The sequence below is a fragment of the Triturus cristatus genome, chromosome 9, assembly GCF_964204655.1.
Source record: "Triturus cristatus chromosome 9, aTriCri1.1, whole genome shotgun sequence".
Taxonomy (NCBI): domain Eukaryota; kingdom Metazoa; phylum Chordata; class Amphibia; order Caudata; family Salamandridae; genus Triturus; species Triturus cristatus.
In genome coordinates this window covers 266518057-266662235 of record NC_140592.1, presented here as the reverse complement: position 1 = coordinate 266662235, position 144179 = coordinate 266518057, and the positions used below count along the sequence as shown (strand labels likewise).

General features: G+C 45.9%; 1 protein-coding gene across 1 annotated transcript; it reads left to right on the top strand.

The window, feature by feature from the left end:
* The first annotated feature begins 52033 nt into the window (after positions 1-52033).
* Positions 52034-133675, top strand: OMD (osteomodulin). Its single transcript, XM_085624885.1, has 3 exons — positions 52034-52354; positions 120988-121937; positions 130503-133675. Exons 2-3 carry the CDS (start codon positions 121007-121009, stop codon positions 130829-130831), a joined length of 1260 nt encoding a protein of 419 aa, XP_085481011.1. The 5' UTR covers positions 52034-52354; positions 120988-121006; the 3' UTR covers positions 130832-133675.
* The last annotated feature ends 10504 nt before the right edge of the window (positions 133676-144179 follow it).

The following is a 144179-nucleotide window of genomic DNA, read 5'->3' as shown; positions in this document are numbered from 1 at the left end:
TGCGGTTAATCAGATCCTTAACCTCTCTCTGCATACGGGCTGGGTCCCCGACAGGTGGAAAAGGGTGAAAATTCTACCCTTATTAAAAAAACAACATTAGACCCAGAATTGGCCTCTAATTACAGGCCAATATCTTTGCTTCCGTTCTTTTCTAAGGCCCTGGAAATAGTTGTGAATCATGTCACCACCGCATTTGTTGAAACTAATTTAATACTCCACCAGAGTCAGTCTGGATTCAGGGCAAATTTCAGCACTGAGACAGCGCTGCTGGAAGTGTCGGAAGCCATAAAGGACGTTTTGAATAAGGGTGGCAAGGCCGCACTGATATTATCGGACTTATCTGCGGCCTTTGATACCATCCCCCATGATCGACTCCTGTTGAGACTTCAGGAGTGAAGTTTTTGGGGTACGGTACTCAACTGGTTTGCCTCCTTCTTAAAGGATCGCCAGCAAACAATTTGGTCCCTGCCTTTTGAGGCCACTGTCCCCCCTTTGGTGGTGGGAGTTCCTCAGGGCTCAATTCTGAGCCCCACACTTTTTAATATATATATGGCACCCTTAGCGTCTCTGGCCGAGGCTCATGGAGCAAAAATTGTATCGTATGCGGACGATATGAAGCTGCTCTTCAGCTGCGATAAAGACTTGGATTTTAAAGGAGATAGGATTAACTCCTGTCTAACAGAAGTGTTCTCCTGGCTTCAGTCTAATCAGCTTAAATGCAATCGTGAAAAGTCGGAGATCATCTTCTTCGGGCCAACCCCCCCAGTAATGTCTGGGGTAACTGGTGGCCAGCTGATATGTCTCCCCCTACAACTTCCGTAAAAACAGAGAAAAATGTAGGGGTAGAGTTGGACGAGAATCTCTCTATGCAGGCACAAATTCAGGCAGTGGTTGTATCATGCTTTTGCATGTTGAAGATGCTAAAACAGTTTCTGCCTCTCCTGCCTATCACTCACAGGAAAACGGTAGTCCAAGCACTGATAGTTTCTAGGTTGGACTACGTGAATATACTGTACCTAGGGTTGCCGGAGTATCTATTGACAAGGCTGCAGGTGGCCCAGAATGCGGCAGCCAGAGCAATACTCATGGTGGGCCCAAGAGCACGGATGTCCACACCGTTGAAATCCCTGCATTGGCTCCCAGTCCGCAAGAGGATTCATTTTAAGGCCATGGTCCTGACTTTCAAGGCTCTCCACAGCATAGGTGCCGGGTACATCATGAAGAGAGTTTAGTTCTATTGTCCTCACCGTACATTAAGGTCCTCAACACTTCAGTTGGCACGTACCCCCAAATACCACCGAACGCGGATAGGGGGACACTCCTTCCAGGTACAAGCGGCGCAATTGTGGAATAATCTGCGGGTGGAACTAAGACTGACGCAAGATCTCCTTGTGTTTAGGAAATCACTGAAAACCTGGTTATTCCAGCAATAATCCTCAATTTGGTTGACATAGCGCATAGCTAACTGTCGTCATCACGCCTCAGCGCCGGGACACTCAATTGAGTAGCTGCGCATTTTACAAATACCCATTTAACATTACGTTGTTGTGTAGTATTTGTATTGCTGTGGTGTAATATTGTAATTTGGTATTGTGATGTTTCTGCAAAGGTGCACAAATATTGCTGTACCACATTAGCACCACCAGCAATTTACTTTCATAATACGGTGGTAAAAGTTGTTTGCACCGGGCACTACCTTGCTTACCACAAAGGACATTTATTAGCACCAGACATAAATGTATTGCTATTCCACCCTACCTTTTTTAACCTGGGAACCATGTGTATAACACTTTCATTTAACACAGTCGCTCAAAAAACATAATGAGGTTAGAATAAGCGAACAACAAATTAAGCCACATAAACTTTGTGCACATGGAGAACATGCTCATTTGTGCCGGTTTAATCTAGGCACATGGGAATAGAGCCTACATGTTCTGTTCCATACAACAAAAATGACTGCACCACGGAAACAGTGGAGATAATTGAGCATGAAAGTATTAGTAACCATCGGGCACATTCTTTAGCTAACTATTCGTTTTATACCCATAATGTAGTTTTGAATACGTCTGGGCAGTGAACTTGTTTGCGGACTCGTTTCCGCACTCCGCGTTACGCGGACCTCACGGAGATCCGAAAAACTCAACTTCGCATTGCGGAGCAGAAATGTTTTCCTCGCTTGCGTTCGTTACCGTCAATTTGGCGATAGAGGAAAATCCACCTCCGGGCGAGAGTGTTCTTCGTTCGCGATCGTCAACATCAAGTTGGTGAGCACGAGCATGGAAAATCAACCTCACGGTGAGATTTATCGATGCGGGCGTCAGATTTCTCATTGTGATTTATCACGTATGCTTGAAACTGCTTGCGTTGAGAAACCGTCCGTTCGCGTTGAGAAAGCTGGCACTCCAGTAAAAATCTACTTGAGTGGCAAAAAGGAAGCAGCGTCCGCTCGCCCTGTGCATGGTGCCATTCATGATGATTGCACAGTGCGGACAAGCACCTGGCACTGAAAATCACTACGAACAGCATTTATCTAATGCACTCCGCTGCTCACGGAGCTCCACGTAGCGCGGGGGATTTTTTGTTGTACTTTGCGGAGTTCCACATAGCAGAACTCTGCGAAATATGCCCAGGTTTAGTTTTGAACAAAGAAAAACCACATTCATCAATAGCCTTTCTTACAAAAGAAATGAAGCAAACTAATTTTAAGTGTGCTGCCTTCATAACATGAACCACAGTAAACTGGTTTTGTCTCAACATTAAATTCATCATCAATATTTTAAGAGTGAAGAAAAATGCTTTTATTCAAATTTTTATTATGCTAACCCAGCAAAAATACAGAAAATTTAATGTGTACAATGTTTGCTATAATTAGGGGTGGGCGGAATACATGTAGTTTCACTCTACAGAATTCCGCTGAGTCACATAAAAACTCTGCAAGATACTGCGGAGTCCCTCAAGCGGGCAGAATTTGTTGCACTTCTAGCACTGATTTTTATTGAATGGAGTTTGTTCTTCGCTGTAAAATCAGTGCAAATGGCATCACTCTGCGTGCCCGAGGGTGCTTCTTCTTTCTGCCGCTCGAGTAGATTTTGTACCAGAGCTGCAGTTTTTTCAACGTGAAAGGTCCCAACCTGCCGCGTCTGCCCGCGTTGAGAAATCCTCACAGAGTAGCGATCGATCACTTGAAAATCACACTAGTGGACGCAAATTCTCACACACCAACTTAACGTTGGCGAGCAGCACACCAGAAAAATCTCTGCCATGCGGTGGTTGAGGAGTGTTGCCAGAACTCTGCATTTCAAGAGTAACACAGAGAGAACAAATCTCCAGAAATTCCGCCGGCGGGTGGAGTTTATCGCCCACAATCAGTTATAATGCAACAATCTTTAAGTACTACACAAGAAGCAAACAAACAGCGCACAGCAGAATTTTCTCCATTTTGCATGCGATCTAGCTGCAGAAGCTACATTAGCTACATTAGCACTAGAGCCTGCGCTGTGACGCAGAAGCTAAGTGTGCTCAACATATAACATCCACAAAAGCTACTTTCAGACAACAAAACTTATTCATGTAATGTTCTTCTCCATGCTTTATATTACATATTACAGAGCAGAACAAGAGTGTGATGTTCACTGTCAAATTATCCCTTGCTGAACTCATCTCCTCCCAATGGACCAATGTCAAGTCTTACTGTAAACAGCCAACATCAGCAGACAAAGAAAGAAAGGATACTTTCCACAGAGGGGTTGCTTTGAACTCTGGCCCACGACCAGCTGGAAACTTCCGCTTAACACTTTAACGAGTCCACATTTTGTTACTAAGTAGTGCAGTCCATCGGCAGAGATGCTGGTGAAACTAAACTGTGCTGTTCACCTAGTCATCAACCACATCTTCCTTTCACGTCGCGGTAGCACCTTAGAATGTATAAGTAGGTTGTATGCTAGAATGTTTTATCAAAAGAGCAATTTTTTTTGTACATCAGATACCAGTTAAATGGCAGAGCTGCGTTTGTCTGCTTCGTAAATTTGCCCTCATTTAATCCCTAGTTCTTTTACACACAAGTAAAGGTATTCTCTTTTTGGACTGCAGTGGCACAGCGTCTGGAGTTGTGTGCGTGCAGAAAGATCACGGTTATTGATTTCACTACTTTACTAAGTGGAGAAAATCCACACATAGTCACTTGTTATACATTTTTTGGCCCTTGGTTGACTGTAAATGACAAATGTTGAGAGTATTGAAATAAGAAAATCTCACTTTTGAAAATTAGGTGCATGGATTTGCTTTCCAAGCATGAAAATATTTATTTCCAAAGATTGGACAACGAAGAAAATATCCGGTCCTCTGTTAATGATTCTCTTTCTTCTATCTATTATTATTTGTGCAGTAGCTGTTGTCTGTGTCCGGTGTGCTAATAATGTGTATTATGATAAGATTATAATTTATACAAAGTCCAGCTGGTGCCAAGAAAGATTATACAAGCTCACTTTCCAGGTCCTGAGGATAACCTTTAAAACACAAAATGGGTTTGAAACGCGTTGACCAGTTGCTTGTGCCCAAACAAGTATTCTTGATAAAACTCTGAGTATCAGGTCTTCAGTGTATTATGACAATCAATGAATTTAAGTTTCATATGACCTGAATACAGAACTGTTTGGCCAGCTCTTTCCCTGGGTCTGTGTTACATCCTATATTATTATTGAGGTGTATCTTTTTAACCTTTCCCTTGGGTTTCTGTCATTCCTTTTCTTCTCTTTTCTAGTGTTTGATGGAATCTGAGCTTGCTCATATCCTGCAAAATGCTTTTAATTATGAAAATGTAATGTAGTGTTGTATTTGTAATTGTAAAAATGTGTGTTATATGGTTGCACTGTCTTTTGTGGTTCTAAAAAACGTTTGAAATGTTAATTGAAATAATAACATGAACTAGTTCCCCTTCAAATAATTTCTTAAAAAAGATAAAAAAATAAAAATAAAACACTGATTTATTTTTTCAATCATGATGAGTGTCATGTGTGATTGTTAAGAGTGAAGTATTGAATAATCATCAGTATTGGCAGTTGTTTTGTTGTATTGAGGAATAGTATTCCCAGCATGAGAGCAGCGTCTGGATTGGTATCTAGGTGCCTACCAAGTGTGCAGCAGTTCGTGGACATACGGGAGGCAAGGATCGGGACAGGAGCAGAGGAGCAAGGCGGCGTCCGGCAGGGGCAGGTAAGTACTCTTTTATTTTTTTGTTGCATTATTCTGTCTGTGTTTGTTTTTAAGAACTTCTCCCGCACTGCCCATCACTTGGAATTGAGAGCAGCCACCGCTGAGAACAATCCAGGGCATCCTTCCACAGAAAGGACTTTTTCCAGCAGCAAGTTGGTCAACTTTGGAATCTTGCCAAGTCAAACAGAAGTATTTAGCTAGAACTCTAGAAAGATCTTAAAGGTCTAAAGCATCAGTACAGTGCAATTCACCAGACCTATTCGACAGTCCATGATTTCAGAGCTACTTTAAGAACTATTGCAATGCTGTTTCACTTTGAATGTTGCTAAACACTGCTGCTTCACATGGTGCTCAAGTGACTCTCTTGGCAAAGAATCTCAGAGATTGTCATGGCAGCTGAAGTATCACAAGAGAAGCACTTAAAACATGCCTTTTGAATATCACAAGGGGAAACAGAGACTTTGGGGAAATTGACAAACGTTTTCTTCCCAATCTTGGTGTGTGATGTAACATCAGTTGTTTTAGCAGTTTTATTGACACGATTAATTACAAATAAAAGGAATCCCTATATTTTTTATTCACACATTTTTAATGATGAATTCGTGCAAGTCCTACACTGTTTGGCAGGGTTAGGCAGACTGTTTAGTGTGTGGCCTAACAAAGCCTGCTTTGGAGTTTTTGCACCGGGTACGTTACGAAAAATTACATTGTTTGAAATTGGTGAGGTCTGGCCAGCCTGTTTGGTGTGTGACATAATGCCTGCCATGAGCATACCTATGGAGGCAATTGGGTGGGCTGGGTCTAATGTCTATAAACCTATTCGAATTAAGAACCCTAACAGAGGAGATATGAGACCATGGGCAGAGTGTATAACATTACAAAGAAACTGTAGGAAAGTGCCTCTTTTGACATGGTTATCTGGTGCAACTTTGACTGAACATGTGATGGGTTCCTGCTAACCAGGTCACCAGCACCAGTGTTCTTTCCCTAAGCTGTACGAGTGTTCAACAATTGGCAGCTCTTTGGGATCCCTTGTAAGTCTTTAGTAAGTGGTACCCCTGGTACCTAGGGCATTAGACCTAAAGTGGTCCTTATGGGCTGCAGCATGAATTGTGCCACCCTAGGGGACCCCTCACTAAGCTCATACAAACTGCCACTGCAGCCTTTGTGTTTTGATGCAGAGAAAACCGAAGAGTGGACAATGTGCACATCCCTGTGTGCCATGCTAACAAGGCACTAGGGGCCAGATGTATCAAAGGGTTATACCCATTCTGTGCCTATGGGAAAATGTGTTCATACATATGGCCCTAAATGTGGTATGGGCAAGTCACCCCTACATCAGGCCTTACAGCCCGAAGGCAGGGTGCACTATACCCATGTGTGGGTATATCTGCCTGAGTGGATGTGTCCCCATGATATCTAAGTTCACCCTTAGATATTACGAGTGTGTAGGGAAGCCATGATGAGTACATGGGCTGAACACTTGTGATTACCAGTTCCCCAGCTACATGATGGCTTCACTGTACACCAAGTTGTTTGGTACCAAACACCTTGTCTTAATAACCCCACATTAATGCTAGTGCTGGATTTATTAATAAATCTAAACAGAGGACACCTTAGAGGTGCCCCCTGAAAACCTACCGACTACTAGTGTGTTGACTGACTGGTCTCGACCAGCCAGCCATCAAAGACAGGTTTTTGACCTCCTGAGTTGAGAGCCTTCACTGTCGGAGGTCGGGAACAAAGCCTGCTCTGGATGGAGGTGTTCACACCTTCGCCAAGCAGGATGGATATTGCAGGGCTGGAAGCTTCAAAGGCCCTGCCGCCTTTGTTATGTGAGCCAGGGACTCTACAGAGTGTGGAGGTGCCCACCCCCCTTTCCTGACCCCACTTTTTGGCGGCAAGACAGGCGGGGAAATTAGTTAGATTAGGAGGTGTGCCCACATTTAGCCAGCACCACCTCCAGGACGAGCTAACTGATGTGGGCCCAACTTTTCAGATTCTTCCATGTTGTTTTGGTAGGAATTAGCCTTCTAGGCTCAGGGTTATGCCCTCTGCCGACAGGAAGTGGTCATATAGACAGTGTAGACACCATCATGTAGGTAGTGCATTGGCAACTACATGTCACGCCCCGTAAACACCCCTAAATTTAGGTGTTTAGGTGGCACCCCTGAACCCAAGAACTCAGATTCGACGGATCAACAGAAGAAGGACTACGAAGAGTCACTGCTTGGCAAGAAAAGCAGCAGAACTTTGATGCAAATTCTTGCTAACCTCAGGCCTCTCTCAACAGTTACGGCAGAGTGACTTGTCCTGAGAGCTGGTGAACTACCAAAGCCTTGGGTAGCCTGCCAGCACTTCAACAAACACCGAAAGTCTCCCTTGGAGGAGAGGAGCTACTCCTCTGCAGTCCACAGGCACCGACAAGCAGAGTCCAGTTCAGTGCCTTGCAGCTCCCTGGCCCGACCGATGCCCCAGACGACCAGGAGAAGATACCCGAGCCCTGGAAAGTCAGATCTGTCTCCTCATTGAGTGTACCAGGACCAACTGGAGCTGTACCGGCGACCCTGCACCAAACACCGACCATGAGTGCCGAGTCCAGATTCTCACTGCACCAGAATGAATCAGCTGTTGAGGGATGTCAGAATCACTGAGATCCACTTCAAGAGTGGCCCAGCTCCCTTGATTTCTTCTCTTCCAGCCCTTTGTTCCTGACCGCGAGGTGCATCTTTGTGCACCAGCCCAGACGATTTAACCACTCTGCCCCTGAGTCTCCCGGCCTGGGATTCGATGAACCGGCAGTGCTCCTGTGCTCCAAGACCCCTCACAACCTGAGCCCGTATTTGGGAGCCCTCACACTTGCCCCCAGATCCCCCTGTGCAGCCTCTTTTCAGGTGACCCCCCCTTCTCCATAGCACCAGCTAGCAGTCTCATCAGCATCCTGCTCCTGGTAGAACCCGGGCAGTTCCTGCAGAACTGCTGGTAGTACTTTTAACCGTGGCCCACTACTATTCCGAACAAAGAAGGTGAACCCCTGAAACCAACTGTCCCTACCTTTATGCATCTTTGATGTTTCCTCCCATAGGTTTGCATTGAGCGCAAAAGCACATAGGTCTGAAATGTTTACTTGCCTGTGCATATTTTTAGCGAAAACTGTACTTACCTTGAAAAAAAGTTCTTGAGTTTGAAATATATATATGAAGAGTTGTTTTTTCGAAGAATTCCAGCTTATGAGGGAATCTAGACAACAGGGAGGACGTGGGAAACCCCCCAAAAAAAGATGTCAAAGCACCACAGAAAATCGAGAAGGGGGGCTACAACAAGCCACAACTAAGGTGTCGCTGGCCAAACACGCAGCAAGAGGGGAGCCAGAAAAAAGTTCCTGTTGATGATTTGGCAATCATTAACTTAACAACAAAGAAATGAACACAAGATGAACAAGTAGTGCTTCAGAAAGGACTCATCTTTTGCCCAACAAAAAATCTAGAATACATGCAAACACGGATTGATTTGTATCAGTTCACGAGAAAATTGAAACTTCATACGTTTTTTAAGATCAAAGGCCTACATAAAGATGCAAGTGGGTCCTCTTCATCAATGGCCCCTGTAATCATGTCTGAAAATCTAACTGATGTCCTAACGGGTGACGATTTTTGGACACTGCAACTTCTGGGAAGTCAAGAAACAATCAGCACTCAAGAGGACACAAGAGATGTCTCTAAAATTGGGAGTTTTGGTATTGAACAGAAATCTGCAAAAACGAACTTCAAACCAAAATCTGTGTTTATACCTATGACTCTTTTTGATACTATTGACACTTTTGAGGAATCTGATAAAAAAGATCTAATCAAGTTAACACAAAATAATCCAATTTGGACACATGCAAATCTTACATAGGGACAGGGAATGGCAAATTTATTACCATCTGCCCAAGATTCACAAAGATGCCCAATCACCACCTGGCCGGCCGATTGTTTCTTCAAAGGGCAGCCTAACTGAATCGATGGCAAATTTTTATTGACTATTTTCTTTCAGAGTTTGTAAAGACGTTACCATCTTATATTCGAGATACAACTGACTTTATTCGAAACATTTCAAACATCTCTTGGGAACCAGGTATGCTAATGATTGTCCAGGATGTCACAAGTTTATATACTTACATTGAGCATGAGAATGGTTTACAGGCAATACGGTATTTTCTAAAAGGAATATCCCTTAAATATGCGAAACACAATGAAATGGAATGGAATACTTATGGTTCTGCTTAACTAACAACATCTTTCTGTTCAATTAGCAGCATTATCGCCAAATACAGGGCACAGCCATGGGCACCTGCTTCACCCCCAGCTATGCGCACTTGTTCGTAGGCTGGTGGGAGAAGCAGGTGACTTGGGCTGACAAGTATAATCAATGTGTAATGAGTATCATAGGATGGTACAAATACATAGATGATTTATTCATACTATGGAAAGGTCCTAAAGAAGAAGCAGAGAGATATATAGCAGAACTCAACAACAATTCTGTGAATCTACGTTTCAGTGGGCATATCAGTGCCACAGAAGTGGCTTTTTTTAGATCTTAAGGTCTTCATTAGGGATGGACAAATCTGCACTTCCCTATTTAGAAAAATAACTGCAGGCAATTCTATATTAGAAGCCCCCAGTAGTCACCCAAAGTCATTGAAAAACAGTATACCTTACGGAGAATTGCTGCGCTTGAAAAGAAACTGTACACAAGATGAAGATTTTAAAACTGAAGCATGTGCAGCAATAGAAAGATTTAAGGTACAAGGTTACTCCCCAGATTTATTACACAAAACATTGTCCAAAGTAGATAAAATTCCTAGACATTGTTTGTTGAAGGATAGAGCAAGATCTAACACTCAGGGAGGGGAAACCTTAAGATTTATAACCACTTTCTCTAATGATGCAGGCACAATAAGAAAAATACTTTCTCGCAATTGGCATATATTGCAAACAGATGCAGTAATAGGAAAGAGTTTACCTGATTACCCTCAAGTTATATTTAGGCGCACTAGATCCCTGAAAGATGCACTGGTAAATAGTCACTATGAGCCAATTCCATATAATCCTAGATTAAGTACACTAACAGGCTTTTGTCCTTGCTCTAGATGCAAGGCCTGCAGACATAGTTCTAAGACCTTGACTTATAAGATTCCCGGATTGTCACAACCCAGAATCATCAATAAATTCATGACTTGTAACACATCATTCAGTGTTTATCGTCTGGTATGTCCCTGCAATATGCAGTATATTGGGAGTACTATACACCCAACCAAAAGCAGGATACTGGAACATGCCAGGGCAATAGAGAGAAAAGATTTCACTTACCCTGTGGCGAGACATTTCTCCAAATTTCATAAGTGTGATAGGAATCTCTTGAAATGTTATTGTCTAGATCATATTCCTCCAAGTGAACGGGGTGGTAACCGGGAGCTTAAGCTACGTAGGCTGGAATCCACATTTATAATTGATTTACAAACGACTATACCCCATGGTTTAAATACATAAGAAGAACTTGTGATTCACCTAGGATACGTTCATGCCATATTGGATATTTGAATTGAGGAATAGCTGTTATGTGCCATGGATAGTGGGATTTCATAATGAATGTTTACATTTGTTTAGAATATGTTCCTACATTAGCCCATACAGGGCTTAATAATTTAAATTGGATGTGCAGTAATTATTGTTGCCAATAATCAAGCGCCATTGATGATTTAAAGAAATGATGACTGTTGTTTGCTCATCTAAGAGCTTAATAACTTGTTTTTTGAAAGCTATGATGGGATTGACATATGATTGAACCATGAGTTGATGGTAATAATAGGACATGTAAAATATTGTTGCAATAAAACAATGTCTGTAATAATTAGCGAATTTTGAAAATGGTTACGACAGTCGCTAGCCACAACAAAAAATAATATAGATATTGATATATTATTTGATTTATTTTTTTAATATAGCATAATGAATTTAAGAAAACTATTAACAAAATAAATTATATGTTCTGAATATTTTCTTTTCTTTTTGACAAAGTGTTAAGATGGCGCCCACAAAAAGTAATAGTTATAGTCTGTTTTCAATGTTGATGAAATGTTGTCCCAGAAGTAAAACATGTAAACAGGATATATTATCACTGAATTGACGGCACTGTGTACAATGGAAAAAGGCGCGAAGCCGAAACATGTCCTGTGCTTTACCTCGGTAAAATAAAATAACCGAGTTCATCCTTGATGGAGTGCGGTCCCTTCATTTCCTTGCGGGGTGAAGTTTGAGCTGTGAGATATATATATATATATATTTTCACTGAAAAAACCATAGGTTTCACACACGTTATAGTTAGGAATTAGCATTTAAAAAACCTTGCAAATTCTCTTAAAAAACCATAGGTTTCACACATGTTATAGTTAGCTGGACATTTCCCTCGTAAAAAAACAATGAAATTCCCCCGTTATAGTTAGTAAAGGAAATTAGAACTCACGCGACCGCAATCCTCTGCTGATTACGTCAGATATTACATCACTGTATTTATTCACTTATTTACCCATTTTTCTTTCCTTTAACCTTTTATCTATACATATTTAATAAATATTTATTTTACAGAAAGACACATATGTCATCAGTGATGTAATATCTGACGTCATCAGCAGAGGATTGCGGTCGCGTGAGTTATAGTTCCCTTTACTAACTATAACGGGGGAATTTCATTGGTTTTTTACGAGGGAAATGTCCAGCTAACTATAACATGTATGAAACCTATGGTTTTTTAAGAGAATTTGCAAGGTTTTTTAAATACTAATTCCTAACTATAACGTGTGTGAAACCTATGGTTTTTTCAGTGAATTTGTACGGTTTTTTAAATGCTAAGTTATGTATTTATTATTTAATTTTTGTTTTTTTTAAGGATTTTCACCGTGCGCGTACCGTGCGCGCACGGTGCCCTTCGCGCACCGCGTGCCCACATTACGCCGTTCGCGTAATTTTCCCATTTCTCCACTCCGCGATTTTTCGTAAAAATATTAAAAACATTTATGGCCCTTGGGGGTCCTTTGGGGACCCCCTGACAATGGCTAGGGGGTCAGGAACTGTCCACCCTGCCGCCTTTTCATGTTCTCCACCTTTATTTTTCACCTCCCTCGGACTGCGAGAGACAAAATGGCGGCCGACACTTCCTGGTTTCGACCGATTCGAATGTTTACTAAGATCTAACAACCAATCAGAATTGCGCTCGTGCACGGCAGGGTGCGCTTACCGTACGCGCACGGTGCGCGCCTATAGATATATATATGCTTTTAAATGCTATTTTCTCAGAAAATACTGAACAGATTTACACCAGACCTGCAAAAGGCACATCCCTGACCTGAGGACTACCTCTCTGCCAAATTTCAAGGTTTTCTGTTCAGCCGTTCGGGCTGTAGCGCGGACTAAAGGTCCTATGGGAAAATGCATGGGGAAAACACGTTTTGGGACCCCCCCCTTTTTCACAGCCCTCGCTTGACGAATCCCCCCGAGACTTTCAGGGAAGGAGTGGAGCGGAGCGGAGCGCCCCGCCTATTTTGAAAATTTCGCGAGGATTCGTCAATCGACGCAAAAGTTTTTCCAAATAGAATGTTGCGGATTTCCTATGGAAACACGGTCCTAACTATAACTATCTACTGGCGACCGCCAGTACATAATATATAGATATATATATATAGTTTTGTATCCAGATATTGTGGAAAATACTTTGCTGCCACTCAAAGACATTTCGTGCACTGTGTCACTTTATTCCTAAGTGCAACTTTTAAAGGAGGAAAATAATGCAAACAGCAGGGGAAAACGCTATCAAGAAAGAAATATGAATGTTAACTGCGTTTGTATAAATATTAAATAACACTGATGCACTCTGGAACCTGCAGTGTTTGATGAACTGTCACATTACTTTTTAGTGGAGCACTTGCAATTATTTGAAATGTCACCCACCTGTGAGCAAGGCTTTAATTAGCTGAAACGCGTAAGGACACGAGTTGGCAGTCTTGAAAATAAAATATCTGGAATGGTTGCAAAACCGGGCTTGGCAAATCTTTTCTTTGGTGTTCAATGACGGGTTTCTCCATTCCCGTTGCCGCCGGAGCCGCCCTGCAGGGTCGGGGGCCCCCTTCATGGAGTTTCCTGCTTTCTGTGTTGCTGACACCTTGGGGGCATGATCCGCTTGCCTCAAGCCAGACCGGAATGGATTGCCTTTGTATTTCTGGCACTCGAGGTGAGAAAGGGAGATAAGAGAGGCACACACCTCTTTTGGACAGTTTTGTATCCAGATATTGTGGAAAATACTTTGCTGCCACTCAAAGACATTTCGTGCACTGTGTCACTTTATTCCTAAGTGCAACTTTTAAAGGAGGAAAATAATGCAAACAGCAGGGGAAAACGCTAACAAGCAAGAAATATGAATGTTAACTGCGTTTGTATAAATATTAAATAACACTGATGCACTCTGGAACCTGCAGTGTTTGAGGAACTGTCACATGACTTTTTAGTGGAGCACTTGCAATTATTTGAAATGTCACCCACCTGTGAACAAGGCTTTAATTAGCTGAAACGCGTAAGGACACGAGTTGGCAGTCTTGAAAATAAAATATCTGGAATGGTTGCAAAACCGGGCTTGGCAAATCTTTTCTTTGATATATATATATATATATATATATATATATATATATATATATATATATATATATATATATATATATATATATATATATATATATATATATATATATATATATACGCTCCAATGCTCCTGTATATCGGAACATAAGCCAGCACTCGTGGGGCAAATTTCAAAGAAACGTTATTTTCTTATCAGCAACAACAAACGCGTTTCGGCATTCGTGCCTTCGTCGGTGGGAGTGGAGCGACACATATATATATATATATATATCCAGTCCAAAGGCCCCTCACGCAACATGAAGAACCGGGCACACACACAGGATCGTTTTCAAACCAGCAGATTTATTGGAAATGGCATGATGCATTTCGGAGTTATTCCTTCGTCAGATGCCTTTTCCCGACTGAAAAGTGCCGCCGGAATCCAATTCAAAAAGGTGCCTGCTTTGCTCTGATAGGCTCAGCGACCAGGTGCGTGTGGTGGAGATTAGAGCACATTAGGTAAGTACACTCCCCCATGTGGGTGGCGCTCTCCTTCCCACCTCCTGCACCTGTGTCAGGCAACTCTCTGCCGGCCCCACAATCCATCACCCTGCCGCTTCCAAGCTCCTGGGGAAGTCCCGTAACGGAGTCCAGTAAAAAAGCGGCGGCGAAGCAGCGTTTCCAGTTCAATGAAAAAAATCCAAAACACTTGCCACTCTCGCTGCCTCGCTGCTTGTAGGGTGGGGCGCCCAGGTGCATAGTGGCCACGCACCTAAATATCCAGTCCAAAGGCCCCTCACGCAACATGAAGAACCGGGCACACACACAGGATCGTTTTCAAACCAGCAGATTTATTGGAAATGGCATGATGCATTTCGGAGTTATTCCTTCGTCAGATGCCTTTTCCCGACTGAAAAGTGCCGCCGGAATCCAATTCAAAAAGGTGCCTGCTTTGCTCTGATAGGCTCAGCGACCAGGTGCGTGTGGTGGAGATTAGAGCACATTAGGTAAGTACACTCCCCCATGTGGGTGGCGCTCTCCTTCCCACCTCCTGCACCTGTGTCAGGCAACTCTCTGCCGGCCCCACAATCCATCACCCTGCCGCTTCCAAGCTCCTGGGGAAGTCCCGTAACGGAGTCCAGTAAAAAAGCGGCGGCGAAGCAGCGTTTCCAGTTCAATGAAAAAAATCCAAAACACTTGCCACTCTCGCTGCCTCGCTGCTTGTAGGGTGGGGCGCCCAGGTGCATAGTGGCCACGCACCTAAATATCCAGTCCAAAGGCCCCTCACGCAACATGAAGAACCGGGCACACACACAGGATCGTTTTCAAACCAGCAGATTTATTGGAAATGGCATGATGCATTTCGGAGTTATTCCTTCGTCAGATGCCTTTTCCCGACTGAAAAGTGCCGCCGGAATCCAATTCAAAAAGGTGCCTGCTTTGCTCTGATAGGCTCAGCGACCAGGTGCGTGTGGTGGAGATTAGAGCACATTAGGTAAGTACACTCCCCCATGTGGGTGGCGCTCTCCTTCCCACCTCCTGCACCTGTGTCAGGCAACTCTCTGCCGGCCCCACAATCCATCACCCTGCCGCTTCCAAGCTCCTGGGGAAGTCCCGTAACGGAGTCCAGTAAAAAAGCGGCGGCGAAGCAGCGTTTCCAGTTCAATGAAAAAAATCCAAAACACTTGCCACTCTCGCTGCCTCGCTGCTTGTAGGGTGGGGCGCCCAGGTGCATAGTGGCCACGCACCTAAATATCCAGTCCAAAGGCCCCTCACGCAACATGAAGAACCGGGCACACACACAGGATCGTTTTCAAACCAGCAGATTTATTGGAAATGGCATGATGCATTTCGGAGTTATTCCTTCGTCAGATGCCTTTTCCCGACTGAAAAGTGCCGCCGGAATCCAATTCAAAAAGGTGTAAAATATATATATATGGTATTACAGCGTCCATTGAAGGACATTATTCAGGCTCCACACCGGAATATGGCATTCTGGGAACTGTAGTCTTTGACATCAGACTGCAGTCTCATTCACTCAAAGTGGAGCCAGCTGACTTTCCGTTATGGGGAGGACCAAGGAAATTTAAGGGAGGAGTTTGGAGCTACCTCGTCATACGGCGGCATCTGAGGAAGGCTAAATGTAGCTGAAATGCATCATGCCATACATGCTGTATTAAAGGAACTCCCGACATGCTCCCCGCTGTGTCTTCTAGCTTCTTTGCATGAGGGGCTTTTGGTGGATATTTTACACGCTTGCCAGTGCGCGTTTAGAGGACCCGTTCTCAAGTGTCCTGCATTTTCCTGGCAACGTGGCAATTTTCTTCCGAGGTATCGGCTGAATGCAGGAACGCCCCAGGTCCAGGCCAGGCAAGTAGCCGCTGTGAGCAGCAGTCCGTGACTTCACGGAGAAGAGGGATCATTGAATCACCGCTTCACGGCCAGGCTCGACTCTGCACATTGGGGTGGAACGTTGGGGACTATTGGGAGTCCTGGACTTCATTTACGGGGTATCGCCACAACATTAAACCCCTACCCTTACCTGGTATTACAGCGTCCATTGAAGGACATTATTCAGGCTCCACACCAGAATATGGCATTCTGGGAACTGTAGTCTTTGACATCAGACTGCAGCCTCATTCACTCAAAGTGGAGCCAGCTGACTTTCCGTTATGGGGAGGACCAAGGAAATTTAAGGGAGGAGTTTGGAGCTACCTCGTCATACGGCGGCATCTGAGGAAGGCTAAATGTAGCTGAAATGCATCATGCCATACATGCTGTATTAAAGGAACTCCCGACATGCTCCCCGCTGTGTCTTCTAGCTTCTTTGCATGAGGGGCTTTCGGTGGATATATATATATATATATATATATATATATATATATATATATATATATATATATATATATATATATATACAAAAGTTTTATTTTTCTAATTTGGTCACAGATCTATTCTTTGAGTGTGTGACTCATTTATTGCCTCTGTGAGTACAACAATTGCTTAGCACCACCTTCTGATAAGCCTAATTGCTTGCCCGCACTACCACAAAAGAGAGTATTAGTATTATCTACTTTTGCCTCTGTAAACTAATTGGAGACCCCCTGGTCTCTCTGCACAGTGTACTTTGTTTTAGGGGGCTATATAGAAAGCCAGCTTCCTACAGAAACTGTCACTCACTCTGCCTCCAAGCAGCCAGCAGGAGTTTTTGAAATTACCTGTAATGATCCCACCCTATTGGTGGAGAAGGCTTGCTGGGTAGCACCATTCACTAAGTTTTGGAACTCCATACCTATCAAGGGAAGGCCCCCCCACACAGAATAGCATAGAGTGGTTGAATAGACACACCCACCATTAACCGAACCTTAATGAGCTAGCTCCGAGCATCTCTTAGGCAGCAAATACAGGCTGATAATTAAAAAAAAAAAACAATCGTATGTCATCTGAACTGTGGAGTAGTCAGCCCATAGTGCTTCCCAGTAAACACTTCCACTCAGAAAAAGAGACAACAGTGGTTGTCCTGTATATGAATTTCTGATCTTGACCTATCAGAAATGAAAAATTATGAGAGTCTTAAATTGTGTTTAAATAAGGTTAAATAAAACCTACTTTTTTTGCATAGCAAAGCGTTCTCCATTGCATAACCTTTGCGAACGTTATCTGCTGTTATACAATCACATTTGCCTGATGGTAGGAATTTACATTACATCTGAACAAAGAAAAAGAACAAAAAATAGATGAATGTTACAAGAAACAACCACAAGAGGGCGCCCTTTCTCATAGGTGCACTGGGTAGCTAATAATTTCAGGTAGTAATGTGACGAAGGTTTTGAGTGTCAATATTACTGTGAATCATAAAAATTCCTATGGTGGTTTTGCATCTGATTTTCAATCTGACGTCGGTGCGAGGGCCATCAACAGAGAATCCTCGTTTACTGTTTGTTTCCACTTCCTTTCCTGCTCTGTGTCATGGTCATCTACTTACTTCTTGTTCTGCTCCCCAAAATTTGTGAATTCTAGTTTCTGTTCCTCAAAAGCAGGAGCTTGTGGGGAGTTCCACTTAAGCGCAATAGCTATTTTTGCTAGAAGTGCGGCCAAATATATGTTATATCATTTAGGTAAATTAATTTAATTGAATTAATTTAAAAAGCCCATGGCTGCTCCAACGGAACTTCCCAGCACTGCTGCAGTAAAAAACAAAAGAACGGGCACCAATAATTAAAAGCACCACTATTTAAATGTTTCTTCAACTTCTCATATGAAGGACATGAATCGCAGCTTAAGATGAGGGGAGTTCCAAAGTTTGGGTCCTAAGAGAGCAAAAGAACGACAGCGTTGCCGTGCACGTTTATACTGGGGGATCACAGCCAGGCTATGGCTCGCTGATCAAAAAGGATCGTTCTGGACAGCAGGGATGGACCAGCTCGCTAAGAAATTGAGAGCCTCATATATGGGTTTTTGCCGTAGGGCATCGCCGCAGGCCGTCCTGACGTGCTGCCCTACCACAAAAGAAAAGGGCAGGAAAGTGCCATGTCTATCAGACACTACAAATTCCTGTCCTTTTCCCCTGCGCTGGTGCACAATGGACTACAATGCGTCAACGCAGGCACCTTTGCACCATGGTGAAAGGGTGTCTGCATTGCGGGATGATTATTTTTGTGCAGGAAGGCAAACCTTCCTGCACAAAAACAATCACAAGAAGCTTTTTTCTCGTTCTATGTGTGCTGCAGAATGCAACGCTCGTAGAACAAGGAAAAACGAGGAGAAATAAAGATATTTCTCCTCGTTGTGCCTCCCTCACACCTCCCCTGGGGAGGGGAACGTTTTTGACACAGCCACAGAGTTACGATTTCTCTTAAATCGGGAATAGTGTCAAAAAGCCATGGATATGCAGGGAACACCCCCAGCAACACCCATTGCATGCCCCTTTAATGCAGAAAACTGTGTAAAAGGGACCAATATTTACAAGGCAGCATTAAGCAAAAAAAAATTGACTTAATGCTGCCTGGTAAATTTGGAGCTGGCTCCTGCCCACCGGAGTGCCGCAAACAGTGGCACACTGCAGCACAAGGGGCTTCTAAAAGGGCCCCCGAGTATCAGACTTTGTCATAGCTTTATAAATATAGCAAAGAGCCTCAAACTTGATTCGCTTATCAACTGGGTGCCAGTGAAACTCCTAGAGATACATGAATATGACAGGTCAGGGGAGCTTCTGCATTCTGTGCAATCTGAAGTATTTTAACAGCAGACCTGGTAGATCCTAAATATAAGACAGTAACATAATCAAGGTGTGAAATAATTAAAGCATGCACCATGGTCCTCTGAGAAGCAACTTCCAGTAGCCAGAGCATCATCCTTAAAACACCTTAGTAGGCTAAATCAACCAGCGGCTACTTTGTTAATTTGATATTCTGTGGTCAGTTTGTTGTCAATCCAGAAACCTAGATCTTTACTTTATCGATATGGAAAGTTGAGAGCTCTAAGATTTTATGGCCACCATTGCAGGCCCCTTAAGATGGGTTGATTCCCCACAACTAGCATTTCAGACTTCTTGCCATTACGCTTAAGACAATTTATTCCCATCCATTGTGCCCCCTCTGTCAAACACATGCTTAAATAGGATAGTGTGGTAGAGTCCAATGAGTGCAAGGATGCATCAATTTGGGTATCAGCCACAAAGGAAAACAAATTAAGGTCCTAGGCTTTTAATATATCTGACAAAGCGCAGACATAGACATTGAACAATGTAGGGCTCAGCGAGTAGCCCTGTGGAACCCCATATGGTAGCTGCTTAACTGAGGACTCAAAAGGTTTAGAAGCCACTTGAAAAGAACAATCTTCTAAGAATTAGCAAAACCACATCAAAGTTGTGATTTGAATGCCACAGTCTGCTAGTCTTCTTAAGGGCAAGCAGTGGTGCTATAGTGTCAAAGGCTGTGCTCAGGTCCGTAAGAATCAAGACTGCAGTTGCTCAAACATCCGAAATAGCTCTCAGATTCTCAGTTACACCAAAGAAATCAGATTCTGTTCTGTGACGGGTTCGAAAGCCCATTTGTGACAGAAGGGGGTCATTTAATTCAAGATATTGCAATAATTTATGATTAATATGTTTTTTTCATAATTTTAAATTAAAATGTTCCCGTCAGATTTATTAGCTTTTGGTCTAGGTATGAGTCCCAGCAGGCTGTGCCTACTTGTCAGGCTGGATATTTGCTCAGATATGTTTGGCCAGTATTCCTGTGTTACCGGGCACATGCAGACCATGTAATAAAAATAAGTCTCCTCTGTCATAGATCTAAGATGGCAGAACATGCAATGTACTCATGCAGGGGTACATTATGTACACTGCACATGGCGGAGCTGAATTAGTTTGCATTTCTTGAGGTCTGAAATGTATGTCCAAGGGCAGTGGTCCATTCCTGGTCTGTAAATTCCCCACCAAGGTCTTCCCTTTTCTTGTTCTTTAGTGTTCTGTATAATGTTGTCACAATGTGGCGCTGCCCACCTTCCATAAGTAATGTCTGCAGGGCCCGGTTTGTCTCTGGCCCATTTATAGAGTTCCCCCAGAACAGCAGAGCTGCCCTATAACAGCAGTATGTGTTCCGAACTGTTCTGGTAGAATCACACATTATTCACTAATATCAGTGAACATACTATGAGACCCATAGTTGTATAATTGTCCGCAGCAACAACTGTGCTTCTCTTCCATATCATACAGGTAAATGTGTTTCATGCATTCATGCCTGACCAGGCACCATTGAGGCATTTCTGTGGAGTACTCTCTCTTCTGTGCAGTTTTCTGTAGATATATGAACCAACTGTGTTTAGCTGGGTAGACCAGCTTATAATTTTATCTCATGAATGAATGAATGAATGAATGTGGGTTTTATAGAGCGCGTAGTAACCCGGAAGCATCCCAGCGCAAAAAAACCAAGACAGCCGATTCAGAGGTGGTATCCATGGAGAGAGGGGATCAGGGGAAGAGGTGGGTTTTCAAGAGTTTTCTGAAGCGGAGATGACAGGATTCGCTCCTGAGTTTGGGAGGTAGGGCGTTCCACAGTCTAGCCGTGTTCACCGAGAATCGCCGAACTCCTGTGCGTGCCTTTTTTACTCTGTGCACTGTGATAAGATGCTCATGATCCGAGCGGAGTGGCCTATTGGCTTTGTAGGGCGTGACTAGGTTTTTGAGGATGGGGGGCCCTTGTCCTGCAGAAGTTTGTGTGCCAGACAGAGGGATTTGAATGTTATCCTTTCTCTTATTGGGAGCCAGTGCAGGAGTTTCAAAGCTGGTTTGGCAGATGTTCTAGCCGGGGTGTTCGTGAGAAGCCGGGCTGCGGCGTTCTGAATTTGTTGTAGTTTGTTAAGGGTGGATTCGGGTGCTCCCAGGAAGATGGCGTTGTTATGATCCAGTCTGGAGAGGATCAGTCCTTGGATGAGCAACTTCCGGGAGGCTTGCGGGAGAAGGGGCAGAATTTTACGGACTGATCTGAGAAGGCCGAAGCAAATACCCGCAGTTTTTTTAGCTTGAGTTTTAAAGGACAGGTCCTTTTCCATCCAGATCCCTAGACTCTTGATCTTCTCTTTGGGAGAGGGGGGCTCTCCCAGGCATGTGGGCCAGATGTTCAGGGGAAGGGTGGAACCTTTATGCCCAAGGAGCATGACCTCCGTCTTGGACCCATTGAGTTTTAGGGCTGATTCACTCATCCAGATGAAGATTTCAGAAAGGCAGGTGTGAAGATTGGACGGTCCTTGGTCAGGTTGGGATAGTGAGACGACCAGTTGGGTGTCGTCAGCGTAACTAATGATTTTTACTCCAAACGGGGCGACCACCTCCTCCAGTGGGGACATGTAGACATTAAATAAAGTTGGGCTAAGGGAGGAGCCCTGCGGTACTCCGCACTGGAGGGGAATCGCCCAGACTCCTTCTCGGGAGCGACCACTGCGCCTTCATCGGCCTGGTCGCCCCCACGCTCCTCGTCCCTCCTGCTCCTGTGCCTCACCTGCTGCCTGTGCCTGCCTGATCGCCGAATGCCGTCTCTCCCTCCCCCAGCGCCCCAGCCGCCGCAGGGCCGCCCGCCAAGCCCGCACTCGATTTTCCCGCCGCTGCCTGCCTGCTGCCCCGCCACCCCGCCAGCCGATAGGCTAACACGCTCCCGCCTCCCAGCGGACCCTCCCCTCCCGGCTCCCTTCTTAAGGGGACCCAGACTCCTTCTCGGGAGCGACCACTGCGCCTTCATCGGCCTGGTCGCCCCCACGCTCCTCGTCCCTCCTGCTCCTGTGCCTCACCTGCTGCCTGTGCCTGCCTGATCGCCGAACGCCGTCTCTCCCTCCCCCAGCGCCCCAGCCGCCGCAGGGCCGCCCGCCAAGCCCGCACTCGATTTTCCCGCCGCTGCCTGCCTGCGGCCCCGCCCCCCCGCCAGCCGATAGGCTAACACGCTCCCGCCTCCCAGCGGACCCTCCCCTCCCGGCTCCCTTCTTATGACGCCCCCAGAGCGACCGCGCAGCGGACGCGCGCAGCGGGAGCACCGATTGAGCGCCGAAGGTGCGCCAAAGGTATGCCCGTCTGCGCCCGTCCGCGCCTGGACCGCGCCCAGCGCCAGACCCCCTGGTCCCCGCAGACACCAGCCCACCCGCCGGACCTACGACGCCACCGAACTCTACGCACTCAATGCCGGCAGAATCCCGGGCTGCTATCGAACCACCCCGAGACGCACCTACGGACCCTTCTGCTGCCATTCCTGCAAGTTCACCTGCATTCGGACCTGCACCACACCAGCACCGACCAAGCCGAACTCCAGCAGCAACCACCTCAAGTGCATCCTGCTCAACACCCGCTCCGTCCACAGACACGCCGTCGAGCTCTGGAACCTGCTCGACACCACAGCCCCAGACGTCGCCTTCCTCACGGAAACCTGGATGAACGCCTCCGGCCCCCGACATCGCCATCGCCATCCCGGACGGCTACAAGATCATCTGGAGGGACCGCGTCAACCAGACAGGAGGAGGCATCGCCATCATCCACAGGAACTCCATCCGCATCACGACCAACACCGACGACACCCTCGCACCCGTCGAACACCTGCACTTCCAGATCCACATCAACCCCAAGACCACCCTCAGAGGCACCCTCATCTACAGACCCCCGGGACCACGCACACAATTCAGCGAAGACATCGCCGATTTCTTCAGCCCGCACGCCCTCCCCTCTGCTGACTACTTCCTCCTCGGGGACCTCAACTTCCACCTGGAGAACAACAACGACCGCAACACCACCACCCTGCTGGACAACCTCGCCAACCTCGGTCTCAAGCAACTGGTGACCACCCCCACTCACTACGCCGGACACACACTCGACCCCGTCTTCTCATCCAGCAAGGACATCGCCTTCAGCCACGCCACCGGACTCCACTGGACGGACCACAGCTGCGTCCACTTCAGCTTCAGAAGGACCACGATCCACCACCACCAGCAACAGGTTGCACGCAGAAGCTGGAACAAGATCACAGCCGACCAGCTAGCGACTTCCCTGAGCACGAACCCTCCCACCAGTGCAACGAACCCAAGCCAGGCGGCCACCAACCTCGCGAAGTGGATCAGCAACTGCGCAGACGACCTCGCCCCTCTGAAGACCCCGCCTAGCAGACCCGGCAGCAAGAAAGCCCCATGGTTCACCGAAGAACTCAAGAGCTCCAAGAAGAACTGCCGAGCCCTCGAGGAAGCCTGGCGCAGAGACCCAACACCGAACAACATGACTGCCCTCAAGCTCGCCACCCGAAAACACCACCAACTGATCCACGCCACCAAGAAAACTGCATTCAAGGAACGACTGGACAACAACGCCCACAACAGCAAGGAACTCTTCAACATCGTTAGAGAGCTCTCCAACCCCAACGCCGGAAACAACGACATCACCCCTTCGCAAGACCTCTGCAACTCCCTTACCTCCTACTTCCACAACAAGATCGCGGACATACACAACAGCTTCAGCTCTCATCCGACGCACGCCACGACTGAACCACCGCCCCCTACCACCACCCTCCGCGCCTGGACCCCGATCAGCACCGAAGACACCATCCGCACGATGAACTCCATCCACTTCGGATCTCCGACCGACCCCTGCCCTCACCACGTCTTCAACAAGGCCGACGCTGTCATCGCACCCCACCTGCGGGACATCATCAACACCTCCTTCGACACCGCTACCTTCCCGGAGAGCTGGAAGCACGCCGAACTCAGCGCCCTACTAAAGAAGCCATCAGCCGACCCCACCGACCTCAAGAACTACCGCCCCATCTCGCTGCTCCCGTATCCATCAAAAGTCATCGACCGTCAACAAGCAGCTGGCCGCCTTCCTCGAGACGAACGGATCCCTCGACCTCTCGCAGTCTGGCTTCCGGGCCAACCACAGCACCGAGACCGCCCTGATCGCAGCTACCGATGACATCCGAGCCCTGCTCGACAATGGAGAAACAGCGGCCCTCATCCTCCTAGACCTCTCCGCGGCCTTCGACACTGTTTGCCACCGTACCCTAGTGCAGCGCCTCAGCAACGTCGGAATCCAGGAGAAGGCACTGGAATGGATCATCTCGTTCCTCGCCGGAAGGACACAGAGAGTCCGCCTCCCCCCGTTCAGATCAGAAGCCACCGAAGTCATCTGTGGTGTTCCTCAAGGCTCCTCGCTCAGCCCAACCCTCTTCAACGTCTACATGAGCCCCCTCGCAGCCATCGCACGCCAACACAACCTCAACATCATCTCCTACGCCGACAACACCCAGCTGATCCTCTCCCTCACCAACGACCCCACCACCGCCAGAGCCAACCTACACGAAGGGATGACAGACGTAGCCAAGTGGATGATGAACAGCCGCCTGAAACTGAACTCGGACAAGACGGAAGTCCTCATCCTGGGTTCTTCACCCTCCGCCTGGGACGACTCCTGGTGGCCCCCCGCCCTGGGCAGCGCACCCAAACCAACAGACCACGCACGCACCTGGGCTTCATCCTGGACTCCTCCCTCTCCATGACCAGACAAGTCAACGCCGTCTCCTCGTCATGCTTCAACATCCTGCGCATGCTACTTAAGATCTTCCGGTGGATCCCCACCGAGACCAGGAAGACGGTCACCCAGGCCCTCGTCACCAGCCGTCTGGACTACGGCAACTCCCTCTACGCCGGAACCACCGCCAAACTCCAGAAGAGACTCCAGCGAATCCAGAACGCCTCAGCACGACTCATCCTGGACATCCCCCGTCGCAGCCACATCTCCGGTCACCTGAGAGATCTGCACTGGCTCCCGGTCAACAAGAGAATCACCTTCCGTCTCCTCACCCACGCACACAAGGCCCTACACAACCAAGGCCCAGGATACCTCAACAGCCGCCTCAACTTCTACGCTCCCACACGCCAACTTCGATCGACCGGCCACGCCCTCGCCGCCGTCCCCCGGATCTGAAGAGCCACCACAGGAGGAAGGTCCTTCTCCTACCTGGCCGCCAAGACTTGGAACTCCCTCCCGACCCACCTCCGCCTTCAGGAAGCAGCTCAAGACCTGGCTGTTCGAGCAGTAGCGGGCCCCCCCTCCCCTAGCGCCTTGAGACCCTCCGGGTGAGTAGTGCGCTATATAAATGCTGTGATTGATTGATTGATTGATCGCCGTGGAGCGGATGTTACTCTCCCAAACCTAGAAGGTACGGTTGTTTAGGAATGACGTGAGCCATGACAAAGCAGTTCCTACCACCCCAATGTCGTTAAGTCGCTGGATGAGGACCTGGTGGTTAACAGTGTCGAAGGGCGCACTGAGGTCCAGGAGGATCACTGCCACTGATCCTCCTGCATCCAGAATGCATCTGGCCTCCTCCACCACAGCTAGGAGGGCGGTGTCCGTTCCCTGTCCAGGGCGAAATCCAGTCTGAGATTTCCGGAGAAGGTTGTTAGTCTCCAAGAAATGGGAGAGTTTTTTGTTAACTAATTTTTCCGTAATCTTGCTGATTCCGGGGAGAAGGGAGATTGGCCTGTAGTTGGCCAGGTCTGAAGGATCTAGGAGCGGTTTTTTGAGAAGGGCTTTAACGACGGCAGCCTTCCAGCTGGAAGGGACCGTTCCCTGACACATAGCGGAATTAATGAGGTCAGTAAGGGGAGTGGCGATTGTGGATGCCACCGTTTTTAGGATGCGAATGGGAACCGGATCGCTGGGAGAACCACCTTTTACCGTGGCCAGCGTTTTGAGAACTTCTTCTACTGTTACCGGGCCAAATGTGTCCAGGAGAGTGTCTAGTTTGGCCGGCTGAGGATTTGAGTCTGTTCCAGACTTGCGTAGACCGTTAGCGTCTGTTCTTGGGATGACTTGAGGCAGCGTAGCGAGGATGTTGTGAATTTTTTCGTCAAAATATTTTGCCAGTTTATGGCATTTCTCCACAGAGGTGTCAAGAACTGGGGGAGGGTCAGGCACTTTGAGCAGCTCTTTCATAATGATGAAGGTTTCTCTAGTGGAGCTGGAGGACTTTTTGATTCTCTGATCAAAGAATTGGCTTTTGGTGTTACGCAAGGCAGTTTTATAAGTTCTCATGGAGGAGCAAAATGCATCTTTTCTGGATTTAGTACCGTCTTTCCTCCAGGAGCGCTCCAGTTTTTTGCATTCTTTCCGTAGTAGTTTTAGCTCTGGGGTGTACCAAGGGGCAGGGTTGGCTCTTTTGGCTAGTTTCAGGGTGCTTTTTTTAGGAAGAAGAGAGTCGAGGGAGTGGGTGAGCCAGATTTTGAATTGCGTATCAGCGGTTGCTGGATCTAGTGCCGGGGGGGAAAGACTGCGTAAGCCTGGTGGACCAGTCTTCAGTCGAGAGTTTGGACCAGGGTCTATCCGTGACCCGAGTTTTGAGGGGTTGAGGTGGTGGGGCGCTGGATTGCCAAGAGATAGGGACCAGGAAGTGGTCTGTCCACGGGGGTGGGAGGGGGGTGTGGTTTTAAGGTCGTTGATGTTGGTGAAAATGGGATCAAGAAGGTGACCTTTGTCATGCGTAGCCTCTGAGTTCACTAATCTTAAATCGTATGAAGTGAGGTCGAGTAGGAGATCGGAAACTGTCAAATCCTGGGGGTCTCGAAAGTGGAGATTGAGATCTCCCAAGATTATGAAGTTGGGGGATGAAGTTGCCATTGAAGTGACGGTTTCTATAAGGGCGCTGGAGAACTTGGTCGGGACCCCAAGTGGGCGGTATATGAGTAAGCCGGATGGGGAGACTGTGGGTGAGATTTTTAAGGCGAAATGGCAGCTCTCGCAGTCTTCGATGGTCCCGTTTTTTGCTCTGCAAACAAACTTCTCCCTATATATTATTGCAAGGCCACCTCCTCTGCCGTGGGGTCTGTTCTGAGAATAGATTAGGTAGCCTTGGGGAAGGGTGCTGACGATGTCGGATTCTGAGTTGGGGGTTAGCCATGTTTCCTTGAGGAACAGAATGTCAATCGTATGGTCCTGTATAAGGAGGTTTATCTCTAGGAAATGTTTCGGGAGAGACCTGCAGTTCAGGAGGGCCAGTTGCAGGGCATGACGTCCCACCGTGGTGTGGGCTGAGTTACATAGATCGCAGTTGATAAAAGGTTTTCTCCCCTTTATAGGTGTAGATACAGTTTGCGTTTTTCATGGGATTGAGTGAGAGGAGGTTTCCTTGGGTGTAGCTATAGCGATCGCTGCTGGGTTTGGGCATAGAGTCTAGGCCTAGGACCGGCTGGGCCCGAACGGGCACAGACGGGCTTACCTTAAGCGCGCTGCCGGCGCGCCCGCTGGGCGCGTCCGCTGCGCGTCCGGTTGAGGCACATTTTGTATAGGTGGGAGGGGGGTGTGGCCTCTGAAGGTGGGCGTGGCCTCACTTCCCTCTAATGGCGGCTACAAGACTTCCCAAAGCGCCGCGGCAGCGTTCAAGTCAGCTGCGCGGTGCGACTTTGGTGATGAAGGAGGGGGGGAGTGCTCAAGATCAGGTGAGTTCACACAATTAAAACAGTTTAAAATTTCTGTGCTAAGGTTATTTTCGGCGAGTGTCTCCCGGCTTCCGCCTCAGGAGTTGTCAAGGCTAATGCGTGCAGAAGAGCGGCGCGACTTATATAGCGAGGGAGGGAGGGGGCGTGGCCTCCGAAGGTGGGCGTGGCCTCACTTCCCTCTAATGGCGGTAACAAGATTTCCCAAAGCGCCGCGGCAGCGTTCAAGTAGTCGGCTGCGCGGTGCGACTTTGGTGATGAAGGAGGGGGGGAGTGCTCAAGATCAGGTGAGTTCACACAATTAAAACAGTTTAACATTTCTGTGCTAAGGTTATTTTCGGCGAGTATCTCCCGGCTTCCACCTCAGGAGCTGTCAAGGCTAATCTGGAGGTTAATGCCAAATAACAAGCCAGCTATTGACTAGTGCTAAGTGCACACATCTACTTTTAGCGTGTCTGCCTGATTTAGCCATTCTGCCACCCATTAGAGCTCAGCTGCAGTGTACTAGGTCTCTAAAGCCAGGTACCCATAGTCTCCATTCTTCCAAGGTCAAAAAAAGCTTACTTAGAGGCACCCTGCATCTACCTGACTCCCACATCAGCTCTGTCAATATTGTGTTCAAATCATGATCAAAGGGTTTGGTAAGTAGTAGTGGGATATTTGCGTAGAAGCACAGCATGTGTGACAGCAACACCATTTTCCAACCCTATGAAGCCTTAATAAGGGCAGTTTTTTCTGCAAATGTACTGAGGTTCTGGCTGCAGCCTGGGTTCTATCCAAATTACCATCCAACGCGTGTGCTTGGCATCTAAAGATCCTCACTCCCAGATACTTGAACCTACATTGCTTGGGCATTGATTCAGCTTGGTTTTTGGCTCCCTCACCTTTTTCAGTTAAGAGAAGAGGCATGACTTGGTTCTATTGACTATTAAACCTGATGCTTTCTCAAACTCACCCAATTTCTAAAGTGCTGTTTTCAACCCTGCTGTTGTCTACAGTTAAAATACAAAGTTGTCTCATACAAGGAAATGACATGCATATGCCATAGGATCTCTAACTATTGTCTACCTCTTTCCCCTCTCATGTGATTATCTAGTGGTTCTATGGCAATGGCCAATAGCAGTGAGGTCAGCAGGCATACTTGCCTCGCCCTCCTTTGCACTTGCCACACTTCCAATATCATCATACCCATTGTCACTCGTACTATGGGATTAATATATAATAGCCCGATCCATGCTCTGATCTCTATTCCAAAAAACATCTCTTTGAGCACTCTGAACAGAAGGTTTCTGTCTATCATGTCAAATGCCTTCATCATATCTGTGGAAGTGACTGCTTCCTACTCCTGGTCTACTGTCAATCCGTCTGATTCATTAGTAGGATCTATGATTAAATATTATTTTTAGCTTGGCTGGGAAGCACAGAGAACATTTCAGTCCCATTTTGCACAACTTGCTGCATCATCAAAGTTTAGTGTAGATAAACGAGGACCTTGTGGTTGCCTAGTTCAAGATTATTTTTCTAGCCTCTTGTAAAATTATGTGTGGTCCCCGAAAAGCCACAATTGTCCTGAATGGGCTTCAAGGCGCAGACGCTGAACAGCACTCAATATGCTCTTTCAACTGATAAGAAGGTAGAATGTTTCTGAGGGACTACAGTGTTTTTGATCCAATTCACTTTAAGCGTTCAACCATATCCTGGTCCTCCACCCACACCTTCAGATATGACTGATACCCTTATGTTGCTTTATCTGGTACTTCCCCGAGCATCCTCAGCACTTCATTTCAGGAAGTCAACCTGGTCTGTTCGTTCCTGAATCTAATGCCTCAGCTCTGAAGTTTGAAACTGAAGTTTCTGTAATAAGCGTGTCTCATGTTTGGTTTTCATAAATAAAGTAAACCACAAACGTTCCTGATCCTGCAATTTTAATGACTTCATATTTTCATTACACTGTTTTATAACAGTTCTGATCATTAAAATTCAGTTATCTCCTGGACTTGTCATTAACAAATTCTTAATGCCGCTCATCACTTACCTTTTAAACAAATAATCTAAATGTTCAACAAATTAGTCACCAATGGATGGGTAAATCCAAATGGCATTGGCCTGAATCAATTTATCTGCCTATTTCATAACCCATTTATTTTCTGTATTTTACTTTTCCATATCAAAATGCTTGGGTCTTTTGATTTTTAACAACGTGGATAAGAGAACACGTTTCCATATTTTGGGACTCATACCATAACTTAATTAACTTTTGACATAAATGGATAATACATTTGATTTGTGCTGGACTACTGAATGGAGAATTGGACAAGGCAGAAATCTTTGATGTTTCATTAGTTGATATTGAAAGTAATATAACATAGTCTATCCACAGTATCATCAAATTTGTCACCACTTTGTAAGTTTCATTTCTGAGTTGTTATATTATGCAGTACATTTCTTGTTAATATGTCCTTAAAACTGATCCTCTCCTAGAGAAGGGTAGAATTGAAGTCACCTGATAGTGTTCAAATATGGGATGGATTTCTATTAATTTGACCCTTCAAATCTAAATGTACAGATCGTAAATTTCATAAGTGAGAGCCCTTAAAAACTTAAGGCCAAGCTTCTTACAGAATTAAGTGTCAAATGTCTGCAAGAATAACATCTGCTGACATTTTCACTTTTATATGGACATAACGCAAAGAAGCAGTGATTTCCACTACAAGTCTGCTATTGGGTTGATTTAAGTAGCTCAAATGCTACAAAATCTTGTAAATTCCAATCTTCAACGTTCAACAATTTTTGTAGGAAAATTATATCATAATCACTAAAACAATTCTAAAATAGTGTATTTTACTTTCTCTAATTCATGTTCTAAGCCCGCTATGTTCCATGACACAAATCTAAACTGTGTAGAAATACATTTGAAGTATAGAGATGACCCCTTCAATTGATTGCTATTAATTTGGCTGAGGTTTCCCATGAGATAACTGATTATCCATCATCCCTCTTAATTTGTAGCTGCCTCTCGTGGACTCAGTGTTAAAGGTTTGGACACTGGATGACCACCTTTTTCACATGTAGCTTTTTTTACAGCAATGTTGTCAACCACTTTAGGTCGGGTCTTCAAGTTGATGTGCATATTATTCTGTATCAAAGGATTTTGTATTCATTGTCCTAGGCAAAGTTTCAGGTTGGAAAATATAACCTCAAGATCTTTTTAGTTTTTAAACTAATTGGGCATGTACTTCTAAATCTTCCAGTTCAAGGATTTTACATCTAAATTTTTATATTCCTGTGCTAACTAAAGAAGTCTTAAATATCTCCCTCACAGAACCAACTTGAATTGTATTCAGAGTAAATGTTATGATTTCAGGGTTATCCGATCCTACAAAATGGTGGAACAAGTATGGTATATTTCTATGTAGAGAGGCAAAACTTCAATCTGATATAGCTCACATTTATCTTCCTTACTTTGTGTTGTATATTTGTTAAGCACCATTGGGTCGAATAGGGAAGCTGATCCACTCAGCGGTAAGTTTGTGTCTGTACTAAACTGTTTTTGCAGTTAGTTGTTTCTTCTCGTGATGAATTCTTAGATTTATTTATAAGTGCTCCTCTTTTCCATGTAAACTCACTGTATATGAGCCACACCCATGAGGTATTTGAGAGTCAATCTGAGAGGTCATATTTCTGAGAATTTGGTTATCACCATTGTTGATTTTTAAAGACCCCCATGACATAATATTAGGAAGTTGTTATCGGATTTAGAGGCATTATCTTCTCACGCAGTTTGAGTCTTCATCTGAACTTCTACTCACAACTACTCATATTAGACTTGCTTATCTTCTTTGGTGGTATCCTTGAGTGTATACTGTTTTGGGTTGTATACCACTAGAGAAGCTGATAACATCACTTTGAAATTTCTTTGTGACAAAATTCATGTTTATTTTTTTTACTTCTGAAATTTTATGTAGCACTGCATTGTTGAGAGGCATTGCATTAGCTTATATATACATAAGGACCTTATTTATGGTTTGACTGAGTGGGAGTAAAACCCTAAACCGACAGTCTTCCTGCCTCATCTAATCTATGGTTCCTTGCCCTATTTTGAAGTGGGGATGTGCTGGGATATGATTGGCTGAGCCTGGGCTGGCTTAGCCGAAGGTAACCCCAGTCCCATCGGTACATCTGCCACAGGATTGCTGGGTCATAGTGGCTGTCAACCTGGCAGTCGGTTTGCTGAGCAGGCACTTAACCATCTCAATCACTCAACAAACTTAAAGTCTTGGGAAGAGAGATGCCAGGCAGGCAGCTCCCTTCACAGCACAGAGATCACTGCTAAGCAGATGGAGACCTTTCAATAAGGCAGAGCAGTGGAGGCCATGGCCTCTGTTCCCATGGCAGATCTGTGGACTACCTGCCAAGAACTAAATTACCCTGTAAATGTTTTTCATAGAAAAAGGAGATAAAAGGAGGAAGTGCATCACAACAAGGGAAACAATTGATCACTTGCAAGTAATTAAGAAAATTTGTGGCTTCATTAAATAGAGGGTTATTTGATAGGTGAACCTCCCATTAACAGTGGGCATGTCTTAAATAAATAGGTCAGAGTATTGATTTACTGCTATCTTCGTTCCTAAGAAAACTAGTTAATAGTGCATTCTTACTTTTTTAATTAAACATTGTATTAACCTTTTTATGGTTTTTTTCTTCTCGGGTAACTGAGAATGTCTGAATTTGTAGAGGGGAACTCTGTTTTGTAACCTCAATGCATTCAGCTTCGGTTTCCTATTAAATATTATTAAAAAAACCTTTGGTGGGATTTCTTCATTTTCTACGTCAATTGGAATTAAGACTTTATCTACTATCATGTCAACTGAACCTGCAAGCTATATATGAGACGTGACGTCATGTTTGACTTTTCGATTTCTGATTAGCTTATTCCCCATTTGCCTTTACCACTTGAATATGTTTCATTAGTCCCTACAAACTCTATTGACACTCTGGTCAGATATGGTCCTGAAGTATTAATACTATTCAAGGATGCTAGCTTTTATGCAGTAGCCCGAAAAAATCAATAAAATCATGCAAAAAGTTAAACCTAGTGTACACTTTGCTATCCTGCAGTGCAGAATCACTAAACTTTAAAAATATAATTTAAGTCCTTTGGTCTGGTACTTCTTTTAGACTGGAATCCATTTTGGCTGACTGTAATAATAGTTTAAACAAATATCTACAGTGCACGAGAAATTGATCACATTTAGGAAAGGATGTTACAATGTGGTATTTGAGATGTCCTTGAGAGAACCTAGATTTGTGATGCTGCTTTCGCCTCTTGAACGAATGATTTGTGTTGAATGTTGGGGTTTCATACCTATAAACAAAAGATCATCAATTTTGAGCAAAGTACTTAACCAGTTCAAGAATCTGAGTGTCTTTTGTTTAAGTTTCCGTTTGTTATGGAAACACTGATTTCATAGTTTACAACTGCAGAGACTCCGCTGTTGGGGTAAACAAAAAACTCTGCATATAAAAAGATACGACAAGCCTCTCTTTTTTGTGCGAAGTTCTCCACCACAACTGTGGAACCTCCGCAGTAGTAAACTTGCAATTAAATTGGAGTATGTGAATTCCAAAACACACGTAAGTGTACACAAAGTGCACGTTTACCTTTGTGAATCAGGCCCTAAGATATTTGTTGATTTGGTAACTCTTGTCTAGCTGATCCTCTGAACCATGAATTCAATCACTTTCAAAAGTATTAAGAGCTTCCTCGAGCCGTGCAAGAGCAAGTGCTTTTTTTATTAGGGTCTATCTCCAATGAAGGCTATGTTAATTTCATCTATTTGTAACAAACATATTACATAATGTTTTTTACAAAAACACAAATAGGGCCACGTGTATCATGCATTTTACAGGTTCGCAGAATCGGGCTATTTGCGACCAGTAAAATGCATTTTGGTATGTATGAATTCCAATTTACAATTCAGTAACATGTGAATACATACCGACTCAGTAATAGGTAGAGACGTGTTTAGGGCGTCCCTTCCTAATACCGAATCACAGCGGTATGTATGAATGTTTTGCGACTGAAATGCGGTCGCAAAACATTCGCATTTTACCACCTACTTCAAGTAGGTTGTAACCCATTCGCAAAACGGAAGGGGTTCCCAAGGGACCCCTTCCCCTTTGTAAATGTTCGTAAAAATGTTTTTTAAGTGCTGGCAGTAGTCCCACGAACCATTGCCTGCTCTTGAAAAATTAAAAGAAATCTTTTCATTTTCCTTTTTTAAACGCAACCTGTTTTCCTTTAAGGAAACCCGGCTGCATTTAAAAAAAACGAGTGTTTTATTTAGAAGCAATCACAGACATGGTGGCCTGCTGACAACAACAGGATACCATCCCCGTGTTTTTAGCGATTCCTAGTAGGTCACAAGTTGCGACCTGCCTCATTGATATTAATGAAGTAGGTTGAATTGCGATCTATTAGGAATCGCTAAATGAAACTCACGGAGTTCATACATTCAAATGGCGATTACCTAATTGCGATTCGCAGAGAATCGCAATTAGGTAATCGCTATTTGAAATAACGATACATGTGGCCCTCTGTGTTTTTTGCGCAGGTTCTTCCACATTCTTCATGAATGCTATTAGAAGATTACGTCTTGGATACCCTTATTTTGGGAAACGCTCAGTGACCATATCAATGTATTTTAAAAAAGAGAAAAGCGATGGAGAGCAAAAAACTGTTCATTATGCCATAAAGCAAATATTTTTTGGCAAAATGAGCTTTGTTATTCTATCTTGCCGTGTCTTGTTCCTCGAGTTTGAGGACCTCCTCGGTGGTTTGTGAACATTGAACAGTTGTCTCCATGGCAAACACATAGTGACTTTTAACACATCACAGTTCAAAGTTTCAGTTTTCTCTCCTGGGGCATCACAAAGGACTGTAGCTCCTATGTTTTCTGGCAACACGAATCTCTGGTTTGGGATGCCGCTACAGGTTTAGGGTTGTGAGTCTATGCAGCCACTTGCATGCACCGCACCCCTTTGAGGCTGCTTTGGTCTCTAACAGTGCTTTTCTTCTCTAATATCATTCCTGACATAATTTTTGTGGAATTGTTCTTGCTTCATCCCATTCCAGTAAATTTGTATCTTCTAAGATGGCTTCTGGCCAAACTTACTTAGACATAACGGGAAGTTCCAAAATGTTTTTTCCCAAGCTATCATGCCATTTGGCACCGCCACTCTACTGTGGCGGTGCCGAGGAAATTTCAAGAATGTTCCTTCCTTACACCCCTTCACGTTCCCTCAGTTCTGCCAATCTATGCTTGATCCAGACTACTAAGATTAGGCGGGCAAGATGGGGTGGAAAGACATTATCGAATGGTGCAGCAAAACTATGGAACAAAATGCCAATGTCCATGAGATTTCAAGCACACAGCAGCTTTTTAGGAAGGATCTGAAAACATTGCTGTTTACTTCTATCTAGTCCTTCTGGCAATATAGGCTGTTTTCCTCACACATACACTAGCACCAAGAAGCCACAGCAATCAAGTGCTTTATAAACATATATCTTATCCTAGCCCATCTTAACCTATCCTGTAAGAGGTATACCTACTTTGTAATTTATCATGCTTGCTAAATTCCTATGTGTCATTTCCTATTTCCTCTCACACCCACTTCTTGCTTACCCTTTATAAGGAGCTGGAGGTCACCGTACTATATGCGTGGCAAACGCTCTTTAAACGTTTTGTTGGTGAGTTCTTCACAGCTGGTAACTTTTCCTAGATCCTGGATTTTCTCTTCAACTCCTGTTCTTGGTTGTCTGTTTACCTACTGGATCCAGTCCTTATCTGCTCTGATCCAGGATTTTATATACCTGGTTCCTCTATCAATTGTTCATCTTGGAAGTTCCTGTCTGCCTGTGGGCTTTTTTATGCTGTAAGGCTTTTTTTTATTATTAGTGAACCTTCACAGAGAAATCTGTTGCATCCATGTAATAATCTGAGGTGTAAAACATTACAGTGGCACCAGGAAAGAGACACTCTTACTTCTGGCAGCTTCGACAAGGAAAGAAGGTGAGATCCCTTGATAGCACTTGACTTTATTTACTAGTTAGAGTACTAATAGACATTGACATAAATGTAAATAGAGACTCCTGCCTGCCAGCTCCTTCCTTACAACTAATGTGATGTACTGTGCTTATTTCTTTTACTAAGCCCTTCATATCACCTATTGCGTCATTGTCACATCCCTCCTGGATAACCTTTGAACTGTATATTGTTCTAGCAATGAATACACATCTTGCTCTAGTCACCACCATCTCTACATGATCCTCCACTCCAAACAGAGAGAAAAAAGGTGAGATGAAGTGAATCCAGCGAAAACATCAGGATTCAAAAATTGAGGACTAAATGAAGTACAGGCACAAGTTAAAATTGCAAGTTACTCAACTGTAAGTAAAAACAAACAGATATCCATAGACAGCGTCTCGCCAACAAAACTGGCAAAATTGAACTGGTGATGAAAGCTGTGGAAATTGCACATTAAGATTTGGTTAGCATTGTGGTGGATCTGGGCAAGCACTATGGAAATGGGACTCAAAGTGTGATCCCTAGAAGGGGGCATATAGATAGTGGATTCCTTCCTGATTCATGCTAAGGACTTTTTAGCAGTGTTCAGCTGGCAATTAACTGAAAATGGATAGAAGGTTGAGAACATTTGATAGCACTTGGAAAGGGTGGCAAATGAGGTTCCTGGGAGTCTTCTGAACCTTGTATTGTATTTGTATTTGTGAAGCGCCACATTCATCCCAAGGAACATCACTGCACTAGGATAAACAGAGAACCTGTTTAGAGAGAGGGTATGGTAAATGAGAAATACAGCGAGTCTGGAGCCATGATCCAAGGGTATCGCTACTTAAATCCTGAAACAAAACGTGTCTTCAGCTTCTTTTGAAAACTTGCTTGATCCTCAGTGAGATGAAGCTCTAGCGGGAGGTTGCTCCAGTGGGTAGCTGCCAGATAGGTAAAGGAGCGACCCCCCGCTCTAACTCTTTTGATGTGAAGAGTTTTGGCTAGGGTGTGACTGCCTGACCTGAGATAGCGAGAGGGGACATAGAATTCCACTTTGGTCTGCAGAATTCCTGGGCCAAGTTTATACAGTGCTCTGTGCGTATAGCACAAGAGCTTAAACATGGCTCTATGTCTGATGGGCAGCCAGTGTACTTCTTTCATGCAGGCTGAGGCTGAACTGTACTTGGTTTTGTTGCGAACCAGCTTGGCTGTGGCATTCTGAACAACCTGTAAACGAGAAAAAAGATAGTTGGCCACGCCAACATAAAGCGCATTCCCGTAATCCAGGTTGCTGGTCAATAGGGCCTGGGTGATGGTTTTCCTCATGTTCAGAGGGATCCACATGAAAAATCTCCTAAGTAATTTTAGAATGGCAAAATATTTACCACAGAGAGCTCGTACTTGGTTCTGCATATTTAGTGCATTACCTAACAGGATTCCCAGCTTTTCACCACACGTTTAGGCACGTGCAGTGCCCAATGGCTGAGGCCACCAAGTAGTGTCCCAGACTAAGTGTATTACCAAAGAGTAGTATTTCTAGATTTGTCTGCATTTAGTTTCAGGCAGTGGTCTAACACCTAATCTGCGGTTTCTGAGAGGCAGTGGCTCAGATTGCTTTTGGTGGTTCCGTAATTATCATCAAAAGCAATCAACAGCTGTGTGTCATCAGCTTAAGACCAGATGCTGAAACCCCATTTCCTACCAATCGTAGCCAGGGGGAGACATATGCATTGAATAGGGTTGGGCTGAGGGAGACTCCCTGCGGAACACCGCATTCAATGGTTTTGGAGTTGGAGGAAAAGGAGACCCTTTGTACTAACTGGGATCTATTCAGCAGGAAGGAGTAGAACCATTGGTGTGTTTTAGACTGAAGCCCTCTATTGTATAACGTTCTTAGCAATACTTCATGTGAAACGGTGTCAAAAGCTGCTGACAGGTCCAAAAGGATCAAAGCGGCAGCTTTTCTCTGGTCTCGCAGAAGTCAGATGTTATCAGGTACAGCCAGCAAGGTGGCCTCGGTACTATTGGAGGCCGTGAAGCCAGTCTGAGCGAGGTCCAGTAGCTCATTTGTCTCATGGTAGTCGGTTAGTTGTTGATTGATCAATCTCTTGAGAACCTTGGACAGATAGGGAAGTTGAGAGATAGGTCTATAGTTTTTTAAGTTGATGACCTCTATGCCAGATTTTTTTGCCAGGGGAGATACAATGGATAATTTCCTACGATTCATGGAACACAGAGGTATTAAGTGAGCTTTTAAATATTTGTGTGACGTAGGGGCATAGGATTGGTATAAGCCAAGAAAAAATAAACTGTGGGCAGGGATCGAGCAGAGAACCCGATTTGACCACAGACATTGCTTTAGCGACTTGTTCTTCCGTAAAAGGGACAAAACTTCCTACATGAGAGTGGGCACCAGGATAAGGTTCCAAGGTGTCCCAGTCAGTATCCTCGGGGAGGGCTGTTTATCAAAGGTAGTGTAGATTTGGGTACTTTTGTCGGAAAGAAGTAGCTAACTCTCTCCCAGTTGTCTGCTGATGGGGTCAAAGTTTGTGACAAGCCCGCGGATTTACATAGCTCCTTCACAATTTCAAATAATTCTATGTTAGAATTATTGTTAGCTTTGATTCTTTTCAGGAAATACACTTTCTTAGTATAGTTCTTTAGTTCAGTTCTATAGGAAAGTTTCTTTGTTCAGGTCTTTATTGGAGCTCCATTTATGTCCTAACGATTTACATTTCCTTTTTTGGAGCCTAAGGTTGGATGAGTACCACCTTTCAGAAGGTCATCTTCTTGTGGGTTTGTTAACAATGATCGGAGCTCATACGTCCAGTGTAAAAGTTATCGCAGAGTCTAAGGTATCGACCATTGAATGGACTGGAGGAGACCCTAAGAAAACCTGATCTCTTAGTGGGAAGTGCGAGGCAAACAGTTTGGGGGTAGTGAAATTCCAAAGTCGCTTTAATCCAGTCAAAGAGGTACCTGAGCTAGGATCTATTAGCTGGCAGGGTGAAGGAAAAGTCATGGTCTGTACAGATTAAAGGCTTAATTTCTGCATTTGTTAAAGACTCAATGTTAGAAAATAAAAGGTCAAGGGTGTGTCCAGCAATATGGGTGGGTTCATTGACCCATTGTTTAAGCTGTAAGATCTGCTTGTCGTCTTTTAGTTGAATACCCCTGGAATTAGTCCTGTCTTCTTAGTGGATATTAAAGTCAACTATCACCAGAAAGTGGTTTTGTTTTAGACAGAAAGGGAATAGTTGGGCTAGTAGGTTAGCACTGAATTCAGGCTTATAGCTCAAAGGTTTATAAATAATGGCACCTCTGAGCATTTTTTTTTCCCCACTTGAGATTTGAACTATCAACATTTCGTGCTCACTTAGTGATGTTACTGGTTCAGGGAGACAGGCAAAATAGTCTTTAAAAATAATGGCGAACCCCCTCTTTTCTGCCCTTGTCTGTCGTGTTTCAATAGTTTGTAGCCTACAGGAAGGGCTGAGGCGATATTAGGGGAATTGTCATCTAACCAGGTTTCCGTGATAAAAACCAGGTGAGATTATTGTCCTGTTATGATGTTCCAAATCTCCAGGCTGTGTTTGGGTAGAGATCTGGAATTCAGGTAGATGCAGTTTAAATAGTTCCCCTGACAAAGTACCTGTATCTGGAAGAGTCTTATCTGTTGCTGCCCAGCTTTTCCTTTGTACTTGAGGCAGGAAAAAGGGCCCTCAGGCTCTCCTGGTGCCGTCTTGACACATGGTGAGGCCACATGTGTTTGGTCCTTACCTATTTTAATGAGTGTCTCTGTAGAATAACAGATTAGGTGGCTGGAGTCTGATAAAGAATGGGCAGGATTCCTGGCCCCTGGTCCTGTTCGGGCAGACGGGTTTGCCTTTGGTACGCCAGCGGCATGTCCGCACTGAGGCTGTGCTTTTAAATCCCCCGGGACACAGCATCTTGACCACTGACCCTCGCACCAATGTGTGAACTGAACGTCCGGTGGTGCTACACTCAGGCCACAGTTACGGCTCCACCCAAAAAGTGCACTGTGTATCAAGTAAGTACAATTTAAAATGGTGCTAATACAGTATTAAAAGGTGCTCAAACAAACGCATGTGTCTGATTCCAACCAGGAAACTGAGTTCATTTAACCAATTCAATCAGGGCAGTAAAGTTTTGGCAATTCAAATTTAAGTCACAGTAGCTAATAACAAAAAGTTAAACACGCTATTTAAAATACTAAAACTAATCCGGCAATGTGGGCGGTCTCCACAGATAACCGCTATAATTTGCGCTTCTGCGCTGCGGCCATGCTTTTAAATCCCCCGTGGCTCGGCATCTAGACCGCTGACCCTTGCATCAATGTGTGGCCGGAACTTCCCGTAGTGCTACACTCTGGCCGCAGTTACAGCTCCCCCCCACAAAGTGCACAGTGTATCAAGGAAGTACAATTTGAAATTGGTGCTAATACAGTATGAAAAGATGCTCAAACAAACGCATGTATCCGATTCCAACTAGGAAACAGAATGCATGTAACCAATTCAATCTGGGCAGTAAAGTTTTGGCAATTCAAATTCAAGTAACAGTAGCTAATAACAAATAGTTAAAAATGCTATTTAAAATACTAAAACTAATCCGGAAATGCAGGCAGTCCACACAGATAACCACTATCATTGGAGCTTCCACGCTGTGACCCTGCTTTTAAATCCCCTGGGGCTCGGCATCTAGACCACTGACACTTGCACCAAAGTGTGGCCCGAACTTCCAGTGGTGCTACACTCTGGCCACAGTCACAGCTCCCCCCACAAACTGCGCAGTGTATCAAGTAAGTACAATTTAAAATTGGATCTAATACAGTATTAAAAGGTGCTCAAACAAAAGCATGTGTCCAATTCCAACCAGGAAACACAATGCGTGTGACCAATTTCATTGGGGCAGTGAAGTTTTGGCAATTCAAATTTAAGTCACAGTAGCTAATAACAAATAGTTAAAAACACTATTTAAAATACTAAATCTAATCCGGCAATGCAGGGGGTCTACAGAGATAACTGCTACCTTGATGAAGGATGAGTAGCAGATGGTGATGGAAAAGGTCACTGTTGTCTTGGATTGGGAATAAAATCAAAGATTCGCCTTTATTGTTGTCGTGAACTCGCATCATTTTCCCACAATGACGGCTAAAGTGAGTATGGCAGGTGGGGTATGGTTGTGGTGAAACTGGGATTCAAGATTACACACTTCTTATGCCTGTGTGAAAGACAGCTGTGAGATTGGAAGGGCAGAGGCTCCTCTTTTTTTCTCAACCTGAGATACTGACAAGAAAGAAAATTAGTTATCTGGATAGATCCTTTCTACTTACTATGGAAGAAACCAATAAAGCCGCCCTGGAAGAAGTGGCAGCTGAAATGAGGTCTAAACAGATTTTGGAGGTCTTCTGCTCATTGTGTTGGCCCACCATGACCACTACCTTAGACAGAATGCAATGGTTTTTATGTACATGGTGTCTGTAGACTGGGCGTATTTCAACTTTCCATTTCATCTTCGCGCACATCTGCATATGTCCTACTTTTGGAGAGTTGAGTTTAGTATATCTTCTTGAATCTAGTCGGATTGAAATGTTGATTGTTTAGGGTGTTTAACTGTCTCTAGACTGCAAACCAGTAAGTTTAAACTTATTTTCTTTTGATGTTGAACGAGACATGCTTTGCAGCCCAAACTAAGATATTTTGTAATAAAAAGAATGATAAAGAACTTCTTTCGTTACGCTTATAGGCCAAGAACCACAGACAAGAAGCTCATAGAAATTGCTGACTTCTCCAGCACAGAAATGAGCGGTTTCTTTCATCTATAAGTATTGTCAGTTATTTAGCAGCTTTTCTAGGATAGATTATGCACAACTCTAAAACGTGGCTTGTCTATGAGCCAGATGTATGACTGTTTTTAGCAGTCGTAAATGGAAAATTGGGCCGTAGCATGCACCAACCCTATTTTGGGAGTCAGTAAGCTATTAGTGACTCGCAAAATAGGGTTTGCGAGTCACTATTAGGAATGAGAAAGGGGCTTGCCAAGGGTGTCTGTTCCTAATAGCGAGGCACAGGGGGATGCACGAATATTTTGCGTTCACAAAACAATTGCATTTAAAACCAATTTCAAATTGGTGGTAAGCCAGTCGCAAACAGAAAGGGGTCCCCAGGGGACCCCTTCCCTTTTATGTTTTCCAGCAGAAATATTTTTTAAGAGCAGGCAGTGGTGTGGTCCTATGGACCACTGCCTTACCTTAAAAAAATTAAAAGAAAACTTTTCATTTGTTTCTTTTAAAGGGATACCGTTTTCCTTGAAAACGGGCTGCATTTGGAAAAAAATGATGCTTTATTTAAAAATCAAACACAGACATGGTGGTCTGCTGTGCCCAGCAGGCCATCATCCCTGTGATTGTAGCCCATTCCCAATGGGTCGCAAATTGCGATCTGCCTCATGAATATTGATGAGGCAGGTCATATGAGACCGCATTGGGAAGCGCTAAATGTGTCTGGGACACATTATTACATTCCGTTTTACAAGTCGCAAAAAATCGCAATTTACGACCCACAAAATGGAATGGTCGTTTATCTGGCCCTATGTCTTTACTCATTTCAAAGACAGTCCTTTTTTAAACTGCTCGGTTTGGAGTGTATTAAATATCTTTTATCGCTTTAGGTCTAGATGGGATTGACACGCTAGCCAGCAGCCTTTGATAACTGAAGCATAGCACTTTTGACATCAGTCTTGTAATGTCAACATACAGTACTGAAGTAAATTAAAACGACTTCTGCATTCCTGCATTCAATGCACTCACTTTTACCATCTCCTTATTTAGAAACAAAAGTTTTTGCTAGATTATAAGGCGCATGTGAGATGCTCAGAGTAGCTCTGAAAAGAGACACTGACAAAAAAATAAAATGGCATCTTCCATGTTCCAAGTTCATGTTTAAAAACACATTTTACTCTCTCATTACTCATAAAGCCTGCCAGGAAAAATTTCTAACTCAGCTTCGCCCTTTCATTCCAAAGTCTGTATTTAGATTTTAGGCTTGCAAAGAACAGAGTATGTTCTTCTTCAAATTAACGTGCAGTCTGAGACAGCGGGGACAAATGTAATCACAAAGACAGAGTGATGAGGGTAGCATCGTCTGGAAGGAGGCGCATCCGGGATGGAAGACGGTGATATAGGGGTTAGGGAGTTCACCTAAGCAGGCATTTTCTATTGTCTGCGTCTCACTGGTAAAGGTTTAGGCCTGTGGGCAGCGCTTAACACTGACTGGAGTTTTGTGGCCAAGGGTTCACGAAGTGCAATCTGAACTATGAAAAAAGTGAAAGGGCCGTCCTCGAGAAGGGAGCAGCGAGATTTCACATCTCCATGTTTTTTAGAGGTGGGCGGGCACTTTAAGCTCGAGCCAGGCTGTAGGGTTCTGGCTCAGCCTGAGGCCCTCTTAGAACCTCGAGACCAAAACGAGCCTGTTTTCTTGAGCCTGTTTTCTTGAGCCTTCCGCCTGCCATCCTAGTGCACAAAGTTGAAAAGAGAATATTAACATTTGAGCTAAAAAGGAGAGACAAATAGAACCTATTTACTGCATGATTTGTATAAAGTGAAACCAGAAAACCTTTGCTTTACCCCGGCTTTCCGCGTAATCGAAATCTGTGATTTTAGGCAAATATATTGTTTCACGAATCCCATTTTTAATCCATTACCTACCAATGAACCTATAATGTGGTATAATAATGTCAAAGCTTCCGCATTTTAAAGAAATGTGTTTTTGTAATTTTGAAGAGTCTTTATCATACTCCACAATATGCGTGTTGCAAAATTTACATAGCAAACATTTACAGGGCTGGGCGCGTGCAAGGGCTCTAAGAGCGAAGCAAGGCCTTTGGCTCGCCTCTTGCTCAGCTCTCCCCAATAATTTGTTGGCACACCCACCTCTGTCCATTTTTAATGCTTGCCTCGAAGGGTGGAGTCAATGACACCGCACCACTCAGACAGCAACTGGCAGCAGTGGCCCTGACAGCAGCTAATTCCAAGGGAGCCATCAGTTTGCCCTTATCTCCGATTCCAATTCAGTTTGTCGGCCTTTCCCCAATACAAGATAAGGGTGGAGCCGTTGTATAGGGGTGCGGGTGGGCAGGATGATGAAGCACAGAAGGGGCACACTATGCAAGACCTACTTAGCTTCTGTGATGTCAGGACCCCCAAAGATATTCTATTTTCTCACGCACCCAATCTGTTTTGATTTTTCGTAGTATGCATAGTAGCAACTGTAGTTTAGGGCTCGAAATGTCCTCATTTGTATGACGCATTTATGCTACTCGTGGTGCTTAATTTAATTTTTAACATATTTTTATATGCCAATTTTGCTTGTGACGGCAGGCCTGCAGGCATGTTTACTAAATGGCTGGCCATTGGCTAAACATGTCCTATGGGTGAAATCAGTCACAGTGGGCTGTTACACCTGACAGCCTTGTTAGCCTTGGGGCTCTGAGGACTTTACCACTGATAGCCAGTGCTAACGTGCATATGCTCTCTCCCCTCCTAAAAGTGGTTTGATTGAAGTATCCACAATTGGCACGTTTAATTTGCTTATCACTCTCTAGTAAAATGCACTACATGTGCCCAGTGCCTGTAAATTAAATGCTACTAGAGGGACTGCAGCACGGTTTGTGCCACCCACTTAAGTAGCCCTTAAACATGTCTCAGGCCTGCCAAAGCAGAGCCTGTGTGTGCAGTTTACACTGCCATGTCGACTTGGCATTCAAAACCCCTTGCCAAACCTTAAACTCCCCTTTTATTACTTATATGTCACCCCTAAGTTAGGCCCACTGGTAGCCCATAGGGTAGGGGCTATGTAATTACAAGGCAAGGCTTGTGCTTGTAATATTTACATGTCCTGGTAGTGAACAACTCCCAAGCTCATTTTTTAATACTGTGAGGTCTACCTCTCTCATAGATTAACATTGGGGATTACTTATTACATCTAATAAGCTGTAATTCCTAATAGAGAGAAGATAAATCTATTATGTTTAGGATCTATGGAATAGTAATGATAAACCCTCTTTAATGGCAAAATTGGCTTTGTTGTTACTATTTTGAAAATGCCACTTTTATAAAAGTAGGCATTCTCCTGCTTCTAGGCATTTGGTGCCTGCTGCCTTTCTCTGATCACTGGCTGGGTGGGGTGAAAACTGGACTTTGGGTATTCCCTCTAGACAGCCACACACAAAGGGAACCTGAGTGTGACTTGATGGGTCTTCCTGGGAATATGGGAGGGAGGAGCTGGGCACACTTACACCAGAATATGCTGTGTCCTGGACACACACAAAGGGCTGCTTAACCACCTGCAGTGTGTCTGGAACCAGGACAAGAAGGGAGGACCTCTGTGCATTCAGAGACCCTTTTTCAAGTCACCCCCACTTCAAAGGCAGAACAGGGTATAAGTAATGGGCCTCAGACCCTACCAAATCAGTACAATTCTGGACCTGAACTCACTCTGCCAGAAAGAAGAACTGCTGTGCTTAAGGACGGCCACTCTGCTAGACTGCTGCTCTGGACGACTGCCGCCTTCCTGTGTTGCCCTGTTGCCTCCTGCTCTCTCTGACTGGGTAAAGATTGGACCTCCATTGTCGCGGTCCCATTCACCTGCAACCCAGGATCCACAGAAACAGCGATAGTCTGACCTCTCACCACCATGTTAACCCTCCACTCGAGATAAAAGACACCACTCATGCCCCATCCCATACCAATCCTTACATGCACTCACCAGCTTAGAAAATATGATTAAACGCCAAGCCCCATAATGCTCAAAAAATCTGAGGGGCGTTTTCTTTTAGCCAAGGACGTTGATCCTATTATAGTCATAGGAGTATATCACATAAGCTGAAAAATGTCTCAAAGTGTTGCCCATAAACCCAAGGAAAAACAAGGAGAATTGCACAAAATCTCGAAAATAACAAGGCAGAATGAAAGGCAAGGAACTTAGGGCAGGTTAAACAAAAAATGAAGAGCAGACTAGAAAATCAAGGACTAAGGGCCACATGTATCATGCATTTTACAGGTCAAAACGGTATGTGTGAATTCCAATTTGCGATTTGGTAACATGTTACCGAATCACAATTTGTAATTACAAATACATATTAATTTGGTATTAGGAAGAGGTGTTTTCAGGGCGTCCCTTCGTAATACCAAATCGCAGCGGTGTGTAGGAATGTTTTGTGACTTAAATGACGTTTAGAAACATTTGCATTTTACCACCTACTTTAAGTAGGTGGTAACCATTCGAAAAATGGGAAGGGATCCTCAAGGGACCTGTTCCCCTTTGGGAAGGGTAGCGAAAACATTTTTTCAGAGCAGGAAATGGTCCCACGGACCACTGTCTGTTCTTAGAAAACTGAAAAGAAAACGTTGTATTTTTCTTTTTAAAACGCAACCCGTTCTCCTTTAAGGAAAAAGAGCGGCATAAAAAAAATATTGCTTTATTTAAAAGCAATCACGGACATGGTGGTCTGCTGACCCCAGGAGGCCACCATACCCGTGATTTTCGTGATTCCCAATGGGTCATACATTGCAACCTACCTCATTAATATTCATGAGGTAGGTCAAATTGCAACCCACTAGGAATCACTAACTGAAACTCATGGAGTTTCATACATTAGGAATGGCGATTACCCAATTACGATTCACCGAAGAATGCAATTAGGTAATCGCTATTTCCAATATTGATACATGTGGCCCTAAGTCTGACAAACCTGGTCAGTCAACATGGGTCTAAAAGAACTTCACCAGGAGGGGAAAGGACAGGTTACCGAGATTAAGCCTAGATACCTAAGGGGCAGTGCAGTGACATGGATGCCGCTTTTCCCTTCTGAATCAGAGTATGCGGCCAAAAATGGGCAGGCAGGCAGAGGTAGTAGAAAGTGTCCAGCTAGAGAAAATGCCACGGCGAAAAGGGTGCAATCTTGCTGGGCCGAGAAGGAAGGAGAGCAAAAAACACTCTTTAAAGTCGCTGCAGGCAAGAAGTGGAGTAACACACCTACCATGATGGGAAGGGGATTAGATCACCCCCATTTTTGTTGAGAGTACAAAGAAAATACTTTTCCGTGGGAAAAATGTCTTCCTCACAGAGAAAAAGAAAATAGTGCATGTTTTCATATGGTCTTTATTCTCAACTTGTGGAATTCTACAATTTGTAGAATGTTTCACGGGTAGAATAGGACCCCACAGGAGATGTCAGATGACATTCTCAGAAGTTAGTGGGGAAACCTGCACTTGGCTTGGTTTTCAGATACACTTCAGGGAATGTTTGCGAATAGGAACAAATCTAAAAGTGTGCTTCAGACAAAGGTTGACCCATGGAGTAGGTCTGTCCTTTTTATATAACTCTTCTTTTTTCACAGTTTTCACCTGTACAGGGGTTTACAAATGGAGGAGGTGATTTTTAATTCCACAGATGGGAATCCCTTTGCACTACAGAAATGTCATATCACCCATCCATCCCTAGCTGGCACTTCCAATGAGCAGTACACTGGGTGTCCAACTCCCTACACATCATTCTGGGAAGAATCAAATGGTAGTTTGGTGGAAACCTGGGACAGAGATCCCCTCAGTGAGGAGCAGATCTAAAGGTCTATCTCCCTCCCTTAGTCTCATGTGGGAAAATCCTGTCAGTAGCCAGGCTTGGGCCCCATGCACACTGTGTCACTGGAACCAAGCTGTACCCGGCTGATGAACCCATAACTATGTCGAAACCGGTACTGAGTTGCTTGTGTCCTGGTTCAAGGCGGGCCTAACTTGGCAGATTGAGCTGGACTGTTCCATTTGGAGCAGGGTCAAGAGTGACATGGATATAGTTGGTTCCAAACTGACGTGACATTTTATGCAAAATAACAATGAATTGGGATGTGGCTCACAGTAATTAGCAGTGGCTGAGATTAATTCAAGCATTTCATACATCACTTTTTTGTATACCATAAACGTTACTGCAGCCAATGGGTGGAATAACCCCCCTACCATGGTGGGTAGGGAAATGGATTACCCCATACTTGGGGGGAGTGTATGAAACAGGCTTTCTCCTTGGGAAAAATGTCTTCCTCTCAGGGAAAAAGAAAAACAGTGTGTGTTTGCATATGGGCTTCATTCTCTCATTGTGGATTTCTACAATATGTAGAATGTTTCAAAGGTAGAATTTGACCTCAAAGGAGATGTCATATGATATTCTCAGAAGTAAGCGGGGAAACCTGCATTAGGCTTGGTATACCAGATGCACTTGTGGGAATGTTTGCAAATAAAAAAAGACATAAAAGGGTGCTCATCCAGAGAGTTAAATCCCTCCTTCCATTCCAGACAGGGGTTCACCCATGGTGCAGGTCTGTCCTTTAGTTACTGTTACTGTGAGATGAGAATCCTTATGCACTACAGAGATGCCATATCATCGATCCATCCCCAGCTGGCACTTCCAATGCGCAGTACACTGGCTGTCCAAAACACTACACAGCATTCTGGGTAGAATCAAAATGGTAGCTAGGAGGAAATCTGGGAGAGATCTGTCCCTTTAAACCAAGCTCTACTACTCAGGTCTAATTTCTTCCCTACAATCTCCAAACACCCATCCATCCATCTGTGAGGAGCAGAACTATAGGTCTATCTCTCTTTTTGTCTCACTTGGGGACATCTTGTCAGTGCTTTTCAGAGGGGCGTTGTCAATCATTGCATGGGGATTTCTCCCCTTGCCATGAAAATCTAATCTCCCTAGTGTGAGCCCATTGTTTGTAAGAGGCTTTGATTTGCTTGCTGGGGCAGCAGAATAATGAAATTCCTCAGCGGGGTAGCTCAAGGCAGGAATCTTATTAAAACTGATTGAAGAATATGGCCAATTTAACAAATCCATAAACAATCATGAAGTTAGTAAAAATGACTCTGAAACATATTTGTGAGGCAGCAATGTTTGGGGAAATCCATGTCAATGCATTTTTATGCTTTGCCAATCAAATGTTATGTTTTAGGCATGCTTTATCCAAAGTGTAAAAACAGGTTAAACACTATGGGCCTGATTCACAAAGGTAAACTTAGACCTGAAGTGTAAGATTAGACCTAAAGTCTAACGGAAGACCTGAAGTCTAAGTTTAGACCTAAAGTCTAACGTAAGACCTGAAGTCTAAGTTGTGGGAGGAAGAGGTGCACACTGCATTGACTTGAGTCGTCATGTTGAGCTTGTCATCTAGGATGTCATTGGTGGCCATAATAAGTGCTATTTCGGTGCTGCGGTTCTTTTTTAATCCTGGTTGAGTGTTGTCTAGAAGATGATGAAGTTCAGGTGAGATGTGAGTTGCTTTTTGATGGCCTTCTCAATCACTTTGGCTGGCTAGGAAAGCAGGGAGACGGGCCGGGAGTTGCTCAGATGATGCAGGTTGGCTGCGGGCTTCTTTAGGAGAGCTTTGATTTCTGCTAGTTTCCATTCATCCAGGAAAATGGCATTGTGATGGAGGTTATGATGATGTGGGTGAGTGGAGGCTGATTGGTGATATTCCTAGGTTGTAGATGTGGTGGGGGCATGGGTTTGATGGGGCCCCTGAGTGGATGGTCTGAATTATTGCTGCTGTGTGTTTCTGGTGATGGTTGTCCATTCGGTCAGGTGGCCGTCTTGGTTGGTGGTGGGTAGATTAGCAACAAGTTTTCTGGGGTTGGGTTTGTGTGAGAAGTTGCTGTGGATGTTTGAAATTTGCAGAGTTGCTGGGAGGCAGCGATGTTGGTGACAGTGGCTGAAGGAGAGGTGAAATCCTTTATGATTGAGGAGATCTCCTTGTAGCTGTTGGAACTTCCTTCAATGGGGTCACCTAGTGCTTTCTTATTAGTGTTGGTAATTGCATCTGAGTGCAGCCTTGTAAGTAGTTCTATTGGTGATGTTGCGGTTGGCTCTCCATTTCCTTTCTAGCTGCTTACAGTATCATTTGGTGTCTCGGAAATCTTCTGTGTACCATTTAGCCTGATTTTTGATCTACTATGATTGTTGGGTTTGATGGGTGTGAGGGAGTCTACGCAGTTCTTGATTAAGTTTTTGAAGCTGTTGATGTCCTTGTTGAGGTTTTTCTGTGGGGCTAGGTTGAATCATGCTGAGGGCGCTGAGCCAGTCTGCTTCTGTGATTTTGCCCCAGCTGTGGCTTGGAATGCTGAACCTGGTAGGAGAGTTGACTTGAGGTGTGTTGATTTGAAAGTGGATAATGGAGTAGTCGGTCCATATGAGCGTTGTGGTGGGGTTGTATTTGATGCTGTCACTTGTGGTGAAGATGGAGTCCAGTGAGTGTCCTGCTGTGTGTGTTGGTTCTGGAATGAGCTGGCTGGTGTTGCTCAAGCTTTTGAGGAGTGCTGTGGGGAAGGAGTTGTTTCGGTCTTCCAGGTGAAAGTTGATGTCACAGAGGAGAATGTAGGGTCTGAAGTCAATGGTGAGCAAAGTGACGAAATTGGTGATAAGGTTGGTAAAGGTGGCTCATGGTTCAGGTTTCTCTATCGCAAACCATTCCTAACCAGCCTTCCAATTCCAAAGAACAGCCCCAGATACCCATGGAAGATAATTATTTATGTGACCCTTTCTAGTTATGACTAGGGTGAGGTACTGGGTCAGTACTGTTGGCCCTTCAGAAATGTGCTCTTCCAGGTGGCAGATTACAATGGATGCACTCAAAATGTACCCACTCTACCTTTTGTTTAAGTACCATAGCCTCAATGCTACTCACTGAGCCGTTCCCTATTTATTATATATGTGAGTGCATTTGCAGTGCTTGTTGAATGCTTTGGGGCTCAGTTTTCTGCATATATGGTTTACCTGCCAATGGATAAAGCTCCCCCAACTGCATCTACAACGCTCAAAATGTGTCATGCGTTCATCCATGAAATGATGTAATGCAAGATTGTGAATTAAACAGGAGTGAAACTGAATATCTCATAGGCAAAGGCAAAACGCTGTGGGCCAATGATTGCTGGCTGAGGTAAAACAAAAACTTCCTTCTACCCATTCTGTGCAGCCATGATAATCATCTGACTTTCATAAAACGTCCGAAAACCTGGCTGTTTAAGTAGTGCTTCTCATATCTGTTAAGGCACAGAGCACTCAAATGTGTTTTAGACTCAGTACAGTGCAACACATCCGTATTGGCTCATGTGGCCTCTTGTAGTGAATAATATAAATTAATAAAGGTAGGCAAGGATAATTGGTTTCTGCTTGAGTGAGTTAACCCCTGCCGGGATTCAGTGGGTGAACGGAGGTGAGAGGCAGGTGAACCACAGAATTTTGGGGCTAGAAGGTACTTGATGCTGGGATAATCAAAAGTGATCCTGACTTTGAGATGAGCAGATGCTGGGTATAGGTTTTCAGGTCTGTATGATCATAATTAGGAAGGTTGCATCAGCATAATCCCTAGGACATGGTAGGGTGAGCGGCAACCTGGGCAGGGGGAACAAGATTCAATCTGGGGATGGCGGAGATAACCAGGAGCCTGGACAACTAAGAGGTTTTGGTACGTGGCCAAAACCTAGGGGTGCTAGCCAGGCCTGGATATGGCAGGCACCCAAGAGGAAGACTTGATGCCATGCTCTTGGTGCTGTGGGTTCCAGAGATAAGGCAGTAGAAGTGTGTGTATTTATGAAACACAGTACATTGTGCAATTATCACAATCTCCCGATAACAATTTAAATCGTGTACATTATTAAAATAAATACTGTCGCTATCACACCCTGGTGCCCTGGATCACAGCTTGCCATCTCATCAATAAAGACTGTCTGGCATGAGATGAAGCCAACACAAGATGCCACATAGTACAAAACTCTAGTTTTCAAAAATAAAATATCGCACTCGTGGCAGCGGGGAAATAAAATATTTAATTCAATGAATGCGAGAGTTCACTCATAAAACATATCTGGCAATAGACAAGAAGAACAAGGGCGCCCATCCAAAAACTCTTGTGAGTGAGACAAGAACCAGTCGTGAGGATAATTGTACAAAGGATCATTGAATCCACAACTCGGGCAAGCGAGGGTTTATGATGGTTTGAGTAGATCTGGCGAGAGTACAAAAACAAAGCCACTTCCTTACAGTTATTTGTAAACCTTCCAAGTTAAAAGAATAACTTGCCAGACCCAGAGCAAAAAAATAACAAGAGAAACAAAGTCATCCAAATAGCTTGTTCAGGGAGCAGTCGAAAGGAAAACTTAACTGGTTTGCAGAAGGTTTAGAACCATAACAAAACACATAATTTTGCTCTAACCTCAGACTCTCTTGCAGCAAATTATGATTCAGGGCAATGCCGCATTGACTCAAAAGGACAAACACAGCCTTGAAGACTAGACGCACCCAGATGTCTGATGGGTTCAGCCATGGCTCTTGAAAACCTGCATTTCCTTTAACACATCTGTCTGCCTGCCGTTCGACAGCCGGAGGAGCAATCTATCAGGTAGGAAATCACTAACGCATTAATGGCTACAGTTAACTGTAGACTATCTGCCATGCAGGAAGTTTCAATGACTTGAACAAGATGCTTCTGTCAATCACATGTGTGGATTGTGAACTATTACAATATGTTTATAATAAAGACCAAAGAAGGGCAGTGCTTTGCAGTGTGTAGTACATCAGCAGGTCTGATTAATTCACTGTGTATTTATCTTTGGAATGTTGGTAGTGTAGTTTAATGTAAGATGAGAGTACACTTTATTTGAAGTTCGAGAATATTTCATTTTTGCTTTAACGAGTTATACGAAAAAAATGTTTTCTTTTCTTCTGTGCTTTGTCAAAGTGGGCAGTTTTTGGTTACAACTGTGGCGCCGAGGACAACGTGGCTGATACTGATATCTCTGTTTAACATTTTTAACTTGTATTCATTCTTTAAATTGGATTTTTATTTTTTTTTTGCTTACGAAGCGTAAATACCTTTACTCTACAGCAGTAAGACATTTTGGTTACATGTCTTAATCCGATCGTGGGAATCAAAAATCTATGTGCTTGGAAACAGAGACCACCCTCCCACCCCCTACCCCACTCCACAGACAACTGGACTTCGGGAATAAACGAGGGCTGACACCATGAAATATTCATGATCAATGTATTCATTGATGTATGTGGTTTTTTTTTTTTAAAGACTGCGGCTGTCTCAACCTTGATTGCGGTACACAGAGTATATGTTGAGGTGAACACGTCTAAAGTTGAGAAATGATGAACGAGGTGTCAAACAAAGATGACCCAACACTGAATATGTTATAGTTAAATACAATTACAGGAGGGTGGACAAATGAAATGTGTTACAAGGCAGAGGGTCCCTCCCCTCATCATTGCATCGGTAATTCCAGTGCAGTAATTTCGTACCTGGTATTACGGATACTGTGGGCATTGGTAATTCCAGGATGCAAAATCATCATGCTATTATGATTAATCTATACGGAAAGGGGAATAAAAATGGAAATCAGTGTTTGTGTTCTAATGTTCACACAAAATTATTGAATTTCAGACCATTTACCAGAGACAGATCTTTCCATGTCTGGCCTGAAGAGTAGTGTTTGTCTCCTGAAACACCTGCAGTAATATCGCACGTGGTAAACCCATAGTCAGTATAATTGCACTAACTGTAATACCGATTTTTGTGGAAACTCCTTTTTCAGTGCATACTGTATTTAGTGCCACTCAGAATGAGAGCCTATTACTGTAAAGGTGCATACTGCTTAACTTTTAAATGCATCCTAATATAATAGTACCAATGTAAATGGTATTCTATAAAACAAGTAATTATGTATGAAAAAGTGCAATAAAAGAGGAAGTGTCATCTTAGGGTCGGTTTGATTTTTGGTACTATCGCGTGTAAACTGCTATGAATGAGCACAGTAAAGGCCCTGATTTTGAGTTAGGAATAAACATGAATGAAGATTCCAGGTGGCCACAATGACCATTTCTAGCCAGTATCTCTGCAGATATTTACTCCTATTATAAATTAACCCCTTGGAAATGGCAAATAACTCTGCAGGGACAAACGGCCTGACTCACAAAGGTAATGTACACTTCTGAGTAATTTACTCTTTGAAGTAAGTTTAGTACTTTTCAGTATGCACAAACTCCAAGTGAAAATCTACTGCATATGTGTAAGTTACATGTCTCCACCCCCTGTGTAAAGCAATTGGCTTACTCTTGTGTGTGTGGCATCTCTCCCTAAACACCTCCTTGGCCCTCCTAAAAAGCTTTTTCTCCTCACTAATTCCGACCCCTTTTGTAAGAAACTTTTTTCCAACCACTTCCCCCGTGTCACTTCCACATTTATCACTAAAATGTATTCTTACATGTGTAGAGACTGTGCAATCAGGTGGCGAACCCTGCACACATAAGTATAGGTAAGGGGTGCATAGTTTGTTAATAGCATTTTGTAGTACGTTTTGTAGTACTACAAAACGGACTTCAAAGTGAAGTTTGTGAATCAGACATGGACCGTATTCCCATTTTCAAGGGGTATAGCAAACATATTTACCACCTGCTATAAGCAGATGGTAAATGTATGAGGAGGTTCTGTCTGGGGTGGGGTTGAAGAGAGAGGAGTAGGAGGCAGAAGGGCAATACTAGTTCTGGGAGGTGCTCTCCCCTTGGAGTGAGAAAAAATGTCTAGGTGGAGCGGGGGGATTACCCACTGCACTGTAATCAGGGCCTAAGATGCTTGGGGCATCGGGAGACATAGAGTAGACAAATAGATTTGTCAGCTTAAGCACTGGGCACAGTATCCATATCTAGCTGTGGAAAGATTTGGTGCAATAATTTGGTTAGGGTGGAAGAAAATAAAGATGGTGGCTAAAAATGTACAATAAGCAATAATAAATCCAATGGATCTGCTTTTTAGTCAGAAGGATTTGCAAAAAGTACTGCTAAATCAGTTTACTTAAAAAAAAATAAAAAAGCCAGCTCTATGGGCTTTGCCAGTACCTGTTCTCATTTCAACACACCAAACACTGAATGACAGTGTGATGGGCAGTAGAGTTTGCTAAGACTATTTGTGAAGTTATTGTGGTGAAGAATGGTAGCGATATCTGTTTGATGAAGATGAGATGGCACACTTTCCACTTTCCCACAGGGAGGTGGGAGTGGTTTGTGCACAGGACACATTAATTCTATTTATTTTATGTGCATCCACATACGGGCCTGGGGCCATTGCTTTGGGTCTGTCTGGACAGGAAACTTCAGTTCCACTGCACCTTCCAGCTACCATCTTGCAACCCTTCTTGGCTTACGAGTCGGAGAAGAATATGCAAAAGGGCTGTTGGAATACACAACTTCTTCCTACAGCTTTGCAATAAAGATAGAACAGCAACTTCCAGCCAGTTTGACAAGGTGTCTTGAAACAACATAGCATAACATGTTTATTTGTAAAGTGCACAACCACCCAGAAGGCCTTTGCAGCTGAATAACAGATGTTTATTGTTACCCAACTCAATGGTACTCAAGAATCTCCAGAATCTGTCACCTCCACACCAGTGACAACAGAGAAACACTCTATGTTCCAGAGATGGGTATGCACCGATAACTCCCCTTACCATCTTCTGACCAGAAACATGGTAACTTCAACCAAGACTGCCAGGTAAAGATGTCTAGAGATGATTTCAAGGGAGCAAGCTCACCAGCTGTTCAGGAGGGACACTGGAGATGCCCTTGCACAAAGAAGGCACTGATCAGCAGGAGAGGAGATTGAACGAGTCAATGTATGATGAGCTGAAAACTGCTGCAGCCCCAGGAAGGACTTGCACTGTCCTATAAGGGTGAGACCCGGAGATAATGAAGTGTCACCACTCAGCTCTGTGCCCACACAGTGCGAGTGTATTGGGAAACCCGTTTTTACCCTAGTTCTGTTGTGAAGCCAAGCACCAAAAGTATCAAAGCGCTAGAAAAAGAAAGACCACAAGACTTGATGCTCATTGCTAAATGCAGGGAAAAGCACCTGGTTTGTTTGGGTAGTCAGTTTGTGATTGGGCCTGAGGTAGCATCCAAGCTGCAAATTCTGCTGTGCTGCAAGCACTGCCACTCCCCTGCAGCCTCCTCAACTGATACGGACTCCTTTTATCCAATTCCGTGCACCACCTCCACAAACGCCACTTGCGAACAAGTTGTTTTGGTGAGGGAAAAGACTCACCCTGTGGTTTTCATTGGTTGTGCTGTGCCGTCCTAAGAACAACCAAAGAATGCAGATGTTACCTGTTCTGTGGACGATCAAATGGATAACAAGGTACTGTGCAAAATGAGAGAATGGCAAAAAGGTGGACAAAAGCCCTTTTCCACAGGTAGGGGCTAATCACAAGGGCTAGCCTCATCAGGACATCATTCCCAAAAGATTCACAGATTGCCCAACACCCCTTCCCAGCAGAATTACAGAGCTTTTTTGGGGTTTTGCACCATGCATATCTTGAAGAGGTTGCCCCACAGAGAACCGCCTAAGTTTTATCCTCAGTAAATTTTGAACGTTTTTGAAGAACACTCAGAATATTTTTATACCTTCTGATATATAATGTATTGTATTACTTTGTGTCAGGTTGGGTAAAGTACTTCTTTTTCAAAGACTAAGCACTGGCTAGATATTGAGTTATCAACCTGTATTGGTTGGTTTGTTTAGTTCTTAGGTTCTGACCACACTACCTCATTATGTAAGCCTTCAAATGCCTGACTTTACTGCTGTGAGGGTCTAGTGATTAAGGGGTGGTCATCATGCTCAGTTTTAGACTTAATAGCAATGTCAGGACCCAGGATACCAGTGGTAAAGGGGTATGAATTTTACAATTCGAACCCAGTTTCTCCTGTCTACCCTTTCACTCCTAAAAAAGTTCTAATAGCTGGTGGCTGCAGTGAGGGTCACTATATTCTATTACCAACATTTGCTAATAGATAGAGGTTAATAAGTACAGTTTCCTCAAGCATACATATTATTGGCAGACTTCAAATAGGAAAATAAATCTGAGAAAACGGTTCCTCAATGTGTTGAATGAGATGTATTGGCATAGGGTGTGGAGGTCTCCAAAATCCAAAGATAGGGAGATCATTACGATTTCATGATGGACCACTGAAAGAAGGGGCCCTTACACTAAAGAAAGTTGCAGAAAATATAGGGGAGGTGGGCCGCTAATAGATCCTCCAGACGAGAGTGCTATGGACACAGCTTTCAGAGTTGCCATGTGCAGATGTCCCTTAGATTGTCCTCCATGGTGCCCCCTAGATTTCCTCAAGAGTTCCCCAAAACAGGATCCTCCACCCATCTCTAGGGTAGCCATGTCCATTGTTAAAGAGATTATTCTGGGAGGTATGATAGCTTTTGCTGAGACATTGAAACATAAGCTAGCACCTCAGAAAGTTAAGAAGCAGTGGAAGGACATGGTTAGGGAGAAACTCAGGCTAGACCAATAGCAAGAAGAGTAAAAATTAGGGGTTAGACATGAATGGGTCTGGGAAGAGAGAAAGATGTAAGAGAAGTGGCAGGAGGAAGACAGGGATAGGGTATTAAATAAGGAGAGGATGCCTCTGGGAAAATAGATCAGATTAGCAGAAGAAAAAAGGGTTTTTCAAAGGAATCCACCACTAAAGTACCAAAGGAGTTGTTACATATGTAGGTACCAGAGACTGATTTTCTAGGCTGTTTTCACAATTTCCACAATTTCAATGCAAGGTGCAAAGCCTGAATGATAAGTTCAAGGGAGTAACTCTAATGAGTTGTCTTCTTTTTCAAGAGACTGGGGTAATTGGAAACAAACATGAGGATTACAATCTAACATATGGGTATATGAAGGCTGTTCTGATTTAAGGGCTTGGGTTAGAGCTGGCCTGGGACTTGCAAAGGTTCCATGAGATCACAGAGATAGATGGAGTTCCCTTTGGTATTTGAATCCCTGATGTAGTGCCTGATTGGAATTAGTGGAGGAGAGGTATGGAAGCAAAGGACTATCAGTCCTTAAATCAACTGGTGACAGGAAAGCAACTCAGGGAGAATACACTAAACCACTCCGATAGTACTACTCCAACCTTACTGAAAATTAGTAAGATACGTTTGCTGTGTTGTCTGGCAAGTAGTAAGCAGCCAGAGTGCACAAGGGGCTTTAACAGCATAGTTCCAAGCCTAAAGGACAGAAGAGCAGTCTGAAGTCTTCGATACCAAAAAGGAATGTCCAGAATGGGTCCTAAGTGTCCCGGCCAGGTCAGAAGCTTAAATGGAACTGGCTTCCTAGTCAGAATGAGAAGGAAAAGGAAGAGAAAGAAACCTCTGTCCCCACCAAAGGTGGTAAATAGTTTTGGGGCTGCAAGGGATTGTCTTAAGGACCTCATGCCAGCTGCGACCTTATTAGGTAGTATGCTATCAGTGTGAATGGGTAAAGTGGCGACCAAGTGGCACTCAGCCTAGTCCCTGTGCACATCTGGGAAAGGGAATCAGATGCCCGACAGCACATTCAGACAAACACCATCGGGATTGTCAGTGAGGTGGGTGCCAATAGGAGAAACATCTGTACTCTAAGGGCTATTGGCACACATCAGACTATGCATGAGAGGAAGAGCTCAAACCTGAGGAGCTTCTTCCTAGTACCTTTGGCAAGATCTGGTAGCCAGTGAGGACAACATTTAGTACCCACCTGCCAGGGTTGAAGTAGAAGTCAACAGCAAGATGGGCATGTTCGACAGACGGGTGCAAGAGGTACAAGGTGCTGGGTGCCTGCTTTACAATTACCTGATTTTGCCCAAGAAGGTACAAGGGCCAGAAGCTTACCAGGCCTGGACAGTTTTAGCTGTGCTAACCAAAAACTCAAGCTGCATACGTGCCCCTGGAGGAGACTGTAGTTACTCCGAAAATGTAAGCAAGAGAAGTGAGTACTGTAGCGCAGACCAGGTCAGAGAGAAATCACAAGTACCAGGCTCATTATGGTGGCCTTCTAAAAGATATGTAGAGCTCCCTATGCCCCCTTCAAGGAGAATCATTTTGAATCTTTGGGGTTTATGCACAATGGGATCTTAAAAAGGTTGCCCCACCCGGAAATGTCTAGGCTCTGTCCCCAGAAAATGTTGAATGTTTTTGAAGAGCACTGTATAAGTGTCTACCTTATGACGCGTATTCTGCAAATGTTGAGTGCTTCTTCTTTTTTAAAGACTAAGCACTGGCTGAAGATTGAACAGTTATCGTACATTGGCTTGTTAAGTTCTCATACCCCATTCCACCTCCCTGAGTAAGCCTTTGACAGTTCGACTTCGCTACTCTAAGGATGTAATGCTAAATATGTGTACTTGGTGCTCAGATTTAGGCTCACTAGTAAGTTTAAGCTAGAGAACACCCTTGGTAAAAGGCTCTGTTTGTCACAATCTGAGTCTAGTAAACTCTGTCTGCCCTGGGACTCTTGAAAAAGTTCCTACACAGGGGTAGAGCGAAATGGTCACCTTGGGCCAGGGAGACATACAGTACATACCATATTTAACACAAATTCAGGAAGTCAAAGGAAAAGTGAGATACCAAGACAAGTAGAGGGTCAGTGGGGGAGAAGACACTAACAGGGAGACACTAACTTTGAGACTGTACTACAGTAAAATATATAATCTCTCTGAATAAACACCCTCCATAAATGACAGAACACGAAAAGGGATGCACACTGCAAACGTGCACCATACACCGTGTTATAATGTAATTTTCTGTGAGTGTGATATTTATAAAGAATCTGTACAATATCAGTTATTGTATCGTTCGTTAAAGAGTCTATCATGTGAAGTGTAGGTTCACTATGCTTTTCTAAGTCTGGCTGCAGATAGCTACAGCTGTCTATTTGTCCAGATTGACTGTTTCCAATGTATGTACAGTGAGCTATGGCTCACCGCTTGCTCCTGATTGGATGGCTTTGTTTGTGTATTTCAGTAGTGTCCTGTTTAATTCATTCCTATCATGTGCTAGTTCCACCTAGGAGCATTTCGGTCTCACAGTGTTCTGATTATTTGATTTGTATTCCTAGATTGCTTGCATTCAGGGAACAGTTGTTTCTTTCATTTTGTGCGCTCAATAGAAGTGCATGTGTTTTGCTTGCACTCTTCCTTCTCCCTCGCCCACGGAGCACTATGCGTTGCTTCTCTCCCTACTCCAGCTTGTCCATTACTTCCCCCTCCCCTCTCCATCAGCTCAGTTTTTTTAAGTAACCCCCCAATCCATGCTCTTTCAGTGCTCTTCTGCACCTCACTGCATGGCATCTCCTTTCCCCGCCTCTCTACCAATTTATTGCATTTTTAGGTCTCGCCTGACCCAGCGCATGCGCTGGTCTGGCGAGACTTATTGAGAGGGCTCCAAAAAGTGCTACCAGGCCAGCCTAGAGCTACAGTGCATGTGAGCGGGCGCGCGCGCCGCGCTTTACCGCAATTACTTTCACTTTTGCGGCCGCACGGCCGCTTTGATGTTTGATCGTGATCGCGATGTGATCACTTTCACTTTCGCGGCCGCACGGCCGCTTTGCATAGCCAATACGTCTCGCTCTTGGAACCTTATAAGTATTTAGTTATGCAACTGTTGCATGGCTTAACACTTATAAGGTCCCAAAGGCGAGACCTATTGGCTATGCCAATGCTTGTTGTCTTTACTTTTTGGCATCCGCCTAGCTGTCGGTGGCCACCCATCTTAAAATATTTTGTTAACCATTTCAAAATGAACTCCTTCAAATGTGCTTTTATGCACGTGCATGTTCACCTGGTACCCAGGATTGGTTTACATAATTTCAGCAAACCCATTCAAGGATGTCCTCAGCAGATGTGTACACATCACCGCAGCCGTCCTGGGGTTATGAATAGAGAGAGAACTAACAATGGGTGCTACTGTAGTGTATTTACCCTTCCAGTGCCCTGCCTTTGTTCCATGACCCTGTGTTTTCTGCCAGTGCTCTCTATCTGTGCTTCAGGTACCAGTCCATCCTACATTTCTGTTCTCTGGATTTCTGTGTAGACTTGTGATAATCTATGCTCCAGGTATGTGTCTTCACTGCAAGTATCTGCACTCCATCTCGGTGTTCAACCTGTTTGGCTCCAAGTATCTGCCTCTGCTACAGATGTCTGCCTGTTCCTCTGGAACAGGCCTTTGCTATAAGTATCGAGTTGTATTCCAAGTATTTGCCTTTTTCCAGCTGTCTTTGTGTGGTTCATGTATATCAAGGCGCCATCTTCTGCCTGCCATGGCACCGGTTCCGCCCTGGCCTTCCCAGTATCTGTGTATACTGAGTACTATTTGCTTGCACTATCTGCTATGTCCATGATCAGGGTGCTGAGTAACATATGTAAGTGCTGTACTATGTACTTTTCACATGTGCCTGGTGCTGTGTAGATGTTTTTGGTGCGTTTAGATGTACTATTTGCTATATCACGTGTTGTGAGTTCTGTGTGAATGTGTACGATGCTGTGCAGATCTACTTGGGGGTTGTAAAACTACTCTGTGTTTTATGATGTGTGCTGCATTTTGTGTACATGAGAAACAGGTACTGGGACTGAGTACATGTGTGCTTCCATGTAGATACGGTGGGTGCTATTTCTTATATCCTGGATTCTTTTTAGATGTGTTAGTTGCTGTCTAGATGTGCGGGGTGCTGTCAAGGTCTGTTATGTGCACTGTCTCTGCTGTTTTGTGCATTGTATGTGCTGGCCTTTAGCAAGCAGTGTTACCCATTTCATGAGTAACCTTTAGTCACGGAGTCTGTACATGAACCCCCATTCATCTGGTGTACAATAATCATAGAGCCTCTATTTATGTGTATGTGTATGGAAAGAGGGATCCTACATGTGAAGACATTTGACAAGCCTGGGATGAGGGACATCATGTAAAGCAGATATGGGGTACTTTCCAAGTGTACTACCTCCAGGCTTCCTCTAAGCATCACAGAGAAGAATGATGGGAAAAAAGAAACGCTACAAGCTTCATGAAACAAGGCAAACTTTTTCTTGAAAGGAATGCTTGCTTCCCAGACGTCTCTACTGCTTGAGGCCTGCCTTGCTCCCCAAATGACTACCCTACTGCTACCTGAGAGATTCCCTGCTGCGTGAGGACTACCTTGACCTCGAGAGGGCTGCCCTGATGCTTGAGGACTACCCTGCTCTCTGAGAAGGAAGACTGGGCCTGCTCCCATCATCCAAGGCTAAGCTGAGTGACTCCAAGAGTCAGTTGTCTGACCTCCAGTCTGAGCTACAAGGACACAACAAGCTTGAGAAAGCTCCCTACCACTGCATACCTGAGCTCTGCTGGCCTCTGCCGGAGTGAATTCCAAGAGGTGCCTCCCCAGGCCCGGGACCCTTGGCTGGCATCAGTTGATCATCCCTTGCGATGAAAGGAGAATTCCTGAATTTTTGTGTGATTCGCGACGACAAATGGGCCTGTTTGCGCCAAGACTCTGCCACCTGCAAGGACTGCCAACACGAAGCTCAGGTGAACTCGACTCTTTGCTTTATTGTGCATGCCAGCGCAACTGGCAAGGTGAGATCTGCACTTTATGCTACAGCTACCACAGCCCATGGTGACTGACAATGCAAAGCTCCAGCAGCACCCAACCAGATCTTGGTGCAAGAGAGACAACTGTCAGTGATATCAGGCCCCTCTCTTGGCAGGACAGTGATGACCATCTGCGATGCTCTCCCTGCTCTTCATGGCCTCCTGCACTGCAAACGGAACTCTTTACCCAGTAACCTTTTCAGCTAGACTAACCTAGTCCATGTATCCAGACCGCGCTCTATCGTGTTTTGCCTAAACTTCAGACTTTCTCCTGGTTTAGCATGACAGTGAGTGGTGCTTTATTCTTTTGCTATAGCTACTTACATTGTTTAAACGGAATATCTCCGGTTCTACTGATTGGATTTTTGTCATTCTGGTATAATTTTATTTAATAACCTTTTCTCTATGCTTCATAATTGGTGTGGGATTTTTCTTGTGTTGTTTTTTCACTTTATCACTGTTTGTGTGTTGCATACATTTCTAACACAATACCTCTAAGTTAAGCCTACTGCTTTTGTGTTAAGCTACCAGAGGGTAAAATTTAGTGACTTTTGTGGTTAACCTTGACAAGGATTGTGGTTGTTTTGCAGAAGGGTTTTCACCCCTTTAACCAATAATCCAGTTTCTTGCAGTAGAGCTTTGATAAACGTAAGGAAGGGTTTAGGGAAAAAAATACTGCTAACCCATATAACAGTAAAACCATTGATATTCACAAACTACACTTCTAAAGTTACTGCAGCCCTAGATGTGGTAGAACAGTAGTAAATGTACTCCATCTCAGGCTTGGAGTAAGTCAAGCACCACACTTTGTTAGTGCGTGCACCGCTACCGTGAGGATTTGTTGGGGCATCATGGCCTTGGGGACTTTGCATATGTATATATATTAAATCATTGTATTTAATTATTAAATAATTATTTTATCATGTTAAAATGTTATAATAAACATAATTTACAAGTTAAATTAAAGTAAGCTTTTAAACAGTTGTTAGAAAATGAAAAATAATTAAAATTAATTCACACATACCATTTTAACAAAATATAAAAGATATTAACACATACTAAATAAAAAAAGAAGTTGCCATGGGTAGTAATACTTTTTTATTTATTAAGAAACGTAATTTATAAATAAAAATATATATTTCCTTAATTAATTCAAACATATTTAATTTAATGAACTCATGTGCTCTAGGTTTACAATAAACATTTTTAAATTATTTACATTTATATTTTATATGTAATATTTTAAATATATTTTTAATGAAAAATAAACTTTAATATTTTCCCTTTTTTTCCCATAGGGAGACCTCCACCATGGTAATGGAGAACTCCATCTTTGTTGAAAAGTTACCAGTAGTAAATTTAAACTCATAAATCTTGATGTAGGAGGCTCCACAAAGGGCTAGAGATATGTAAGTCTACACATGTAAATCTACAATTGGAAATGGTGAATAGCAAAAAAGTGTAGATTTGCACCTTGGTGTCATAGTAGAAGTACATGTAAGTAGATCTACACTTGTAAATTTACCTTTGAGATTAGACTCATTGTGTTTTCCTAATTCCCTATTGTTAGAAAACCCCACTCCCACACCGGAAGGGTGGTAATGGGTCTTCCCAGACATACACTGTGGTAGCTTGGCTCGAGTGGTCAGGGATCAGGCACCGTGCTAAGCATACATCATACCCACACAATAACCATGCGTGCATCCGTTCCAAAAACGACACTACACCTTTTTATACTGAAAATATATCTCTTTATCTTCTTTTCTCTTAGTTGCTGATTAAATAAATAATAATACAATCACAATACACAAGGCTTTTCCTGTGGAAGGGTAAGTCAAATAAATAACATCTTAATGATTCAATAAATAAGGTAGATCATAAATAATCAAGGCATAAATATAAGTGCATTACATGAAAGGCAATTAAATATTATGAGGCAATAAATACTGCGAGACAATAAATACTGTGCGACAATAAATACTGTGAAACAATAAATACTGTGAGGCAATAAATACTGTGAGTTAATAAATAGGATAAATACAATAAATACAGTGCTCTCAATAAATAATAAAAGCCAACAGTGACACTTGAAAATCAGTTCACATTCCTGAGGTACTATGGGATGATTTGACCCAATCCCAGCTTGTAGAGATTTGGATGGCCTGAGGGGTGTACTACTTGGCTTGGACAAGGCTGAGGCCTAAACTGAGGTAGATCAAGGGGGAATCTAGAGATCTGGCTCTCCCACACTACACTACCCCTCTGTATTAGTCTCATCTCACCCCTGGCACTATCAAGCTGGTTCTAGCACCTCTCTAGCCCCTAGGATGGTCTCTTAGGGCTCCACAGGGCCTTAGGCGCCCTCTATTCCACTTACTGCCCTTTTTATGAAGTTCCGACGCCGCTGGAGTCGTGTCGACGCCGTGAGGCGGTTCCGGTTCGATGTCGGCGGCCTCGGCTCAATGACAGTTCTTGTCGACGCCGGTAGGCGGTTCCGGTTCGATGTCGGCGGCCTCGGCTCGATGTCGACCTCCGGTTCGATGACGTCGGGCAGTCTTGGCTCGATGTCGACTTCGGGCGGCTCCGGTTCGATGACGTCGGTCGGCCTCGGCTCAATGTCGACTTCCGGCGGCTCCGGAGTGCGATCTCCACTCCCGACCTCCGGTGCTTCTCTCCTCGGGTTCCGGCGACTCCGGAGTGCGACCTCCACTCCCGACCTCCGGCACGATTCTCTTCAGGTTCCGGCGACTCCGGAGTGCGATCTCCACTCCCGACCTCCGGCACGCTTCACCTCGGTCTCCGGCGACTCCGGAGGGCGGACTTCACTCCCCCGTCGACGCCGCTCACTCGACCTCGGGTGACTTCCTCCTCGACCTCTGGTACTCTCCACGACCTCCGTCGGCGCCCTCTCTCGACCTCTGGCGGCTCCGGGTACGACGTCTGCTTTCCAGTCAGCGCCGCTTCTCCACCTCGGGCTCCAGGTCTCCAGGCTTCACGACGTTGGACTTCAAGAAGTTACCAGTAACCAGGTCAGGAACTTGCTATTCTTTACTTTTAAGGCCTGTTCCTGCTGTCCAGGCCCTTAAGATAGTTTTCTCTTGCTTTCTCCCACACAGGGCTTCAGGCTGGGCTCAGTCAGTAGGGACTAGTATCAAGGGTGGGTTTATGGACCCCACTCCAGGCACAGGTTTCCACCCCTGCTGCCTCACTCCTTCCTCCTTCAGGTTTCTGCTCCTCTCTCTTCACCAGTCAGGTGCCAACTGCCAGCTCCAACTGTCAACTCTGACTTAGCTTCCCAACATTCTAAACCGCCTCCAACTGTCACAGGGTTCCAGAATGTTGCAGAAGGTTCTAGTAGGTTCCAGTGATGTCACAGGTGACAATGGGTGGCCTCCATTGTGTGCTCCAGGCCCTCAGACAGAAGTTCCAGGGGTAGATAAAATGGCTCCCTGAATCTGCATCAATACTAAAAAGTCTGGTGGTTCCCAAAAAGGAAAACATACTAACAGGGTTTGAGGCAAAAGTGGGACAAAATAAATAATGATGAGGAGGGACCACCCAAAGGGCTGACAGGTCTAACACGCGTCCCCCCCAGCTGCAAGTGGGGAGAGCTACCCAACCCCTGGGGAGTTCTCATCACTAAGGCGGAAATACCTTGAGAGACCGTCTGCATTGGCGTGGTCCACTCCAGGCCGATGTTCCACCTGAAAGTCCATTCCCTGTAGGGAGATAGACCACCTCAACAACTTGGGATTCTCCCCCTTCATCTGCATCAGCCAACGAAGGGGTCTGTGGTCGGTCTGAACTAGGAAGTGCGAGCCAAACAGGTATGGCCGCAACTTCTTCAGAGCCCATACCACGGCAAAGGCTTCACGCTCTATTACACTCCACTTCTGTTCCCTGGGAAGTAGTCTCCGGGATAGGAAGACCACGGGTTGATCCAGACCCTCTTCATTGAGTTGCGATAACACTGCCCCAATGCCATGTTCTGATGTATCTGTCTGGACAATGAACTTCTTGGAAAAGTCTGGGGCCCGTAGGACCGGGGCCTCGCACATGGCTTGCTTCAGCTTCACGAAGGCCTGCTGACAAGCCTCCGTCCAGACTACCCGTCGAGGTTGTTTCTTGGACGTGAGCTCCGTGAGGGGGGCTACAATGGTTCCGTACCCCTTCACGAAGCGGCGGTAGTATCCCGTGAGGCCCAGAAAAGCTCGGACCTCAGTCTGTGTCTTGGGGGGTTCCCAGGCCATGATGGCCTCGATCTTCGCCTGGAGGGGTTGCACCGCTCCCCTACCCACCAAGTGTCCAAGGTACACTACCGACCCCTGCCCGATCTGGCACTTGCTGGCCTTGATCGTTAACCCAGCTTGTCTCAGGGCCTGGAGAACAGCTTGCAGGTGACGCAAGTGATCCTCCCAGCTGTTACTGAAGACGGCTATGTCATCCAGATAAGCAGCAGAGAAACTCTCCATTCCGGTGAGGATCTGGTTTACCAGGCGCTGAAACGTGGCAGGTGCGTTCTTGAGCCCAAAGGGCATCACACAGAACTGGTAGTGGCCATTGGGCGTGGAGAAGGCTGACCTTTCCCTTGCTCCATCGGTCAAAGAGATCTGCCAGTACCCAGAAGTAAGGTCAAAGGTACTTAGATATTGGGCAGCTCCCAGCCGGTCAATCAATTCATCCGCCCTAGGGATCGGATGAGCATCAGTTTTGGTTACTGAATTCAGTCCCCGGTAGTCCACACAGAACCTCAGTTCCGGTTGGGCACCCGGTGGTGCAGCTTTTGGTACTAACACCACCGGACTGGACCAGGGGCTGCTGGAAGGTTCGATCACTCCTAGCTCCAGCATCTTAGTGACTTCACTGTTAATGCTGGCCTTCACCTTGTCTGACATCCGGTAGATCTTGGACTTCACAGGTGGGCTGTCTCCTGTGTCCACGTCATGGACGCACAGGTGAGTCCTACCCGGAACAAGGGAGAACAACGAAGAGTACTGTCCCAGGACCTGGCGGCAGTCCTCCTGCTGTTCAGGAGTTAGAGATGGGGAGAGAATCACTCCCTCCACCGACCCATCCTTCTCTTGAGACGCAAACAAATCGGGGAGAGGCTCGCTTTCCGCGTCCTCTGCTCCGTCAGTCACCATCATCAAAATGACTTCAGGCCTCTCGTGGTGGGGTTTGAGGCGGTTGGCATGCAGCACCCGTAGGGGCTGACGAGGGGTTTTAAGATCCACCAAGTAGGTAGCCTTACCCTTCTTCTCCAATACCTCAAAGGGTCCTGACCAGCGATCCTGGAGGGCGCTAAGCTCTCCTGGTTCGATCACCCACACCTTCTGGCCAGGCTCCAATTCCACCGGGTGAGCGTTGTGGTCATACCACGCCTTCATTACGGCTTGGCTGGCCTCCAAGTTGTCAGAAGCTTGCTTCCACAACTTAGCCATTTGGGTTCGGAAGGCCAGCATGTAGCTCACCACGTCCTGGGGAAGCTTTCTGGGAGTTCTTTCCCATCCGTCTCTCACCAGGCTGAGAGGTCCACGCACAGGGTGCCCATACAAAAGCTCGAAGGGGCTGAAGCCCACTCCCTTCTGTGGCACTTCCCTGTAGGAGAACAATAGACAGGGTAGGAGGACGTCCCATTTCCTCCGCAGGCTTTCAGGCAGACTTCTGATCATGACTTTCAAGGTTTTGTTAAACCTCTCCACCAGACCATTGGTCTGGGGGTGGTAAGGAGTTGTGAACCGGTAGGTCACTCCACACTCCTTCCACATGGCCCGCATGTATGCTGACATGAAGTTGGACCCCCTGTCGGACACAACTTCCTTGGGAAAACCCACTCAGGTAAAGATTCCCATCAGGGCCCTAGCCACAACAGGTGCTGTAATGGTCCTTAGAGGTATAGCCTCTGGGTACCGTGTGGCATGATCCACCAAAACCAGGATAAACCTGTGACCAGCTGTAGTAGGCGGATCTAATGGACCCACAATGTCGATGCCCACCCTTTCAAAGGGGGTGCTAACGACAGGAAGTGGTTCCAGGGGAGCTTTCAGCTTCACCCCTGTTTTCCCACTGGCTTGGCAAGACACACATGTCCGGCAGTAGGTGTCAGACGACACTTTCATCTGAGGCCAATAAAAGTGTGGGACAAGACGGGCGAAGGTCTTGTCTTGCCCCAGGTGTCCTGCCAATGGGATCTCGTGAGCCAACTCCAGAAGGAAGGCTCGATAACGTTGAGGGACTACCAAGGCTCGTGACGATCCATGTAGGGGTGCCTTGGGTTCACTGTAGAGGAGGCCATCCTCCCAGTAAACACTGTAGTTCCCTTCAACGTTCCCTGCTGCCTGGGCTTCGGCCTGTCGCCTCAGTCCCTCAAGGGTAGGGCACTCCTCCTGGCCCTGGCAGAATTCCTCCCTGGTCGGGCCTCCCTCCACGTGCCACTCGGCCGGGATGGGGAGGTCCTCCAGTTTGGTGACATCCCCCACCGCAGACTCCTGGTCCACCACCTCCGGTGGCCTATCCGTCCTACGGGGTGCGGAAGCCGAGGCAGGCTCCTCCTGTCCTCGGTTCTTCCCTTGATCGGCAGCTGGCTGGGCCTTTGTTCCAGGCTCCAGCCTGAACGAACTCCCTCTCCGGGTAGTCGCGGACCCTGTGCTCACACAGGCCCAGACAGGTGTACCCTGCATCTCAGTGTGAGTCCGGTATTCCACCTCTTTCCAAGCATTGTGCTCCATGTCATTCCCTAGCAGACAATCGACTGGCACGGCAGGGCTTACGGCAACTCGAAGTGAACCTGCAACCCCTTCCCATTCAAAGGGAACCTCGGCCACCGGATAGTGGCCCATTCTTCCGTCAGCCATCGCGGCAGGGTGGAGTACATCGGGAATCACCTACTCTGGAGACACCAGTTGGCTACGCACCATAGTCATACTGGCTCCTGTGTCTCTCAGAGCCTCCCCCCTTTGGCCGTTGATGGTGACCCACTGCCCATACTTTATAGTATTTGCGGGCACCTGGATCTTAGGAACCATCTCCCGTTCTCCCAGGGACACTAAAGTGACACCCGCCCACTCCCTTCCCTTAATTAAAGGCATCTCCTCCCCGAGCACAACACTAGCTACTCCGGGGGCCTTTCCTCCAATGGGAGGGGGTGGTCGTTTTGGGCACCTCGCATCTCCCTTATAGTGTCCAACGCCACCGCACTCGAAGCAATGGACAACCCTTGGCTGCTGACTCTGGCCAGGATTAGGGTTTCGGGGTGGGTTAGCCCTAGGGGTGAATCCTGTTCCCTTACCTTGGAAATTATTTTGGGGGCCTTTGGAGAACTCCTTTTTCTTTTCCCCTCCCTCTTTCTTCTGGGGGGCGCCCTGTCCGGCCTTTTGAGTATCCCCTCCAGTCCCCCTTGTGGACACCCGGGTACTAGCCCAAATGTCCGCCTCCTCAGCAAGCTTCCGGGGATTGGTCAGCTTGCTATCCACCAGGTGTTGATGCAGTTCAGGGAAACATTTTTCGAGCAGGTGTTCCTTCAATACTAAATCAAACAACCCCTCGTAGTTCCTCACTTCACTGCCCTGAATCCAACCCTCTAATGCCTTCTTTGCATAATCCAGGAAGTCCACCCAATTCTGTGTACCCAGTTTGTGGCTACCCCGGAACTTCTGTCTGTATTTCTCGGGTGTTAGTCCAAACTTTCGTATGAGCGCCACTTTCATGGTGGGGTAGTGGGTCTGCTCATCCTGCTCTAGGGCCAATAATGCATCCGTACCAGCTGGAGGCATGTACCTGTACAATCCCCCTCCCCAGTACTTCTCTGGAACCCCATGGGCCCTTAATGAGACCTCATAGGCCGCTAGCCACTTGGCAATATCGTCGCCCACACCATAGCTAGCCACTAGGTCCTTCGGCAAATAGGGTTTGGGTTCCCTGGTGAACTCTCTTTCTTCGCTGCCACCATTAGGAATAGGGTGTGCCCCGGCTCGTAGGATCTGAAGATCTATCTCTTTCAGCCTTAGCTCATGAGCCATGCTCTGTTCCTCCTTCTCTTTCTCCAGCCTTGCTAAGTCCCATGTGAGCTGTCTTTTCTCCCTCCGGTCTGTTAACTCCACTTCAGACAAGCCACAGCTAGAGGCACTGCTGCCCTTCCTAGAAAGTGTCCTGGGCCCCGCTAACAGGTTCCCCACCTCAGGTTGGTACAAACCAGCTCCCTCACTGTCGGGCTCTCTATCCCTGTCCTCCTCCTCAGCCTTGCTTTCTCGTCGTGCCTCCCCCAAAGCCCTTAAGCTGGTTTGGAGTGCACCCTTCTTTGCTCCTGGGGGACAATACACCCCCTCCCGCTGACAAAACTCCCTGAGTTGGGCCACAGTATAGGTTTCCAGGTCTTCTAGCACAAACTCCATTTTGCCCACTCAGGTCAGAGGACAGTTATTTGCAGAAGCTATGCAGGGGGGTACCTTATATAATACCTCCTCCCACCACCAGAGTAAATTTGGAAAAAACAAAAACTCACAATTAGGAAGGCCGCTTTGAGAAAACTCCCGGTGTAGGCCTATGGACTACCCACAGTTATTGTCGAGTATACGTAGGCACAGCTCTATCCCACCACTGAACACCAATTATGTTAGAAAACCCCACTCCCACACCGGAAGGGTGGTAGTGGGTCTTCCCAGACATACACTGTGGTAGCTTGGCTCGAGTGGTCAGGGATCAGGCACCGTGCTAAGCATACGTCATACCCACACAATAACCAGGCGTGCATCCGTTCCAAAAACGACACTACACCTTAAAAATTATACTGAAAATATATCTCTATCTTCTTTTCTCTTAGTTGCTGATTAAATAAATAATAATACAATCACAATACACAAGGCTTTTCCTGTGGAAGGGTAAGTCAAATAAATAACATCTTAACGATTCAATAAATAAGGTAGATCATAAATAATCAAGGCATAAATATAAGTGCATTACATGAAAGGCAATTAAATATTATGAGGCAATAAATACTGCGAGACAATAAATACTGTGCGACAATAAATACTGTGAAACAATAAATACTGTGAGGCAATAAATACTGTGAGGTAATAAATAGGATAAATACAATAAATACAGTGCTCTCAATAAATAATAAAAGCCAACAGTGACACTTGAAAATCAGTTCACATTCCTGAGGTACTATGGGATGATTTGACCCAATCCCAGCTTGTAGAGATTTGGATGGCCTGAGGGGTGTACTACTTGGCTTGGACAAGGCTGAGGCCTAAACTGAGGTAGATCAAGGGGGAATCTAGAGATCTGGCTCTCCCACACTACACTACCCCTCTGTATTAGTCTCAGCTCACCCCTGGCACTATCAAGCTGGTTCTAGCACCTCTCTAGCCCCTAGGATGGTCTCTTAGGGCTCCACAGGGCCTTAGGCGCCCTCTATTCCACTTACTGCCCTTTTTATGAAGTTCCGACGCCGCTGGAGTCGTGTCGACGCCGTGAGGCGGTTCCGGTTCGATGTCGGCGGCCTCGGCTCAATGACAGTTCTTGTCGACGCCGGTAGGCGGTTCCGGTTCGATGTCGGAGGCCTCGGCTCGATGTCGACCTCCGGTTCGATGACGTCGGGCAGTCTTGGCTCGATGTCGACTTCGGGCGGCTCCGGTTCGATGACGTCGGGCGGCCTCGGCTCAATGTCGACTTCCGGCGGCTCCGGAGTGCGATCTCCACTCCCGACCTCCGGTGCTCCTCTCCTCGGGTTCCGGCGACTCCGGAGTGCGACCTCCACTCCCGACCTCCGGCACGATTCTCTTCAGGTTCCAGCGACTCTGGAGTGTGATCTCCACTCCCGACCTCCGGCACGCTTCACCTCGGTCTCCGGCGACTCCGGAGGGCGGACTTCACTCCCCCGTCGACGCCGCTCACTCGACCTCGGGTGACTTCCTCCTCGACCTCTGGTACTCTCCACGACCTCCGTCGGCGCCCTCTCTCGACCTCTGGCGGCTCCGGGTACGACGTCTGCTTTCCAGTCAGCGCCACTTCTCCACCTCGGGCTCCAGGTCTCCAGGCTTCACGACGTTGGACTTCAAGAAGTTACCAGTAACCACGTCAGGAACTTGCTATGCTTTACTTTTAAGGCCTGTTCCTGCTGTCCAGGTCCTTAAGATAGTTTTCTCTTGCTTTCTCCCACACAGGGCTCCAGGCTGGGCTCAGTCAGTAGGGACTAGTATCAAGGGTGGGTTTATGGACCCCACTCCAGGCACAAGTTTCCACCCCTGCTGCCTCACTCCTTCCTCCTTCAGGTTTCTGCTCCTCTCTCTTCACCAGTCAGGTGCCAACTGCCAGCTCCAACTGTCAACTCTGACTTAGCTTCCCAACATTCTAAACCGCCTCCAACTGTCACAGGGTTCCAGAATGTTGCAGAAGGTTCTAGTAGGTTCCAGTGATGTCACAGGTGACAATGGGTGGCCTCCATTTTGTGCTCCAGGCCCTCAGACAGAAGTTCCAGGGGTAGATAAAATGGCTCCCTGAATCTGCATCAATACTAAAAAGTCTGGTGGTTCCCAAAAAGGAAAAAATACTAACAGGGTTTGAGGCAAAAGTGGGACAAAATAAATAATGATGAGGAGGGACCACCCAAAGGGCTGACAGGTCTAACACCTATGATATATAACACTGTGAATTGCAGAGGCGAATGTTTTACTGAACACATCTTTACTTTCTATCACTAACCACAGTATTAAACATTTGTGTTATTGGCCATGCTCAGCTGCCACAACTATTAAAGCATGCCAACTGTGATATACTGAGTTACAACGAAGCAAATGAATATCAGCCCTTATCAGCTTCTATGAATTATGTATTTATTCATGTGACAAGGCTGCATTTAAAATGGAATTACCTCAGACCAAGACAAAAAAATTCTTGGAATTGTAGAGGTAAAAGTGAAAATTTCTCACAAAATAAGACGCATACATATAACTTATGTTTACTCCTAAACACAGATACTGGGGATAAAGGAATGGAAGGGGGTTAGTTTACTGAATACTCTATTTCTCCTTTTCTTAATTTTACTAACAGGAAACAAGGCTCTGAATACAGACAAAAATATCACTTTGAAGTAAAAGAGCAAGTTATTGCCACAGGCATGGGACATCCAACCACATTCACTGTGAAAAGAATGCTGCTGGTTTCAGTCAGAACACTACTTTCTGATTTGTCATCTAAATGATTTGAAAATGTAGGAGTTCAGGCAAGTGGCTGGCTTTGTGGTGGGTAGAGAATCTACAGGGATGGTGGGTGTCCCCCTCACATACAACGTTCATGTTATTATTATAGTACCATGTCATTCTCAGCAAGGTCTGTTGTCAGCCAGCTTGAGTGCTGTTCCAGCTGCTATGCCAGCAGGAGCAAGTGGTCTGACACGTGGATATTGCATGCCACATTGACACACAATAAGCACATTTTCAAAGGCTGTGTTGTCAAGCAGCCATATAGAGTCTTTCTGAGAGCTTGAAGAAGTATGGGAACATCATATGTTCATGGAAGCAAAGAGCAGAGCAATGAGCAGAGCAGCGTGCACACTAGGAGTGCACACTAAGCACATTGCCGTGGTGTGAGGTCTTTCATACACTCAAGGGAACTGCATTTGAGTTGGCACGACCAAAAATGTTGAATCAAAACCTCCTTGATTTCTATATAATGCATGTTGCCACAATCATCTGGTTACACACATCACTGTAAAAAAAGGTGTTACTACTTTTCAGAGAAATTGTACTCGTGTTAACTATACTGAAATGACTAAAAGCTCAGTTGCACCATTGGTATTTGAATTAGCTAGCCAAAGGTTGCACACCAACTAGTAAATCAAGCGCCTCAACTCATAGATCGGTGCTACATCCTCCTGACTTACATCTCCCTATGAATCAAAGCTCCTCATTCAGCCCCGGAGTTTGTCTTTCCTTTGTATCACATCTGCTCTTTTACAACCTATGTGTTCAATGAAGCTACAGCATTTCCTCGACTGGCCCTTTTTAAGGCAGTTGCTGCAGTAGAACGCAATTGAGTGCTGGTGAAAAAGACTTCCTCCTTCATATATTGATTAATTTGAGTGTTTTATAGACCACTTCAATATTACTTTGCATCCACTTGAGACCCTTAGCCCTGTAGATAAACAATGAGATAGAGGAATTTCTACTCAAGTAGTGGACCTCTTTTCAATTGGACTAACCTGGCAGATTGAAGCACTATTTAGAAGGAGTGCTATATTAAACAGTCCCTGCACTCGAATCTGATTGGCTGCCAACACTTCAAACCAGGAAGTGTTGGCAGCCATCTTGGGACTCAGCTTAAGCTGAGTCCCACAAAAAACATAAAAAAACAAAAACAAAAAAGTAGGGTAGGAATACCCTGATCCCCTAGGCCTCTTAGGGGGGCCCAGAGGTACCCTGCCAGGCCCCAAAATGTTTTTAAAAAAAACAAATTTCAGCGGGGCTGTGCAGTAGCCGTGGCTACCTCTGGAAAAAAGTGCTTCTTTTCTAATAAACCCCGAATGGGCAAGGTCCTGGGGACAAGTAAAGGAGGGGGGACCGCTCCTGGGGCTTATAAATGCCCCGGGGCCCACCACCTCCCTGAGGCTTATGTGAAAATGAAGGGGGGGCACTCGGACCACCCCGGACTCTGGGGACAACCGCCTCCCTGGGGCCTCAAAGCACAAGCATTTGCAATGCAATAGGTCTTGCATTTATAAGAGTTTGAGCTATTGGCATTGTAAAATTACAATGCCTTTTATTTATGTTTTGGTTTTAAAACAAATAAAAGGCATTGTCATTTACAATGTCAGTAGCATAAACTCGCATAAAAGCAGTGTGTGGAGTGCAGCAGTGTGCGGCGTGCAGCAGTGTGCGGCGTGCAGCAGTGTGAGGCGTGCAGCAGTGTGCGGCGTGTAGCAGTGTGTGGTGTGCAGCAGTGTGTGATGTGCAGCAGTGTGTGGCATGCAGCAGTCTTTCGTGTAGCAGTGTGAGGCATGCAGCACTGTGTGGCGTGCAGCGGCGTGCAGCAGTGTGCGGCGTGCAGCAGTGTGCGGCGTGCAGCCCTGTAGTGCGGCATGCAGCAGTGAGTAATGCAGCAGTGTGCAGCAGTCTGTGGCGTGCAGCAGTGTGTGCCGTGCCGCAGTGTGTGGCATGCAGCAGTGTTTCGTGTAGCAGTGTGCGGCGTGCAGCAGTGTGTGGCGTGCAGCAGTGTGTGGCGTGCAGCAGTGTGCGGCGTGCAGCAGTGTGCTGCGTGCAGCAGTGTGGGGCGTGCAGCAGTGTGTGGCATGCAGCGGCATGCAGCAGTGTGTGGCGTGCAGCCGTATTCGGCATGCAGCTGTGTGCAGCGTGCAGCAGTGTGCAGCGTGCAGCAGTGTGAGGTGTGCAGCAGTGTGAGGCATGCAGCAGTGTGTGGCGTGCAGCAGTGTGTAGCGTGCAGCAGTGTGTGGCAGGCAGCCGTGTGAGGCGTGCAGCAGTGTGAGGCATGCAGCAGTGTTTCGTGTAGCAGTGTGTGGCATGCAGCAGTAAGTGGCATGCAGCAGTGAGTGGCGTGCAGCAGTGTGTGGCGTGCAGCAGTGTGTGGCGTGCAGCAGTGTGTGGCGTGCAGCAGTGTGTAATGCAACAGTGTGGCAGCAGTGTGTGGTGTGCGGTAGTGTGCGGCGTGCAGCAGTGTACGGCGTGCAGCAGTGTACGGCGTGCAGCAGTGTGTGGCATGCAGCAGTGTTTCGTGTAGCAGTGTGAGGCATGCAGCACTGTGGTGTGCAGCGGCGTGCAGCAGTGTGCGGCGTGCAGCAGTGTGCTGCATGCAGCAGTGTCGTGCAGCATGCAGCAGTGAGTAATGCAGCAGTGTGCAGCAGTGTGTGGCGTGCAGCAGTGTGCGGCGTGCAGCAATGTGTGCTGTGCATCAGTGTGTGGCGTGCAGCAGTGTTTCGTGTAGCATTGTGCGGCGTGCAGCAGTGTGTGGCGTGCAGCTGTGTGTGGCGTGCAGCAGTGTGTGGCGTGCAGCAGTGTGTGGCGTGTAGCAGTGTGCGGCGTGCAGCAGTGTGTGGTGCGCAGCAGTGTGAGGCGTGCAGCAGTGTGTGGTGTGCAGCAGTGTGTGGCGTGCAGCAGTGTGTGGCGTGCAGCAGTGTGAGGCATGCAGCAGTGTTTTGTGTAGCAGTGTGAGGGATGCAGCAGTGTGCGGCGTGCAGCAATGTGCGGCGTGCAGAAGTGTGTAATGCAGCCGTGTGCGCAGCAGTGTGTGGCGTGCAGTAGTGTGCGGCGTGCAGCAGTGTGAGGCGTGCAGCAGTGTGCGTCGTGCAGCAGTGTGCGGCGTGCAGCAGTGTGTGGCGTGCAGCAGTGTGTGGCGTGCAGCAGTGTGCGGCGTGCAGCAGTGTTTCGTGTAGCAGTGTGCGGCATGCAGCAGTGTGTGGCGTGCAGCAGTGTGCTGCGTGCAGCAGTGTGGGGCGTGCAGCAGTGTGTGGCATGCAGCAGCATGCAGCAGTGTGTGGCGTGCAGCAGTATTCGGCATGCAGCTGTGTGCGGCGTGCAGCAGTGTGAGGTGTGCAGCAGTGTGAGGCATGCAGCAGTGTGTGGCGTGCAGCAGTGTGTAGCGTGCAGCAGTGTGTGGCATGCAGCCATGTGAGGCGTGCAGCAGTGTGAGGCATGCAGCAGTGTTTCGTGTAGCAGTGTGTGGCATGCAGCAGTGTGTGGCGTGCAGCAGTGTGCGGCGTGCAGCAGTGTGTGGCGTGCAGCAGTGTGTAATGCAACAGTGTGGCAGCAGTGTGTGTTGTGCGGTAGTGTGCGGCGTGCAGCAGTGTACGGCGTGCAGCAGTGTCGTGCAGCATGCAGTAGTGAGTAATGCAGCAGTGTGTGGTGTGCAGCAGTGTGCGGCGCGCAGCAGTGTGTGCCGTGCAGCAGTGTGTGGCGTGCAGAAGTGTTTCGTGTAGTATTGTGCGGCGTGTAGCAGTGTGCAGCGTGCAGCAGTGTGCGGCATGCTGCAGTGTGCGGCATGCAGCAGTGTGCTGTGTGCAGCAGTGTGTGGCGTGCAGCAGTGTGCGGCGTGCAGTAGTGTGCGGCTCAGTAGTGTGCAGCGTGCAGCAGTGTGCGGCGTGCAGCAGCGTGCGGCGTGCAGCAGTGTGAGGCGTGCAGCAGTGTGTGGCATGCAGCAGTGTGTGGCATGCAGCAGTGTGTGGCATGCAGCAATGTGAGGTGTGCAGCAGTGTGAGGCGTGCAGCAGTGTGAGGCGTGCAGCAGTGTTTTGTGTAGCAGTGTGAGGCGTGCAGCAGTGTGTGGCATGCAGCAGTGTGCGGCGTGCAGCAGTGTGTAATGCAGCAGTGTGCGCAGCAGTGTGTGGCGTGCGGTAGTGTGCGGCGTGCAGCAGTGTGAGGCGTGCAGCAGTGCGAGGCGTGCAGCAGTGTGTGGCGTGCAGCAGTGTGTGGCGTGCAGCAGTGTGCGGCGTGCAGCAGTGTTTCGTGTAGCAGTGTGAGGCATGCAGCACTGTGTGGCATGCAGCGGCGTGCAGCAGTGTGCGGCGTGCAGCAGTGTGCTGCATGCAGCAGTGTCGTGCTGCGTGCAGCAGTGAGTAATGCAGCAGTGTGCAGCAGTTTGTGGCGTGCAGCAGTGTGCAGCGTGCAGCAGTGTGTGGCATGCAGCAGCGTGTGGCATGCAGGAGTGTGTGGCGTGCAGCAGTGTGCGGCGTGCAGCAGTGTGCAGCGTGCAGCAGTGTGCAGCGTGCAGCAGTGTGTGGCGTGCAGCAGTGTGAGGCGTGCAGCGGCATGCAGCAGTGTGTGGCATGCAGCGGCATGCAGCAGTGTGTGGCGTGCAGCAGTGTGTGGCGTGCAGAAGTGTGTGGCGTGTAGCAGTGTGCGGCGTGCAGCAGTGTGCGGTGTGCAGCAGTGTGAGGTGTGCAGCAGTGTGAGGCATGCAGCAGTGTGAGGCATGCACGAGTGTGTGGCGTGCAGCAGTGTGAGGCGTGCAGCAGTGTTTCGTGTAGCAGTGTGAGGCGTGCAGCAGTGTGCGGCGTGCAGCAGTGTCGTGCTGCGTGCAGCAGTGAGTAATGCAGCAGTGTGCAGCAGTTTGTGGCGTGCAGCAGTGTGCAGCGTGCAGCAGTGTGTGGCATGCAGCAGCGTGTGGCATGCAGGAGTGTGTGGCGTGCAGCAGTGTGCGGCGTGCAGCAGTGTGCAGCGTGCAGCAGTGTGCAGCGTGCAGCAGTGTGTGGCGTGCAGCAGTGTGAGGCGTGCAGCGGCATGCAGCAGTGTGTGGCATGCAGCGGCATGCAGCAGTGTGTGGCGTGCAGCAGTGTGTGGCGTGCAGAAGTGTGTGGCGTGTAGCAGTGTGCGGCGTGCAGCAGTGTGCGGTGTGCAGCAGTGTGAGGCGTGCAGCAGTGTGAGGCATGCAGCAGTGTGAGGCATGCACGAGTGTGTGGCGTGCAGCAGTGTGTGGCGTGCAGCAGTGTGTGGCGTGCAGCAGTGTGAGGCGTGCAGCAGTGTTTCGTGTAGCAGTGTGAGGCATGCAGCAGTGTGTAATGCAGCAGTGTGTAATGCAGCAGTGTGCGCAGCAGTGTGTGGGGTGCGGTAGTGTGCGGCATGCAGCAGTGTGCAGCGTGCAGCAGTGTGCGGCGTGCAGCAGTGTGTGGCGTGCAGCAGTGTGTGGCGTGGTTTGTAAACAACAAGAAAAGGGTGGGAGGGAACGAGCATATGGGGTGTGAGTTATAACAAAAGTTCTGGCGAAAGCAGTCTGCTGCTTTCAAGTCCGATGCCAGATGCCAGCTTCGCGCTTGAATGCCTCACATGCACTGGCCATAAACCGCATTCCTAAGGTCTTGTGCCCCTGACACCACACAAGGATAAGATTTAGCGTTCTTTATATGCACTTCTTAAGGTACGATGAAATAGTACAAGGAGGTCTGGACTCAGGGGTCCCCTCGATTTAGGTCTCTTAGGATAGGGAAGGGGTAGCGGGACAGTCTGTTTACCAGTCAGGTAGTTCGGATGAGATGATGGTTAGCTCACAATCCTCGAGCTTGGTGGTGTAGCTGGTACGGGCCGCGGCAGCGCCAGCAGGTCCCGGTAGAGATGGTCGATACACGGTCCGCGGCAGCGCCAGCAGGTCCCAGGGAAGATGGTCGATGTACGGTCCGCGGCAGCGCCAGCAGGTCCCGGTGAGGATGGTCGTTACAACGGGCCGCGGCAGCGCCAGCAGGTCCCGACGAGGATGAATGTTGCAGAAGGCCGCGGCAGCGCCAGCAGGCAGGACGATAGTTCGCAAGATAGGGCTACGGCAGCGCCAGTAGTCCGTCAAGGCTGAGTTCTCTCGGTGTCTCTCGACTCCAGGATACAACTGCCATCCTGCTCCGGAGCTGCTCCAGTTATAGGGCAGGCGCCCTTTGATGTCCGGGCCCCCGCACTTGGAGGTCGGAGGGTCCGGGATGAAGGTGTCCAGACACCCAGCAGGGGGTGGAGCCAGCGCCTGGGGGAGCTGGAGGCGATCGGCACCTGGCGGGGGAAGAGCTCTTGACGCTTCGTTCTCCCATTGACCTGCCAAGTGGTCCGCTCACCTCCTGGGTGGATGGTGGTGCCGGGATGTCGGGGCCGGCCAGGCCCAGGGTTAGGGTCGGGGGGAGGCCATGCGGCCTCGTGGTGCAGGGCCCAAGATGGCGGCTTGACCCGGCCGGGGAAGCCGGTGGGGCTGGGGCCCGTGATGCATGGAGGTCCGAGGGCAGAAGTTCCGTCGGGAGACGGGGTGCAGGTGCTTTTCGTGGGTCACGCCTGGCGGGCCGGAGCTTGGGCCCTATCGTGCGGGGAGGGAGCAAGCCCTTCGTGTGGCCTGTCCAACATGCATCCCCCCCAGCTGAAGGCGGGGAGAGTCACCCATCTTCTTGGGGACTCTCCTCGTCGAGGCGGAAGAATCGTGACAGGCCATCCGCGTTGGCGTGATCTTGGCCCGGTCGGTGCTCCACGGTGAAGTCCATTCCCTGCAGGGAAATGGCCAGCGCAATAGTTTTGGGTTCTCCCCCCGCATCTGCATCAGCCACTGCAGGGGTCGATGGTCGGTTTGTACCCGGAAGTGGGTACCGAAGAGATAAGGCCGGAGCTTTTTGAGGGCCCATACCACTGCGAAGGCCTCCCTCTCGATGGTGCTCCAGCGATGTTCTCGGGCCAGGAGACGTCGACTGATGAAGGCCACCGGCTGGTCATGACCCTCGGGGTTTAATTGAGAAAGAACGGCCCGATGCCGTGGTCGGAGGCGTCTGTCTGTACCACGAATTCCCGACTGTAATCGGGGGCCTGGAGCACAGGGGCGGTGCACAGGGCGGCCTTCAGCTTCTCGAAGGCCGCTTGACAATCGGGGGTCCAGTTAATCCGCTTTGGTTGGTTCTTGGACGTGAGACCCGTGAGGGGCCCCATGATGCTGCCGTAGTCCTTCACGAACCGCCGGTAGTAGCCGGTGAGCCCCAAGAAGGCTCGGACCTCAGTCTGGGTGACGGGGGGCTGCCAGGACTGGATGGCAGCAATCTTAAGTTGCAGCGGGGCCACCAGCCCGCTTCCCACTTGGTGCCCAAGGTAGGTCACGGACCCTTGGCCAATATGGCATTTGCCGGCCTTAATTGTGAGGCCGGCCCGCTGGAGGGCCTGTAGGACCTCTTGGAGGTGGAGGAGGTGGTCGGACCAGTGGCGGCTGTATACAGCGATATCGTCCAGGTAGGCAGCGCTGAACTCTTCGAGCCCCGCCAAGACCTGGTTCACAAGGCGTTGAAACGTGGCGGGGGCATTCTTCATGCCGAAGGGCATGACCTTGAATTGGTAGTGGCCATCGGGGGTAGAGAAGGCTGACCGTTCCTGGGCCCGGGGTGTGAGACCGATCTGCCAGTAGCCCGCTGTTAGGTCGAAGATACTGAGGTAGCGGGCGGCCCCCAGCCGGTCGATCAGTTCGTCCGCTCGGGAGATCGGATGAGCGTCGGTCCGGGTGACAGCGTTCAAGCCCCGGTAGTCGACGCAGAATCTCAGTTCAGGTGTGGTGCCGGGGGCAGCGGCTTTGGGAACCAATACAACCGGGCTGGCCCAGGGACTGTCCGAGGGCTCGATGACCCCGATCGTGAGCATTTTGGCCACTTCCTCCTGTATGCAGGCCCGTACCCGATCTGGTACGCGGTAGGCCCGGTGTCGAATAGGGGGACTGTCCCCGGTGTCCACGTCGTGCAAACACCACGGGGTGACCCCGGGGGTGAGGGAGAACAGTGCAGCGAACCGCAGCAGGAGGTTTCGGCAGCCCTGGCGTTGCTCCGAGGTGAGGGCGTCAGAGAGCCGGACCCCGTCCACGGAGCCGTCATTCTCCTGAGTCTTCAGGAGATCCGGGAGGGGTTCGGAGTCTTCCTCTGCCCCACTGTCCGTAGCCATCAGGAGGCTGAGTTCTGAGCGCACAAAGTGTGGTTTGAGTCGGTTGGTGTGGAGGACCCGAAGGGGGTTTCGGGAGGTCCCCATGTCGATGAGGTAAGTGACGGGGCTTTTGCGCTCGACCACTTTGAAGGGCCCCGTCCACTTATCTTGCAAGGCACATGGTTCGGTGGGGGACATCACCCACACTTGTTGACCAGGCTCGAACTCAACGGAGGAGGCATTGTGATCATACCATCTCTTCATGTCCTCCTGGCTGGCCTCGAGGTTCGCCTTGGCCATCTCTCTGTAGCGCCGGGTCTGATTGCGTAGGGCCAGGAGGTATTTGAAGACGTCTGGAGGGGTCTTTAGGGGGGCCATCTCCCAACCTTCCTTGACTAGGCTGAGGGGCCCTCGCACAGGGTGCCCGTACAGGAGTTCGAAAGGGCTAAAGCCGAGGGACTTCTGGGGGACTTCTCGGTAGGCGAAGAGGAGGCACGGGAGTAGTACATCCCACTGGCGACGGAGGGGCTCTTCCAATCCCCCAATCATCCCCTTGAGAGTGCGGTTAAAACGCTCCACTAGTCCGTTCCCTTGGGGGTGATAGGGGGTCGTGAATCTGTAGGTGACCCCGCATTGTTGCCAGAGGGACTTCATGTATTTGGAGATAAAGTTCGTGCCTCGGTCGCTGACGACTTCTCGGGGGAAGCCCACCCGGGAGAAGATCCCCATTAGGGCCCGGCCAACCACCGGAGCTGTCACGGTCCGTAGGGGCACCGCCTCGGGGTAGCGGGTGGCATGGTCCACCAGTACCAGGATGAACCTGTGTCCTTGTGCCGTGCGGGGGTCCAGAGGCCCCACAATGTCTATTCCTACCCTTTCAAACGGGGTGGTGACCACAGGGAAGGGTTGCAGAGGGGCTTTCAGCTTCCGACCACTCTTCCCGCTGGCTTGGCATGTGGGGCAGGACCGGCAGTGGTTCAGGACGTCGTTCCTCATTTTCGGCCAGAAAAAGTGGGTCACTAGGCGACTGTAAGTTTTGTCCTGGCCCAGGTGTCCAGCCAGGGGGACATCGTGGGCCAGGTTGAGTAGGAAGTCTCTGAAGCGGAGAGGTACCACCAGCACTCGACCGGCCCCTAGCTCTGCGATTCTTTGTTCGCTGTATAGCAGGTCGTTATCCCAGTAGACCCAGTGAGATCCGGTGGAGTCCCCTGCGTTCTGGGCGCTGGCTTGTTGGCGGAGTCCCTCGAGGGAGGGGCAGGTCTTTTGTTCCTGGCGGAACTGTTCTTGGGTGGGCCCCCCTTCTCGACGCCACTGAGCCAGGCCGGGAAAGTCCTGGGGTTGCGCGTCCCCTTCGGTCGTTGGTTCTGGGGGGCTGGCCTCGTCGTTGTCTTCTACTGGGGCGACCGGGGGCGGAGGTGCTGGCCATTCCGGTTCTTCTGATCGGGGGACGGCATGGGCGGCCATGGACCGGGTGGTTATGCAGGCCCAGTCCGGGAGGCCCAGCATCCCCAGGTGCTCTCTTCTCTCGACGGTGGCCCACGGGGAACTTTCGAGGTCATTCCCCAGGAGGCAGTCCACGGGGGCATCGTCCCGAACCGTCACCTTCAACAGGCCGGAGACCCCTCCCCATTCGAATGGGACGCAGGCCATTTGACACATACTTTCAGAATTGTCGGCTGAGCGGACGGGGCAGAGAATGTTCGGCAGGATCTGCTCGGGCTTCACCAGGTGACAGCGGACGGCCGTCACACTGGCGCCTGTGTCACGCAAGGCCTCGGCCCGATGTCCATTAATGGTCACCCACTGACCGTATTTCCTGGTGTTAGCGGGTAGGGGAGCCCGCGGGACCATGTCTCTTCCCCCTAGGCATGCCAGGACCATGGCGGCCGGTTCCCACTCTTGCTGGGCCGGCTCATACTCTTCCTGTTCCTCCGATAATCGCTCTTCCCCCAGGGCGGCGGCAGCTACCTGGCGGGGCTTGGGTGTTTGGCTCTGCGGGCAGCTCGGGTCATTGGCGTAGTGGCCGACTCACTGGCATCGGTGGCACGTGACGTTGGCTCGGAACCCAGGACGCATCGGGGGGTTGCCCCGGCCGGCCGGAGGCGGGGTGCTGGCCACGGGTGTTGCTGGCAAGGCGTCTCTCCCTCGCCCCTGGCCTCCTCCTCCTCCCCGAGGACGGTGCTGGCCTTGGTTGCTTCGGTTCTGCTCGTGTGGCCCTCTCCGGCCCACTCGGGTGCTTTCCCATCGGTCAGCTTCAGCGGCGAGCTGCCGGGGGTCAGTCAGCTTGCTGTCGAGGAGGTGCTGCCTGAGCTCGACGAAACAGTTGTTCGACAGGTGCTCCCATACCATAAGGTTAAAGAGTTGCTCGTAGGTCGTGACATGGCTCCCCTTGATCCAACCCTCGAAGGCACGGCTGAAATAGTTAACGTACTCCACCCAAGTTGTGCCCGGGATCCGGGTGCAATCTCTGAACCTCTGGCGGTACATCTCGGGTGTGAGGCCGTAGCGGGTGAGGAGGGCAGCCTTCATGTGGTCGTAGGACGACATTTGGTGATCTGGGAGCTGTAGCAGGGCATCGCGACCTTCGTTGACGAACCTCCCCCATAGTCCGGCTCCCCAATCACTCTGGTCGATCCGGTGGGAGGTCATGGCGATCTCGTAGGCTTTGAACCACTGTTGTATGTCGTCTTCTCGGACATACTCGTGGACAACATCCTTGGGGATGTGTACTTTTTTCTCGGTTGGCCCCGGGGTGTGCGGTCTCTCAGGCACCCCCGATTCTTTATTCTGTTTCCGAAGTTCTATTTCCGCCAGTTTGCGCTCGTGTTCGAGTGTTATTCTTTTTTCCTCAAGCTCTCTCTGTCTCTGCTTTTCTTCTCGTTCTTCTCGGAGCCGCATATGCTCTAGATTTAGTTTCTGCTCGGCTAACTTGAGTTCACCGTCCATCTTGAGCCGTGCCATTTCCAACTCGTGTAATCTGGTTCTTTCTCTTTCCTGGATCTCCTCCTGCGAGAGGCCCGTTCCCCGCTCCTCGGGAGCCGTGGCGTTCCCCTCTGGTGCGACACTGTTTCGGTCGGAGGGCCCGGCGATCCCAGTTCCTGTCCACGACTCAAGGGCGTGCTTCAAATCATCTTTGGTACTCAGGCCGGTGGTAGCAATGCCTAGTTCCATGCAGAATTGTTTCAGTTCGCGGTGGCTGTATTCTTCTAACTTATCCATTTGGAATTTTTCAGTGGAACCGCTATCTTTGGCTGACATTGTGGTTTTGTCGTGGGGTGAGCTACTCTCTGTACGATTACGCGTTGATTCGGATCCCATCGCTGCCACCAATGTTAGACGGACCGGGAGGGTCGGCCGAGGTCAGGGGGAGAGGTCTCCGGGGAGAGCCGTCTCCAGCGATCGTACAGACAAGTAACTTCCCCCCCACAGACAGACACCACACAAGGATAAGATTTAGCGTTCTTTATATGCACTTCTTGAGGTACGATGAAATAGTACAAGGAGGTCTGGACTCAGGGGTCCCCTCGATTTAGGTCTCTTAGGATAGGGAAGGGGTAGCGGGACAGTCTGTTTACCAGTCAGGTAGTTCGGATGAGATGATGGTTAGCTCACAATCCTCGAGCTTGGTGGTGTAGCTGGTACGGGCCGCGGCAGCGCCAGCAGGTCCCGGTAGAGATGGTCGATACACGGTCCGCGGCAGCGCCAGCAGGTCCCAGGGAAGATGGTCGATGTACGGTCCGCGGCAGCGCCAGCAGGTCCCGGTGAGGATGGTTGTTACAACGGGCCGCGGCAGCGCCAGCAGGTCCCGACGAGGATGGATGTTGCAGAAGGCCGCGGCAGCGCCAGCAGGCAGGACGATAGTTCGCAAGATAGGGCTACGGCAGCGCCAGTAGTCCGTCAAGGCTGAGTTCTCTCGGTGTCTCTCGACTCCAGGATACAACTGCCATCCTGCTCCGGAGCTGCTCCAGTTATAGGGCAGGCGCCCTTTGATGTCCGGGCCCCCGCACTTGGAGGTCGGAGGGTCCGGGATGAAGGTGTCCAGACACCCAGCAGGGGGTGGAGCCAGCGCCTGGGGGAGCTGGAGGCGATCGGCACCTGGCGGGGGAAGAGCTCTTGACGCTTCGTTCTCCCATTGACCTGCCAAGTGGTCCGCTCACCTCCTGGGTGGATGGTGGTGCCGGGATGTCGGGGCCGGCCAGGCCCAGGGTTAGGGTCGGGGGGAGGCCATGCGGCCTCGTGGTGCAGGGCCCAAGATGGCGGCTTGACCCGGCCGGGGAAGCCGGTGGGGCTGGGGCCCGTGATGCATGGAGGTCCGAGGGCAGAAGTTCCGTCGGGAGACGGGGTGCAGGTGCTTTTCGTGGGTCACGCCTGGCGGGCCGGAGCTTGGGCCCTATCGTGCGGGGAGGGAGCAAGCCCTTCGTGTGGCCTGTCCAACACTAAATCTCTCTGAATGCGTGAGGCGGCGCACGCGCAGGAAGTAGCTGGTGGCAAATGGAATGCGCGTGGTTGTGCGCGTAACCGCCACCCGATCCGCCTGGGAAGCCTTTGGGAGCATTTTCGGAAGCCCCTACATAAGTCTCGCTGGGCGATCGCTTACGCGTTAGCCAGGCGAGACCTAAAAAATGAATTAGGGGGTTGCGCTGACCCCCTGGCCCCAGGGACCACCACCTCTCCAGAGCCAGAGTAACTTTAAAAGTGGGAGAGGGTGTGCTGCCCCACTCCAGAGTTGTTCTCGGCCCCGGGGAACGCCATCTCCCCAGGGAGGGCCCTACTAAATGAAGCCGTAGATGTCCCGGGGTGCCTACTCCCAGGACATAGCTGTTTGCTGTGGCTTGGCAGGAGTTTTAACTGCTCCCACCAAGCCACAGCAAACACTTCGCTTCCAGCAAGCATTAGTTGTCAAAGTGCTCTTTCTTGCTGAAAGCTATCATTCGTATTTTTCTCTGCTCTCTGTCAAGCGAGCAGGGCAACAGAAATTGCTTTCATGCACAGGGAGCTACATGTTTAGCAGCTGCCTGTGTCTGAAAGAATTGCCAGCTTCTGACGGAGGCAGGGAGCTGGCAGGGACCACAAGGGCCTTAAGGGTCCTCGTGCAGTCCCAATGCAAACTGGGTGCCCAGGGGGCACCCAGCACTAATGGCCAGGGCCCGGGGCAAGATATTCCTAGGACCGAAGTAGGTCTGGGGAGGGCCGTGCAGCACCCCTCCTCATTTGTAAATGGCAAGGCTGCGGGAAATGGGGTCCCCAGGGCTGAAAATAGTCCAGGTAGGAGGACCACATGGCCCCCCTCCCCTACTGCAAATATACATTTTTTTAAAGGCAGGGCCATCGGGGTTGGGGGCTCTGTGAAGTCCCATTAGATGCTGAGGGTCCTTGGATGCTAACTACCCCTCCTATTGCCTACAGTAAGTCCCACACAACGGGATTGCTGAGAGCTCTTGGGAGGACCCCCCTTTTCCCACCACTTTGCAACCATGCCTCCTGGTGCCCTAATGGTTGGGAGATGAAATCCCTTTGGCTGCTGTGGGTCTTTGGGGGCCAAGAAGCCCTCCTGTTACTGCCAGTAAGTTGTACACAGCTGGATTGCTGAGTGCTGGTCTGAGGCCTTGTCCCCTTTCTCCACCACTCTGCAAACATGCCTAGTAGTTGAAAAACTATAGAAATACACTTAAAAAACCAAGGGTTACAGGGACATTATAGTTAGGTAATCATATTTTAAAAACCTTAAAAATTCACTTTAAAAACCAAAGGTGTTAGGGATATTTTAGTTAGGAAATAGATTATAAAAAAATGTGGAAATTCACTGAAAAAAAACAAAGGTTATAGGGATTTTATAGTTAGGAAATAGAATTTTAAAAACCTTAGAAATTCACTGAATAAAACAAAGGTTACAGCATTATAATTAGGCTCAGATTTCACTGATAAAAAACCATTGTAATTCAGCAGTTATAGTTACCTTAGCTAGCCATAACTTATGCCCCTGCAATGCATTGCTTATGACCTCACATATTACATATTACATCCCTCATGACATCGTCAATGACATCACTGATGACATCACTGATGGCACCTCAAATGACATCTCTGGTGACATCATCCACAGAACCACTCACACCCCATACAACCTCTTATATGCCCATTCACACACCCACACAACCACTTACATACCCATTCACAGGCCCATACCAGTACTCACACACCCACTCACTCCTCCATATAGCCACTCACACTCTCACTCACTCACTAATACAGCCACTCACAGAACCATTCACTCACCCATACAGCCACTCACACAACCAGTCACACACCCATACAGCCACTCACACAGCCATAGACTCGCCCATACAGCTACTCATACACAGACCTATTCACATATACAGCTACTCACACACCCACTCACACACCCATACAGCCTCCCAACACAATAACTCACTCAAAGTTCAAAGGTTCAAAATAAGCTTTATTCAATTTTAGTTGTTTAAAATCACAAAAACAGGCAAGTTCGAAAAAATAAAAACGTTTCATATATACATTAAGTTTAAAAGAGTACATAAATTCCACAACTCAGTCTAAAACAACTTATTCCATATAACTTCATCTCCATAAAGTAAATTTAAGAAAAGCCAGATGACCTACATGGTTAATACATTCAGTTTTGTTTTCAGAATAAGTTTAACCATTTAAACTTTTTCTTATATTTTTCAAAAATCCAGTCATGACACATACAGATAAGGTACTATATAAAAATTGTAACTATAAAAAAGCAGGTCTACATTGTCTCCGCCCACCCCCCAACTTTAGCAATGGTAGGCTCCATCTATCTCTTTCCTTTGCATAAAATGTATAGAACAAGATCACATGAATAGTGGATTGTGGTGACATATTGTCACATGGGGCAAGGGCAGAGTTCTCTAGCCCAATCATTAAGCTACGGGTAACTAACCAATCGATGGAAGCTTCCAAACCTGAACCGAGTTAAAACATATCTGCCGTACCCCTCTGTACAACATAAAAGATATGGTTGAATGTTATATGTAGTCAAAGTCAATTGATGCTAGGCTACCATCCCTTTGTTCATCTCCAGGGCAGCTCTAAGTGACTCTAGGTGGGTCAGGCAAATTAGTTTAAACTCCTTCCTAGAGATAGAATTCATTTTCTCTGGAGTAGTGTAATAATCTAAATGCCCTAGATCAATCATGAATTTTTTTACATAATTCAACCAAGCAATCTTACTTGCCTGGTCCATATTCTTTGAATCCTTAATTATCTCTCTGTTTAAACCTGTACTACTAGTGGTCCAGATTCTGTGCCAAAGTAGTACAGGTTGCATCTTAATAACATCAGAGATGTACGGAATACCCAACTCGCTGTGACAGTTAAAAACTGGGGCACAAGCTGGTACTGCTAAAATGAACCTTAGAAAGGCATTTTCCATACGTTGAATCGTGGTATACGTCATTAAAACCCCAAACTTCTGCCCCAAATATCGCAATGCTTATACACTTTGCTTGGTATTTCTTAAGAAAGATACCCGGGGGCCTTTTGCCCATTTTTTTGAAGAAGTTAACAACAGCTGCGGTCGACTTCATAAAAAGTAGACTCCTAGTCTTCACTGCTGGACCCCAGAAACCTGTAAGCGCAAATAAAAATGCCCAGGTAGATAAAAATATTTGTGCAGTCTACCCTGCTGTCCCCTAAAGGGAGGCTACTACATTTATTTCTCCCTCACCCTCAGGTCATGGTAAAAAAAAATTTCGCATTTAGATTTAATCCTAAATTATCCAATAGTGTATGTGAAAAGAGCTTTCTGCAGACATAACTGCGTGCGAACCATAAGTACAGCGTCATCTGCATAGAGGAGGGAGACTATTGGCTGTTTGTTGACATACGGTGGGTGGAGCTCTCGCCTTTCCTTCAAGTTCCTGTTCCAGAGCATTGGTATATAAAGTGAACAGGAATGGTGCCAAAACGCAGCCTTGTCTCACACCGCTCTCCACGTTAAATGGCGCAGTACATTCCCCTTGGATCACTCACTCATCCATACAAGCACTCACACACACACAAGAACTTACATACCCAGTCACACATCCATACAATCACTCCCATATCTGCTCACTCACCCATACAGACACTCACTCTCATTACAACAATTCACACACCAACTCACTTAACCACTCACTCACTCAGTCACTCACTCACCCATGCAGCCACTTACACACCCAGTCACTCACTTATCCAGCCATTCAGACACCCGCTCACTCACCCATACAGTCACTTGCACAGCCACTTACTCACCCATATAGCCACTGACACACCCACTCACTCACCAACATTGTCCCTCACGCACCCACTCACTTACCCACACAGCAAGTCACCTATCTACTTATAAACCCATACAACCACTCACATACCCACTCACACACCCATACAGCCCCTCAAACACCCACACATGACTCACACACACATACAACCACTGACACAATCACTCACACACCTACAGACCCAGTCATAAATCCACTGACTCACCCATGCAGTCACTCATGCAGGCACTCACACACCCATACAGCCACCCACACACTGATATAGACAGTCACACACCCACTCAGATCATACATGTTAGTGATAGTTTCACTCATTAGTAGCACAACCAGTATACTAATGTAGCTTATGTAGTAGGTTAGCATATATGTTTAGCACCCATAAACCCTTTAAAACATTTAAACTCAATTGATGATGTCATCAATGATGCCATTTGAGATGTCATCAGTGATGTCACTGATCATGTCATCAGTGATATATCTGAGGTCATAAGGAGTGCATTGCAGAGGCGTAAGTTATAGTTAGCTCAGGTAACTATAACTGCTGAATTTCAATGGTTTTATACCAGTGAAATCTGAGTCTAACTATAACGTCCATGTAACCTTTGTCTTTTCAGTGAATATATATATATATATATATGTATATATATATATATATGCGATTCTGCTGCTTATTCCTCTCCCTAGTCTTCGGGATACCAAAGCAGGCACGGACCACGATTCAGTGCAAATTAGTTTATTGCTTGCTCAGTCGGCCATGACGCGTTTCGGTCCCTCCTGGACCTTGATCACATGACAACGCTACTAGGCTTCAACCGCCATTTTGTAGTTACAGAAAGTGCAAAGTGCAAAGTGCAAAGTACAGCATGGAAAGCAACAAAATACTTCTGATTCATTACAAGTCGGAATAATGGTAACGTGAGAATATAGCTATTATGCTTTGTTTTACACTGGACATAGAAAAAATCAATTTAGTACCAGGTTTAGAAATTGTTTTTGGAAGCTTAAATGCTTGTAGTTATTGCAATTTAGAAAGCTTTGAAAAACATATTGATGACTAATCGCATCACAGTGTGAATAAGCTTTTTTTCTTAAATGCTCTCAATATAGCTCTAAAATTCCATAAAAACAAACATATAACAATATTCATCTGCAAATTCCAATATGATGTTAAAAGTGTCATTTTTTAAACGTAACAGCGTAAATGCAACATAACATCCTTGTATGTTAAAATGACATATGAAATTGAAAAAATATTGAACTGTTGCTTAACCCTCCGTTGCTGTTAATAAAATAAGGTGTGACTTATCGTGCTTAGTAAGTGTGTAAAAATAGTAAAAAGAATTCAATGATTTAAAAATTGATCAGAACAAGGGGGGGGGCATCAAGTGACAGCAAATGGCAGGAATTGTCTTGGTTGTATTGCAGACTCAGTTCGACTAAAAACTAGATAAATATGTATATAAATATGTACCAAAGATAAAACTATATAAATATATAAATATATATAAATATGTAAATAATTAAAACCATTTATATACATATTGTATTGAGGAGGGGAAAAGTAGTTAAGAATGATTGTAGCCCGAGTCATATAGTATATCGGCAAAATAAGTTGCTCAAAATCAGCACCGTAGATATTGTATCTTTGACCCAACTAGATGCAGGTGTAAAGGTCCTCAGTGGCATTGAGACCTCCCGGTATCTTGCTATCAAGATTTAAAATATACCGGGTTTCTAGTTTCCGTAATGTATTTTCCCTGTCTCCTCCTCTTCTATTTTTAGGTACTGCGTCAATCAGATAATATGACAGGTATTTGGGGTCACTATTATGTTTTTCTTGAAAATGTCTAGCGACTGGGTAAGAGGGGTCTTTATTATTAATCGCTCTTATGTGCTGTAGTATTCTTTTGTTAGCCGGGAGTTTTGTGCTGCCTACATATTTAAGATTGCAGGTGCACTCTAAAACATATACGGCGTAGTCCGATTTGCAATGTAGGGATTGTTTTATTTCTATCTCTCTATCACTGAAGGGAGTTTTGAAAGTTTTTCTACTGGTACCATAAATACATGCTTTACAATTCTTACATGGCACAAAACCCTTTCTCTGAGCTAGCCAATTAGTAGGTTCTGTTACCTCAGGGCAGTTTGTAACTAAACTATTGCTCACCGAAGGCGCTTTTCTGAAAGTTAATCCTAAGCTTTTTGGTACCAGTGATCCTATTATTGGATCATCTAACACTATTGGCCAGTTACGTTGAATTATGTTTCTGATAGTTTTATGTTGTAAGTTGTAGGTAGTGATCAGTCGCAATTCATTATTAGAATCCTTTTTAGGTTTGGTGACCAACAGTTCCTCCCTTTCCAATTTTCTCGTTTTTACAATGGCCGAATTTAAGGTTTTTATATTGTAGCCTCTGTCTAGAAATCTTTTTTTGCATTCTTCTTGTGCTTTATGTAAATCGGACGTACAGCTACAGATGCGTTTAATTCTTAACATTTCCCCATAGGGGATACTATTAATCAGATGTCGTGGATGGAAACTAGACGAATGTAACAATGAATTCCCTGCCGTCAGTTTTCTGAAAAGCTTAGTTTCTAGTTTGCCATTTTTCACATAAACCTCCACATCCAGAAAATTAATGTTGTAATTGTCAATTGTAGCCGTAAAACTTAAATTAATTTCATTCATGTTCAGGCTATTAACAAAGTTGTGAGCATCTTGTAGCGGTCCATCCCAAACCAGAAAAATGTCATCTATATATCTATATAATAGTTTGACATGGTTTTCCACTAAAGAACGGTGCTCTATACCGAGGACCAGCTCCTCCCACCAGCCCATGTGAAGACATGCATAGCTGGGGGAGAAGCTGGCCCCCATCGCCACGCCCCGTGTCTGCTGGTAAACAGTTTTGTCAAATAAGAAGACATTATTGTGCAGACAGAATTGGGTCAGATCGCTTATCATCATATTGTGTGCAGAAAGTCTTGGTTTCCCTTTCCCTAGAAAATGTTCCAAAGCTCTTATGCCATCTCTGTGCCTTATACTTGTGTACAGGGACACTATGTCCAAAGTCATTAATAGATAACTGTTCTGCCATTCGAAGTTGTTTATTTTCTGCAGGAAGTCACTGGTGTCCCTTATGTACGTGGGTAATGTTTGTACTAGTTCCTGTAGAAAAAAGTCAATGTATTGGCTGGCATTTTCTAATAAGCTATTTTGGGCCGAGATGATAGGTCGACCCGGGGGATTCTTGACATCTTTGTGTACTTTAGGGATAAAGTAGATATTGGGCAGCATAGGGTTGTCTTTGTGGATGAATTTATATTCGTCCATGGTTAAAGTTCCTGCACACTTCCAAGCCAATAGTTTGCCATAGAAATCATTTTGAATTGCCTTGACTGTAACCCAATTGCTGATTTTGTAGCAGGTTCTGTCATTTAAATGGGATGATGCCTCTTTCATATATTGTGTTCTGTCCCATAAAACAATGTTGCCCCCTTTGTCTGCACTTCTGACGATCACATTTTTGTTACTTTGTATTTTTGACAATAATGTTTTGAGCTGTCTGTCTTTGGGGTGCCATTTGGATTTACTTTGCATCACCTTGTAATTAAGTTTTTTAATTTCATTGATAACTTGGTCATTAAAAATGTCAATACTATCTCTTGGCATTATGGGATTAAACGTAGATTTTCGTTTGAAAGTTGTATCTTTTCTGTCCACTGATAATGCCGCAAGATTCGGGGAACCCATAATTTCATTTGATTCATCCGAATTTGAAACTTGGATAATGTTTGTTGCCGTCCTCATCGTGTGATTGTCATTCTGTAAATCTAGTAAAGTTTCAAGAAGAAGATCTTCCGATGTTTGTGAAATTTCCACTATGGATGCTTCCGCCGCTTTCGTTTTCTTTTGTGTTTTTTCTTTGTTTGTTTGATCTTTTTGTTTGTTTTGACGTTCTTCATCTTCATTTGATGATTTTACTTTTAGTTCATGGTATTTGTTTAATTTTAGTTTTCTTATAAATTTGTATACATCCATTCTGGTATTGGCGTAGTTGAAATTAGATTCGGGACAGAAGGAGAGACCCAATGACAAGATTTGTTCTTCTGCTCTGGAAAGGGAGATGTCTGTAAGGTTTATGATAGTTTTGACTGTGTCATCATCTAGTTGCGTTTCCACCAGCCTCTCCCTCTCCCTCTCCCTCTCATTTGCTTGCTGTTTGTTGGCCGCTCTGTTGGCCTTTCTCCTCTGTCTCCGTTTGTGGTTCCGCCTCTTCCTCTGGCATTCTCTTGAGTCCTGGGGCGCAAGGTGGCTCTCCGTTCTTCCACTAAAAAATTCATTTCCTCCCCTGGTGATAAATTAGGTGCCACTATTTTTGGGACTGGGGGTTGACCATCTAATTCAGCCTCACTTTCCAGATTGGAACTAAGATCCGAAGTAGATACGGATATGTGAGTAGATCTGTGCATAGACGTTTCATTTCCTGTAACATTTTGTTGGGTCATTTTCTTTGTTTTCATTATATCATATTTTTTGGAAAAAGTAAAAATGCGGCCTGATTCATAGTCTACTCTGTCGCGATGAAATTTGAAAGCTTTTCGTTCTTTGATTATGTCTTCTTCCCGTTTTAAACGTGCTTTCATTTCCTCTCTTAATTTTTTCTCCTCATCGCCTTTGTTCATTTGTTTGATTTCATCATTCAGGGTCTCTATCTTTTCTTGTAGCGCAATTCGGTCAATTTCTGCGTACTTTACCAAAATTTCAACAAGTTTTCTTGATGAATCCAAGTTGCTTTGGGCCCAGTCCCTCATCATATTTGGATTGGGTTGATCGTAACTGGGAGCTATTAGAATTCTCAGACCTCTTGGAATTCTATTGACATCCAGATAGCGCTGTAGTGATTTATTTTCCCACCATTTTCCTTGCTCCGATTTTGACAGTTTTTCTAACAGCCTGAACTTATCTTTGATGTGGACGTTAGGTGAAATTTCTGTCCCTTGATGACTGCCCATGTTACTTGGTGGTATGTTGCTAAAAATTTCCGAGGCCGCCGCCTCTCGGTCCTTGAGCGTGTCTGCCGACATACTGCAAATTTCTTAGTGAAATAAAGAGATTAGACGTAACAGGCTAATTTGCAAATGCAGCCCGCTATTGTCGTCACTATATATATATATGTGTGTGTATATATATATATATATATATATATATATTTTCCAAAAGTTCGCTTCAGAGACGAGTCCGCACTCCCAGGCAAGGTAGGTAACAACCTGTGTTTATTAAAGCAAGCAGCTTCCCATCCCGTTTCTTGTGTCCTTTAGCCTTACGCGTTTCGGGAAATCCTTTCCCCTTCCTCTGAGGCTAGTGTGGGCAGCTTCAGTTTCTGTATACGTGCCATGTCCCCTGCGTGCTCTTTATATTCACAATTGGCCTCCGGTGTGCCATTTCGCTTCCTGAGCATTCCCAATGCACGCTGGGACTTGCAGTAATTTACATGTTTTTTTCACCCTCCAGTGGGTTTAAGGTGCTCACAGCATTTTAAGGACCAATTCAAGCAGCCCTCCATTGAGCCTCCGAATGAGACTCTGCTTGCTGCTTAATTTCCCCTGCCACGCAGATCATGGAAGGAAGGATTCCCCCATGCAGACCCCTCGTGTTCAATGGGGCGGTGCGTAAACTCCACGGCCTGGAGCCACCGTGAACATGTTTTCCAAAAGTTCGCTTCAGAGACGAGTCCGCACTCCCAGGCAAGGTAGGTAACAACCTGTGTTTATTAAAGCAAGCAGCTTCCCATCCCGTTTCTTGTGTCCTTTAGCCTTACGCGTTTCGGGAAATCCTTTCCCCTTCCTCTGAGGCTAGTGTGGGCAGCTTCAGTTTCTGTATACGTGCCATGTCCCCTGCATGCTCTTTATATTCACAATTGGCCTCCGGTGTGCCATTTCGCTTCCTGAGCATTCCCAATGCACGCTGGGACTTGCAGTAATTTACATGTATTTTTCACCCTCCAGTGGGTTTAAGGTGCTCACAGCATTTTAAGGACCAATTCAAGCAGCCCTCCATTGAGCCTCTGAATGAGACTCTGCTTGCTGCTTAATTTCCCCTGCCACGCAGATCATGGAAGGAAGGATTCCCCCATGCAGACCCCTCGTGTTCAATGGGGCGGTGCGTAAACTCCACGGCCTGGAGCCACCGTGAACATGTTTTCCAAAAGTTCGCTTCAGAGACGAGTCCGCACTCCCAGGCAAGGTAGGTAACAACCTGTGTTTATTAAAGCAAGCAGCTTCCCATCCCGTTTCTTGTGTCCTTTAGCCTTACGCGTTTCGGGAAATCCTTTCCCCTTCCTCTGAGGCTAGTGTGGGCAGCTTCAGTTTCTGTATACGTGCCATGTCCCCTGCGTGCTCTTTATATTCACAATTGGCCTCCGGTGTGCCATTTCGCTTCCTGAGCATTCCCAATGCACGCTGGGACTTGCAGTAATTTACATGTATTTTTCACCCTCCAGTGGGTTTAAGGTGCTCACAGCATTTTAAGGACCAATTCAAGCAGCCCTCCATTGAGCCTCCGAATGAGACTCTGCTTGCTGCTTAATTTCCCCTGCCACGCAGATCATGGAAGGAAGGATTCCCCCATGCAGACCCCTCGTGTTCAATGGGGCGGTGCGTAAACTCCACGGCCTGGAGCCACCGTGAACATGTTTTCCAAAAGTTCGCTTCAGAGACGAGTCCGCACTCCCAGGCAAGGTAGGTAACAACCTGTGTTTATTAAAGCAAGCAGCTTCCCATCCCGTTTCTTGTGTCCTTTAGCCTTACGCGTTTCGGGAAATCCTTTCCCCTTCCTCTGAGGCTAGTGTGGGCAGCTTCAGTTTCTGTATACGTGCCATGTCCCCTGCGTGCTCTTTATATTCACAATTGGCCTCCGGTGTGCCATTTCGCTTCCTGAGCATTCCCAATGCACGCTGGGACTTGCAGTAATTTACATGTATTTTTCACCCTCCAGTGGGTTTAAGGTGCTCACAGCATTTTAAGGACCAATTCAAGCAGCCCTCCATTGAGCCTCCGAATGAGACTCTGCTTGCTGCTTAATTTCCCCTGCCACGCAGATCATGGAAGGAAGGATTCCCCCATGCAGACCCCTCGTGTTCAATGGGGCGGTGCGTAAACTCCACGGCCTGGAGCCACCGTGAACATGTTTTCCAAAAGTTCGCTTCAGAGACGAGTCCGCACTCCCAGGCAAGGTAGGTAACAACCTGTGTTTATTAAAGCAAGCAGCTTCCCATCCCGTTTCTTGTGTCCTTTAGCCTTACGCGTTTCGGGAAATCCTTTCCCCTTCCTCTGAGGCTAGTGTGGGCAGCTTCAGTTTCTGTATACGTGCCATGTCCCCTGCGTGCTCTTTATATTCACAATTGGCCTCCGGTGTGCCATTTCGCTTCCTGAGCATTCCCAATGCACGCTGGGACTTGCAGTAATTTACATGTATTTTTCACCCTCCAGTGGGTTTAAGGTGCTCACAGCATTTTAAGGACCAATTCAAGCAGCCCTCCATTGAGCCTCCGAATGAGACTCTGCTAGCTGCTTAATTTCCCCTGCCACGCAGATCATGGAAGGAAGGATTCCCCCATGCAGACCCCTCGTGTTCAATGGGGCGGTGCGTAAACTCCACGGCCTGGAGCCACCGTGAACATGTTTTCCAAAAGTTCGCTTCAGAGACGAGTCCGCACTCCCAGGCAAGGTAGGTAACAACCTGTGTTTATTAAAGCAAGCAGCTTCCCATCCCGTTTCTTGTGTCCTTTAGCCTTACGCGTTTCGGGAAATCCTTTCCCCTTCCTCTGAGGCTAGTGTGGGCAGCTTCAGTTTCTGTATACGTGCCATGTCCCCTGCGTGCTCTTTATATTCACAATTGGCCTCCGGTGTGCCATTTCGCTTCCTGAGCATTCCCAATGCATGCTGGGACTTGCAGTAATTTACATGTATTTTTCACCCTCCAGTGGGTTTAAGGTGCTCACAGCATTTTAAGGACCAATTCAAGCAGCCCTCCATTGAGCCTCCGAATGAGACTCTGCTTGCTGCTTAATTTCCCCTGCCACGCAGATCATGGAAGGAAGGATTCCCCCATGCAGACCCCTCGTGTTCAATGGGGCGGTGCGTAAACTCCACGGCCTGGAGCCACCGTGAACATGTTTTCCAAAAGTTCGCTTCAGAGACGAGTCCGCACTCCCAGGCAAGGTAGTTAACAACCTGTGTTTATTAAAGCAAGCAGCTTCCCATCCCGTTTCTTGTGTCCTTTAGCCTTACGCGTTTCGGGAAATCCTTTCCCCTTCCTCTGAGGCTACTGTGGGCAGCTTCAGTTTCTGTATACGTGCCATGTCCCCTGCGTGCTCAGGTTGTTACCTACCTTGCCTGGGAGTGCGGACTCGTCTCTGAAGCGAACTTTTGGAAAACATGTTCACGGTGGCTCCAGGCCGTGGAGTTTACGCACCGCCCCATTGAACACGAGGGGTCTGCATGGGGGAATCTTTCCTTCCATGATCTGCGTGGCAGGGGAAATTAAGCAGCAAGCAGAGTCTCATTCGGAGGCTCAATGGAGGGCTGCTTGAATTGGTCCTTAAATGCTGTGAGCACCTTAAACCCACTGGAGGGTGAAAAATACATGTAAATTACTGCAAGTCCCAGCGTGCATTGGGAATGCTCAGGAAGCGAAATGGCACACCGGAGGCCAATTGTGAATATAAAGAGCACGCAGGGGACATGGCACGTATACAGAAACTGAAGCTGCCCACACTAGCCTCAGAGGAAGGGGAAAGGATTTCCCGAAACACGTAAGGCTAAAGGACACAAGAAACGGGATGGGAAGCTGCTTGCTTTAATAAACACAGGTTGTTACCTTCCTTGCCTGGGAGTGCGGACTCGTCTCTGAAGCGAACTTTTGGAAAACATGTTCACGGTGGCTCCAGGCCGTGGAGTTTACGCACCGCCCCATTGAGCACGAGGGGTCTGCATGGGGGAATCTTTCCTTCCATGATCTGCGTGGCAGGGGAAATTAAGCAGCAAGCAGAGTCTCATTCGGAGGCTCAATGGAGGGCTGCTTGAATTGGTCCTTAAATGCTGTGAGCACCTTAAACCCACTGGAGGGTGAAAAATACATGTAAATTACTGCAAGTCCCAGCGTGCATTGGGAATGCTCAGGAAGCGAAATGGCACACCGGAGGCCAATTGTGAATATAAAGAGCACGCAGGGGACATGGCACGTATACAGAAACTGAAGCTGCCCACACTAGCCTCAGAGGAAGGGGAAAGGATTTCCCGAAACGCGTAAGGCTAAAGGACACAAGAAACGGGATGGGAAGCTGCTTGCTTTAATAAACACAGGTTGTTACCTACCTTGCCTGGGAGTGCGGACTCGTCTCTGAAGCGAACTTTTGGAAAATATATATATATATATATATGCCCAAACAATCCAGCTTCCACAGACACATCCATGGACGAAGGGGAACAGACACGAGGTAGTAAAGATGAGGCAAATATTTATTGCTCAGGTCCACCCTCAACCCCTGAGGTAAGAGAGACACATTTCGGATTACAAGAATCCTTTCTCAATCTAATTTGGCGCCATTATTTTCACAGTTTAAATAGCCCTTTCCATTTGAGGAATCAATAAACATATTGCTGATCACCACGCTTTTGCTGTGTACACTCTAGGTAGTAAATACATGCTCTATTTTCAGTAAAACTAAGCAATAGTTTTGTTAAAAACATATTGTACTATATCAATTGCACAGTGCGAAACAGTAGTATTTACAAAGTTAGCCTTTACCGTTTACAGTGTGAATAAGTGCATAATTAAAAACAATGCCACTCATCAAGAATGGGAGTAATGTGAGCATTTTGTAATGTGCAGCCAAAGTCTCTTCACTAATCGCAGTATTAAAAAACACAGTAATAAAAAAAACACAAATGTTATATATTTGCAGCTGCTGCCCCTTCACCTGATTGCCCAATAAAAAACAGACAAACGTCCAAAAATTGCTCACTCAAGCTGATAGTGAAATCACCTTTCTTCCGTCTCCATGTGACCTCTGCTGCAAGGTACTGCGAACTCTTGCCGAGTTGCCAGAGCCACCGTAGCTAGTGAGACAATCCAGAGTCAGTAAATCTAAATAATGTCATTTGCAAATCCGGGGCTAAATAATATACATAGTGTCAGCATTTTGGCTTAAATGTCAGACTCCAGGCATGCACCAAAAATCCACCACTACTACATATCCCACGAAAACCCTGGATTGTCTCAGAAAGAGCGAAGTGCACACATTGTTAAATTATTAATGCAGAGGCCAAAAGTGAAAATGAGTGTGAGCAAGACCGAAGGCAATAATGTAAATGTCTGATATGGCAGGCAGCAAGAAATATAATTTTATCAGGCACATGAACCGGGGCTGAAGGGGACCGATGCTTTAAGATAAGTGCGCCTGAACAGACCTCACCGCTCAGGCATACGCTTTTGCAGTGCCCAGACACCAACAGACAACAGTCTCCTAGGTAAGGCATTTCTTGCTTAGGAAAACATTGACTCCGTGCTGGCAGTCGCTCAATACATATATTTCAAAAAGTCAGGTTTCGCTAAAAGCTACACACCTGCCTATACATGCCGGTGCCTGCCGTGGTCGCGAAAAACCATAGTCCATGCGCAAAAGTCCAAACCACCAAGGAATGAGGCGGCACACCAATCCAGGTACAGTGAGAGTTTTATTAAGCTAGAAAATGCCGCGTTTCAGCCGTGTGCCGCATCATTCCTTGGTGGTTTGGACTTTTGCGTATATATATATATATATATATATATATATATATATATATATATATATATATATATATATATATATTACCTACTGGCGGTTGCCAGTAGGTAGTTATAGTTAGGACCCTGTTTCCATAGGAAATCCGCAACATTCTATTTGGAATAACTTTGGCGCCGGTCGACGAATCCTCGCGAAATTTTCAAAACTAATGGGGCGCTACGCTCCGCTCCTACCCTGAAAGTCTCGGGGGGATTTGTCAAGCGGGGGCTGAGAAAAAACAGGGGTCCCAAAACGCGTTTTCCCTATGCATTTTTCCATAGGACCTTTAGACACAGCTACAGCCCGAACGGCTGAACAGAATTACTTGTAATTTGGCAGAGAGGTAGTCCTCAGGTCAAGGAAGTGCCTTTTGTAGGTCTGGTGTAAATCTGTTCAGTAGTTCCTGAGAAAATAGCATTTAAATCAATATATATATCAGATCGAACTGCGTGAAGTGGGCGCGCACGGCACGAACGGCGTAAAGTAACTTAGCATTTAAAAAAACGTACAAATTCACTGAAAAAACCATAGGTTTCACACACGTTATAGTTAGGAATTAGCATTTAAAAAACCTTGCAAATTCACTGAAAAAACCATAGGTTTCACACAAGTTATAGTTAGCTGTACATTTCACTCGTAAAAAACCAATGAAATTCCACGTTATAGTTAGCGCAGGCAACTATAACTCACGCGACCGCAATCCTCTGCTGATGACATATGTGTCTTTATGAAAAAAAAATATTTGTAATATATGTATAGCAAAAATTTAATGGAAGAAGACATGGGCAAATAAGTGTCTAAATACAGTATTAGCATCAGCAGAGGATTGCGGTCGCGTGAGTTATAGTTGCCTGCACTAACTATAACGTGGAATTTCATTGGTTTTTTACGAGTGAAATGTACAGCTAACTATAACTTGTGTGAAACCTATGGTTTTTTCAGTGAATATATATATATATATATATATATTCGCTTAAAAAACCATAGGTTTCACACATGTTATAGTTAGGTGGATATTTCACTCGTAAAAAAACAATGAAATTCCACCGTTATAGTTAGTTCAGATAACTATAACTCGCGCGCCCGCAATCCTCTGCTCATGACGTCACATATTACATCACTCATGACATGGTCAGTGGCATCACTCTTGACATCACTGATGACATCATCCTTGTGATAGAGTGGCGGTCGCGCGAGTTATAGTTATCTGAACTAACTATAACGGTGGAATTTAATTGTTTTTTTACGAGTGAAATATCCACCTAACTATAACATGTGTGAAACCTATGGTTTTTTAAGTGAATTTGCAAGGTTTTTTAAATGCTAATTCCTAACTATAACGTGTGTGAAACCTATGGTTTTTTCAGTGAATTTGTACGTTTTTTTTAAATGGTAAGTTATGTCTGTATTATTATTTTTTTTATACATTTATTTTTCAATAAACTACGTATTAAAAATTTTGTATTTTTTTTAATGGTTTTTCACCGTGCGCGCACGGTGCGCGCACCCCCGTGATTTAAAAAAAAAAAAAAGTCATGTTTTTTTCTGCCTTCGGGGTCCTTCAGGGACCCCCTGACAAAGGCTAGGGGGTCAGGAACTCTCTACCCTGCCCCCTTTTCACGTTCGCCACCTTCCTTTTACACTCTCGCACTGAAAACAAACAAAATGGCGGCCGACACTTCCTGATTTCGACCGATTCGAACGTTGACTGACATGTAACCACCAATCAGAATTACGCTTGCGCTCGTTAGGGTGCGCGCACGGTGCGCACATGGTGTGCGGCTATAGATATGTATGTGCTTTTAACTGCAATTTTCTCAGGAACTACTGAACAGATTGACTCCATATATGCGAAAGGCACATCCCTGACCTGAGGACTACCTCTCTGCCAAATTTCAAGTAATTCTGTTCAGCCGTTCGGGCTGTACCTTCGACTAAAGGTCCTATGGGGAAATGCATGGGGAAAACGTGTTTTGGGACCCCCTTTTTTCTCGGCCCCTGCCTGACGAATCCCCCCGAGACTTTCAGGGTAGGAGCTGAGTGGAGCGCCCCATTAGTTTTGAAAATTTCGCGAAGATTCGTCAACCGGCGCCAAAGTTATTCAAAATAGAATTTTGAGATTTCCTATGGAAACACGGTCGCCAGTAGATAATATATATATATATATTCACTGAAAAAACCATAGGTTTCACACACGTTATATTTAGGAATTAGCATTTAAAAAACCTTGCAAATTCAGTGAAAAAACCATAGGTTTCACACACGTTATAGTTAGCTGGACATTTTACTCGTAAAAAACCATTGAAATTCCCCCGTTATAGTTCGTGCAGGCAACTATAACTCACGCGACCGCAATCCTCTGCTGATGACATATGTGTCTTTTTGAAAAAAAAATATTTGCAATATATCTATAGCTAAAATTTAATGGAAGAAGACATGGGCAAATAAGTGTCTAAATACAGTATTAGCATCAGCAGAGGATTGCGGTCGCGTGAGTTATAGTTGCCTGCACTAACTATAACGGGGGAATTTCAATGGTTTTTTACGAGTAAAATGTCCAGCTAACTATAACGTGTGTGAAACCTATGGTTTTTTCACTGAATTTGCAAGGTTTTTTAAATGCTAATTCCTAACTATAACGTGTGTGAAACCTATGGTTTTTTCAGTGAATTTGTACGTTTTTTTAAATGCTAAGTTACTTTACGCCGTTCGTGGCGTGCGCGCCCACTTAACGCAGTTCGTTCCGCAGTGTATAGCCCTCCATTAAGCCCGGGTGAAACTCAGTCCGTTTAAATTTCATTACCTGATGCGCCGATCACGGAGACACAATTTCTCCGCGCAGACTCCAATTATTCCACGGGCGGTGCGTTGCCTCCACGACCTGGAAGCGCCGTGAGTACATTTTTTGGAGGGCTATACACTGGCCCCTGAAAAGAGACACGAGCAATCAACCCACTGGAGGGATGTAATTGGTGCAATAATTGACTACAAATCCCAGCAGGCAATGCGAAAAACGGACTACCAAGTGGCACACCTGAGGCCATTTAAAGGAAAGCATGCAGGGGAAATTGAAGCAGCACATGATCGGTTGTTCGTGTTTGGCCTCTGAAGAAAGGGAAGGGTTCCCTGAAACGCGTCAGGCCAGGGGGCACCAATGGGGGTGAGAAGCAATCCGTTTTCTCAATAAAAGTGGTGACACCTACCTGCTAAGGAGTGCGGCCTCATCTCTGGGGAAAATTTGAAAAAATATATATATGTAGTTATAGTTAGGACAAAGGTTTCCATAGGAAAAGTGTCTTTTGTTTTGCTGATATCTTTGACGTCGCTCAACGAATCTTAGAATATGTGACGTTACAACCCATGCCATTACATCGCATGCCGTTGCAATGCAAAAGTTTAGCCTGACTTTCTGTCGGGGGAGCACTGGAAGTTGGAATAGATTCATTTTCTATTCCAACTCCAGTGTGTGCAAGAGTAGGGAAGGTGTTGGAGTTAAATCCAACACCTTCTACCCACTGCTGCACACCTTTTGCATTGCAACGGAATGCATGTAATTGCATGTGTTGTAACCGTTGTGTTGAAAAGGCAGTTTCCCCGAATCTTCAAGAAATTTTCAACAAATTTCCCATTTGTGGTTCAGCTGCTGTGTTGTAAGTTTCGGGGTGATCTATCAAGTGGGGGCAGAGAAAAAAGGGGAGTCCCAAAACGCATTTTCCTCATGTTATGTCTATAGGGATTTTTCATTTTTTTAACACGACTACAGCCCAAACCTCTGGACGGAAATGCACCAAAAGGAAGATAGAGGGTCAGTGGGAAGAAAGTAAGGGGAGAAAACAACCGAAAGTTTTAATTCAAATAAAGAAAAATTCATACAGGGTTTTAGGAATATAGTGAGAGAAGGCTTTGTGAACACCATGCAATTTGAGGAAGTAAAATTGCAGAAAGAAACACATTACATTGATCTATCTCCAGGGCATATTGCTTAAACAAGCAAGCCTTAGTGTGCAGATCATGTAAACATTAGGAGCCTGAGCATGCTGTCTGAAAGGCTGAGGGCTGACTATTACACCCTGCAGCATCCCAAGCTTGGTACAGGGTATATACACTGCACAAGGGGAGGTGGTGCTGACTCCATTGTTAGGAAACCTCTCATGTAATGTTCTTCACTCGCTATTCTGACCAGGGTCGGACTTGGGCAGAAAACTGGCCGGTGCATCAACATAAAAGAGGCCCCCATTAGAGAATCAGGTAGCTAAGAATGTGGCCCACATTAGCAAATTGGGGTAATTTAGACCTTGCAAAAACACCCTGTATAGTTGCTTTACAAAGTATAGGAGACTGGATGTAATAGTGGTTGCTGCAGGGGATGTTTGTGGCAATATCAGGGCTAGTAACAGTAAAAATCAGCCCACCTGACCATAAAACAGTCCCACACAGAGCTAAAATACCAGTGTACTCACTGACCTGTCAGACTGCCCTATAGTGCAGTCCGATTCGGATGCTAACATCACTGCATTAACAGGTCATTTCATTCTCTTAAATAGCTTCTCTGCAAAGAAGCAGCTATCCTTTTATTAAATCCTTAAATGCTGAAGTAATGAGTAAAGAGAACCATTTCTTATTTCCAGTAGTTAGCCCCTTCAACGAGGTTGGCATTCAAAGCAAGCAGCTAATGGGGTGATGCCAGAATTGTGGAGTGGTTTCATTGTTTCTCTTAGGCCTTGCAGTCTGGATGAGGGTGGCTGAAAGAGATGTGTATTTGAGAACAACATTGTCCAGATGCCAAGGGACTGTGACATCAGACCTGTTGTCTACCGTCAGAGATCGCATTTCAAAAGGCTGTGGAAACAATGTGGCCGTTTCACACCTCCAAAGACAGCAATGGTCTCTGAGAAAGCTCACCTCTGTGGCTGCTAGTAGGGCCTGGAGAAAACAGACTGCTGGGTTGACAAAAGGTTTTCTACATATTTGCATACAGAACGGATTTTACATCCCCTTGTTCAGAAAATGTGATTGGGAACCGGGCACCTCTCCAATAATTGGTAGGCGTGCTAATTTCATATCCTACCTGCTACTACTGATTTACGCATCAAAACTCTATTTCTAGGTATTTAAAATGCCAGCGAAAAAGGTGCGCAGCTGGGGGAGTTACTTGTCCCTGTCTGGTGCTTGTAACTACAATCCAAGTCTTGCTAAGCACCAAAAAACGTCAATTGTACTCACAATTCATTTGAGACAGGCAACTAGTCCCCAACTCTTCCAGGGGCTTGATATCATAACAATAGTAGAAGCTAGGCATCTATTTTACTATAATACAGAAAAAGAGCAAATATGTGATATCTGTTAAATTAGAAGACAGTCTGCTTTCATCACTGTTCAAATTAATCGCTAAGGTCTGCTGTGGCTGTTATGATAGCTCAGTGGGTTAACGCATCTGCTGTTAGGCTCATGCAGCCATAGGCTATTCCTGAGGTTGACGAAGCCGGGCGCCAATGTCACTAATATGGATAAATGTAAAACCTGTTATTACTGAGTTCTGACTGGGAAACAAGAGACCCTGCCTTGCTGAATACCAACAACCGCTGGCCACAAGCTACAGAATCTTTCCTGTTTAGCTAGAGGTCGGCAAAATAGCAGAAAAACTGTCTGCTCCAGCCCCATTCCCACCCTCCTCCAGTGCTAAGATTTTCCGCTCACTGTTGGCACTCGTTGGCTGGACATCCTGAGCTGAGCAATCACTGTGGAACTTGGCGCACTCAGTCAGCTCTGTCGTCCACAGTGAAGTGGACGAGTTTACCAGTCATGGTCCTTGGTAGGAGATCCGAGGAGCACTGAACTAAACCCGGGCTGGTGCCTCAGTGGAGGGCAGAGGTGGTATCACAAGATCTTATCTTCCATTACCAAGTTTAGTTAATGAATATCATGTGGGACTTACATGGAAGCATCTTTCAGCTCTGCTATTGTATCCCTTACATTTGAAACTGTCTTCTCTTTGATCATATTTCAGATACAATATTACTATGACTACTGGGTCACACAGGTAGGAACTGCAAACATATTTGCATATGTATTCATTCAGAGCTCTCTAGTTTAAATAGATGTAATATTAAAGGTTTTTGGTTTCCTAGGCAGAGGGAGTTGCACAGATGGCAGTTAGTAAAGGGTTACAGTGAATAGGGCCTGAAATGGCAAAATGGCAGGAGGCTGCAAACAGTAGACTGGGGTGAATAGGAGATAAGGTGTGAGAGGAAATCAGCGAGGTTGTTGCTGTTTTAAATTCAAGTGTCAGTAGGCTGTATATAGCTCTGTTTGCGGAGTGAGACAGCTAGCTTGGTGGCAATAAGGCACGTGAAGGTATGCATACCTAAGTAGACGATACAATGTTCTGGTTGCTAAGTTTAGAGCCTTATCGAGCAGGGCATTTGAATTTTGGGGGAGGCCCACCAGTAGGTTAACTCAGCAGTCCACTCTACTGATTACTAGTGAGTTAATGGGTCATGGCTGTGCTGAAAGGATGTGAGGGCAAATATTAAATATGTTCTGCATTTGATGTCTTGCTGCTTTGGCTGTTTGGTTAAATGTTCAAATTCATGGGTGGATTGAAGATAATCCTGTGGTTTCTGGCAGAGGATAGAAATGTCATGGTGTCAGAGGGGGGTGAAGATTGAGTTAGTTAGGGAGACGTAGGAAGAAAAAGAGGGAAAGTATAGGACATCAGTTAAAGGTTCATTTTAACATGAGTGATTGTAGAGATATCCAGTGTTGAATATTATTGATTCCAGTTGCAAAGCTGTGCAAATAATGAGCGTGAGTATCTAAAAAACACACACACAATGAAGACGAATGGGAACACATCTGCCACAGCAAACTGGACTTTATCAACATGAATAGCTATTCCTCTCTGAAAATCTATAATTGCCGTCTAGGAAAGTCAAAGGGAACTATCCTCTTACCGTTACAGAATAAGATGTCTAAGAGTAACACTAAAGCTTAGAATGTGAGTTATCCCTCAAGATTATATGCTTGTCTAACAAAAGTGAAATTGCCTGTGAAAGGGGAACATGCATGGACAAAGAAAAATGAGCGAGCATTCTCAGGTGCATAGTTGGTTAGTGTTAGAATCCGGGGTCTCTGGTTGGCGCAGGTATGCACTCTAAGTCAGGGCGTAGGATTACCTCTTTAAAAATAACCCCTGCTCACCCTCTAGGTAACGTGGCGCGAGCAGTCAGGCTAGATTTCCAGAGGGCATTAGGTTAAGCGTTCAAGTTGTCCCACACAATAATCACCACCCCACCACACAAAGACACAAGGCTGTATTTGTATTAAAATAAAGTTCTTTATATAAAAGGTTTCTTTAGGCAGGTTCTCAAAAATACAGTCTTTAACTTAAATAAGGTTCCAGTTATTCTTTAAGGCTTTCAGGCAGTCCACAGTTCTTAAAATGGCAAAATTGTACTTAAAATAGCTTCTTTAGGGTGACTGTGCGCTTCGTAGTGCCTTGCGTACGCTTCGTACGAGGTTTTGGACGTCACTTGCCGTTTCTCACGCTTCTCGCGTGAGCACGCGTACTCGGGATGTGAACCGTACGGGCCGTACCTTCGTTGGTACGCGTCGTACACGTCCGGTACGCCTCTTGCCAAAGCTCACGCTTCCCGCGTGAGCGCCGTCAATGTATCTAATGCTGGACGAGCCGTACCTTCGTCGGGACGCCTCGAACAGCTGATTTCGAACCGTACAAAAGCTCACACTTCATGCGTTAGTCGCGTAGCGGGTCTACAGCGCTAGTACGGCCCGAACAAAGCAGCAGATGGGTCGTACTTCAGCGCGCTCGCACACAGTACCTTATTTCTTGCCCAAAGATGATCACAGCAGCTTCAGGGGTCCCTGCAGGAGCGTCCCACGTCGCGTTGTCGTCCCTCTTTGGCAGTGGGCAGCGGTGCCTCGTGGGGTGCTCCAGGACGGTCTCGGCCACACGATCACGGGCAGGAGAAGGAGGGGCAGCTCGGGGGCAATCTCTTCAGCGCGTCACGCTGGCAGCTTCGCTCAGGGGGTAAACAGGGCGTCACAGGTCCTTACAATGCTCTCCACTTCCAGGGGTCGCAGAGGCTCGGCGCTTGGAGCCTGGTCAGGTTCTTCTTTACTTTGCGAGCTACGGCTCAGGGGGGCAGTTGCTTGCTGTGCTCGGGCCAGGCAGGCCTTTACTGTGCTCACAGCAGCCCCGGTGGCAGAAGTTGCGGTGCTCAGAGAGAGGGGGACGCACAGGTTCTCTGGGGTCAGCGTTCAAGGATCGTCTCCAGCAGTTCCTCTTCTCCTTGGGGGAAGGTAGCGCCCACTGTTCCTGGGGCGCAGGTCTGGGGGCAAGTTCACAAGCAAGCCCTTGGAGATTGTTTAAAAGCACAAGTTGAATCAAAGTCTTTTCCTTTAGTCTTTTCCTCTCCTTCCAGCAGACAGGCACCCACTGCAGGCCAGTCTATCAGGCAGAGAGACAGTATTCCTCCTTCAGCTTCTCCAGGTCCTTCTCCTTCAGGCAGAGGTTCGTCTTGGCGCAAATAGGATCTGATTTCTTAGGAGCAGGGCTCCTTCGTTTATAGCACAATTCTTTTGTTCTTAGACACCAGGGGGCCTGTGCCTGGCTCAGTCCAGTTTTGGAGCACTTTGTTGTGGTGACTCTGCTCTTTCCTTTCAGCAGCAGGGCAGAGACATCAGCCGCTCCACAGGGAGCAGAGCCAGCATTGTGGAGGCAGAGCACAGGTCTATTCAGAGTCAAGGTGTACTCCTCCCACCCATCCTGGTGTAATCTCTCTACCCACCACCTGGCAGCCAGCCTGTCTCCTGGAATTCCCCAGCCCTGCTCCTTTACTGTTACTAGGCAGAACACACACACAGCAGAGGCGGACTGAAATGGCCAGGTCAGTAAATACTAACTTTCTAAAAGTAGTATTTACAAACACAGGATATTAAAATAAACTTTACTAAAAGAAGTATTTTATTATTCTGAGTCCAGGCATACTAAACTTGTCTTTCTACCATGCTATCTGAGTCCACCGGGATTACAGCGTGTAGTAATTCCAGCAGCCCATTCTGGCCTATGGAGCGCAGGTAGCCTTCAATAGTGAAAAACGAAAATGGCTGTAATTCACTATTAGGACATGCCACACACATCAGGGCATGTCCTACCTTATACCTACAATGCACCCTGCCCTTGGGCCTACCAGAGGGGTGACTAATATGTAGTTAAGTGAAGGTTTGGGGACTGGCAAGTAGGTGCACTTGTGCAATCAGCGCGACAGTACCAGACCGCGTGCAGGTTCTGCAGTGGCAGACCCTAGACACATTTTACTAGGCCGCTTCTGTGGGTGGCACAACCAGTGCTGCAAGCCCACCAGCAGCATTTGTATTTACAAGCCCCTGCACTCCTGGTGAACTTTACTAGGGGCTGATAGTAAACCAAATAAGCCAAACATGGACACCAATCAATGTATACACTTTTCAAAGGGGAGCACTTGCACTGTGGCACTGATTAGCAGTGGCACAGTGCCCTGAGCAGCTAACACCAACAAAACACAATGAGGCACATCAGCAAAAAGTGGAAGGGAGACTCATGCCAAGGTGCCAGGTCTAACACGTGTCCCCTCCAGCTGAAATGTGGGGGGAACTACCCTACCCCAGGGAGTTCCTCTTCACTAAGGCGGAAAAACCTGGACAGACCGTCAGCATTGGCGTGATCTGTGCCAGGGCGATGCTCCACCGTAAAGTCCATACCCTGTAGGGAGATGGACCACCTCAACAGTTTTGGGTTCTCACCCCTCATTTGCATCAACCATCTGAGGGGCCTGTGGTCGGTCTGAACCCGGAAGTGAGTCCCAAACAAGTAGGGCCTCAGCTTCTTCAGCGCCCAGACCACATCAAATGCTTCTCGCTCTATCGCACTCCACCTTTGTTCCCGTGGAAGTAACCTCCTACTTATGAAGGCTACAGGTTGGTCCCAGCCCTCCTCAATCATCTGTGAGAGAACAGCCCCTACACCATGCTCTGATGCGTCTGTCTGCACTAGGAATTCCTTGGAGAAGTCAGGGGCCAAGAGCACGGGCGCCGTGCACATGGCAGTCTTCAGGGTGTCAAAGGCCTTCTGACAGGTGTCAGTCCATATCACTTTTCTGGGCTGCTTCTTCGAAGTCAGCTCTGTCAAGGGGGCAACGATGCTGCCATACCCCTTGACAAACCTCCTGTAGTACCCTGTGAGTCCTAAAAAGGCCCTCACCTCCGTCTGGGTCTTTGGGGGCTCCCAAGCCAGGATGGTTTCGATCTTGGGTTGTAGGGGCGCCACCTGGCCGCTCCCTACTTGGTGTCCCAAGTACACCACGGAACCTTGCCCGCACTGACACTTGCTTGCCTTGATCGTGAGGCCTGCCTTGCGCAGGGCCATCAACACTTCCCAGAGATGTTGCAAGTGCTCTTTCCATGTGCCACTGAACACTGCGATGTCATCCAGGTAGGCGGCGCTGAACTCGGTCAGCCCAGCCAACACCTGGTTGACCAACCTCTGGAAGGTGGCAGGGGCATTCTTCATCCCAAATGGCATAACCAGGAACTGGAAATGCCCATCTGGTGTGGAGAATGCGGACCTCTCTTTGGCCCCATCAGTCAAGGTGATCTGCCAGTACCCAGACGTTAAATCAAACGTGCTGAGGTACCGTGCAGCCCCTAACCGATCGATGAGCTCATCAGCTCTGGGGATGGGGTGCGCGTTAGTCTTCGTGACTGAATTGAGTCCTCTGTAGTCCACACAGAACCGGAGTTCGGGTGTGGCACCCGGCGCTGCAGCCTTTGGGACCAAGACCACTGGGCTGGCCCAAGGACTGCTGGAGGACTCAACCACCCCTAGAGCAAGCATCTTTGAGACCTCCTCTTTGATGCAGGCTCTGACCCTGTCAGTTACCCTGTAAGCCTTGTGCTTCACAGGTAAGCTGTCTCCTGTATCCACATCATGGACGCACCAATCTGTGATACCAGGAACCAGGGAGAACAGGTCAGGAAACTGCCCCAGCAGCTGGCGGCAGTCATCCTGTTGCTCAGGGGTCAGGGTGGGTGAGAGGTTAACTCCATCCACTGACCCGTCTTGCTCTGAGGCTACCAAGAGGTCAGGAAGAGGCTCAGACTCCTCCTCCGTCACATCATCGGCGGCCAAAAGCATGCCCACTTCGGACCTCTCCAAATGGGGCTTCAGTCGATTGACATGGAGGACCCTCAAGGGGTTCCTCGGAGACTGCAAGTCCACCAAGTAGGTGACAGAACTCTTGCGCTCCACAATCTCAAAGTGTCCTGTCCACTTGTCCTGGAGTGCACAAGGCTTCACAGGGGCCAGGACCCATACCTTTTGACCAGGTTGAAGCTCAACCAGAGTGGCATTCTGGTCGTACCACCGCTTCATTTCCTCCTGGCTGGCTTCCAGATTTGCCTCAGCAAGTTGCCTGAAACGCCGAGTCTGGTTCCGGAAGGCCAGCATGTAACTGTATACATTCTGGGGAGGTTTCCTGGGAGATTGCTCCCAGCCTTCCTTGACCAGACTAAGAGGTCCTCGTACTGGGTGGCCATACAAAAGCTCAAAGGGACTGAGCCCCAGAGACTTTTGTGGCACCTCGCGGTACGCAAAGAGAAGGCATGGTAAGAGGACGTCCCACTTACGCCTCATGGGTTCCTCAAGACCCATAATCATGCATTTTAGGGTTCGTTTGAAGCACCAACCAACCCGTTTCCTTGGGGATGGTAAGGGGTGGTGAACTTGTATGTCACACCACACTCTTGCCAGAGGGATTTCATATATTTCGATATGAAATTGGTCCCCCTGTCGGACACCACCTCTAGAGGGAATCCTACTCGTGAGAAAATTCCCATCAGTGCCCGTCCCACCACGGGGGCCGTCACTGTCCTCAGAGGGATGGCTTCAGGGTACCGGGTGGCATGGTCCACCAAGACCAGGATAAACCTGTTGCCCATGGCTGTCTTGGGGTCCAGTGGCCCCACAATGTCAATCCCCACTCGCTGGAATGAGGTACTGACCACAGGGAAAGGTTGGAGTGGAGCCTTGAGCTTCCTTCCACTCTTGCCACTTGCCTGGCAAGTCTGGCATGTCCTGCAGTGAGTGTCAGAACTCCTGCGCATTTGAGGCCAATAGAAGTGGGTGACAAGCCTTTCGAAGGTCTTGTCCTGCCCCAAATGCCCTGCTAACGGAACGTCGTGAGCCAGCCCCAGTAGGAAGGCTCTGAACTTCTGGGGTACCACCAGCGCATGGGCTGACCCAGGTTCAGCAACCTTAGGCTCTGAGTACAGGAGGTCGTTCTCCCAGTAGATCAAGTGAGTACCGGACTGATCACCATTGGCTTGGGCTGCAGCCTGCTGCCGCATATCCACTAGAGAGGGGCACTCCTTCTGCTCCCTGCAGAATTCCTCCCTGGTGGGGCCTCCTTCTTGCTGCCAGTGGGTCAGCTCAGGCAGGTCCCCCAGTTCGGCTATCTGTTCCCCGGTAGGCTCCAGGGCATCCCCCTCAAGGTCTGCTTCCTCCTGGGCCGTGGGAATGTAAAACCTGTTATTACTGAGTTCGGACTGGGAAACAAGAGACCCTGCCTTGCTGAATACCAACAACCGCTGGCCACAAGCTACAGAATCTTTCCTGTTTAGCTAGAGGTCGGCAAAATAGCAGAAAAACTGTCTGCTCCAGCCCCATTCCCACCCTCCTCCAGTGCTAAGATTTTCCGCTCACTGTTGGCACTCGTTGGCTGGACATCCTGAGCTGAGCAATCACTGTGGAACTTGGCGCACTCAGTCAGCTCTGTCGTCCACAGTGAAGTGGATGAGTTTACCAGTCATGGTCCATGGTAGGAGATCAAAGGAGCACTGAACTAAACCCGGGATGGTGCCTCAGTGGAAGGCAGAGGTGGTATCACAAGATCCTATCTTCCATTACCAAGTTTAGTTAATGAATATCATGTGGGACTTACATCGAAGCATCTTCCAGCTCTGCTATTGTATCCCTTACATTTGAAACTGTCTTCTCTTTGATCATATTTCAGATACAATATTACTATGACTACTGGGTCACACAGGTAGGAACTGCAAACATATTTGCATATGTATTCATTCAGAGCTCACTAGTTGAAATAGATGTAATATTAAAGGTTTTTAGTTTCCTAGGCAGAGGGAGTTGCACAGATGGCAGTTAGTAAAGGGTTACAGTGAATAGGGCCTAAAATGGCAAAATGGCAGGAGGCTGCAAAAAGTAGACTGGGGTGAATAGGAGATAAGGTGTGAGAGGAAATCAGAGAGGTTGTTGGAGGCCAGGCTAGCCAGTTGCTGGTTTAAATTCAAGTGTCAGTAGCCTGTATATAGCTCTGTTTGCGGAGTGAGACAGCTAGCTTGGTGGCAATAAGGCACGTGAAGGTATGCATACCTAAGTAGACGATACGATGTTCTGGTTGCTAAGTTTAGAGCCTTATCGAGCAGGGCATTTGAATTTTGGGGGAGGCCCACCAGTAGGTTAACTCAGCAGTCCACTCTACTGATTACTAGTGAGTTAATGGGTCATGGCTGTGCTGAAAGGATGTGAGGGCAAATATTAAATATGTTCTGCATTTGATGTCTTGCTGCTTTGGCTGTTTGGTTAAATGTTCAAATTCATGGGTGGATTGAAGATAATCCTGAGGTTTCTGGCAGAGGATAGAAATTTGATGGTGTCAGAGGGGGGTAAAGATTGAGTTAGTTAGGGAGACGCGGGAGGAAAAAGAGGGAAAGTATAGGACATCAGTTTTAACATGAGTGATTGTAGAGATATCCAGTGTTGAATATTATTGATTCCAGTTGCAAAAGCTGTGCAAATAATGAGCGTGAGCATCTAAAACATACATACACACAATGAAGATGAATGGGAACACATCTGCCACAGCACAGTGGACTTTATCAACATGAATAGCTATTCCTCTCTTAAAGTCAAGGGAAGTCAAAGGGAACTATCCTCTTACCATTACAGAATAAGATGTCTAAGAGTAACACTAAAGCTTAGAATGTGAGTTATCCCTTAAGATTATATGCTTGTCTAACAAAAGTGAAATTGCCTGTGAAAGGGGAACATGCATGGAAAAAGAAAAATGAGCAAGCATTCTCAGGTGCATAGGTGGTTAGGTAGTGTCTTACTGAGAGACACAGGGGCCGATTATGATGGCGGTGAGACTACCACCGTCAAGCAATCAGTGGCGGTCCCACCACCATCCGCCCCTGCATGACCACCTGTTGCATCAGGATACGGTGGGCAGAGGCATGTGGCGGAAGCAAGTCCGCCTCGCATCCGATGGGCTCAAAGGTGGCAGTGCCTGCTCAGGCACTGCCGTAGGGATTACAGTGTCCCTTTCTGCCGGTCATTTCATGGCAGTTAACCGGCCATGAAAAGGCAGGTAGAAAGTGACTATTGAGGGCCACTAGCAGGCCTCCCTCCCTGCCTGGCCCTCCTCTATGGGTCCTGGGGGGCACCTATGGTGCCCCACTAAACATCCCTGCACCATGTGGCAGGCACCGCATGGTGCCTGTCACATTGTGCAGAGATGTTTGAAATTTTTGTATTTCAGCATGTGCTGTAGCCTGCAGCACATGCACAATACAAAATATACACATTGTGAGTTCCGTGAAGGTGATCTCATCCTAATGTGGCCAGCAGGACCTCTGACTCCTAGTCAGGCGGTCCTGCTTCTGCGTCGGTGTTGGGCGGCATCATAATCAGGCGTACAGTCCTTGACTTCTCACACTATACAACAATCTGCATCACATTTTATCATACTCTACTGCACCATTGCTCCTATACACAGCAAAGTAATCTAGCTCACTGGGCAATGTACAACGACCACTACAATGACAAAATGAGAAACCAAACAAGAGAGACAATAGCAGAGATCAGATTATATAAGTAAGTAGTCAATCAGTATTCCTCAAAGTAAAAATGCTGAGAGGAGGGAAAGATTCAGCATAAGACAGTGTTTCGCTCTTCCTGACAGAGAGTTAATTTCCAAAACGGATGGCAGGGAGAAGAAGTGAGTTGCAGCTTCTTTATGAAGTCAGTGGCATGAACAACACACCACGCAAAGAGAGAAAAACTAAGGAGTAAAGTTGGAGACTTTTTTAGGTTGATGCATGTTTTAAAGAAGCATTTAGTATATAGTTGGGCATAATAACATGTTATGCGAAGTGTGATATAAAATGACTGAAAATCAAGAAGGTTCTACAAAGGCATTTACTTGAATCTTTCCACAACAATTTTGATTTTCAAAAATTGTAAATAAGATCAGTCTTAAAGCTGCCCTAAACACATGATCTTGAAACTGAAGAGAACAGTTCACCTGAACACTTACTGAACTGTAATTCCTCTGTCATCAGTGCCTTTCCATTTTAATTCTTCCATCTTTTTTTCTGGCCCACATGGCCAATATATGAATGCCCATTACACAAGCCTCCAGCTCAAACTCTCAAAGTCCTTTCACATAAAGCCCACACCCATCAGCTTAGCCAAAACATCACCCATGGTATATCATTCTCCCCAGTAGTTACTTCATCACATCACCCTGTGCTCCTGGAGGTAAATAATACCCTGAATCCTGCTCCCTGCTTTTAGTAAAGGAATTCTCTCCATGCCCGTCTAGAAGTTATTTGGGTGCACAAAAATAGGGAGCCCTTTATTTCTGTACCTCACCCCTGCAGTCTTGACTACTGTATATGCGGTAGCACTTCAGCTACCATGTTTTCCCACCATTGCATATGTTTCAACGAAAACCAATTATTTCACTTCAACTAAAGAAGCGCCTATTCTCTCAGCAGTCATAATATCCATAGGGCCTTAGCTGTTTCTTTATTCATAATGTCCAACACCAGTGAGATCCACATGAAACCACACCAACCTGTTCATCAATACCATTCCCTAACGGAGAATTACACCAGAAGCGGGGAAAATTCAAACAAGCATTTGCAATGCAATAGGTCTCGCATTTACGAGAGTTTGAGCTATTGGCATTGTAAATGACAATGCCTTTTATTTATATGTTGATTTTTAAAACTTAAATAAAAGGCATTTAACAATGCCAATAGCTTAAACTCTCACAAATGCAAGACCTATTGCATTGCAAATGCTTGTTTTTCTAGGTTTCATAGGCACCTGATTTTAACTCTCGACTAACCTCCGTCCTTCTCGGCTTTTCTCCCAACTACCTGGCACACCTGCCCACATCACCCAATCAGCCCATCACCAACAACTTGGCACTGCCGTGAAGCAGCCGAGCTGTGTGTGGTTCAAGAAAGTTGGGGTGGTGGCGGAGAGGTGCAGGGCTGTCATGCAATCAGCCAATGACAAGCCTTTGAAAACAAAAGGGCCCTCGTGTTGCCCGAGGAAAGGCCGGCCTGCCTCAGTAGATGTGGTTCACGATCCGTATCAACTACTCAGGGTCTGTGACTGCGAGCTCAAAGGGCCCATGGTCGGTGGGCTCTCTCCCCCACCTTCCTTCCCCAGGAACTTTCAGGATCAACGGGGAACTCTGAACTCTGACCCTGACCTGTATGAAGGGAGCTCCTAGACTCATGGAAGGGGGAAGGAAGGCGGGGAACCCGACTGTGCAGAGGCTACATCATACCAGGCTTCCCGAGAGACGCTATCATCAGGTGTGTGCGTCATGGTCCCCGAGCTCACACTGAGGGCCAAAGTGACCTGCCAAAAATCACAGCACGTGCAGTGGGCGGGGCCTACATTCACTGTCTGATCACCTGATGTCACCCGTCCTGGCAGCCACCCACGTCTGCCGGCCGCACGCCAGGGGATCGCGAGCACTCACTGAGCACTGAATAATGTTTATTTCCCAAATTGTCGATTCTCGAGATGTAGTGCATGTCGAGCCCTGGTCACATGGTTTCCAATGAAACACACCAACTAATATGAGGGAGTGAGGTGTTTCAGTGTCCATATCTCTGGACTTAGGTTTACATTACGGTGCATTCCGCTTGACCTGCCTGTGATCTGCAGAAAATCTTTCTGCCGGTCCTCGGTGCCTGGCTCTCCCACTCTGCTTTAAAGCAACACCACGAAGAACGGACATCCCCTGAGCACCCGCTGCAATCGCTTTAAGGACTGAACACGCACTTATGATAGACACCTAGGAGTTGTCCAAGATCACAACAAGCATCAGTGAAGAGCTGAACCCTCCTCGTTCCGGCTGCTCTCCCTTTCATTCGGTTGCAGCAGTGAAAGAGGCCCAGTGTGCGAAGTCCTGCAAGAGGAAAGAGGCTTATAACAGGGAAAGGCAAATACACCCCGGGCATACCACTCAATGGAGCAGCGGGTGCAGAGGCACCGGAGCCGAGGGATTTAAGAAGCCAACCGCACCTAAAGGACAGCAGTTGTTCTACTTCCAAACAGAGGGTGCACTGCTTGCATTTGGGACCAAGGTACCCTTGCTTACCCACTGCTGATAGGAGGACCATGTTTCCGGGTTAGGCGAGTAACTGGGGTTCAATGAGAAGGGAATGCTTTACTTAGGAAACAAATATTGGCAAAGCCAACAGGTCTAGCTTTAATGTGATACCACACAGAAACAGCATTTGTTCATAAATGCCTTAGCTTGTCACCCATTGGCTTTGGCAAAGGTTTTTTTAAATATAAAAACAGCGGAGGAAGAACAGGAGACGAGATAGATTGAGAGACCAATGGGAACATCAACAGGGGAAAACAGCAGGAAAAACTAATGGTGCTGGCGCACCACAGAGGAGCGGGGAAGGGAGAGCGGCAGCGAGCCGAACGCGCGCTGCTGCGCTTGCTAGACACGGACAGGAATGGGTGTTGCAAAGGTGGGATATGCACCCGCCTTTGCCCAATCGCGTGCCTTTTTAAAAAAAAAAACACGCGAAAGTCAATGCCTGCTGGCGAAACCCTGATCACACGCACGAGCGTGTGGTCAGCTTTCAAAACCCCCTTACAAGAGGTCTCGCACTGCGCGAGCAATGCTATGCACTGCAGCACGAGACCTAAAAAGCAATTTCTGGGTTCTTTCTTCAACCATATCTTCAGCATTTTTTCTGCAAACCACCCTCACTACCACAAAAGTCAGCAACCATGGCCCCCAGTGCATCTGAGACAAATGTTATATCCCACCATCGTTAAATCTCAGCCAATGACATAGGCATATGCAGGTCCCACCGTTTCTAACGGTGGGACCTGATTTCTAAAATGTGGTTTCGATGTGGCATGTTCTTTGAGCCCATTCTCCTCTGTACTGTCACATTGCAAACAACCTTCACATTTCCCAAGGGCTGTGGCGCCTTTCTAGGTACCAATTTTCGAACCCATCCATGAGATTGTCACGTACCATGCTTTTTCTATGAAAGAGGTGTCTAATCATATTTATAGCCTCATTTTGAACGTTTTGGGTTAGACATTACTTTATCACAGTTGGTCCTTCCATTTCACCAGAAGAGTCAACACAAAATGCACTACTCTGTCTACACTCTGTGCCTTCAAGTCCATAAATTCCCCAAACGAACAGGTAGTCATCGAGTTACTGCAGCGTGGGCATGGATCTAGGATTGCTCCGTGAACGAATTTCATTCAAGGAAAGTACTAAAAGTCTTGAACAATGGGCATGATTTTCAATGCCCCATCAGCATGTCTTTAACTACGAAAAAATGGCCTATATGCACATCTTAAAGTTTAAAGCAGTCTTGATATCCCATTTACCCATGTGTAGTATTCTAACTGCCAGGTACATTTCGGAATAAACCTTTGTGCACTCTGTTCGAACGAGGAATTTATTGGCAGAAGCATCCTTATACTCTGCAAACTCTTGCACCACGTTTGTGGTTATTATGCCAAGTGTTCGATTTATTATGTGAACCCAGGGAGTATCAAAAGACCCTACCAGCCTTCTTTCACTAATATATTGGACCATTTCCATTACATTACATCTATCTTTTTAGTAATGTATATTCTGTCCATCTGCCTTCTAGCGTTACCTTTTAGGGGATCCAAATAGGAAAAACACTCTTGAATTCTTGTCATTCTCGTTTTTTTTTTACTAGTGCTGCAAATCCCTATCATCATCCCAATTTAAGCAGACTAAGCTCGCTTTTCCCATTGGTTATATTGTCCCCTTTAGGCCCATATGCTGCCTCTTTCCAGCCTCTTTCACCATCCCTCCTTCCTCAATTGGAAACATTTTCGGAAACGCACTGGCCTAGTACACATCTGTTTTTTAAACACTCATTGCATGGTAAGGGAGAGAGAGGCAGAAGAGGGAAGAGAGAAGCAGAGGAGAGGGCAGAGGAAGAGAGAGAGAGGGGGCAGCACTGAGACACAGAAGGGGTCGGTGTCAGATGGAAGAAAAGAGGGGCGTTAGTCGGGGGCAACAAGAAAAAGAGTGCAAGCATGTGCTGCAAGAGCAAGAAGCAGGACGTGCACTTCTATAGATTTCGAAATTACACATAAAAGAAATAAAATAAAAAAAGAGCTGGAAGCACAAACCTCATCCAATCAAAAGTGATCGTAACGCAAAATTGCGTCAGGGGTGGAACAAATGCAAAATGGGGAGGAATACTAACAAATCAGGAGCAGTTAATTGGAATGGACAAGAAAGCCATTCAATCAAGGCGCTCACCCTAAGGCCACTTAATGTAGGATTAAATGTATTGATGTCTGTAGTAGGTCCGCAAAAAAGGTGGTCTCTCTCTCAAGTTCCAACTTGATATTGACAGGAACAACAATAGGTGAGTGTCTGGTCATATGTTATGCAATCAATCACACAGATTAGAAGGTTATTAATGTCAAAGGAAAGGGGGAACAAGTCCACACACAGTAAAACGTTAAATACTGGCAGAGTACTGTCTATTCCACACTCTTTCAAATGTAGCTTTAGGAATCCGAGGTGTTAATGTTGTTTGAGCAATGAACAGTTCTCCCCTGAAAAACAATATGCAAACATGACATTTCTACTGGTGCTAGCAATAACAATCTTGCAATAAATAATACAAATATGATTCTTTAGTATTTATTTCAATGTATTTGTGTTTGCTTTACAGGAAACAGAAGAACTACAAAATGGGATTCATTGTGCAGGTTTCAATTGCAGTACTTCTGCTGGAAATTCAGGTTTTTTGTCAATATGCACGCTATGACTATGAAGATGACTATGAACCAGATGACGAATACTACCCTCCATCATTTCACGTGAACCAACCTTTTGACTATGCAGTACCCTACTTACCAGTTCCAGATTGTGCCAGAGAGTGTTTCTGCCCACCAACCCTTCCTCAAACGATGTACTGCGACAATCGCAAACTGAAAAGCATCCCAAAAATCCCGGCACACGTTCAACAGCTGTACCTGCAGTTCAATGAAATTGAAGGTGTACCAGCAACTTCCTTCATCAACGCCACAGCTCTGAAGGAAATTAACCTTAGCCACAACAAAATAAAGTCAAATAGGATTGAGGAAGGCGTGTTCAGTAAACTTACAAAACTAACACACCTTTTGCTTGACCACAACAATCTAGAGGAATTTCCACCTCTTCTTCCTAGCAGCCTTGAAAGGATTCTTGTCAATTACAACAAGATCATCAAAGTACAGTCCAGCAACCTGCAAAGTTTAATAAATGTGACAATGCTAGATCTTTGCAACAACAAGATAGAAGATGCATTTAAAGGAAAAGGGCTCTCTAGAATGAAAAGCTTAATGCAACTTAATCTGTGCAACAATAAATTACATTCCATGCCAAAAAATCCACCAGCCTCCCTCATGTACCTCTCACTAGAAAATAACTCAATCTCTCAGATTCCAGAGGACTATTTCACCAAACTTCCTAACCTTACAGCTTTCAGGATGTCAAACAATAAATTGAAGGAAGTCCCTCGGAACATGTTTAACCTTCCCAATCTAATGGAACTTGACCTTGCAAGCAACAAACTAAAGCAAGCCTTCTATATTCCCAGATCCCTAGAGCATTTGTACCTTCAGGACAATGAAATTGAATGTGAGTATTACTTTATTTGTAAATATGTAACTCTTGGCTCATATGGATAGAATATTTCGAAGTGCAGTCAAAAAGAATATAACACAGAAGATAGAATTTAAAGTATCTAAACAATATTGAGTCACACTCAAAACCACCAAAGAGCAAAATATGAACAGTGGCCTGTTTTTCATATTGTCAAATACCAAACTAGATAAATGTTAGAAGATAAAAGTAGGTAACGTTCACTAAACTGGTGTCGATACTCTTTCCTATAATGGGAATGCTTATTCTGGGCACGATTCTCGAAGTCATACATGTGTGTGTAAGTGCAAATGACTGGATTTTCAAGGAAAACAATAAACAAATAGTGAATGTATACTTGTAAATCAGTTTATCTGTGTGTAAGGTTACAGCACAATGCAAATACGAAATAGGTTGCACACTGCTCGTCATACCAGCAAATAGCCCCATAGAACTCTGGATAATGTAGTGGCAGCGGTGAGTACGCCTATGCCACGAGTATGTCACTATTATGCCATCCCTGGACACGTGTTTCGAGGTAATTGCCTCTCGTCAGCAGGGAGCAGGTATGTATGTGGGGTGCCGAATAGACTGCCAAAATATCAAAGGTATAGTACCTCTCACGGCGCGCAGGTGCGGAACCAAGGCTCGTCAGCCCAAGTCGCTCGAGAGAGCTTAAATGCAAATACGAAATAGGTCGCACACTGCTCGTCATACCAGCAAATAGCCCCATAGAACTCTGGATAATGTAGTGGCAGCGGTGAGTACGCCTATGCCACGAGTATGTCACTATTATGCCATCCCTGGACACGTGTTTCGAGGTAATTGCCTCTCGTCAGCAGGGAGCAGGTATGTATGTGGGGTGCCGAATAGACTGCCAAAATATCAAAGGTATAGTACCTCTCACGGCGCGCAGGTGCGGAACCAAGGCTCGTCAGCCCAAGTCGCTCGAAAGAGCTTAAATGCAAATACGAAATAGGTCGCACACTGCTCGTCATACCAGCAAATAGCCCCATAGAACTCTGGATAATGTAGTGGCAGCGGTGAGTACGCCTATGCCACGAGTATGTCACTATTATGCCATCTCTGGACACGTGTTTCGAGGTAATTGCCTCTCGTCAGCAGGGAGCAGGTATGTATGTGGGGTGCCGAATAGACTGCCAAAATATCAAAGGTATAGTACCTCTCACGGCGCGCAGGTGCGGAACCAAGGCTCGTCAGCCCAAGTCGCTCGAGAGAGCTTAAATGCAAATACGAAATATGTCACACCCTGCTCGTCATACCAGCAAATAGCCCCATAGAACTCTGGATAATGTAGTGGCAGCGGTGAGTACGCCTATGCCACGAGTATGTCACTATTATGCCATTCCTGGACACGTGTTTCGAGGTAATTGCCTCTCGTCAGCAGGGAGCAGGTATGTATGTGGGGTGCCGAATAGACTGCCAAAATATCAAAGGTATAGTACCTCTCACGGCGCGCAGGTGCGGAACCAAGGCTCGTCAGCCCAAGTCGCTCGAGAGAGCTTAAATGCAAATACGAAATAGGTCGCACACTGCTCGTCATACCAGCAAATAGCCCCATAGAACTCTGGATAATGTAGTGGCAGCGGTGAGTACGCCTATGCCACGAGTATGTCACTATTATGCCATCCCTGGACACGTGTTTCGAGGTAATTGCCTCTCGTCAGCAGGGAGCAGGTATGTATGTGGGGTGCCGAATAGACTGCCAAAATATCAAAGGTATAGTACCTCTCACGGCGCGCAGGTGCGGAACCAAGGCTCGTCAGCCCAAGTCGCTCGAGAGAGCTTAAATGCAAATACGAAATAGGTCGCACACTGCTCGTCATACCAGCAAATAGCCCCATAGAACTCTGGATAATGTAGTGGCAGCGGTGAGTACGCCTATGCCACGAGTATGTCACTATTATGCCATCCCTGGACACGTGTTTCGAGGTAATTGTCTCTCGTCAGCAGGGAGCAGGTATGTATGTGGGGTGCCGAATAGACTGCCAAAATATCAAAGGCATAGTACCTCTCACGGCGCGCAGGTGCGGAACCAAGGCTCGTCAGCCCAAGTCGCTCGAGAGAGCTTAAATGCAAATACGAAATAGGTCGCACACTGCTCGTCATACCAGCAAATAGCCCCATAGAACTCTGGATAATGTAGTGGCAGCGGTGAGTACGCCTATGCCACGAGTATGTCACTATTATGCCATCCCTGGACACGTGTTTCAAGGTAATTGCCTCTCGTCAGCAGGGAGCAGGTATGTATGTGGGGTGCCGAATAGACAGCCAAAATATCAAAGGTATAGTACCTCTCACGGCGCGCAGGTGCGGAACCAAGGCTCGTCAGCCCAAGTCGCTCGAGAGAGCTTAAATGCAAATACGAAATAGGTCGCACACTGCTCGTCATACCAGCAAATAGCCCCATAGAACTCTGGATAATGTAGTGGCAGCGGTGAGTACGCCTATGCCACGAGTATGTCACTATTATGCCATCCCTGGACACGTGTTTCGAGGTAATTGCCTCTAGTCAGCAGGGAGCAGGTATGTATGTGGGGTGCCGAATAGACTGCCAAAATATCAAAGGTATAGTACCTCTCACGGCGCGCAGGTGCGGAACCAAGGCTCGTCAGCCCAAGTCGCTCGAGAGAGCTTAAATGCAAATACGAAATAGGTTGCACACTGCTCGTCATACCAGCAAATAGCCCCATAGAACTCTGGATAATGTAGTGGCAGCGGTGAGTACGCCTATGCCACGAGTATGTCACTATTATGCCATCCCTGGACACGTGTTTCGAGGTAATTGCCTCTCGTCAGCAGGGAGCAGGTATGTATGTGGGGTGCCGAATAGACTGCCAAAATATCAAAGGTATAGTACCTCTCACGGCGCGCAGGTGCGGAACCAAGGCTCGTCAGCCCAAGTCGCTCGAGAGAGCTTAAATGCAAATACGAAATAGGTCGCACACTGCTCGTCATACCAGCAAATAGCCCCATAGAACTCTGGATAATGTAGTGGCAGCGGTGAGTACGCCTATGCCACGAGTATGTCACTATTATGCCATCCCTGGACACGTGTTTCAAGGTAATTGCCTCTCGTCAGCAGGGAGCAGGTATGTATGTGGGGTGCCGAATAGACTGCCAAAATATCAAAGGTATAGTACCTCTCACGGCGCGCAGGTGCGGAACCAAGGCTCGTCAGCCCAAGTCGCTCGAAAGAGCTTAAATGCAAATACGAAATAGGTCGCACACTGCTCGTCATACCAGCAAATAGCCCCATAGAACTCTGGATAATGTAGTGGCAGCGGTGAGTACGCCTATGCCACGAGTATGTCACTATTATGCCATCTCTGGACACGTGTTTCGAGGTAATTGCCTCTCGTCAGCAGGGAGCAGGTATGTATGTGGGGTGCCGAATAGACTGCCAAAATATCAAAGGTATAGTACCTCTCACGGCGCGCAGGTGCGGAACCAAGGCTGGTCAGCCCAAGTCGCTCGAGAGAGCTTAAATGCAAATATGAAATATGTCGCACCCTGCTCGTCATACCAGCAAATAGCCCCATAGAACTCTGGATAATGTAGTGGCAGCGGTGAGTACGCCTATGCCACGAGTATGTCACTATTATGCCATCTCTGGACACGTGTTTCGAGGTAATTGCCTCTCGTCAGCAGGGAGCAGGTATGTATGTGGGGTGCCGAATAGACTGCCAAAATATCAAAGGTATAGTACCTCTCACGGCGCGCAGGTGCGGAACCAAGGCTCGTCAGCCCAAGTCGCTCGAGAGAGCTTAAATGCAAATACGAAATATGTCGCACCCTGCTCGTCATACCAGCAAATAGCCCCATAGAACTCTGGATAATGTAGTGGCAGCGGTGAGTACGCCTATGCCACGAGTATGTCACTATTATGCCATCCCTGGACACGTGTTTCGAGGTAATTGCCTCTCGTCAGCAGGGAGCAGGTATGTATGTGGGGTGCCGAATAGACTGCCAAAATATCAAAGGTATAGTACCTCTCACGGCGCGCAGGTGCGGAACCAAGGCTCGTCAGCCCAAGTCGCTCGAGAGAGCTTAAATGCAAATACGAAATGGGTCGCACACTGCTCGTCATACCAGCAAATAGCCCCATAGAACTCTGGATAATGTAGTGGCAGCGGTGAGTACGCCTATGCCACGAGTATGTCACTATTATGCCATCCCTGGACACGTGTTTCGAGGTAATTGCCTCTCGTCAGCAGGGAGCAGGTATGTATGTGGGGTGCCGAATAGACTGCCAAAATATCAAAGGTATAGTACCTCTCACGGCGCGCAGGTGCGGAACCAAGGCTCGTCAGCCCAAGTCGCTCGAGAGAGCTTAAATGCAAATACGAAATAGGTTGCACACTGCTCGTCATACCAGCAAATAGCCCCATAGAACTCTGGATAATGTAGTGGCAGCGGTGAGTACGCCTATGCCACGAGTATGTCACTATTATGCCATCCCTGGACACGTGTTTTGAGGTAATTGTCTCTCGTCAGCAGGGAGCAGGTATGTATGTGGGGTGCCGAATAGACTGCCAAAATATCAAAGGCATAGTACCTCTCACGGCGCGCAGGTGCGGAACCAAGGCTCGTCAGCCCAAGTCGCTCGAGAGAGCTTAAATGCAAATACGAAATAGGTGGCACACTGCTCGTCATACCAGCAAATAGCCCCATAGAACTCTGGATAATGTAGTGGCAGCGGTGAGTACGCCTATGCCACGAGTATGTCACTATTATGCCATCCCTGGACATGTGTTTCAAGGTAATTGCCTCTCGTCAGCAGGGAGCAGGTATGTATGTGGGGTGCCGAATAGACAGCCAAAATATCAAAGGTATAGTACCTCTCACGGCGCGCAGGTGCGGAACCAAGGCTCGTCAGCCCAAGTCGCTCGAGAGAGCTTAAATGCAAATACGAAATAGGTCGCACACTGCTCGTCATACCAGCAAATAGCCCCATAGAACTCTGGATAATGTAGTGGCAGCGGTGAGTACGCCTATGCCACGAGTATGTCACTATTATGCCATCCCTGGACACGTGTTTCGAGGTAATTGCCTCTAGTCAGCAGGGAGCAGGTATGTATGTGGGGTGCCGAATAGACTGCCAAAATATCAAAGGTATAGTACCTCTCACGGCGCGCAGGTGCGGAACCAAGGCTCGTCAGCCCAAGTCACTCGAGAGAGCTTAAATGCAAATACGAAATAGGTTGCACACTGCTCGTCATACCAGCAAATAGCCCCATAGAACTCTGGATAATGTAGTGGCAGCGGTGAGTACGCCTATGCCACGAGTATGTCACTATTATGCCATCCCTGGACACGTGTTTTGAGGTAATTGCCTCTCGTCAGCAGGGAGCAGGTATGTATGTGGGGTGCCGAATAGACTGCCAAAATATCAAAGGTATAGTACATCTCACGGCGCGCAGGTGCGGAACCAAGGCTCGTCAGCCCAAGTCGCTCGAGAGAGCTTAAATGCAAATACGAAATAGGTCGCACACTGCTCGTCATACCAGCAAATAGCCCCATAGAACTCTGGATAATGTAGTGGCAGCGGTGAGTACGCCTATGCCACGAGTATGTCACTATTATGCCATCCCTGGACACGTGTTTCAAGGTAATTGCCTCTCGTCAGCAGGGAGCAGGTATGTATGTGGGGTGCCGAATAGACTGCCAAAATATCAAAGGTATAGTACCTCTCACGGCGCGCAGGTGCGGAACCAAGGCTCGTCAGCCCAAGTCGCTCGAGAGAGCTTAAATGCAAATACGAAATAGGTCGCACACTGCTCGTCATACCAGCAAATAGCCCCATAGAACTCTGGATAATGTAGTGGCAGCGGTGAGTACGCCTATGCCACGAGTATGTCACTATTATGCCATCCCTGGACACGTGTTTCGAGGTAATTGCCTCTAGTCAGCAGGGAGCAGGTATGTATGTGGGGTGCCGAATAGACTGCCAAAATATCAAAGGTATAGTACCTCTCACGGCGCGCAGGTGCGGAACCAAGGCTCGTCAGCCCAAGTCGCTCGAGAGAGCTTAAATGCAAATACGAAATAGGTTGCACACTGCTCGTCATACCAGCAAATAGCCCCATAGAACTCTGGATAATGTAGTGGCAGCGGTGAGTACGCCTATGCCACGAGTATGTCACTATTATGCCATCCCTGGACACGTGTTTTGAGGTAATTGCCTCTCGTCAGCAGGGAGCAGGTATGTATGTGGGGTGCCGAATAGACTGCCAAAATATCAAAGGTATAGTACCTCTCACGGCGCGCAGGTGCGGAACCAAGGCTCGTCAGCCCAAGTCGCTCGAGAGAGCTTAAATGCAAATACGAAATAGGTCGCACACTGCTCGTCATACCAGCTAATAGCCCCATAGAACTCTGGATAATGTAGTGGCAGCGGTGAGTACGCCTATGCCACGAGTATGTCACTATTATGCCATCCCTGGACACGTGTTTCGAGGTAATTGCCTCTCGTCAGCAGGGAGCAGGTATGTATGTGGGGTGCCGAATAGACTGCCAAAAAAACAAAGGTATAGTACCTCTCACGGCGCGCAGGTGCGGAACCAAGGCTCGTCAGCCCAAGTCGCTCGAGAGAGCTTAAATGCAAATACGAAATAGGTCGCACACTGCTCGTCATACCAGCAAATAGCCCCATAGAACTCTGGATAATGTAGTGGCAGCGGTGAGTACGCCTATGCCACGAGTATGTCACTATTATGCCATCCCTGGACACGTGTTACTGTTTTCTTTTTACACATCGTGGCATAGGCGTACCCGCCGTCGCCACTACATTCACCACAGTCCTTTGGGGCAACTTGCTGGTGTGACGAGCAGTGTGCGACCAACTTGTGTTCAAATGGTTACAGCACAATGGTATAACATTCCACACGGCAAAATCCTATCCCACAGAAAGGTTGTTACTGGCTATAGAAAGCTTAGGAATACCCACAATCTTTAACAGTTTGTTAGTATTGACAAACTTGTTCCTTGCCCATTCCCACTTTATGGCTCTACATGTAGTCCTGCAGGCGGAAGTTGCTTAGCAGAGTGGGGATGGGCTCGGAACACCCCATGTTTGTGCTGTATGTACTTAAGGGATTTTCATGAGGAAATTGATTTTCCCTTGGAGAAATATAAAGTTATCATCGTATGCATACATGCACAATTGTACTCTACATAAAATCCCTCATGTGGAGCTGCTACCACATCTGACTAAATGGAAATTCACAAAACGTTTCTAGAAACGCCTCTGGAAAGCTTTGACCTTTTAAGTTTTCCTAAGGTGCTCTTCATGAAGACCCACATCTCCTAAATCAGCATCAATGTCCATTAATAAACCTATTAATACAGATTTTCAGATTTATTTATGAATGGGGCCCTTTATGTTCAGCTCAGATTAAAGTAATTTGTGGATGAGCAAAACATAAAAAAAAGAAACAAGAATGACAAACGATCTGCTCATTGAGGGTGACAACAGAAGAAAATGCAAAAGGACTGTTTAAAATAAAATGCAAACTAAACGTTTTGCAAACTTGCCCAGTATTCAGATAACCAGGGCTTCAAAATGTTTTGAAAGGAAGAAAAAGTATAGAAAAAAGGAATGAAATCTGCTCAAGAAGAGAATATTAAAATAAAGTGAATAAACATAAAAGGAAACAATCAAATAAAAAGTCTTAATTAGAAACAATAAGTTTAGCTAAAGGAGCTCGGAAACAGAACAACTTGTGGAAAAACAGGCAAAAACCTAAAAGCAAAATTAAGACAGGAGATATTTAGAGACAGCAAAAGAAAAAAGAGTTGCACAAAAGTGATTGAATATGTAAGAATTTAAACAAAATAAAAGAAAGTGGCAAAAAATCAAGAGAAAAGAGCAAAATAGAAGAAAGTAAAAGCAAAAGAATGACAGGCATCAGGCTGCAGAGTAAAACAAGAATAGCAAAATTTATAAAGGGCTCCCAAAATTAAAACATGTAAAAATAGAAAATCAAAAGCAGGCCATATTGCAGACAGACGCAAGAACAAAAAACAACAAAAAACACTTAGCCAAGTAAAAATAAAGCCATCAAACAAAGAAAGAAAAATAGAATATGAAGTACAAATAGGTAGCAAGAAAACAGAAAAATATATTAAAAAGTTCCATATGAAATATGAAGGAAAAGGAGAAGGAAAGATGTGGAGAATGACTAACATCATGAAGCCACAAGAAAGGCAAGAAAGATGAGAACAACACTTAGGATATTACGGAAAAGGAAACAGAAATATGTAAGAAAAATAACTAAGATGAAACGAAAGCTATCACAGAATACAAATAGAAGGATTTTAAAGGGAAACTAGTGAAAGTAGGTTATATTTGATACCCGATAAATAACGTATCTCAATGTATCGTTATTTATCAGGGGTGATAACACCTAATTTGTAATCAGGACCTAGATATTGATGATGTTTTAATATTTGAATGCACAATACTAATTCATTGCTTTGGATACCTATTTTCTGAGTAGCCTGATTATAATTTCTTTGTTTTTCCTATTTCATTTACAGTTCTGAATACTTCACTGATGTGCTCATTCATTGATCCGATGAACCCCAATCGCTTGAACTACCTCCGTATTGACAAAAACAGACTCCAAGCTCCATTAAGCACACTTGCATTCCTGTGTTTTCCACACATACAAAATATCTACTATGGTGAACAGAAGAAGGGTGAGGGCAAGGACACAAGGTTAGAGGCACCTCTATTTTCTCAATTTGCAGAGCCAGAAGAAGAGCATGAGGAAGGCCCAGAAGATCGGTTCTATTACCACGAGGAAGGCGAACCCAGAAGAAGGGAGGAGGAAGACGATTTTGAGTTTGATCCTTATTCATACTGAAATCCACAATGAATCAATTTGGGGCACATCTTGCATATATGTAGGCTAAAGAACGCGATATCTTCAAATTCTAGCGTATTGGTGAGAGGTGTCATTCATGGTGGCAGACTTTGATTGCTAATTGGCCAGCACAACAAAACAGATCAAAACTACAAGAATGATTCCCACCACCACCCACAAAAAAAGGAAAGGATGAATATTTACATAGAGATATCACATAAACTAGTTCTATGTGAAAATTTAAATGCAGCTAAATAGAATGTTTACTATTTATATGCTAATTTGAGGGTGAAAGTGTGTTGGGGAATTGAGTTGTATCGTGCAAGATTTGTTAGTTGACATTATAGATTTTAGAACTTTTTCGTACCAATATAATTAAACATGTACTAACATTGTTTTAAATATTCTTATTATCTACATTTTGAAATGAAAAAATTTACAGCTCCGATAAATTCATTATAAGTTGATTTCATGTGAAATTTATTTGCTGAAATAATTTAGTTTGCTGCTACTCTTTACTCTATTTCATCTGTTCCCTCCTCGTTTGTATTAATGCATTTTCATAAGCTGGATAGGAGAGTAAACATATGCCCATTATGGCAACCTCTACTGACTGCCATCTAGGCATTCCCTCCCCATTATTCAAGAACAATCAGTTATGCTCATGCACATTTTGATCTAATCACCATGTACATATTTTCTAATTTCAGTTACTTCAAGCAAAGGCTCAGAGTAGCACCATAATCTATAGGGAGTGCACATCTAAATGTACATTTGTAGGCAAATACAGCTATCTCCTAAAGATGTCCATGCACCACCAAGGCGTTTTTTTTGGGGGGAGGAGTCATTGGTGATGTACTTTATATAGTAGGAGAGTGATAGGTAATACAGGGTTTATTACATTGTTTTGTATAGATCTCATAGCGAGCCTCTATCGTTTACTTCAGTTTCTGAATCTCATAACCTGCTCCCATGACTTAGCAGCAGTTATAACAAGAGTGGGTACCCACTGTTGTGATGTCATAAAGGCCTTCAAGGCCAGGACCAGAGGGCTCTCTGAGAGGCTATCTGCGCAGCTTTGCTTGTCTGCTTTGACTTAATTCAGAAAGCAAAGCTGCAGGAGAGGGAAGGAAGGCAGAGAAGGTGGAGGCCAGTTGGTAACAGATGGCAGTTACATTTTTTTTGTTTAACTTTTGGACAGAGATACATGAAAGAGGCCATGTTATGCACAGCTCTCCCCTTACTCCTCTGCCTCTGGGCAGCATGTGAAAGCAGGGGCAGATGATTTTAGGGTCCATACATAACATACAATTATGGGATGTTTCCCTGTAATTCACTTCTACCCATCTATGATGCTCTATATTCATACCTACACATGTATACGGGTACTGTCAAGACTGTCTATTACTAAGAGGGCCTGTCTTTGTATTACCACCCAACATGCCCCACTACAGAGCTTTAGTATTTGGATTTATAACAAAAAAATAATTAATGACTGAAAAGGAACTATGTACCTTAAAGAGAATAAATCATCACACATAATGGTAAACGTAAACATATATACTCAAAGGTATATTACTTGAAGGTAAAAGTATTGAGGCCCTGGTAATACTGGTGATCTACAGTAACATAACTAATGATGGAGATGGGTTTTCTACATCTTAGTCTTCGAATGTAATCATTAAATTACCCTGCCACTGGTCATATGGACCTTTGTTTGTCTACAAAGAGAAATGAGGAGCAGTCTTCTACATAATCAATAAATCATTCAAGACATTTAAATAAGTCAATAAAGCGAGTTAGTTTGAGTTAAGGGGTTATATTTTCAATCATTCTAGTTTTTTATTTATTTATTCATTAGGCATTAATCTTTGGATTTCAGCATCAAAAGTTAATATAATCCAACAATCGATATTTTATTATAAAATAGGACAAGGTATTTGTTAAAATCACAATTAGTATAGTAATATTACAACAAGGATTTCCATAAAGGAAACTCCCTATTCTACACAATAAACAAACAGGGCGGATACACCATCTTGGCATCATTACAGGTAAAAGAACAAGCGACAAACACGTCACAGCATCAGGCACCATGGAAGACACATAGCGGCTAAGGTGCAGGGGCAGCCTCCAAGGGCAAGCCGGATAGGTCACAAGGACATCCCCAAGGACTTGTACATACCGGAGTGCTTTCCTGTTGTCACTGCTCTCGCTTTGTGTCTCTCTGTTCTATTGTTACTCTTTCACTGCCCCCTCTCTCCTCTCTCTCTCTCTCTCTCTACCTAGCTCTTTGCCTCCGCCATCCTCAGTTATTAGAGTCCATCCCAACACATTCTTTCACTGTATATGTATATTAATGCTTTTTCCTCTGTTTGTTCATTTTCTTTCTCCCCCTCTCTTTTGCGCACCTGATCTCTGCCTCACTCTTTTGGTATATAATCAGCTTCATCTCGATTCTTGGCTTTCTGTCTGTCTCACTTTTTACGCCGTATCTTTTCATGACCCGTCGTCTCTCGCTTTCTGGCTACGTTACTCTTCACTTGTCAATAGTTTTTGTTTCTTTTTCACTGTTTTTTCTCTCTGTTTCTGGTGCACTGTTTGTTTGTCTCTACTTTTTCTCTTACACATTGTCTCTTAGTGTTTGTCAGTCTCTTTATGTCTTGTTCCGTTCTGATTTGACTTTCCCCTACACTCTTCTACTGCTTCTTTCCGGTGATACCACTTCCATCATAAGTTTTCTCACCTTCCAAAGTCCCTTTCTTTCTCTTGGCACCTTATTGTTTTCCGCCTTACAAGGCTGTTTTCTTACTTTTAATTAAAAAAAAGATATCTTTTTACCAATTCGAACTTATGTGCACATTTCTTAAAGGCTGGTACATGTTAAGTGAGTCACATATTTTTACTGAATGTTATGTCACTGGAGTGCAAGCTTTGATCTGCACTCTGATACATTTGCTCAAGGTTCCATCATGGGCCAGTAGGTATCGCTTTATAACACCCCTTACCAGCTAGCAGCAGACACTGCAGTTCCACTGCCGGCCAGCAGGTGTAGCTGTTCCATGACCAGTAAACAGGTGCCACTGTAAAAGCAACACTGCCTGCCAGCAGACATCACTATGAGAGCCAAAATTCAGCACCAGTCAACTAGAGTCACCATAAGAGCAGAAAGTCCTAGTCCCAAGCTGCGGGACTGCATCAGTAAAAGCACCTCCTCGCTGTCTGTGCAGCACTTCCAGACTTGCTCCAATTAAAGTAGTATTAGAGAGAAACGCCCCTCTCTGGTCACCAGGTGCCACTGCCGAGCAGCACTACTACAAACGCCAGCAGATGCTACTGGAAAGGCAGCACTTCCTGCTCAGGCCAGCAGGTGTCATTGTGTAAAGGCCATACTTCCAGTCTTTGTCAGCCGGTGCCTCAGGAAGGGCTCCAGCATGCAGTAGCAAAGCTCCAAATACCTACCACAGGTGAGTCACCCTAAGAGCAGAGCTGCCATTGATTACTAGTAAGTGTCGCTGTTAAAGTATCCTACAAACACAGTGGTCCCTCACAAGAAGATTAGGAGAGAAACAATAAATATAGAAATGCAATGAAATGTATATTGCGTTGTCCAGCCGGACAAGAATACCTTTAATATTTTGTGAATTTGAGACATAACAATAAAGTAGGAACACAAACTCTGCAACAATCAGAGTACAAACAAACAGAAAGGCTCAGGCATAGCTTAATGCTTAGAGACGAAATCATCAATTTGGCAAGCATAAATGAAGAAAAACACCACAGCACTTTGAAATGATACATATGATTGCGTTAAGGTGTCAAGGAGTCGATGACGTTTCGATCCCATACATGAAATAATGGGATAATCATCAGGACATAGACTTACATGATTGAGTTAAATGCCTGTGGATAAAAGGAAATAAAGGAAGAGAAAAAAAGGGGGGGGGGGAATAAGTAGTAAGGTAAGGAAATATTGGAGAAGTAAACCATGCGTTTTTTAACAGAACCACGCAGACATGCAAATTAAGTGGTTGTTGGCACCTCTGGTTAAAAGCACATACCAGTAGTGAAATATGGAGGTTATATCCTGTGTCAAAAGAAGGAGAGGTGGTCACTATAATTGCGGATGAACATTGGAATAAGGTTGTTTAACACAGGTGATAATGGAATGTGGAGCTATGGCTTTAAGTGGGCCAGGTCCTGCCAGTGTTCAGCACTGGCAGTTATTAACAGCAGGTGCCAAGACGGGTCCCTATCAGGCTCTCCCTTTTTGCACTCACCCTCAGAGTGGAAAAGAAAATCTTAACTCTGCAGTAGTGTAACTGCTCAAGGCCTTTGATGTAACTTCAAAGAGACTCGCTTTATTTCTTTCACAGTCTCATCATTTCAGAACTGAAGCATTTTAATATTATATACAACAAAGCCATAGTTGTTGCCTATTTATTTTATGCAACTTACAAACATTGACAAAGCCAATAGTCATAGTAAGTAGAATATTACTTGTTGTATCATATATCTGGATGCACTGACCTTAACAGCAAAATACCAGTCGGATGGCACACTATGCTAAGCACATATTTTCTGCTTACGAGCTTTTAAGCACGGCCCATGACTACATCCGCCACGCCCCTTTGAGAGACTTCCCCAGTTTTTTCATCCCACTCAAAGCCCTGAATACATCAGCACAGAAACCTATTTAGAGGCTTGTGGCACCCAATTTTTCATTTCGGTTAAGTAATGGTCTAAGCACAATTGTGGGGCCATCATTCTTTTTTTTTGCTTGTTTGTGTTTCAAATATTTTATTGAAGAGATTTTCATAAATATGAAAACACAATACAAAAAATAATACCGAACCATATAGTATAGAAAACCTACTACAATTTATAAGAGAAAGTAGAATAGCAATACCAACATTCTATAATAGTACAAATATGATATAAATAATAAAATAAACATAAAAGGGCTACATTAAGCAAAGATTCATTATTACAAATGGAAATAAGTTTCCTACATTGTAGAACATGTACTAATGTAGGAATCTATACTAGACCATATACTAGACTTAGAAGAAGAGGAGTCCTTATGAGAGTGTGGATAAAAACATTGCCCACGTCTAAGAAAAATAATCCATTCCCACCATGCATTAACCAAAAGTGAAGTAGCGTCTTTCTAATTACAAGTAATAGATTTGAGTGCAGTAGAAATAACGAAATCCAATAATTTACAATCACCAGGGGATAAAATGGATTTAAAGAGTGAGGATTTGAAAACTAGAACCTGAAATGATAAAGCTGTTTGGATCTTAAGGATCTGTGTAATAAAATGCCATATATGTAATAAAAACTGATGTATGATAGGACAATTGATAAATAAGTGTTGTAGATCACCAGTTACATATTGACAGTGCCAACAGTTTGGAGTATCTAGGAGTTTAGCTTTAAATAATTTGTCAGGAGTCCAGAAACATTGATAAAGTAGTTAAATATTAGATTGTATAAGGGTGGCCGCAAGATAATTAGCCGTTTTGGAATTTCAGATGTCCTTCCAAAATATGGTAAGTGTATGAAGATTTAATTGCGGGGACCAGTGGTAAGTTTTTTATATACTTTAGATGCTGTATGTCCTGAACGGCTGAACAGAGAAATACAAAATTCAATACCAGAAGACTGAGACATAGAAAGTAGTTGGGGGTAGGCATTAAGAATTGTATTACATAACAATGTATATTTAGGCAACTCAGACAATGGCAGCTTATAAGTGGCTTGAATAACATCAAATGTGTAAAACATATCATATTGGCAAATATCTGCAACAAAGAAAATACCAGCAGCAATCCATAATTTCCAAAAAGAAATATGTTTATGATATTGGAGTTTAGGATGGAACCAAAGAGAAACTTTTTTTAGTGGAAGACAAAGTAATAGAAAAATTACTATCAAATGATAAAAGGGCAATTACCAAAAGAGCCATTGGACATGGTGAGAAAAGCAATTAAAGGGTATCGAGCCAAAATATTTTTCCAGGAGAAGCCATTTAGGTGCATTAGAGAGGGGAACAGTGTGGAACCATAAAGAACATTGAGCCACAAGGAATGCAAAATGATATTTTTTCAAATCTGGAAGACCAACCCCACTTTCACATTTGGGCAATTGTAATGTCTTAAACTAATGCGTGTGGGCTTATTATTCCAGAGGAATCTAGTAAATAATTTATATATTTTAGTATAAAAAGTGGACGGGAAGGAGAAGGGTAACATACACAATAGATATAGAATTTGTGGAGTTATAGACATTTTAATTGCTGCAATGCGTCCCCACCAGTTTAAATGTAGATTAGACCATCTATCAAGTTTCTCTTTGGTATTTGTTAAAATGACAGAGCAATTGGTATCAACTGTATCTTTAACCGAATCGTTAAATTTATCCCTAAATATTTGAGTTTTTTTGGAGACCAAATTATATCAGTATTCTCTAACATTGTAGAATTACAAAAGGCATTTTAACGGAAACAATTCTGTTTAATTAGTATTCAGGGAGTAACCAGAAACCTCAGCATATTTATGAATAATGTCAAGGATAATAGGTATAGAGGTGTAAGGGTCAGTAACATATAACAATACATCATCAGCGTAGGCCGATAGTTTATTGGCAGTATCTTTCAAAACAACACCTGTATAAGTATCACTATTACGAAGGGAAGATAGGAGGGGTTCTTTTGCAATAAGAAAAAATAAAGGAGCGAGAGGACATCCCTGCTGAGTGCCTCTAAACAACCGAAATGAAGTGGAACACAAACCATTGACTAAAATAGAGGCTGAGGGGCCTGAGTACAAAGCCTTAGTCATATTAATAAAAATACAGGAGTTTTTTTGGAATTTAAAGCATTTATTGCTATAAAAATTTCTTTGATGTCAATAGGGTTCTCTAAGGTAGCTCTATCATAGTCAGAAATCTGAGGCAATCGACAGAAATTAAGGAATTCACTGAAAACAGTATTATTAGGTGTAAGAGGTTCATGATATAAAGAAGAGTAGAATGAAAGAAACTCTTTAAGTATCTCCTCAACCTCCGTCACCAATGTCCCCTTATTCGTCTTGATGGCTGGAATTTGAACTCTTTCACGTTTGAGACGTAGATAATTAGCTAGCAAATGACCCGATTTATTAGAATTAAAATAAAAATTCGACTTTTCTTTTGAGATAAGTAAACCTGGTCTTTTACTAAGCATACAAATATATTCGTAACGGTATTTCTGAAGTTGGGATTTATATTGTGGATCTCTAGATGTAATAAAAAGTAATTCCACTTCTGCAATCTGTGTGTCCGATTCATTGAGGTGGGAATAAAAAGATTTATTTTTGTGTGCCATAATAGAAATTGCAACTCCACGGATACATGCTTTAAAAGCATCCCAATGTATAATTTTAGAGGTGTCACAGGACTTATTATTCGAAAATAATCATAAATAGCTGAGACCATTTTTTTAGCATTGGTGGATTTAAGAACTATTTCCGAGTTTATTCTCCATCTTTAATTAGAAATTGGAGGGTAGGAAATAGATAAAGAAAAAGAAATTAAAGCATTGTCTGAAATCGTAGTAGGGTGAATAACTGATTCACTAATCATGTGACATAAATTACGTGAGCATAATAAATAATCAGTTATAGAAAAAGAAGAGTGAGCATTAGGCTAAAAAGTAAAATCTTTGTCTGTAGGTTGTTCCAGTCTCCAAAAATCTACCAATTTGGTAAAGGAAAGAAAGGGTTTTAAAGCAAAAAATGCCCTGTTAGGCCGGAATTTAAAAGCAGAGGACCGGTCCAACAAAGGATCCCTGATAAGATTAAAATCACCGCCCATTATAAGGGACACATTGCCAATTTTGAGTGCTTCATCAGAGACATAGGACCAAAAGGCAGGGTCATCAGAGGTAGGGGCATAAATATTAATCAAACTTAAAATAAGTTTATCAATAAGAACTTGAGCAGCAACAAATCTACCATCTGCGTCATGGTGATGTGACAGAATTTGTACACGAGTTTTGTGTGAGAAAAATATAGCTACTCCATTTTTACGTTTCGCAGCAGGAGACGAAACTATAGACCCTACCCAACCTCTAGACATAGAATGCAGTATTTTGCCATTAACATGAGTTTGTTGAGCAAAACAGATATCAACCCTAGGTTTGTGTAAATATTCTAAAATTTTACGTTGCTTAACTGGATCTCTAAGACGCTTCACATTTAATGAAGCAACATTTAACTTTTAACTTTTGCAGCCTAGACATACTTTCCTAAAGGGAAGAAAAATTATCCGGACAGAAAAAAGAAAGAACGATAGTAGCCCATATAAAAAAGACAAAACAAGACAAACAACATGAAACAAGGTCATTCTCCAAGACCTCATACCAATAGAACATTGGAGACGGAGGTGCGAAGCAAGAAAGCCACCATTAATATGCACCTGCAAAGAAAATGATTAACAACCTGCATTAGGGGGGAAGTAAAAATTATTATTATTATCAGCCCTTAGAACCCGAAGGTTGAGAGTCCATGAGAACAGGATGATGTTGATCCAAAAATCTTATTAAATCTGCAGGAGCTGAGAAAGACTTAGAAATGTTGTTTTTCTAGATGCGCATGACTGCAGGGTAAAAAAGAGCATATTTGTAGCCAGCTTCTCGCAAACGAGGACGTAAATCTGAGAATTGGCACCGTATTTGAACAGTCTCTTTTGCAAAGTCCAGATGAATGAAGACTTTATTTCCTTCAATTAGGAGAGAAGGAATCTCTCGGAAAGCCTTACAAATAAGAAGGAGATGATGATGCCGGAGAACTTTAAAAATGATTTGTCATGGTTTGGCTTGATGGGGTTTATGAATTGAAGGTATTCTGTGGGCTTTATCAATCTCAAAGCGCTCTGGAAAGGTAATATTTAGTAGTTTAGGGAGAATATTTTCCAAGAAAAGACGACAACTCTGACCTTCAACTCCTTCAGGAACATAAGAAATGCGTAAATTGTACTGTCTATTTCTGTTTTCCAAGTCAAGTAGGGAACGGTGGAGAGAAGCAACCTGAGTAGGAATTGGAGCCATAGCTGTAATGGCTCCAGTATTATCACGAATGCTAATCTCATTGTCAGCAACTCTCATCAATAAGGAACCATATCTCTATGTATATTTTTAATATCTGAGTAAATGGTGTCCGTGTTTGTATGGATAGCTTGAATTTCCTCCAAGATTTTTGCCAATGAGTCCTCTTGGGAGTGAATATCTTTAGCTTTAGCAGGAGGAGGTGAGACAGCTTATTTGCGTTTATTTGGACCCATTTTAGACTCCATACTGGTAAGCAGGTAGCAAACAATAGTGAGAGGAAAAATTAATAACACCACAAATAGCAAATGTGGTTTTCTGACGACAAAATATGATTTATATGGCAGAAAACAGCTCCAAAAAGTCACAAAGCAGTACCACAATAAAGCTTAATAAGGAATAAAAAAGACAAAATCCCTTTAAACTTATGTAGAAATGAAAGTGGTGGCCAGCAAGAGGCAGGAACAAATATCCCTTTAAGAGAGGAAAGGGCTTTTGAAGAGAGGAGGTGCCCAGCAAGTGAAGCCCGCCTCCTCTGTGTGGAACCCACAGAGAAAGCCGAGGGAAGCAGGAGCCCTTCCTGAGGAGAAAATGAAAATGCCTACCGCTCTTTACGCGGAGGCACTAGACCTACGTAATTCAGTCCGCTGGATCCTGAGGCATAAAGGAGCAGCTGAGCTTAAAGAAGAGACATGATGCAGCCCTTATCGTCGTCAAACTTCGTCGTATATGCAGGTATAAAGACGGAGCACAAGGCGCAACGGCCATATTGGATCGCGCGCGCTGCCGACTCCGGGACCATCATTCTAAATGACAGAATAAATCTTCACCAGTTTAGCACAGAAAAGGGTCTTGCACAAGGATATATATATATATATATATATATATATATATATATATATATTCACTGAAAAAACCATAGGTTTCAGGGGTGTTATAGTTAGCTGGACTTTTCACTTGTACAAAACCATTGAAATTCCCCCGTTATAGTTAGTTCAGCTAACTATAACTCGCGCGCCCGCAATGCACTGCTGATGACGTCACATATTACATCACTCATGACATGGTCAGTGACATCACTCATGACATCACTGATGACATCTCAAATGACATCACTGATGACATCACTGATGACATCATCCAGTGAATGTGTGTTATTCTGAAAATTAAATATGTTTTATATATGTATATCTCAAGGTCGATGGAAGAATAAATGGGTATATAAGTGTCTAAATGGATGATTTGTTTTTGAAAAATTGATTGTGTAACTGACTGATTAAGTGTATCATAGTGAATACATGGCTTAGTGAGTAATGTTTAAATATGTAAATATCTGTATCAGTCTCTCACTTTGTGTATAAGTGGCTGCATGGGTTGGTGAGTAGCTACATGGGTGTCTATATAGGTTATTAGTTGGTTTTTTGAGTATCAGTCTGAGTGTCTGCATGGTTCGGTGGGGGTATTACGTAGTGCATAGGTGCATGAATGAGTGACTCACTGTTTGTATGTGTTGAACACAGTATGTGTGCAGGACTGTATGGGTGGATGAGTGTGTGTATGGGTGTGTTAGTGAGTGAATGACTGTCTCAATAGTGTCTTTATGAGTAACTACATATGTTTTAAACTAGTATATGTGACTATTGGTGTATATATGTGAGTATATGTGAGAGTGAGAGATTGAAAGAGTTCCTGTATGAATAAGTATGTGTTTCTATAAGTGATTGTTTAAAAGACTAAGTATGTGTAAGTTTCCGTAGAAGTAAGTGTGGTGGTGTGTGTATAACTGTATATGCAAGTAAATGTATGTTTGATTCTTTATTAGCATGAGTGACTATGTGTGTGAGTAACTATGGATGAGTGGCATTGTGTAACAGGATGTATAGGTGTATGAGTACATATGATGAGTGAGTACATGTATGAGTGACTGTATTGGACTGTTGGTGAATGAGTGGATGTGTATGTGGATCTTAGAATTACTGAAGAGGTTGTTGTAACTGGTATTGGTATGTCCATTGTTTTGAAAATTTTAGTCTCTATTTTTGAATGTGTGTATCAAAGGTTATATTAGGGTGAGAGGAGGTCTGCCACTCTATCACAAGGATGATGTCATCAGTGATGTCATCAGTGATGTCATTTGAGATGTCATCAGTGATGTCATGAGTGATGTCACTGACCATGTCATGAGTGATGTAATATGTGACGTCATCAGCAGTGCATTGCGGGCGCGCGAGTTATAGTTAGCTGAACTAACTATAACGGGGGAATTTCAATGGTTTTGTACAAGTGAAAAGTCCAGCTAACTATAACACCCCTGAAACCTATGGTTTTTTCAGTGAATTTCTGAGGTTTTTTAAATGCTAATTCCTAACTATAACGTGCCTGAAACCTATGGTTTTTTCTGTTAATTTCAAAGGTTTTTTAAATGCTAATTTCTAACTATGCCTACAGAGATAGGACATGTGAAGAAAGAAGAAAAATGCACAGAAAGAAACAAAAGAAGTGCAGAAAGAAGCAACAGAAGTCCTCAAATACGAAGATAAGTGCAGGAAGAAGGATAACGTGCAGAAAGCACAAAAAGAAGAGCAGAAAGAAGCCTTGTTGCAAAATCATCCTGTACCCTCAACTTTTTCAGACGGATACTGGTGGTAACTGAGTCTGACTAACCAGTCCTAGAGCCAGTGCTATGTTAAAAGACACTTAGAATACAGTGAAAACACCTACATACACTAGGGAACATTATGCGTTGGGGTCCCCCTGTGATTAGCCTTACCTCCTCTATAAGCCCCTAGTATATAATAGGGCATGGGGATTAAAACTACCTCTTAAAACAGGCCACAGGGCGTTTTTGCACACGTTAACTCAGGCCCCGTCCCCTCCTTTCACCATTGTGTAAACACGCCCTGTGTCCGTTTTTAGTTGGGAGATTAAGTTGATTTGAGTCCTGAGGGTCCCTAGGGTCCAACTAGCCCACTAGGTACCTCCAGTAAGTGCCACAGAGCTGCGTTGCAGAGAGGTGTAAAAAGTGGCACGGCCTGGACCACCTCTCTGCAATGCAGCTCAGTGGCGCTTACTGGAAGCACTTGGTGGGCTAGTTAGCCCCCAGGGGCCCTCAGTATTGAAGGGAAATTATATCCCCAATTTAAAACGTGCCATGGTGCGTGTTTGCACACGTCACCTCAGGCCCCGTCCCCTCCCTTCACCACTGTGTAAACGCGCCCTGTGGCTGTTCTAAGTTGAGAGATTAAGTCCCCTTGAATCCTAAGGGTCCCTAGGGTCACACTAGACCACTAGGTACCTCCAGTAAGCGCCACAGAGCTGCGTTGCAGAGAGGTGTAAAAAGGGGCTTGGCCTCAGAACACCTGTCTGCAGCGCAGCTCCCTGGCGCATACTGGAGATGCCTGTTGGGGGCGCGTTTGCAGAGTGCTGCATGGAGGGGGCATGGCCTCCGGCACGATGCCAGTCTTTTATTTATTTTATTTTTTTAAGAAGGGGGGCTGTGTGGTTCCCCTTCTTATTCTAATTTATTGGCCCTGATGACCCCATCCCCCAGGGCCTGTCTCCTAATTATATTTTTTGGACCCCAATCCCCAGGGCCGGCCACTGTTTTTTATTATTTTTAAAAAATATATATTTATAGACACACCTAGGACATGCTGGACAAACCGTACGTACCTATCACCATGACGATTTGCGTGATATTCATTAAAAGGCGACTATGCATGCAATTAATCCACGTGGAATGTATTTACACCACTAGTGAAGCTCTGACATGTCTGATGCTCTACCGTGCCTAATCCCGGTAGACACCCTTGTCGTTTATTTATACAAACATGGGTAGCTATTGACGGGCACATTTAATACACATGCACACCAAGCTATTCAAAGGGGATTCGACAAAAATTCGACCAAAACTATGCAAGAAACCCCCCTCACAGTTAATAAAACACACATCCACTGCCGGATGTGTAATACTTTTTATTTTACTCTCTGGAAAGGGGACGAACATCACTTGCGAGTCACAGCGCGCTCCTGACAGAGCCCAATGCTGTGTTACACCCACCATTGCCTGCCGAGTGCCACACACCTCTGTATTGTATTCCACTAGCTAGTGCATATGCTATGACACTCTCTAGCCCATGTGCACTGTAACACCACCCCGTGAAAATGTCATGCCACACTTGTCTTCGCACGGGTTATATGGCCCCATCTAACGTGCCTTCCTCGATGCCTATGTTATAACGCACAGTGCTATGCCATACA

Excerpts from the sequence above, each read along its gene's own strand:
- OMD (XM_085624885.1), top strand. The coding sequence starts at position 121,007 with ATGGGATTCATTGTGCAGGTTTCAATTGCAGTACTTCTGCTGGAAATT. Across the intron at positions 121,938-130,502 it reads TCAGGACAATGAAATTGAAT|TTCTGAATACTTCACTGATG; the intron begins GTGAGTATTACT and ends TTTCATTTACAG.